Source organism: Gasterosteus aculeatus, chromosome 6 (assembly GCF_964276395.1).
Source record: "Gasterosteus aculeatus chromosome 6, fGasAcu3.hap1.1, whole genome shotgun sequence".
Classification (NCBI taxonomy): domain Eukaryota; kingdom Metazoa; phylum Chordata; class Actinopteri; order Perciformes; family Gasterosteidae; genus Gasterosteus; species Gasterosteus aculeatus.
In genome coordinates this window covers 19,527,620-19,670,740 of record NC_135693.1, presented here as the reverse complement: position 1 = coordinate 19,670,740, position 143,121 = coordinate 19,527,620, and the positions used below count along the sequence as shown (strand labels likewise).

The window sequence follows — 143,121 nt, the reverse complement described above, 5'->3', positions numbered from 1 at the left end:
AGAGGAGTCGCCCCCTGCTGGTCACTACAGAGAAGTAGAGTCATTTCCTCATAGACGTCTATGGGAGCAGAGGAGTCGCCCCCTGCTGGTCACTACACAGAAGTAGAGTCATTTCCTCATAGACGTCTATGGGAGCAGAGGAGTCGCCCCCTGCTGGTCACTACAGAGAAGTAGAGTCATTTCCTCATAGACGTCTATGGGAGCAGAGGAGTCGCCCCCTGCTGGTCACTACAGAGAAGTAGAGTCATTTCCTCATAGACGTCTATGGGAGCAGAGGAGTCGCCCCCTGCTGGTCACTACAGAGAAGTAGAGTCATTTCCTCATAGACGTCTATGGGAGCAGAGGAGTCGCCCCCTGCTGGTCACTGCAAAGAACGCAGCCTTGACTCATGAAACTCTTCCTTCAACTTAATGAACCGGAGGTTTCCTTTGAAGAACTGAACCCTGAGCGACCTCGACGTAAATCACATAATCAATAATCAGGGTTGATTTGACAGCGCGGGACCTTTTTTATTTTCGTCAAACTGACCTTTAATAATAACTCTCCTCAGGTAGGAGATTCATTATTCATTCGCGGGAGCGAGGCCCGTTCCGATGGCTTTTACCTACCTCCCCCCAACCCCCCACCCCACCTAAAAGCTTCCCAAGAAAAATACCTGCATTACGGAGCCCTGCTGCAGAGCAAGCGTATACTCACTGTGGGAGCACTCCCAGCGCCTGAATAAAAGATGAAGTATCGAACACAGACTGTGGGGGTTTTAAGTTTATTATTTAGGCCGAGGTGGTCTAATTGCTTTAATGCGAGTTGATCTTTTCAGTTTCTAGACCTCTGTGGATGAGAGGCTGGACGGTGCTGCACATTCAAGGTAGAGACATGAATTACTTTTTAATTATGCGGGGGGGGGGGGGGGGGGGCGGAGTTTATAATCTCTCAGAGCCGTGGTTCTCCACCCGAGCCGACGAAAGGTCAGGAGGGAAGATCTGAATCTAAACGTGGACGACGATCACACCTCTGTTATCGATGGAGGAAGCTCCGCTGTCATCAAATAAGAGACAACACAACTCGGTTTGACGCTACGATTGTTAACTCGCATTCGTGTTGTTGAATATCGTTGTATCTATGCGAACTCTTTTATTACCTCATGAATAACAAATGCTACCTGGTAATCGCGTCCGTGTGGGCTGTTTGATGAACTGCACCAACGTATTGAGGGAGGAAATATTACTGAAGATACAACAGCTAACTCGGGGGCCTCCTTCCGTGTTCAGGAAAGCATTTAAAATGAACCGTGCACATTTTAAAAGGCTCTGAAGAGTTTAGATTGTTGTTATTGAATGACATCATCATCATAAACAATACGTATCTTTCGCTCCTCATCACTCCTCAAAGATCCTTCCTGGAATCCTTCTTCTCCTTTAAAGGCTCCTTCTACCACGCGCCGCTCTCTGCATCCCTGTGCTGACCTGCTGGACCTCCTCCTCAGCAGGTCACGCTCACACCTCCATGTGTTGTGTTAGCCCTCAGTTTCCCAGTGATAATGGTGACCCCCCCCCCCCCCCTCCACCCCCCACCCCATGCCTGTGAAACCCAATAGAGAAGATTGAGTACAAATCATCGCTGGTTTCATCTCAGCTGGGATGTGGATTTATGTGAACGAGCTTAGTCGCTCTAGCTGCCCGTCAGCCCCCCCCCTCCCCCCCCCCAAATCTGCCCCCCCCACTCCGTCCCCCGCTGTCATTCGGGAGGTTTTAGATCCTTTCCGTGTCTCCATCCTTTGTTCTTTTCAGAGGGGGGGGGGGGCAACCGAGGACGGGGCAAGTAATGGGATTGGTACCCTGAACTGGGCACCAGTTTTGTTTTGAAGCCTGCCTGTGTGTGTGTGTGTGTGTGTGTGTGTGTGTGTGTGTGTGTTATTCAGGGCCCCTTTAGTGTGCAGTGGAATGTACTTAATCTGCCTGCCATCATAATGCAAATGAAGCTCCCAGCGGGGAGCTACTGTGTGTGTGTGTGTGTGTGTGTGTGTGTGTGTGTGTGTGTGTGTGTGTGTGTGCGTGTGTGTGTGTGTGCGTGTGTGTGCGTGTGTGTGCGTGTGTGTGTGTGTGTGTGTGGAGGGGGCATCAGAGAGTGAGGGTCACACTAACACAATGAGTGACACACACTCTCTCTACAGGTGAAGTGGGGTCACGTCACTGACTCACACCTCACACGTTACTCATTAAAGTATTCATGTACATTAAGCCGAATCTGTGTGTACTTTTACATCACAGCAGTACATTTATACTTCCTATACTCTCTGAACTTGTCTGTTGTTTTTATAATGCAGTAAAACATCAAAGAAGACCACAAATGTCTGAGGTCAGGGTCAAAGGTCGCGTAACAACACCCCTCCTGAATATGTCCCCGAGACAAAGACCATCAGTTGACCCCACCTCATCCTCCTCGTCCTCCTCCGCCCCGTCCCCGTCCTCCACCTTGTCCTCAGCCACGTCCCCGTCCTCCACCTTGTCCTCCGCCCCGCCCACGTCCTCCACCTTGTCCTCCACCCCGCCCCCGTCCTCCACCTTGTCCTCCGCCCCGTCCCCGTCCTCCACCTTGTCCTCCGCCCCGCCCCCGTCCTCCACCTTGTCCTCCGCCCCGTCCTCCACCTTGTCCTCCGCACGTCCGACCCCTTGTCCTCCACCCCGACCCCGTCCTCCACCTTGTCCTCCGCACCGTCCTCCACCTTGTCCTCCGCCCCGTCCCCGTCCTCCACCTTGTCCTCCCCCCACACACAGGCATCAAGGTCGAGGAGTATTTTTTATTGTCCCAAAGGGAGAAGACGGCGTGTCTCCTGGAGGCATCGTTTAATTCATCGTGGCATCATCACACGATGAAGAGGAGTTTTCAGGATCGAATATTAAAACATCTGTGATTTCATCTTTCACGTGTTAAAGATGTTTGTCAGTAACACTTTGTGATTGACAGGAACATTATCTTCCGCAGAACTTTTACCCTGAAGTTGCGGGTGTGAATCCTCGTTGAGGAACAATAAGAATCTATTAATAGCAAAACAGTTAATTAGATCCAACGATTAATTAACGGCTTATCGGCTCCATCAAAGGGGCTAAAGATAACCATCTAATTAACGGAGCCAGCCAGCGGAGGAACTCCTGTCAAACAAAGAACTCCTGTCGTTAGATATCAGCGTTATCTCCTGCTCGCCCATTGTCCCCCCCCCCCCCGTCCCCCCGTACCCCCCCCCTCACACACTCCGCCCCTGATGTTTATTGATCGCCACAGTTCGTACGAGAGCAGCTTAATGCGCCTCTTTCATGTCTTGCCTTTGTTCCCGGGCCGCGGACCCGCAGCATATTGCAAATTGATCCGTCGCCCCCCCCCCCGACCCCCCCTCCCCCGTCAAGGTTTGTGAAGTGAACTACTGTTACATTAACCCCCCCCCACACACACACACATCCCTCACGTGAGTGTTGTCGCTTTGGCAGGTCGACTAAACTCTGGAGCTGATTAGCGGCGTTCCCCCATGTGGTTTGATTAGCTGACCTTTGACCTTACCTGTAACAACAACCCCCCCCCCCCCCCCCCCACACACACACACACACCTCCCCCCTCACATTGTCCACGGGTCCTAAAGAGCGGAACGCGAGTGACTGTATCGACGGCGGTGTTATTTTAAAACAAAGTTTGGTGGTGAAAAACTTGGAAACTTGAGGTAGGAGCCGTCGCCTGCGGGCGCTGGGGGGGGGGGGGGGGGGGGGGGACTCCGAGGCGCAGGACGGGCCTCCGAATAACACGGCTCTCGTCTCCATTCCGCCCGGACCACTTGGCAGGAATTTGGAACGAAGACGGAGAAAGGAAAAAAAAAAAGCTGATTGGCAGAGATCTTTGAAGAAGTTCTGCTTCCCCGACGGTGACGTCGCCTCCACCAGGCCTCCACCGGGCCTCCACCGGGCCTCCACCGGGCAGAGCGCTTGTAATTAAGATTGGATGCCCAGGACCACCACTTCACACAAGCAGACACACACGCAGACACACAACCTCCCAGAGCTGTTGTCATGGAGAGAAGACGAGAAGACATCAGGGGAAGAGGCTGCAAATGTTTGGGGGGGGTCAAAGCTATTTGGGGGTTGTTTATAACTGTGTGTGTGTGTGTGTGCGGGTGTGTGTGCGGGTGTGTGTGTGTGCAGCACAATCATCTTGATTTCTTGTGCTGAACGATTACATGCCATGCTAATTGCTAGCAGAGGGATCTTTAATAAATATTTCATTCGGCGCAGCATCATTACCGCCTAATGTCGTTATTAATCTCCGCCGGTAATTTCCACTCAAGAGGAAAGTCTTTGTAGAGGGGGGGCAGTGCCCCCCCCCCCACACACCCACACAAAGCACAGGGAAACACAGCGAGTGGAGGAGGATTGTGGAGACGTGCCGTTACATTAAAGTTATGGAGAAATGAAGGAACCATGTAGAGGAAAGGAAGCAGCGAGGGAAGGAGGAGAGGAAGCACAGACCGAGGGGGAAGGAGGAGAGGCCGGGTGGGTCATGTGATCAAGAGATAGCGAGGGGCTGCAAATAATGTTACAGCAGATGTCATTTCCTGAGAGGCCTTTTCAGGCCATCAGATCACAGCCGCTAATTGGATTTGTGCATGTGACGGCGCAGCAGACCCGGCCGCTGGAGCCCATCACGTATTCTTGTGGTTTTAAACTTTGTTTAGAGAATGAATTATTGCAGCGAGCTGAGAGACTAAATGTAGAAACTTCTTCCCTCAGCGCTACGACAAAAAACACCACCATGTCAGCGCGGCCCTGAGAGGCAACAATGCGCTACTGAGGGCCGACGCGCACACACGCACACACACACGCACACACACACGCACATGCACGGGTTCGCACAGCGCCCCCCCCCCCCTCCCGAACGTCTCTTCCTTCATGCAGTTTAAAGACGTTAAGGAGGCGTGAAAATGGCAGCGAGCTAAGCCTTGGGCCGATAGCAAACAGCATTAGCCACCGAGCACACGTCGCATTCAGCTCATTCCAATATCCATCGGCGCCCGCGGCTATGCTAGCTATCCACACACACACACACACACACACACACACACACACACACTGCTAAATTCAATCTTAATAAGTGAATGTGAGACGGAGCACAAGCACAAACTAAAAAAGGCAAATCCAAATCCGTGTTGGTTTTTATCTAACAACGTATTTCACGGCGGTATTCCAATTTTCCCCCTTTTTTTCTACGAGAATAGGTCATAAATTATTACCAGAAAAACTGATGACGCGCTTTGCACGATGCCTGGGTGACATATCCATCACGAGCGACAGCAGGACGCAGAGAAGGAGGAGTGATTTATTGTCCTACAATGGAAGAGGAAAAAAAACCACACAGCTAAACCATTAGCGCGCACACACACACACACACACACACACACACACACGGCGCTGCATTGCCCCTAACAAAATAGAGTTGTGTGTACCATCCAATTATCTGTCGGGGTGAATAATGGCCCCAATAATATATTCACATTGCCGTTGCGGATCAATTTTTAATCAAGCTGAGAAATATGGAGGAAGTGGAGCTGGAATGACCCACGGGGAACCACAGAGCGTCCAATCAGATTACTCTCTCCACCCGACCCCCCACACCCACCCCATGCTCACGACGGAGGCCACGGTGTCAGACCAAACAACAGGCTTTATAAGGTCAGAGGTCATGGGGCGCCGGCTTTATTAAGGACATTTGCTCTGATGATAAAAGGATTACTAGCTGGTTACTGACCATATCTATAGAAATAAAGCTTATTATTCATGTATTTAATGTCATTTAAATGTTCTAACTGAGATGTAAACAAGATATGTACTAAAATATGTATATATATATATTAAATTATATATAAAAATATAGGATATGTTAATTGTGGCATAAAAGCAACGGCCACTTTCAAACCTGACTTTACAGGCAGACATTGACTTTACTTCCCTTTTTAAAGTTGTTATTTAAAAGGTGGAGGCCAACGGGTCTCTGGTTTAGTTTTCTGGCCACTTTGGGGAAATATTGAGAGTCTGAAGCTGCCAAATGTTGGTTTCATCACCAGCTCGCCGGCTTGGTCTGTGAGCAGCATTCAGGCTTTTTAGAATCACAATAACGCTCAACGTTGGGTGTTTTTTTTACTTTGACGTATGATGTTTAAATCACACCCCCGTTTTTAGGACACGGGACAAGCATGTTCTTGATGTGCATGGACTACTAATGAGAAGTGGGCGTCGTCATAGTGACGTCAGGCTTCTTGACATTAAACCATCTTGGATTAAGGCTGTCGCCATGTTATTATTTATGCAACCGCTGAAGTGTCATAGTGACGTCTCTAGCAGACCTGTCAATCAGCGTGTAGCCCCGCCCTACAGCATCCCTTCCATTTCACTACATGGACCGTAACTTACTAAATGAACATCATGCTGTATTGAAGAAGACTTGAAACTAGAGACTGAGAACATAAACTCATGTTTACAATGTTTACTGAGGGAATAAATCAAGAGAGTCATTTTGAGTCATTTTCTCATAGACGTCTATGGGACCGAAGGAGTCGCCCCCTGCTGGTCACTACACAGAATGCAGCTTTAACACAAGCTTTGACTCTGCTGTCCATGTGGATGTGCGGTTATAAAAAACAGCCCATTGTACACCGGGCACACTGTTAAATCATACGTGTCCGTATGAATGCACATATTCTACTGTGTGCACATCTCACGTTAACTTCCTGCCACTGAACACACGATTTCCCTCCAGCTCGCAGTCAATTTTTTATAGGAACAATAATCACACGTAGAACGCACACAACTGTGCGTATGTGTGTGTGTGTGTGTGTGTGTGTGTGTGTGTGTGTGTCGACCCCAGTGAGCCCGAGACGGGTCACGTACCTGCGAGCCGCGCCGGGCCGATCTGCAATGAAAGCTTTCCCATTTGTAATAAACTGCAGCCTCTCAGAAGAGCAATGCTTGTGAGAGCCTCTTCCCCTCCGCTATAACAACAGCCTCTGTAAAACAAATGAGGGGGGGGGGGGGGGGGGGGTAAGGGGGGGAGGGGGGGTAATTGCAGACAAACAAAAATTACATTTCCAATAAAGGTTCTTGTCTCTTTGGTCTCCCAGAAGCCCCCGGCCCTCCTCGGCTGTTTAACAGCTGTAATGTCCCTCTGAGGGGCCGGCTGAGCTCATCTCACGCCAGCAGGCCGAGGCTGTTTACTGGCTCAAGAGTCCGAGGCAATTAAGAGAGGAGAGAGCGATGGACGGGGGCATTAGGCCCTACACTAAAGGTTTACATGCTCCATACTTCATGCAGGAGACATAGAGCAGCAACCAGCAGAGAGAAAACGCACATTTCCATCTTCAGATCATAAACAAAGACACGTATGCCGCCGCGTGTGATGTCATCGGTTTGAGGATCCGCTCAATCAATGTAATCAATCTCATATGATATTTTCAGCAGTGACGACGGAGAACAATAATAATATAGATTATGAACTCTGATTTGCTGTAAAAGCAGCATATTAAAATGTGTAAAGAAGTGTGTTTATGGTCATAAAGGAACAGGTCGTCTCGCGTGTCACTTTGGGGGGAGAGAAAAAAAATAGTTACACAGAGACGAGAAATGAATGAATTCTGACGCGATGTTCCAGACTGCTCTCAGCTTCTCCTCATCTATTAATGTGTGCAGCCCACATAATCTATTTATTTATTATCCACGTGATGTGGGGAAGTGAGGCAACAAAACCATCAAACTTTATATAAGTACTTTATCACATTCATTTATAGGTTATGTTCTTCATTAACCAAAATTGGATTTATTTAAGTTTAAATACAACATTTTTCCTGAGATTACAAGTGAACGTGTTGTTATCAGTAATGTTTATGCTTAGTTCGGTCAGCATCCTCCTCCTCCTCCTCCCATTTCACTGATTCCTCTTCCTGGTCCAACCCTGCATTACCCACAATGCACCTTGACGAGTTTAGTTAGTGCTATCTTTGAGTAGTGATGAGGAGCGCTTCCTTAAGCAACAGATACGTATTGTTTTACATATGATATCCTTCAAAAACATTAATTCATCTGCGTTCAAATAACTATGAAAACTTCCCCGTCACGTTTCTGTTCCTGTTGGACCATCCACGGGTACTCACTGGTACTCACGGGTACTCACAGGTACTCACTGGTACTTACGGGTACTCACTGGTACTCACGGGTACTCACTGGTACTTACGGGTACTCACTGGTACTCACGGGTACTCACGGGTACTCACGGGTACTCACTGGTACTTACGGGTACTCACAGGTACTCACTGGTACTTACGGGTACTCACTGGTACTCACTGGTACTTACGGGTACTCACAGGTACTCACTGGTACTTACGGGTACTCACTGGTACTCACGGGTACTCCCGGGTACTCACTGGTACTTACGGGTACTCACAGGTACTCACTGGTACTCACTGGTACTTACGGGTACTCACTGGTACTCACTGGTACTTACGGGTACTCACAGGTACTCACTGGTACTTACGGGTACTCACAGGTACTCACTGGTACTTACGGGTACTCACTGGTACTCACTGGTACTCACGGATACTGACATGACATCCTCCTCCTCCACGTGGAGGACGGGGGGGACATGAGGGGCGCGGGGACGTGGATGGGGGACGTGGGGGACATGCGGGACGCGGGGACGTGGATGGGGTACGTGGGGGACTTGAGGGACGTAGGGGACGTGGATGGGGGACGTCTCTTGGCAGGCGCCGTGCTGCATCAGAGCAGCACACGTTTCATTATCGTGTTTGAGTTCACGAGGGAGAGTTTGATGGCGTCAGACTGAAGAGAAGCGAACCGTTCGAGGGCATTCCTGTCAGCGCGGCGAAGTGATGGCGGCGTGACGGCGGGCCCTGCGTGACTTCCTGCAGACGGGGTTTGATGTGAACACTCCGGAGGAGACAGAAGACGGGGGAAGTCCCCGAGATGTTTAACCGACTGATGCTCCTCTGCGCCTCCGCCGGGGCGGAAGAAGCCGAGATGCGCCGGCTAACGGCATCGAGCAGAGAGAAGAAGACAAATGTGCACACGCGCAGCTCACGAGCAAACACAGCTCTCACTCGAGGCGGCTTCGTTCCTCCAATCAGCCCCGTCGAGGTTCCACCAGAGAGGAAATTAAGAATTGTATTCAGTCCGTTTCCAGCTGAACCGAGAAGCAGAACTCAAGCGGTTAAATCGTCTAAACGAGCATCTCCAATACACCGCCGACACCAGTAAAACATTAAAATCTTCTCATTTCACTTTTGGAGGATGTGCTGCGGCCCTCGGGGGCCGAACGAGTGAAGTTAGATAGCGGTTTTATTCTAAGGTTTATTAAAGAAGACTCGACTAGCACACGTTAGATGTCAGTTTCTTTCATCCCTTTCAGAAAAGCTGAAACAATTAGAAGAGGAACGACGACACCTGCTACAAAGTGGCTTTAGGGCATAATGCGTTTATTCGTATTATATATATAAATATATAAAGAACATGCCGCTGACATGCAGAGGTGAGAAGAAGAATAAACATGTAAATTCAGATCTAATTAACGTCTGTGTCCAGATGTGGAGATGTTCGTATCATACACGCACACGTATGTCTGCGTCTGCCCCCCCCCCCTTCTCCCTGATGTGTTTTCCATGTTAACACTTTGCAGTGCCTTAGGTACATCGTGCGGCTCAAAGCCCACCGAGCCCGTTTGGAATGTTTTTATGGGATAACATGGTTTTTATTTTCAATCAAATTTTCATACTTTTGTGTTTTTCTCTCCAGCCCCCCCTTTCTTCTTGCTCTTTTCCCCTCATACAGTTTCTTTTTGTCTCTCGGTTCCCTTTGTCCATATGGAACAAACGCATCTCCATTATTCATAGCAACCACAAACCATAAAGATGATATAAATGCATATTTTCTTGGGTCATTCATTCAAATGTATTAATACATGGTTAGCATCTTTGTTGTGAGCATGTTAGCATTTAGCACAGAGCAGTGAATATTAATCCCATCCTCGACCAGGGCTACGATAAACAGCCTCAGACAGACAGACAAGCTCTGATTTAGAAAACAAAGATGGAGACAGAATGACACAACAATAACCACCGCAGCCACAAACACACGTTACAAATGAACAAATTCTATAAACGACGAGCGATCGATGGAAGACGGCGTCCGATCAATCGAGCTGATTGGTTCTCCTGATGAGAGAACTGAAGCTTTGAAGCATCAGTGGTGACGCCACATCTCATCTGACAGCCAGTACACGCAGACATTGATCCCGTGGGGGGGTCAGACCAGTCAGGACATGGTTATTATTATGTTGGTGTATGAGTCTGCCCCCAATACGTTATTCTTTATATTGATAGAAGTTATCTCAATGTCTTCTTTCAGGGGGGGGGGGGGGGGGGTCATCAATATGTTATCAATAAGAGGAGTGTCATCAATACTATCATTGGTTCTTTGTTATTTTGTGAGAAAGAAACAACACATCTATCTGTCTTTATTAGTAAACCTTTGAGTTCAAAACTCTGATGTTCATCCTGTCCTCATCAATGATGTCAGTGATCAGGTGTCATTGGTCCTCATCAATGATGTCAGTGATCAGGTCTCATTGGTCCTCTCCTCATCAATGATGTCAGTGATCAGGTCTCATTGGTCCTCATCAATGATGTCAGTGATCAGGTCTCATTGGTTCTCTCCTCATCAATGATGTCAGTGATCAGGTCTCATTGGTCCTCATCAATGATGTCAGTGATCAGGTCTCATTGGTCCTGTCCTCATCAATGATGTCAGTGATCAGGTCTCATTGGTCCTCTCCTCATCAATGATGTCAGTGATCAGGTCTCATTGGTTCTCTCCTCATCAATGATGTCAGTGATCAGGTCTCATTGGTCCTCATCAATGATGTCAGTGATCAGGTCTCATTGGTCCTCTCCTCATCAATGATGTCAGTGATCAGGTCTCATTGGTCCTCTCCTCATCAATGATGTCAGTGATCAGGTCTCATTGGTCCTCTCCTCATCAATGATGTCAGTGATCAGGTCTCATTGGTCCTCTCCTCATCAATGATGTCAGTGATCAGGTCTCATTGGTTCTCTCCTCATCAATGATGTCAGTGATCAGGTCTCATTGGTCCTCATCAATGATGTCAGTGATCAGGTCTCATTGGTCCTCTCCTCATCAATGATGTCAGTGATCAGGTCTCATTGGTCCTCTCCTCATCAATGATGTCAGTGATCAGGTCTCATTGGTCCTCTCCTCATCAATGATGTCAGTGATCAGGTCTCATTGGTACTGTCCTCATCAATGATGTCAGTGATCAGGTCTCATTGGTCCTCTCCTCATCAATGATGTCAGTAATCAGGTCTCATTGGTCCTGTCCTCATCAATGATGTCAGTGATCAGGTCTTATTGGTCCTGTCCTCATCAATGATGTCAGTGATCAGGTCTCATTGGTCCTCTCCTCATCAATGATGTCAGTGATCAGGTCTCATTGGTCCTCTCCTCATCAATGATGTCAGTGATCAGGTCTCATTGGTCCTGTCCTCATCAATGATGTCAGTGATCAGGTCTCATTGGTTCTGTCCTCATCAATGATGTCAGTGATCAAGTCTCATTGGTCCTGTCCTCATCAATGACGTCAGTGATCAGGTCTCATTGGTCCTCTACTCATCAATGATGTCAGTGATCAGGTCTCATTGGTCCTCATCAATGATGTCAGTGATCAGGTCTCATTGGTCCTCTCCTCATCAATGATGTCAGTGATCAGGTCTCATTGGTCCTCTCCTCATCAATGATGTCAGTGATCAGGTCTCATTGGTCCTCTCCTCATCAATGATGTCAGTGATCAGGTCTCATTGGTCCTCTCCTCATCAATGATGTCAGTGATCAGGTCTCATTGGTTCTCTCCTCATCAATGATGTCAGTGATCAGGTCTCATTGGTCCTCATCAATGATGTCAGTGATCAGGTCTCATTGGTCCTCTCCTCATCAATGATGTCAGTGATCAGGTCTCATTGGTCCTCTCCTCATCAATGATGTCAGTGATCAGGTCTCATTGGTCCTCTCCTCATCAATGATGTCAGTGATCAGGTCTCATTGGTACTGTCCTCATCAATGATGTCAGTGATCAGGTCTCATTGGTCCTCTCCTCATCAATGATGTCAGTAATCAGGTCTCATTGGTCCTGTCCTCATCAATGATGTCAGTGATCAGGTCTTATTGGTCCTGTCCTCATCAATGATGTCAGTGATCAGGTCTCATTGGTCCTCTCCTCATCAATGATGTCAGTGATCAGGTCTCATTGGTCCTCTCCTCATCAATGATGTCAGTGATCAGGTCTCATTGGTCCTGTCCTCATCAATGATGTCAGTGATCAGGTCTCATTGGTCCTCACCTCATCAATGATGTCAGTGATCAGGTCTCATTGGTTCTGTCCTCATCAATGATGTCAGTGATCAAGTCTCATTGGTCCTGTCCTCATCAATGACGTCAGTGATCAGGTCTCATTGGTCCTCTACTCATCAATGATGTCAGTGATCAGGTCTCATTGGTCCTCATCAATGATGAGCTCATAAATCACTGCGTAAAAGAAGCGTGAATCCTCTTTAAAGACAGTTCGTACAACAAACTAAGAATTGTGACGTCATTTTTATTTTCACGAACTTCTTCTCCTGATGGAGTAAACCGGCGCCTTAAGGGTCGAAGTACGAGAGCTCGTGCTTTTGTTTTGGAGACCTTTCCTTGAAGACGCATTCATCCCTCCGACAGATGTTGATTGGCACACACACAAACACACAAACACACACAAACACACACATTTCCCCTCAGGCCAAATAGAAATGTGCCATTAATCTCAACTACTCACTCGCTGACACTCAACACTACATCCATTGTTTTCAGGGAAACCGAGTCGATTCGCTCCGAATCATTTTCTGCTGTTTTTTTTTCCCTGTTGAGGATGAAATGACATCACAAAAGTCACTTTGTTGACTCACATTCAGTGTTTACCAAACAGGGATTTGTGATGCTTGAGGTAGAGAATTAAACGCGACATTATTCGTCTTTGGGGTCGTTCCTCATCGAGAGAAAACGTTAATATGTTTCTTGTAAGCTTTATGCCACAATGGCACTAAATGGTGAAACACAAGGTTACGTTTAGGAAACACAACTTCTTCATGGTTAGTAAAGTGTTACATGAAAGTAACATGAAAGTAAATGAGAACACAACACAGTGAAAGCAGCAGAACAACACAACAGTAAAAACAACTACAGGACAACAACATTAAGCGCTTTCAGCGCCTTATTCTTCAAGTTTTACATTTCATATTGATCCAGTAGAAAAAATGTAACACACATTAAGCTAAGCTACATTCAGCGGCTGCTTAGCGTAGCTTAGCTTAGCATGAAGACTTGAAACAGGGGGCAAGAACTAGCTTAGCCCTTCAACTAGCAGCGCCTTGGAATGAAATAGTCTCACCGAGCGACACGCCGGGTCTCATGTAATCGATACAAAGCAGGAAGCGGGACAATAAAAGTGATTTCATCTGCCGGATTGTTTGTAACACAGAACGTCAGACAGAAGAGGACGGAGAGTGAAAACCTGCGCAGGATTCAGGGTGGAGTGAAAAAGAGAATAAAAAGCAGAGAGCTCAAGGCTTTGGCAGAGCCGAGCCGAGCCGAGCCGAGCCAGGCCACAGACAGACCAGCGCTAAAAGGCCCAGGACAAGTGTTGCCATGTCCCTTCGAAACCGCCTGAGGCCGCTGGGTAATGAATAAATAAACACCCCCTCCAACCATCCAGCCTCTTCCTCTGCCTGCTCTCCACATCCAACACACACACACACACACACACACGCCGGCACGCGCACACAAACAATGCACACAAATGCATAGATGCACGACAGACTCACAAAGTGCAGGTGTGTGTGTGTGTGTGTGTGTGGCCCGTTACTCCCTGCTTTGCCTTCTTCACGCAGTTCATCGGAATGCGTTGCTTTTGTCTGGAGGAGGCGGAGCCTGGGGGAGGCGGAGCATGGAGGAGGCGGAGCATGGCGGCCTCGCCGTGTCAGAGCTTAAGAAAACAAAGAGGCGAGTAAAGGACGGCTCCTCGCCGCCTCGTCTCCGGGCCCGGCAGTCAGGGAAAATATTTTAAATAATTCAACCAGATAGAGGAGGGAGCAGGAGGCCTTTAACGTGTTGTGACAACGCTAAACGTCCGTCACCGCCGCCCGATGAAATATGGATATTTAGTTTGTGTTTCCGAGATGATTCGCTTCTTCGTTACAGCGTTGTTGCTTCTGGAGACCAACTGAGAGATGTTGAGAAGGGAAATGAGAAGGAGAAGAGATGACGGACGGACACAGACAATCACCAGTTCTCCTTTTCTCATAGACGTGTATCAAACAAGCCTTTAGAGTAACCCCAAATATCACATCAGTATTTTGGGGTTGTGGTGGCGCAGAGGTAGAGAGGGCGCGCCGGGAACCGCAAGGTTGGCAGTTCGAGCCCCATGTCGAAGTGTCACCTGACCCCTAGTTGCTCCACATGACAATGTAAGAAAGCGACGCGTTAAAAATGTAATGTAAGTTGCTTTGGATAAAAGCGTGATGTGATTTATCTCTCACACACACATGATCGAGGAAACTTCAGAGTCCTAAACTGCTTAAAGGTGCCTGCATGCTGCCTGAACATCAGTTTGTGTATTTTAGATCAATCACAATCCGGAGGAGAGGCCTGAATGAGAGGATGAGAGGGAGCCGATCTGAACCAGAGGAGACGAGAACTTCCTCACAATGAATTAATAACCCGAGCAGCTTTAACTGAACTCGACTGACGGACTGACGACTAACGAAACCCCAAAACGCTCTGACCTTAGTTGACCTTCAGCAGGCTTCGACGAAGCACGGGCGCGTAGAGGCCAACGGGCGACTCACCCGGTCGCCGTAACGACGGGTCGAGCAAACAAATACGAGAGCGGGGATCCAACGCTCGGCTCACTTTACCCTTCAGACGAAAAGTGAGCAGTTCTGCTCCACTTTATATGGATGCAAATGAGGATGTGAGTGTTTGTATGGATGCGTGCAGATGTGGGACAGTGTGCGTGTGTGTGTGTGTGTGTGTGTGTGTGGTATCAACGTGAGCTTCTCTCTGCTCTCCATGCTGTTCTGCTCCCACAATGCCCCCGGGGCCCATCTGCCTCCCTGTTATTAATTCATCAGGCTTAACCATGCAGCACTTTATGGCTCTGTTTGGACTGATGAACTATCACACACCCCTATACCCCCGCCCCCCCCCCCCCCCCCCCGACCCCGACCCCCCGCCCCCCCCCCGCCATGAAGAACAGTATCTGTCCCCGGATGCTGAAGCACTTCGAGCAGCTCGATATGTCTGTTGTCTGTTTGTACTTTGTTACACTTTCTCTGTGTGCAGGCTTGTTGTCTGGTTAATAACATTGTGTAACGTTGTGTAACGTTGTGTAGCGTTGAGTACGATTGTTCTTTTTTTACCTCCTCTGCTAATTTTGCGTTCGAAGCAAATACACAGAAGATGCTCGTTGATTCAGAAAGGTTTACTCAAAGATGAGTAACATCTTTCTCCACTCGAGAAGCCTGAAGAGGGACAGACGTTATTTCTCAGAAGGCCACAAACCGTCAAAACTAACCCAACTTTTCTGCGTGGCTTATTCGAGGAAACTATTTGTGCCGAAAACACAGCTGATCTTGTTCATGAATAAACCTTTCAAAGAACGCATGTGCATTGAAGGGCGACGTGAGAATCAGTCAGTGGCGTTCACCCGAATACATCCTGATTGCCGTGTCCAGACCTGTTCCCATCAGAGACCAGAGACGGGAGATGAAAAGAGTTTATCCAGCTCGTATTGTGAGGCTGTAAATCGCTGCGAGGAGAGACGATGGAGAGGAGGCGCAGGCTGCTGCAGGAGCTCAACGAGATGCAGGACATTATGGACACACAAACAATAGAAGAGCAAAAATAATTCATCGTTCAAGACCTTTGCATCTGTGTTGCTAACAAGGTCGGATTTAGATGATTATTTAATTAAGACCAGTGAGACTAAAATATCTATAAATATCTATAAAGCCATAAAAGAATCAAAAAACATCTAGAACTATGAAAGAATTAAATGGGAGACACAACGTTCAGACGGTGTCCGTTCCCCATTATTTGCTGAATTAATGCATCTTATGAGGCGGATACTACGCTCACCTATCGACCACACTAACACTTTATAGCTTTAGCGCTCGTAGAGATTCTCCTGGGGGGCATCCAAGGGGGTCTGGTTGCAGGCGCACCAGTGTCTCACTACTGGGGCTACACTGCCCCCCAGTGGACAGGAAGCACCAGCAGCTTTGGGTTGAGGTGTCACTTCAGGTTCAAAGTGAGAATGCAGGAATTACCGGATCCCAGTTAAGTGAATGCACAACACTTTGTGGATGGAGGATGATATGGTTTGAATCAGAAAGGTCCCCCCCCCCCCCTGAAACCCCCCCGTGAGTCTTTTTGGAGCTGCGAGGTGTCCAGTAACAGAAGGCCAGCTGACGGCCGTGGCGGCGACACAGAGCGGTTATTAGGAGTCAAACGTCACCACGACAACCTGAGACCTTCCTCACCTCTTAAAAAAACACCACGCCTTGGATTCAGTGCACAATTCAGACGGCGTCGTGAACAATATTCGCTCCTTCACCATCGATAAATCAACAAGATTTATTGCAGTTTTAGCGGTTGTTGGACGAGCTTCAAGGCCAAACGAGGCCTCGCATGCACGATGAAATAGTCCCTCAACGTTTGATCCTTCATCAGGTCTTCACGAAGACCAACGTCAACAAAAGGGCCGATTCCAGAAGAGACGAGTGAGGAAACTTTTATTTAAGAAGAAAAAGCTGAATACACACAAACACACGCACATGCACACGCACAAACACTCGCACACGCGTGTTGACATATTACTATTAGAGCTTCTCACATATTTTTCCCGCCTCAACGGAAAAGAAAGGATTGGCGATGTTTGGAAATGTCGCCGACGGCGTGATTACGAGATGTGAGACGCGGTCGGCTGCCGCCTCACGGGGGAAAATGAATAATGAGTCCGAGAGAAGAAAGTCGAGGGAAAGAGAAATAACAACGTTGAGGAGGAGGAGAGCGAGGAGACAAAGGAGAGCAGGTGTCTTTCAGGCAACTAAACAGTCAACAGTCAGGTTTACAAATACTACAAACATTACATAAACACTACACAAATAATACATGAATACTACTGCACATGAGTGTGTCGCATTGAAGACATTTTTATTCAGGTAATTTCAGTACACTCGAATATTACCGACATGTGTATTATTAATCCCTCATCACAGGTGCTGTCTTTCTAATCTATACCCCAAAAAATGTCAATAAATATTTTTGTATTAAATATCCACATGATCAACAGCAGAAAGAAATAAAGGTTTTATCTGCAGCAGAAACAACAGTTTGTAGATTAAAAACAATTGTCTGACCGTACAGTCATTTTCTGTATTGGACACAGTAAGCGGCGTATATCTGCATACATGCATTTAGTATGTGCATGTAGGCTGTCAACATGAATGCATTAATCTATGTGATTAATGTGGCCTCGATTAATGCGTTCTGGCTAAATGTGGCGACATTGTTGTCACTTCAAACACAGCCGATAAATTACGGCGAGTTGAGAGCAAAGTGCAGTCGCTAGTTCAACATGTTCCACCAGGTGGAATTCTGCCGCCCAGACGATCAAATGTGTGTGGTTTTGTGTTTAAAATAACATTAACAATTAAACAACATTGTAAAAACAACAACAACAACATTCATTAATCACCATTAATCGAGATTAATGAATTTCAAAATGTGCGATTAATTAGTTTTTTTGACAGCCCTTATATATATATAGATATATATATATATATCTATATATATATATATATATATATCTATATATATATATAGATATATATATATATATATATAGAGATATATATATATATATCTCTATATATATATATATATATATATATATATACCTATATATATATCTATATATATATATAGATATATATATATATATCTATATATATCTATCTCTATATAGATATATAGATATCTATATATATCGTACATAGTATCTGGACCTGTGAAGTCTGCACAGGTAGGTAAGTGAGGGACTTCAGAGAAACAAACATCTTTTACTTCCTCGGGTAAAACCCGCCGTTGTCTCTCCGTTTCCTGCCCTCGAGCCACCCCGATTAGAACCCCACCCCCCCCGCCTCCCCCCCTCCCGGGAGCTCTTTTCTTGGCAAATGGGGCTGTTTATTTTACTAAAACGGGGCCCTTCACTTCGGTGGCTCCGTCTAATTAAAATGTTGCAGAGAGTTTTATTTAAGCACTAATTGTCCACGCCGGGGAACACGCGGCTTCCTTTATGCATCCAGTCCCCAGGAAACACACACACACACACACACACACACACACAGACACACACACGCGGTGCATTTTAAACAGTCAGGAGTATGGAGTTAATCAGTGAGGATTCAGTGGGGGGATATCGGGTTGCCTTTCAGCGGGGGGGGGGTATGATTAACACGGCGCTCCCTCGGTGGGCCGAGCCCAACAATTGTCTTGTTTACCAACAGGTGTTTTTAATCTAGACACAGAATTAACAGGGGGGGGATGTCATGTTTCAGATGTAATGACGCGTTGTTTTTCCTCGTCCTAATTGAGTGTTTGGGATCCAGAGGGGGGCCAGCGGGGGGGGGGGGGGGCAGCGATAATCACGATTACTTTCTCCATCGATTATTCATTTAAAATATTTATATTCTAAACAAACAGCGCGCTGCTTTCACTTCCAGATGTTTAAGAACAGACTTATTCTCAGGGCCTTGCTCAAGGGCCCCTCGTGGTGATGAAGGACACTTCACTTTGGGGATCGAACCGACGAGTCTGACCAACCGTCGTCCAAAATCACGCGTGATTAATATGCGGATTGTTCGCTCGACTACTCAGTGGAACCATGAGGCAAAGCGGCAGATTGCCCCCCGGAGGAGTGGGACGACTCGATGAATCCATCATCGTTCAGCTGCTTCATGAGGAATCAATAAGTCAACAGAGATCTGCTGCTGAATAACCGCGGGGGATCCCCGTGGATCCCTCTGAGCGGCGTGAGACCGGAGGGAAAGAAATGTTTCCGGTTTCATATTTTTGGATAAATCATCTGACGTGAGGGTTATCAATAGAAACACCAGCGGGGCTTTTCCTCTAATGAGGTGTTGAAACACTGCAGGTTTGGAAAGGTTCCGAGGAGGGTGTGAAGTCGCTGTAGTTATTCAGGCAGTGTGTGTGTGGGGGGGGGGGGGGGGGGGGTTAAAGTCCAGCTTGCATTAGCTTCTCATTTCACACGCCAGCCTGAAGCTGACAGGTTGTCAAAGAAAAAAGTATTTTAACATCCAATTTTCCATTTTGTGGCAAAACAAAAAAAGGTGAAAATGAAAACCGGAGCGTTTGTGGAGAGAAAGAGAGAAAGAGGAGAAACAGAGAAAGGACCTGGATTGAGGAACATGCCTGAGATCCCACTTCTCACCTTCAGTGAGGTGAAGAGGAAGTGGATTCAGAGACGTGTGACTGGATGGATGAAAGACGGCGCGGCGCTGAAAAAGAACGGCTGAGCGTGCAGCACCTCCCGTTTTACAAAGAACCGAGCGACTCACAGCGTTGAGCTTTGAGCCCCCCCCCCCCCCCCCGGGCCCATGAGGACCCCCGGCCCCCCTGACTGGTTATCGGGGATTAGAGGGGCTCCTGGCGCTCTGATCTAGTGTTCGAGCACTTGGTCAGGGAGGCGTGGCCTAATCCCAACATGCACGTCCCATCAACACGCCCCCCTGGAGCCCCTCGCCAACAAGGGGGGGCTGCCGGGACACACACACACACACACAACCCTTTATTAGGAACACTGTTTCCACTGTTGTGTGTGTATTCAGGGGCCGCGCTGTGTGTGTGTGTGTGTGTATGTGTGTATGTGTGTGTATGTGTGTGTATTCAGGGGCCGCACTGTGTGCGTGTGTGTGTGTATTCGGGGGCCGCGCTGTGTGTGTGTGTGTGTGTGTGTATTCGGGGGCCGCGCTGTGTGTGTGTGTGTGTGTGTGTGTATGTGTGTGTATTCGGGGGCCGCGCTGTGTGTGTGTGTGTGTGTGTGTGTGTGTGTGTGTATTCGGGGGCCGCGCTGGAACCCAGTTTGATATGTGACGGTTGAGTTACTGGAGATTATTAAAATGTTCCTTTCACACAATCTGTGTGTTGTTTGGTTTAACGGATTTGTGTTAAAATAGAGTTGTTTGTACGTTCATTTATGTGCGTGTGAGTTGTTTTTGCCACATGAGCGAGACGGCCCCTTGTTGAGGACGTAAAGCCATAAATCTCTGCAGTCGCCCCACGAGTGAAAAAACAGACTAAACATTGATGACCCCCCTCACACACACACACACACACACACGCTCACACACACACACACACACAAAATGACTTCTCTCTTGATTTATTCCCTCAATAAACATTGTAAACATGAGTTTACGGTCTCAGTCTCTCAGTTCAGCATGAGGATCATTTGGTAAATGATGGTCCGTGTGGAGTCCAACAGACCTTTAAACTCCTGGTTTCGTTTTCAACATAAAAGCTCTGTTGCGTCTTTCTGTAGACAGAATCCTCTCGTTTATTAACTCAAGGCCTTTATTCTGAAAAAAGCCGTGCCAGTCACAGCGCCATGAATCAATAATCGGCTTTTATATGTTCATATATTATCTATTACAAAGGAGCACAGGCGTATTACCTTACGCATAATGAATAGAAATGAAATCAGAATCACATCAGACATTGTGGTCGTTGTGAAAAGGCGCACGATATTTGAAAACACATCTTGAGTCTAATTTCTCACGTTAAACACAAAGAGCTGCAGGAGAAATCAGACTCTGTGAAGCAGACTTCAGTCTGACCCCCAACCCAAAAACTGTTAGGTCGACCTCTGACCTGCTACCACATACCGGGGCGACCTCATCTATCACCTGGATGGGGGGGGGGGAGCATGTGCCATGTTGGTTTTTAAAGGAGAGAGTTCATGAACAAGAGTCGCAGACAGAGAGACGCTGTCTGCACAAAGTACTTTGTGTGTTGATTAGTTGTAGCTGTTCATTAAAAATGCAGAAAATAAGGAGGGAAAAAAACACCCAAAGTGTAATTTTGTCTCGTATTTACTTGAAAAGGAAACGTTTGGCAAGTGTTATTTATTAATTAAAACAACAGAATACAATAAATAACACAATTATGATAATTAGTAATGGAATTTGAAAACCCGTTACCTTAAAGCAGATGGCAGCGACATCTAGCTGAAGCTAGCTAGCTTAGCTCGTTAGCAGCCAGTTGGCGAGGCGTTAGCTCGGCAAGCTAACCGGAAGTCGGAGGAGGTTAACGATTACAGCGGAAAGGAAAGGATTGAGAACTTTAGACTGAATCCTATTTAATAGTCTGATATATCGATCATATTTATTATGGAATGCTGATATTAACAAAAAGTAAGTTGATACCTTAACACAAAGATTTAAGTTACACTTAAATCAACATTTAATTACAAATCCTATACGTGACGACGTGACCTACCCTGCGTTTCTGATAATGCTGAACTTTTACTTAAAGCAACAGTGTTACATTCCAGTAAAATGCATGTTTTTGTGTATTTCTATCACACGTGTGTGTGTTTAGTTCTCTTTGTTCTCTTTCTCAGGAGACGTCTCAGAGGTCCTCTGCTACCTCGCCGCTAGAAGTCACCAGATCCCACTCACTCCAACCGGGAGAAGATCTCTTTATTTTGTCACTATTGTATAGTGTCTCCTTAAAGTAAATCTAGCAAAGTGACCTTGGCGGAGAACATGTAGTATATTGGACATGGTGATTTCTTCATTACAGGTTACACAGTATTCATTTTGTGTTGGGTCAAAGTGCATATTTAAAGACAAAGTATAGAGACAAAGGCATGAAGTAAAGGACACGGGGAACACAAAACACTTACATGTAAGTGGAGAATATACAAAAATACATGTGCAAAGGGAAACCCACAAATACATTTACCATCAGTGTAAACAGCATTGTAATGTTGCATCTCTCTTTTATTATTTTTAGTTTCTTCAAAGTCGTTTGTAACTAAATCTGCAGAATAAAGGTGTATTATTTAACACCTTCTGTTTGGTGGTTATTTTCCATGATCTGCTTTAGGAAACAAGAAAGCGTCTTGTTGGCGTTATGAAGGTAATCAAATGTGATGTACATGCATATTGATCTGTTATATTTCTCTTTAAATTGTTCTCCAGTTGTCTGAAGTTCACATTTGAACCACGTGGTGGCGCCCTTCACCCACGTGACTGCTGCCGTTGTGACGATGATTACGTAAACATCCTATTCCGTGAAAATAAGAATGAAATGGATTTTAATTCCCTTCTGAAGAAAAGTGCAGGCCTCATCAATATGATGTAATAAGACAGATAATCAACCTGATCGGAATAAATATATCGAAGTCAAATAGTTGAGAAGTAAAACAAGAGGAAAGTGAAATGTAAGTAAACACTAAAACCAGCTACACGCTGTGAAATCAGACGTCATAACTGTGTTCGTGGTCGCGGTGGTTATTGACGTGTATGACGGCGCGTTGTAGGACGTCTCGTTCACCGCGTGGGGGCGCTACGTCACCAGGGTCTCGGTTTCTGCAGGAACCGACAAAACATACACACAAATGTTTAGGGAACGAACACAAACTGGCAGCAATCGTCCCCAAAACGTGGCCGCGCTTTGTGGGGGGGGGGGGTGGTGGTGTGTGTGTGTCGGTGCGCAACCTGCGGCCCGCTGCGCACCTCGCGGGGATTAACGCGCACCTGAGAGGCTCCTGCAGGTCGAAGGTGGCCAAGAGCCTCCGACCGGGTTCCTTTGACCAGACGTGAACTTCTGCTCATTTAATGAAAAGATCGTTGGACATATATTTTATCAGCAGAAGGCCTCAAATGTCGCACGCGCGCATTTACTGTGCGCGGTCTTTCTTTATTCCCTGGAGCCTATAAATGTTCACAAAGACAGAAGGAGGCTCTGCACTCAGAACAAAGGTGACACGGCCGGATTGGAGACGAAGGATCCGGTGAAGGAGAAAGGAGGGAGGAGGGGGTCGTCGTCTATCAAGGGGGGGCCCCTACGGCGCATGGGCCCTCGACCAAAATGTAGACCGACGTCACCGCTTCCGCCCTGCACACCCCCTCTCCCCTCCCTCCCCTTCCCTCCCCCCGGCGTCGTTGGAGCTGCTCGGCTGCCTGCAATCCAACATGGAGTAGAGAGAGATGGGGCTCTAGCGGGGCCACCCCTCGGTACCGCAGCGACGACGCGCTTCTGCCTTTTTACGCACAGCTGGAACCGGACTCATCGGCGACCCAAACATGCGCTCCAGGACCTAAACACGGGAGAGTGTGTGTGTGTGTGTGTGTGTGTGTGTGTGTGTGAGCGAGACTGGGGGTGGGAGAGAAGCAGAGGGGGGTGTCGCAGCGAGGGGAAGAGCTGGATCCTCGCTACCAAATGATCCTGCGTTGCTTCAACGTTTCCGAACTGGACGCGATGGGGAAGTTTTAGGAAATCTGCGATCCAGAAGAAGAGAACCTCGGGAGGAACCGGGGGGGGGGGGGGGGAGAAGAGAGAGAGACAGAGAGAGAGAGAAAACTGAGGAAAAGGGAAGACGGAGCCACAACCGGAGAGCCAGACGCCCGCACAAAAGGCGCAAAAAAGGGGGGAATTTATGCGCAATTGGAGACCGGATCGGCGGAAGAATGACGAGCGAAAAGTGTGCAACCGCCGCGCTGCTCAACCTGAGGTGATCCGGGACAATGATAGAAGAAACACACCCAAACGAGTGAGTACCCCCCGCGCCCCCGGTCACCCCCCCCCGCGGTTACAAGTTGGAGATGATCGGGGGCAACTTGCTGGAATGTGCAGAGCCTAATGACCCCCCCCCCCCCCTGTTAAAGTGCGGTGTGTATTTGCGTGTATTTCAATGAAGCGTTGCTTTCCCCCCGCGCGGTACCGACTAGCCTCGAGAAAGAGGAGGGGGGGGGAGGGGCGTGGGTGGATCGGAAACATTTTCTGAAAGGGTCTGTACGAGAGAGAGGGGGGAGAGGGGAGAGGGGGGGGGGGGGGGAGGCAAGGCTTTGCAGCGTAAGTTGGGAAGTCGAACCCGCCCCGAAGCGCCTCTTATAAATAACGCTCCAAAGGGAAGAGAAAACAAGCAGCCGGCGGCCCACGAGGCTCCTATCGCCGCGTTATATGGTCACATCTGTGTGCTTCCAACGGGGGGAGGAGGAGAGGGAGGGAGGAGAGGGGGGGGGGGGGGGTCACAGGATGTGAGATATCCGATGCGCTTCATCCGCCGTCGCTTTCTCAATCGCCCTCATTTGCATAACCTCCATTCATGAAAACCAAAAGCGCGACTGCGCCGAAAGAAAAAACCCGAATGGTGCCTCAGTCTCCCCCCCCCCCCTCCTCCTCTCCTCCCCCGGTATGCCCCCCCCCCCCCCTCCTCCTCTCCTCCCCCGGTATGCCCCCCCCCCCGTCCATTGGTCCGTCTGTCCGTCCCTCTGTCCCCACAGGCCCATATGGAGGCGCTGCATGAGAAGCTCACAATCGGTCTCCACGGGGGGGTCTGTTTGATCTCTGGGGGGGGCACGCGCCGCTGCGGCGTGACGCCGGCTCATTCATAAAAAAAAGGTTCTCTAACCGTCGTCCCTTTCACATGGGGGGGGGGGGGGGGGGTTCACACGGTGGTGAAATTGGGTCTCGCCCACCACGTGACGGGCGGCTGACTTCCGCTAACAAAACAAAAGCTTTTTGTCCGCGTGATAATGGAGGAGAAATCCTCCCAGTGACCGTTTTAACCAGTAAAAGTTACTGGACCCTAAAATAAAACCACACTTTTAGTTTCTTTATTCCACCGATTCCATTCAAGCCCAGTTTCACAAATCATGTTTATTAGCCAACAGTTATTTACTTATTTAACTGGAATCTTTATTCTTCTGCAGATTAACATCTTTGAAATATAAAATGAGCACCGTGAAATCCAGTCAGATTCCCCTGATGCTGACACGTGTTTTTCACCCGTTTGTTTCTCAGCAGTTCTCCTCTGAACCTGCATCCAGAGTGAGTTTAATAATCACGCACCAGCTTTGTCCCGTAAGCTCAGAAAACTACTTTCTCAAAGGTTAAAGAGCGCGTGGAGTCATTTAAATGTATGTGGTAAAAAAAAACCATCAGCTTTATTTATTCATTATTACTTTTCTCACTTTGCTGCGTCACACAAAAGACGTTTATTGTCTCATTACCGGAAGAAATTGAATCACCGTGCAGCGTTATCTGCTTTCTTATCAGAAATAAACGGCTGCTATCGGCTCAAGGCCGGCCGGGAAATAAAAGACACACCTTTTATGCCCCCGGTGGGGCGTTAAGAGGTGCAGCAAGGCGCCGCTTTAAATGTGTCACAGGTCAGATATTTCACAACGGGGGGTTTTATCGACCACGTTGTCGTTGTGGTCCCTTTCTTTCCCGGGATGCGCGTTTTGGAGGGCGATCAGATTCGATGTGTCACTCACACACTGGATGTATTGATCGGCTGTGTGCTGCTGCTGCTGCAGGGTCAGCGTGTGTCAGTCCGCTCGCTGACCTTCAGCTGAGGTCAACGTAGATGAAGAATCCATCACCGGGCAGCGCAGCGGGTCTGTTCCTCACACGCGTCTTCCTCCTCTTGACAAACATGGCGCGCGGTGGAGCTCGCAGAAGGACGAGAGATCGGCGTCTTCTCACAGAGCCGGGGGGGAGGGGGGGAGGGGGGGGGGGCCTCGGGTCACACGAGAGACATCGGCTTGGACCGTAGCGCCTTTAACGCCTCGTGACCTCCACGAACGGGTGCCGCGGGTCGACCGATTCCCTGAGACGACCAACGTGAACGCAGTTCAAGCCCGGCGAGTCGGAACCATGATTCCACAGAGCGGGGGAGGGCGCCGCGTCACGCCGGCATCACGCCGGCATCACGCCGGCTTCCAGAACAAAGAAACACACCAAAAGACATTAACGTTATTCCTACATTTCCCACGATGCACCAACAAGCCAGACGGCCTGTTTCATTCATCGGTCAGTCGCTCGTTTTTGTGGAAAAACAGACCCATTTTGAGGCTCCGCCCCCTGATTCGACAGGCGGCGTGCGCCAGCGCTGCAGTGCATTCTGGTCTATTGAGGTTACAAGTACGTTGCTTGTGTTCTTGCTACTCAAGAGCAGGTTGGACTTCATTAGCAGCTTCGATGTTGAACCATAACCGAGTTGAACCTGCGTGTGGACACACACACACACACACACAGACACACACACACACACAGACACACACACAGACGCACACGTCGTGTGGAGCGGACCCTCGCTCACAGTGTTTCCTGTGTTCCACAGAGCAGCTCGTCTTGCTCTCCGGAGCTTTTATGTAACCGTTTATATCTGGACACCAAACAATGGCCGCCGATTGTTGGCCTCTTCTTTTTTTCTAAACGGATCTCTGCTCGTCAGCTGACTGGAGGACCAGGATTCTCTGTTTTTCCCCCTCGACGCAGCAAGCGCACAACGCCGCCGGTTGTTAAGGACTCGGATTCTGAACTCGGTGACCTCTGACCCCTTGCGTTTAAATCCGAGACTAAACGTAGACTTAAAGGCTGCTTTTCTATAAAAGGGGACATTATGTTATTGGATTTAATATGAAGTTTTGTTTCTATTGACCTGATAGTTTGAAGCGTCATTACTTTAAACTAATCAGAGATAAAACTACAATAAGACAACTGCATTCTACTGACGGCTGCGTGTCATCTGAACATTTCCATTAATAAGAATTTCTTCTGAAGAGTTTCCCAAGTTTCTGACATTTGTCTTATTACATCACACGTCATTTATCCGACGCTTTTATCCAAAGCGACTAACAATAAGAACATTTCAACCATAAGGACACAAACTCAAAGAAACAAGAAAGTGTGATTTCCTCAAATAAGCCGATGTACAAGTTGCTGTAGATAAGAACCATTATAAGTCCAATGTAAGTGCTCCAGTTAGTTAGTGTGTTAGTGGAGGTAGAGTCTGAAGAGGTGTGTCTTTAGTCTGAAGATGTGAAGGCTCTCTGTGGTCCTGATGTCTTCAGAGACCTCCTTCCACCATTTAGGAGCAGGACAGCAAAGAGTGGTGATCTAGTCCAGTGTTTTGCTCTCAGTGAGGAGGAACAAGCAGTTTATCACATACAGAGCGGAGAGTGCGGGTCGGGATGTCGGGTTGGACCAGGTCCTGGATGGAAGCTGGACCCCATCCATTCAGGTGGAATGGAGGTAGCAGGAGACCTGCAGGAGAGAGTTACAGTAGTCCAGGAGGGAGATGACAAGAGCCTGAATCAGTACCTTCTGAGTGAGAAGAGGACGTGTTCTCCTCATGTTGTAGAGCGAGTATCTACAGGATGGTGTTGTCGGTGATGTTGGGAGTCGGCTGTCTATATTCTTCATCGGGTCTTTCGGCCGTTGTCATGAAATATGACGTCAGACATTGGAAACCTCGACAGAAGCTTCAAATAAGGAAATGAAGGAGAGACGTGCAGCTGCACGCTGAAGAGTTATCGATGCTGCGTTTCTTTCTACACGTCTTTGGTGATCTCAGGAGGACTTCCGTTGATTCACGATGGCAGCAGTCATTGTGAGTTTGGTTCCTGGGTTCAGGAGGTGCACGTGTTCAAATTAAATTCTATTTAAGAAGCGCTCTGGACGGCCAGCGGAGCCCAATGGGATCAATGCCCCCCCCCCACTCTGCCTCCTACAGTCAGATGCAGCGTGAAGGTTGAAGAACTCCTCTTCAATGTGATTGATTCCCTCAATAATAATAGTTATACTAATTCAAATCTCCACACGATTGAAGTTTGAATGTATTCAGGCTCCATGTTGTGTAGTTCTACACTAGTTGTGCGACGCAGCTGTGTGAAGGCGTTTATTTTCTTTGAGATATAAAGTTTGTAAAAAGAGCTGAACGTTTCTCAGCAGGAGACAGAAACAACAGTCAGGAGTTGTGAATAGTTTCATGTAAAGGATCAGAAACACCCGCTGGAAGCCCAGTTTGCCCCCAGCAACATGGCAGATGAGGGACTGGCTTTGAATACGAGAAACCATTCGACTGAGCTTCCCTCAAATCTGGCAGGAGGCTGAGGTCCATCAGGACTACGACCTCCCGCCACACGAACAGTTTCTTCCCGTCGGCAGTCGGGCTCATCAACAGAGCCGGTCCCCCACTGACTGACTATAACACTCCACCAGTCACTCCCCCTCACACTGCACATGTCACTTTAACTGCAATTCATCACTTTGTCACTTGTCACTTTGTCTCTTGTCTGTTACTTGTTTGTTAGTGCACTTTATGCTTAATACTTTTCTTTTTAACTTTTTAATATTTAAAATTTGTTTAACTTTATTCCCTTGTTTTTTTACTAACCCTTAGCCTTATTCTACTAACCCATTGCATCAGCATTTCATTCCACTTTATTTTATTACCTGTGCACTGTTGTCTTGTCTGTCTACTGTCGCGCATTAACCGCCAAGACAAATTCCTTGTATGTTTGACATATTTTGGCCAATATATGTTTCCTGATTCCTGATTCAATGCTAATTAGCTTAGCATTAGAGACTGGACAGGTTTTAGATCCGGAGATAAACAAACTTTACATTTCTGTGAGTAATCCTGTTTGTGAAGCGCCTCACACACCTGCTGTGTGTGCGTGTCTGTGTGCGTGTCTGTGTGTGTGTGTCTGTGTGTGTGTCTGTGTGCATGGGTGTGTGGGTGTGTGTGTGTGTGTGTGGGTGTGTGCATGTCTGTGTGTGTGTGTGCGTGTGTGTGTGTGTGTCTGTGTGTGTGTGTCTGTGTGTGTGTCTGTGTGCATGGGTGTGTGGGTGTGTGTGTGTGTGTGTGTGTCTGTGTGCATGGGTGTGTGGGTGTCTTTGTGTGTGCGTGGGTGTGTGGGTGTGTGTGTGTGTGTGTGTGTGCATGTCTGTGTGTGTGTGTGTGTGGGTGTGTGTGTGTGTGTGTGGGTGTGTGCATGTCTGTGTGTGTGTGTGTGTGTGTGTGCGCGCTCTTTCCTTATCAGAGGAAGTGAAGCCGCCCTCCTCACACATGACTGCGTCGCCCTCGATGCCCTTTTCATCTGCTCCTCATGAGCTGGAATGCCGACCTGATAGCCCCCCCCCCCCTCTCACTGCTTTATTGCAGCCCGTCAGGTATTTGCAGGGTCCTGCTCACCACGTGGCCCCCCATGGAGGACCACCCTGACGAGGGTGCCTTCAGGAAGCCCCCTCCAGGACTTCTGACCCTCATTACAGACACACAGGTCCAACCGGGTGGGGGGGCGGGGGGGGGGGGGGGGGGGGGGGGGGGGTCATTGACTGGTGTGTGACTCCACGTCACCGAGCGCTGCAGACGGTTCCCTCATCACAGAAAGGAAGCGCGTGTTGTGGACGCCGGTGAAGCACAAAGGACGTGAAGACGCACAAGTGAAACTGGTCCTCCAGCCGGGAGACGGACCAGAGAAACCAGCTGTTACTTGGTGCTGGTTATTAATACATTGGTTTCATTTAAGTGTTTCGTCACCCTTTGTATCCCAGACCAAGGATTTAACATCTTTAATAAGACCTGAGTATTTCAGCAGTGTGCACAGAACGCACCTCTGCTGGTTAAAGCTATGGCGTTATATTTGTGCCACAATCCTGAGCGCGTAATTTTAAGTTTTGAGCACAGAGAACTATATTTTAGCAAAGAAAAACATTCCGTGCGCGCAGTTTACTCAGGTGCCCTCTCCACAAACTGGTTTTCTGCGCGCAGGCAGCGGTTGCTGCGCTCGCTCCACCTCTTCACGCTGCGCTCGCTCGACGGTTCACTCACGCGCTCGCTCGAACTGCAGCAGCGTTACATTTGTGCCACAAAACCAACCAATCAGAGAATTAAAGAAGGTCCATTGTGATTGGCTGTTGGTCTCCAATCACAACGCTTCCTAAAGAAGACAAAAACGAGTGATATTAGAAGTCCGACTAGCCACCATCAGACATGACCGAAGCAAATGATGAGAACAGCACGTGTTTTAATCCAGGCCATTGGCATTTAGCACAAATGCTGCAAACTTCAACAACTCGCTGAGCTTCCGCGATGCTGTAGGTAGTTCTACTAGCGTTGTGATTGGAGACCAACAGCCAATCACAATGGACCTTCTTTAATTCTCTGATTGGTTGGTTTTGTGGCACAAATGTAACGCTGCTGCAGTTCGAGCGAGCGCGTGAGTGAACCGTCGAGCGAGCGCAGCGTGAAGAGGTGGAGCGAGCGCAGCAACGGCTGCCTGCGCGCAGAAAACCAGTTTGTGGCGAGGGCACCTCAGTAAACTGCGCGCACGGAATGTTTTTCTTTGCTAAAATATAGTTCTCTGTGCTCAAAACTTAAAATTACGCGCTCAGGATTGTGGCACAAATATAACGCCATATAAAGCAGCTTCCACTCGTGCACGACGGCTCCCGTGGTTTATTATCGTGAACTGATCTGCGATCGGCGACGTGCTGAACATCACTCGACCTTTAACTTCCAGAGCGGCCGGATCCCACCAGATGGTCGTGTGGGGTCCGCGGAGGGCTGAGGCGCTTCGAGCTCCCGGGAGCCGTCAGACAAAAACAAGCGAAAAATAAGTCACGTCTCAAACCCCCCGAACCACGTCAGAGCAGAGTCACGGTCTGCGTTCAGCCGTCCCGCGAGTGTTTGTGCTGCTGGTCGTCCGTTTGCTCCCAACCACCAATTACAGATTAACGATTACAGATTAACAATTAGAGATTACAGATTATAGATTATAGGGCCAAACGAGGGTCACCAGTCAGCTCCAAATGTTTCCAAGAGTTCTCATCCCAGAGAGATTTGATTTAAGTTTGGTTCACAGACCCCCCCCCCCCCCCCCCCCCCCCCCCCCCCCCCCCGAGGAGGGAGCCTCTGGGAGACTGCGTTCCTCCAAAAGCACTTTGCATGCTTCTGAGTTCCTGAGGATAAAAAAAGCAATAAATGTTGACTGAAGAATGTTGTTATATAATAACAAACTGAATTATCGATGCCGGACTTTTTAGTTTTGAATTGTTTCTGTTTCCATTCAAGAAATAAAATACTTTTAATATCTGAATGGAAAAGTCTAAACTTTGATGAGGGAGATTCAGAGGAAGTGTGTGTGTGTGTGTGTGTGTTTACACAATGTGTGGTTGGTTTCCAGCTCGTTGTGTTTCTCTCTCGTCCGTCATTCAGTCACTTTTATGAATGTGTGTGTGGGCGGAGCTGCTCAACCAGTTTGTGTGTGTGTGTCAAATCCCTGGCAGTCCGAAGGCTAATTATATAACCTCTCTGTGTGTGTGTGTGTGTGTGTGTGTGTGTGTGTGTGTGTGTGTCTCTCTGCAGACAAAGAAAGGAGGAATTTTAAGCTTCCGTCTTGAAACCAACCAATGAGTTTGAAATGATCTCGTTTTAAAAACACTTTTAAACGGAGCGTCGCTTTAGTTATTTATTTATTTGCATCATAACCGAAAATGTTCTTTTTTTTTATTTTTTTATTAAGATAAATGACCTTCTGGTGCGCAACTCTTACATTATTGAGATTAAGCGATTCATTTCTATTATTAATTAGGTCGATAAACAGCTTTGAAGTGGAGGAACATTCATGCTCTGTGGTCCACGATTTAATAAAAGAAATTTATATAAAAAAGTGTGTTTGACGTCCCTGATTATCAGAATCATTTTTGCGTCAAACACAGTGAAATAGTATATTTTACATATCTGGTCCGGCCACACGTGGCGCGTGTTACGCGTACGTCGATGAGCGCCTCGCGTTCGGAGAATAAAGAAAAAACGCTTCGTTTACGTAAAAGCGAGAGAGAGTTTTGGTTTTTTTCCGGGTCGCGATGCGACACCTCCCACCTCGCCGCGGCGAGGACGGCCGAGTCGTGACTCTGAGAGACGCCCTCAAACATTCTGCCGCCAGCGTGAATCCAGCTCCATAATTAACTACAATAAACCCGTTAAGACTTCAGTTCACAGGATGGAGAAGTCGGGAGGGAAGAATGATAAACACAAATACAGCTTTTATCTTTACAGCCACGTATCATCTTAACAGCAGAGAAGTATTTAGTTTTCTATGGAAATGTTTGATTCGTTTTTCTCGTCCGTTAATTTGACAGTTTTATCTGTTTACTAATTAGCTTGTGAACTAAGATTTAAGGCCAGCAGGTGGATCTTCTGCAGTCGAACCCAGTTTTGTAGCTCAGGTGTCCCCCAGGTGTCCCCCAGGTGTCCCCCAGGTGTCCCCCAGCCCGGCGCTTTCATACCGCAGAGCCGAACGTAACGACGCGCGCCTGTCTGTCTCCTCCCCCCTCGCCCCTCCCACAGTGACAGCTACATCGTGCGTGTGAAAGCGGTGGTGATGACGCGGGACGACTCGAGCGGCGGCTGGCTGGCCCAGGACGGGGGGGCTCTGAGCCGGGTCGGCGTGTGCCGCCTGCTGCCCCCCGAGCTGGCGCCCGCGCCGCCCTTCGGCTGCTCCCACTTCCTCATCCGCGGCGAGCGGCTGCGGGACAAACAGGTGAAGGGTCAAAGGTCGATCAGAAATGAAGAGAACTATCTGCATGTTATGATGTGTTAAAATATGCACGGGTGGGAAATATAATGTTTCTTCTTTGTCCCAGGTGATCCTGGACTGTCCGCTGAGGAAGGGCCTCGTGTACACCATCGCCACGCCCACCTTCCACCACTGGAAGGTGGAGGACAGAAAGTGCGGGTTGTCCTTCCAGAGCCCGGCGGACGCCAGAGCGTTCGACAGGGGGGTCCGCAAGGCCACCGAGGACCTGGCTGAAGGTAGCACCCGGTTTAAGTCTCTCCGTCGCCCCGCGAGAATGAAATGTCCCGCGAGGACAGAGGGACGAGCGTGACGTGAAAACGCCCGTGGACCCGTGTCTCGCGCCCACAGGTCGACTCTACTGCTTTTAAACTGCTGAATGCACCCGAACGAAAACAGAGAACAACAAAGGTCCAACATCCTGTTTACAAATGAGATGCGGACGGAAAGTGAAAGAGTCGTTCTGAGACTCGTTCTTCTTACGTAACCGAGCTGCGAACTTCCTCTGGAGTTGACGGCTGGTCTCTTCTCTGCAGGCTCCACGACCTCCTCCACGGCGCTGCAGAACGAGGGCGAGCTGGGAGACGACGACGTCTTCACCGTAAGCTGCTCCTCCTCCTCCTCCTCCTCTGACCCGAGCTCCGGTTCAGACCCCCGGGGGGCCTCGTTGAGGCGCCGCGTTAGACTGACCGGTTTGCGTGAATCAGTCCAGACCCAGAAAGCAAACCTCCTCTGAGGTCGTTGACCTGCCGGAGCGTGAATTCAGCGGAGCTGCATCAGGATGTGGTTATTTCGGCGGTCCTTTATTTTAAGGTGCACGTGAGGCGGAGAGACGTTAAACACAGCCGGGCGAGATCGGGATCTGAGACGGCGCTGCAGTAGTGATGAAGTGTTGTGCGTATCGACGAGGAAGGTTTGTGTGGGGTTTTCTCAGTGCGTCTCCATTAGCTTGGAGGACCCCCTTGTCCCGCCCGGTAACCTGACACCAGGAGCAGTAGGCTGGGTCACGAGGTCACTTCCTGTATCCCACCACCTCGCTCCCTCCTAGCAGCCCCCTCCTCCTCTCCGCCCGGCTAAGTGAAGGAATCAAGGAAAGGAGAGACAGGACGGCCACCAAACCAGCAGCTGTTTCCCAGCTTAGGGGGGGGGGGGGTGATTTACGAGAGGAAGTTCCTCGTGGTTCATCTTTGACTCGAGCTGTCTGTGAGGGCCAAGACCAATACGTCCTCCGCTGGGAGTGTACACACTTGAGACGCACACAAACACACAACACCCCCCCTCCCTCCTCCCCCGAGTTGGAAAGAAGGACCTTTTTATCCAAATCCACTGTTGAGACTAATCTGCTGACTTGTTAAGCTCAATAAGAACTAATAACACAAATAGTGAGTAAGCCTCCTTATTTCTATTTGAAGGGATTCTTTAAACGCTGTTCATCATCCATTTTGAGCGCTGAGGGACCTGAAACACCCAAAACTAGGACTAAACAAAGGTGTTTTCTCATGTTACCTGCTTTTAAAATGTGCACTTGAATGCACCACCAGGGAGACGCTAGCAGCTAGCAGCTAGCTAGCAGGCCTGCACACACGTCTTCTTCCTGCGTGGGAAGAATTACGATCTTCAGGGTTCGGACGGCTGCAGAAAACTGCAATTTCCAGTTTTGGACTCACAGATATCTGCAGTGACGGCCACAAGTCTCTGATGGATGTAGCTTAGCATCATCGTCGCTAGCCGGTGTGCGCCGGGTCGCTGTTTCGGGACTCTCGATGGCGACCTTTCCTCAAGTCACAACCCGTGAGGCGGGCATGCGAGGACAGCGATAGAGCGCGGAAGATTTACGGCCTTTGGTGGGGGGGGCAGGCGGGGGGGACGCTACCCTAAACTTAACCCCCTCCCCCCTCCCCTCCCTCCCTTTGGCACGTCTCTCTCGCTCTCTATTTTGGCTTCATTCATAACAAGGGAGAGCAATTCTGGGCTCGTCCCAGGAGAGCGAGACGGGCCCCGGTCAAGGATGGACACCCCCCCCCCCCCCCCGACCCCCCCCTCAGGGCTTCTGAGTCGGTGACATGTTTCGTGTCAAATAATAACTCGTGCCCTCTGTCCCGCCTTGGGCCGGAATACACAGAGGGAGGACGTCCACAAATACAAACTCTCCCCCTCAACTCGCTGTCTCTGTCTGTCTCTCCCTCTCGTCCAGCCTGGCTCTTGTGTTTTGAAACTGACCCCCTCCCTTACCGGTAACGTCTTCTCCGGGGGGGGGCGGGGCCCCCGGACGGAGGCGGCGGGTGGTGTTATTTTTGGTCGGCTGCTCTGAGGGCTTTGTAAGAAAGCCGGGGGGGGGGGGGGGGGGGGATTCTCAGCATGGCGGCATCCATGTGGGGAGCCGAATAAAACGGGGACAGCTCCAGCAGAGAGACAGACAGACAGACAGAGACAGACAGACAGACAGACAGACGGAGACAGACAGACAGACGGAGACAGACAGACAGACAGACAGACGGAGTCGGTTGGATATTTAGTTCTGGTCGATTAGGTCCTATTGTTGGTTTCGTGGGTCATAATATAGAAACGATCAAATTATTTCAAACGTCAGCCACCTTTTGGTGGATGGAACCATTTTTCGGCGACATTTCCACAGCGACTCATCCAGTAAAACGTCCGCTGGATCGGTCCGAAGCGTTGTGCTGTACGCTCCTCTATGCATGGACACGCCCACAGGTAACCAGGTGATGAGCGTGATCGGCTGCAGAGGCGTTCATACGTTTATATCTTCAGCTTTTATTGTGCTGCCTCATCTGAATTTTAGTTTGACAGCAACGATGTTGTTTTTTATATTTTAACTCGCCCACAAAGACCCAAACATGGATCAGGGGACTTCCTGTTTTCCCAATCCGAGCTGCGCCGAAGGCCTCCTGTTTTTGTCGTCCCATCACGGCGCACCAACCGTTTGTCCGGCTCGTCCAATCACAGCGCAGCTTTTCAGCCGGCATCCTGTGTTTGTTTGTGTCCTCAGAGCACCACAGACAGCTCGTCCAACTCCTCCCAGAAACTGGAGCCGCCGGAGCCCTCGCCCCCTCCACAGAGACACCGGTGCATGCAGGGACATCGCCACGACCTCCACGACCCCTACCAGCTGTCGGACCCCTACGTCCCGGACCAGGTGGGGGAAGGACGTCCGGTTTCCTGGTGTGTCTTAAGAGATCGAGACGTTCATACACATAACTACTGGTCTTTCTCTCCAGCCGCTGTCTCGGCGTCCTCGCCAAGTCACCTTTCACGAAGACGATGAAATCGTCCGCATCAACCCCCGGGAGCGCAGCTGGGAGCGGACCGCCGAGCGCCACTACGGGCACCCGTCGCACCGCCCTTTGCTCAAAGGCTACGAGGACTACCGGCACGCCACCGTGCGCGACAAGTTCATCCAGGCGGACGACTCCGAGTCCTACGTCCACTTCGCCAAGACGGAGGCGCGGAAGCACGACTACACCTACCCGCTGGCGCCGGCCCTCTCGCCCTCGGACTCCGACCCCGCCCTCGGCCCTCTGGACAACAAGGGCCACGGCGGCGCCTACCGGCAGGGCGTCCCCGCGTGCGTGGTGTCCGCCCAGCCCCGCTCCTTCCTGCCAAGCTCCTCCCACTCCGCAAACGGCGGCAAGGGGCGGAAGGACGAGCCGGAGCGCGCCCAGTGCGAGCACTGCGGCGAGGCCTTTTACGTGGCCGCCAACCGGAGGGGGCGGTGCCACGACGCGCCGGACCCCGTGGGGGCCTGCGTCCGCAGGGTCAGCTGCATGTGGCTGGCGGACACCATGCTCTACCACTGCATGTCCGACCCGGAGGGGGACTACTCGGACCCCTGCTCCTGCGACAGGGGCGAGGGCGGTGGCGGAGGGGGAGGTGGGGGAGGCGGCGGCGGCGGCGGCCGGTTGGGCTCGCGCTGGCTGGCTCTGCTCGGCTTGTCTCTGGTGGCGCCCTGCCTCTGCCTCTACCCGCCCCTGCACGCCTGCCACCGGGCGGCGCTCCGCTGCGGCTGCTGCGGGGGGCGGCACAAAGCGCTGAGCTGAGCGGGACAAAGACACACAACCCAACGCAAGCACAGGGAAAGGGAAGGACGGGGGGACGGGGGGGACGGGACGGGGGTTCTCTGGGATTCTCTACCAATTCCAGACACTGAAATAAGCCAAAATGGATTAACAGTTGGTGCATTTGGTGAGCGGCCGGGGAAGATAAGCTCCCCTCGCGGCAGACGCTTCTCTCTTTTTCACTCTATAGCTGACCTATATGTCATGTATCACATATGCAGGTACTTTATACTTTGTACACTGATATCGGCGTCAAAGAACTTGAATTGTTTCTTTGTTCTGTTTTGTTCTTCTTTTGATGTAAGCGAGGCCATTTTGTGTTTGTATTCTACTCCAACATCAGGCCCGCTGAGCTCAACGCCAGCTGCAGAGAACCAGACACTAAACTTCTTTACGTGTGTGTGTGTGTGTGTGTGTGTGTGTGCGTGTGGATGGTATGTGTGTGTGCGCTGAGGCCTCTCATTGTGTGCGCTGCTGCTGATGGTCGACACACAACCGTGGTACTCATCTTAATCTAATATCCCAAAGATTCCTGTTTTTATTACTCGTTTTCTCACTGAATTGATCCACCAGCAGGAGGAGAGGGTCCTGCCCCCCCCCCCCCCCCCGTTCTCTCATCAGTGCCTCGACTCTTTGGGGGCTTGTTCTACTCGACCGTCACCCAAAAGTGTTCTAAAGGTCACTGAAATCCACCGGAGAGCCGCTAAACCTCGGTGCCCCTTTATGCCTTAAAACGTGGAGTCCGGCCGCCATCTTCGCCCCCCGAAGACGTCGCCGCGGCGAGAAGACTTTCGGAGGTTTTCAACTCTTTCCGTGATGAAGAGTGCGTGAAGTCCAGTTTGTTTGCGATGTACAATCAGCGCCTCAGAGCAGCGTCCTCCGGTAGCAACGTCCAGTCCAACAGACGCGTTAAATTATATAAAAAGTCTTCAGAATCTCTTTTCTAGTTAAAATGTGTTTAAAAACATTTCTTTTACCAAATCAATCAGTTTTCAACGTTGTCTTATCTTTTTTTCTTGAGTGGTAACAGGAATAATCTTTTCTTCCCACAGTTCAATGAGAGACACTTAGCTTAGCTAGCTTAGCATAAACACCAGAAATCCGCCATGGCTCCGTCCAACTGTGACAAAATCCACATGCTGGTGCTTCTTGAACGCGTTACATCTGTGTACCAGGTGCTCATGGGTCCTGCTACACGCTGCTCGTTTGCCAAAGGAAAGAAAAGTGAATATTTTAACCAAAAAAAGTCTTTCACAATGCTAATAGCTGGAGCTAAAAGCTCAAGCCGACGCTAATATCTGAAGCTAGCTGCTGGAACAATCATCACCCTGCGAGGATTCAGGTCTAGCTAGCTACAATATACAAAATCTAGATTAGCATTATGCTAAACTGAGTTTAGCGTCATCCCACCTGCACGTCGGCAGCAGTGGGCCAACCACACCTTTGACCTCCGTCTGCGTGGTCGGGCCGCGGCGAACTTTGAAGCATTAATAGAACAAACATCCGGGAAGCGCTGAGGTCCCGCTGGAGACAAACGTCCACCGCTGCCAAGAAATGTCTCCGACTGTAGTGGAAACGCAGAGTGCCTGAGGATGTCTGTCGCACACATCCTGTCCTCTGTACCAGTGTGTGTGTGTGTGTGTGTGTGTGTGTGTGTGTTTATCCCACGTCCCTCTCCTGCTCCTCCATGTGGAGCTACTGGGATCATCTGAATGTACCGACACCTACCCAGTATAATCAGATCTTCAGATGGTGCCACGCATCGGGGACGGGACCAATCCGACTGGGAGGAGTCACACACACCTGCCACAGCTCATTTTGTGTGTGTGTGTCTCGTGTTGCGTCTGAGTGTGTTCTCTCATGTCCGAGCCATTAACAAGTGCCTGAACGCATCCTGTTTATCTCCTATTTGAATTGAAAAATTGAAGACAAATCCCTGTACTGAATTAGACCCATTTTTTTACGCTTAGTATTTTTACCTCTGTAAAAAAAGAGCAGATATTATATATATATATATATATATATCAAGTGTATGTTGTACATTTTTATTTGTATTTTTTTTTAAATGACTGTTTCTAACATGTACGATGGATGTAGCTTCCGAGGAGGAACAGGAAGTACTTTGTACCGAAGGGGGAAGCAGGTGTGTGAGAGAATAAGGTGAAGTGTGCGTCTTCCCTTCGGCCTCCAATAAAACGAGAGAAAACAGTGAAATTGCTGCTTCATTTTCCAACATTCCAACATGTTTTATCGAAAGTATATTTTCAACAAGACTCGTAAGCCTTTATCAAATAGTTTGAATCCATGCAAAATAAACTCGTTTTTAAACTTTAAGGAGAAATAAAGTAGTTAAATATTGTGGAATGAAAAGTATCCGTCAAGGCCTGAAGTCACTGAGTTTGGTGTGAAGCGTCGAATGAAACGAGCCGTCTGTGCAGGAACATGTGAAATCCATCGAGCTGCTCCACTCAGGATGTCTGTGGAAAAGCATGTGGGCAATAATCATGGGGGGGGGGGGGGGGGTCCTGAGGGCTTCTGGGAGCCTGCGAAGCAGCTCAGCATCCAAGTCCACATGTGCAAACACTTAGAGCCCCCGGAGAGGCCACGAGGGCCCCGTTATGTCCTGAGGAGCAGCTCCTCCGTGTTCCTCCTCCTCTCCTCTCGCCCCACACGTGAGCCCCCCAGCGAGCGTTGATCATCATCTTCTCCGCCGGGTCCAGATGTTCTGAACCATGCTGCGGAGAGCAGGATGTTGTCTTAGAAGTTTGCCCCAAAAGCTGAAACATGAAGTCCAACAGTCTGGAAAAACAATGCTTTTTGTTTCACGCACTTGAAAAATGTTTGTTGAGATTCAAAAGCAAAACGTATCTAATTCATCTGAAGTTGTGCGTTTCACGTTCACGTAAGAATAACATCTGTCAGACGTGGTGCCCTTTGTTGGGTCTGTTCGGGGGGCTCAGAGGTCGAGAAGGAAGCTGTCAGGGATTAAAAATGGAACGAGGCCGGAAGAGTCGTGGCTGAGATCTTTATTTCGGGCTCGGAAAGAGAGCGAGAGCCTCTTCCTCAGGTGGCGCCAGTCCTCCCACATTTCCTCCTCCGTCACCTTCGTGCCCTCATGCTCTCCTCTCATGGCGTCCTTCTTTCTCTTATTCTGAGGTCGACGCTTCCCGAATCCTAAACCAGAGAATTTTGTGCTTTTTCTTCGTCTTATGTCGAGTATATTTTGTGATGATTCCACATCGAGCAAAAGGAAAGTGTGATACAATATTTAATGTCTTTTATTGTCGACAAAAGACAAACACGATGAGACATAACAAAAATACTCAATACCGGCCTAAATGTTTAAGGCGCAAAGATTAAAATCCATTCCACAGCAACTAAATGCTTCAAGACGCGGTTTAATTTCAAACAGTTCAAATTAAAAATTTCTACCAAAATTCTGAGCACAACTTTGTGCTCATGAAATGTTTTTTCTTTAAAACGTCTCCTTAAATGTCTTAATATTCACGTTGCGTCTCAAACAGCAGCGGAAGAAAGAAAAACTACGTTGCCGCTGGTTTCAGGATTTACTTTGTGTCTCGGTTCTTTTTTTCCGGACTTTGTTCCTCCGGACGAACACAACGACTTGTTACACAACTATTTATGATCCACTGATTCCGGCTCACTCGTCTTCATTTCGTCATCCGCAAGCATTTTAATGCGCGACCACGTGGTCCTTCGCGCTTTATCTCTGTTGGGTGGGTGGCGGTTGCCGGGCAACGAGACTCATCTGTGCACAGATTGCGCGTGGGATTCATTTTTATTGCAACAATTTAAATTTAGAACTGAATGAAGTGAAACCATAGAGTGGACACGTTATGCTCTTTTGCCACAATCCTTAAGTCGAAATAGAAACGAGGTTCCAAACTAAAATACAGATGGAATGAGAGCGAGAAAATTATTAGTACAAAATGTCATTTGAAAACGTCAACTTGTCAAAATTGAATAAAAAAGTTCTAGAACAAACTATGAAGAACACGAATCAACTATGAAAATGAAAAGCAGCCTTCTGACGAGAGATTTTACTCGTATAACTTAAGGACACAATCTTTATTAAATCAGCGTTAGGCAGTTCTGAACAACACGGGAAAATAAAAGCAAGTGAGATAAAAGAAAAGACGTTAAAACGGATCCAGTTAACGTTAACTGCTCTTGGCACCGGATATCAGTTCATGGAAAGAGGAAAAAATAAAAATATACACGTTTTTAATACTCAAAATAGAAGCACCTCCAGTGACCTTCTGAGGAACCGGAGGACTTAAATACGATCAACGGCATTTCAACCGTTTCTGTTTATCCAGATGGATCGAGGCGACTGATGAAGAACAAATATCATCATCATCATCATCATCATCACCTACCCCCCCCCCCACACACACACAAAGAAGTACCGTCACACTCAACCTCAAGCTTCCTTTTGTCTATTTGTCCCTTTGTAGATGAACCAGTTCTTCATTTTAAAAGACAAACCGACATGGAGGCGCTCGTTCCCACGACTATCGGAGCGTGCTGCACTTCTACCATTTGCAATGGAAAAATCACAAAGTCAAAGCAGAATTTTAAAAAGTAGCCCTCTCCAGAACAGAAATTAAGGAAAAAAATAACGTTATTGTAAATGTTATTAAAAAGAACAAAGAAAGAAGGTGATAGTTATTGTTGTTGTTGTTGTTGTTGCGGCGGCCACTTGATAGATTCTTTGAAAAACGTTCTGCATGAGTTATCCCCAAAAAGATATAGAAAACACGCACCAGCAGGACAACGTGAACCCTTTTGGGCGTTTCAGTGAAGATCCCAAACCGGGAGAAAGGAGGAGGAGACGGCTGGATTCCCACTGAATCCACAGCCGAGGGAAGAGGGATGGATGAATTTATATATATATATATATATATATATATATATATAAAATGTACACACGTGTGTGTGTGCGTGTGTCCGTCCGCTGCTTTATCTGACGGTGACTCCGAGTTTCTCCAGCACGCGGACTCCTTTCTCCTGGTACTCCTCGCGGGTCAGCCAGAAGTTGTCCTTGTCCTTCATGATGTCGGCTAGCACGGCTCCGCCCAGAAACACCATGTGCTTCCGCCTGGGGGGGTCCTCGATCCGGATCTTGAATTTCTACAGGGGGGGGAAACAAAAGGAAATGTCTTTGGGTTTCTGTTCCTCTTTAAGTTTCTCGTCAGTTTGGACTTTAATAATAATAATCCACCAATGATGCTTTTAAACAACAGAGCTGCAAACTGACCTTCTGCATAATTATAACTCAAACTCATATATATATAGTGTGTGTGTGTAACAACGTAGAAAAGCTTCCATTCCAAAGACACAAACTGTGCAAGGGTGCCCCCCCCCCCCCCAAAGGTGCATGTCTGTTGACCTGCGCTGCCCCCTGGTGGCCGTCTGAGAACACAGCTTCAGTCACGCTCAATGCAAAAACATGTTTCTCTTAAATCTACGAAGGAGAGCGTCAGGTTGACCCGCTGTCTGGGAGGTGTTCGCTCCTCCGTCAGGCTCCTCCGTCAGGCTCCTCCCAGCCAACAGTCACACTGTGAAACAGGGCGTCTCACCGAAAGCTTGTCCACGTCTCCCTTCAGCACGCGCTCCAGGTACAACTGCTTCAGCTCCCTCTCCAGCCGAGACGGCAGGCCGGGGTACATGGTGGACCCCCCCGACAGGACGATGTGCTTGTAGAAATCAGACCTGATCACATTAGAGGGGGGGAATTAAAAATGACTACGTTTACATTTATTTATCACACTTTTATCCACAGCAACATACAATAAGAATTATGACTCATTGGATTCCATCCGTACGTTTGTGGGAGATATTCCACACTTTTAAATGCTAATTAATCACTTTTCGTACTTTCAACACAGCGGGAATGATTTACCACATGTGTGTGCGTGTTCCCCCGGAGGAGGAGCCCTCACCTGGTGTCTATGTCGGCCGCCTGGATGGTGTTGAAGAGGAGCTCGGCCACTCCGACGCCCTCCACGTTGATGAGGTGGGGCTGGAACAGAGCCTCGGGGGCCTCGAACCGCTCGCCCCCCACTTTGATCAAACGGCCATCTGGCAGCTGGAGACGCGTGGGAGCGACGAGACAAGAAGAAGCGTGACGATGGCTGAGGAGGCGGGACTCGCTGACTCAAACATGTCGATTCAGTCAGAACTTCGATAAAGCTTTTCCTTTAAAGCTGGACGTGCAGTTTGACTGACGGGTAGTTTAGCCCCGCCTCTTTAGAGCAGGACGTGTGCAGCTATTAAAAGGATCATTCAGAGCGGCTGCACAGGAAATGATGTAACATGCAGTTCAGGGCCCTTTCAGCCGCGGCTACATTGCCCTCCTTGTTTTCCTCACCCGCTCAACGTACACGTGTGTGTGTGTGTGTGTGTGTGCGCCCACGCTAACCCAAACACACACACGGTGGGTGAGCGCTGAGACACAACACGAGGTGTCACGCAGACTTTTGGGACCTGAGTTTATATTCTGTGGCTCCGTCTGTACGAGTGGGGGGGTGGAAAGAAAAGCAAGCCGGAGCTCGAGTGTTGGAGCCCCAGAGGACGTCCACTCAGCGCAGGTTTGGTTCCTTCATTAGTTTTGATTGATAATTTGGCCACTTGGTAGAACAACTGATCCTTTGGGAGGGATGGACGGACTCACAAAGCCCCCCATTTACTGAGCAGGCTGAACGTAAAGTCATGTTAAAAGATAAAGTAAGTGGTTGACCTCATCCTCATATTCTGACTGATTAAGTTCTTTCTCTAAAAGGTCTTTTTCTGTATAAATCCTCTTGGGACAGCGAGAGGACACACGAGGACATTTCTTTGGTCCTCATGTGACTCGTCGTATCTAAAGCGCAGGTCGTCCGTGCTGACGTCACAGAGGCCTCATCCTGCACTGCAGACGTTACAAAGTGCGCCGTATTAAATGTGAATATATATTAAATATTAAGTATGAGGTGAAGCGTCCACATGCAGACAAACCGTGTAGGACTCCACCAGCACGGTGGTCTCCAGCGCCAGCTTCTGCTCCTGCTCGATGTTGTAGCCCACGTAGCACAGCTTCTCCTTCATCATGCGCACAGTCTCAAAGTCCGCCGAGTGGTTGAAGGCGTAGCCCCTCAGCAACAGCAGCTGGGGGGGGGCAATGTATTTTAACAGGAACTAGAGGGTCCAGTTACTTCTGCTATTTTACTAAGAACATGATGTCACCTTCCTTTTAACCAAAGAAACCTTACAATTACACACTAGAACTATTCCGTAGCAGAATGAGGCGAGTTTCCAAAACAAGATACGGTAGAAGTTTATTCTGAAGGAATTTATTGTGCCAAAGTTTATAAAAGCAAGAATCACGATTAGTAATAAAACATAATAGTACCTTGATGAGGTAGCGGGTGATGTCCCTGCCAGCGATGTCCAGCCGCCTCGTCAGATGCGGCAGACTGAAGCCCTCGTAGACCGGACAGATGTGTGTCACACCGTCCCCCGAGTCCACCACCACGCCGGTCAGAAGGCCTAACACACACACACACACACACACACACGATAATCTACCTGTGTGCTTTCCCCACACACAGTCTAGTGATTAAACTCCGGCATCAGCTCGATAGCGGCTGAATCCCAAAGACCTGATCCGAGTCGTGGTCACGTGACTTTCTGCCACAAACAATAACGGATCCGATATCAGCCTCATAAAATCAAATATTTGCACAAACTGTTTGAAGAAGGCTCGACTTCCCAACAACATTTCAACAGAGAAGCATAAAATACGTTCATGTGAGAGCCAGTGACGACGTTGTTTAGCGGCGTTAGACATCTGTCTGGGCTCAGGAGACGTCCTCTGGTGGGTGAGACGTTTGCTGTGATGCTGCCTGGAGATCTGAGCGATGAGGAGGAGCAGAATGCTGCTGTGACCTCTCACCTTGGGCGTAGAGAGTCAGCACAGCTTGGATGGCAATGTAGACTCCTGAAAACTGGTAGGTCTCAAACATCACCTGCAGGAGAAGCCAGAAAATAGCAAAGTGATTAAATGTGATGTTAGCCGTGATGCAAAAGATATTCTCCGTGTTGAACAACAGAAGGCAAAACATCCGCCCGGTTTGTGAAGCAGGTTCTCTTTAATACGCCGTTTCTCTGTGAAAACCATTCAGGCGTTAAATCACTGCAACTCGACCCGGCTGAGACGAACAACATGCTGTTGGAACCAGATCACAGAGGATGTAAACCGGCTCATTATATGACAGCGTGTGGAGACATTTTCCGCCTCACGGAGAGAAATAAACTCGCCAATTAGACCTTTATTTTCGCCCCACAACTAGTAAAATATCTTCTAGCTGCACGCACACACACGCACACACCTCGATGATCTTCTCACGGTTCTTGGTGGGGTTCATGGGCGGCTCAGTCAGGAGGATCTTGCAGTTGCGGGAGTCGATATTGAGCTTCTCCGGGCCGAAGGTGTAGTCCCACAGGTGCTTCATGTCGTCCCAGTTCCTGACGATGCCGTTCTCCATCGGGTAGTTGACCTCCAGCATGGAGCGCAGCTCGCTGGCCTCGTCGCCCACCATCAGGTCCTGCAGGGAGAGGTCAAGAGGTCATCGGGAAGGGCAGAGAGCATAGTTGTTTTCACGCGGCCTGCTGGGCTCATTAAGTCAGAGAAACCGAGTCATCTGCAAAGCTGTGTAACTTTAGAACTCAGTTACCCAGCATTCTCAACAGGCCATTATCTTCCTATTCATCTACTCCTGCACACACTTCATCATCCCTCTGGCAACGGTACACCACTTGTTTTAGCGCCATTCAACTACACGTACAGCGGCAGCCTGGCAGCGTAAACAACAGCGGCGTTAAACACACAGTCAAGCTGCTCCGTTCCACCCGGAGGCATCTAAAGCCTGCTGCTGGCCGCCATTTCACAGGTTGGTCCTGAGTGACGTGGCGTCTACGGAGTACCAGTCTCAGGCGTGGCCTCAATAAAAAAAAACGAGGAAAGAAAAGGAAAACAGATGTGCTTCCATCTCTGGCTCTCAACTGTTTGCCATGAGCCGTCGAGTGTGGACACCTCCTCTGCACCATCCTCTACGGAGGCGCAAGGGGACCTTTCCGTAAATTAGACATGTTTGCGCTGTCATCACAGCGAGGTAAATAGTCCTCTGACCCATTTCAATACACTAGATTAGGGGGGTGGGGGGAGCTAGTTTAGCCGTTAAGACGCGCCAGAAGATCAGAGACTCCGAGAGTGGAATCGGTCCAAAATCTCTCTTAGCTCTCCATTGATAACAGCTGGCCGATGATTGATCACAGACGTGAGAGGGGGGGGGGGCATCAACGCTGCACGACTAACCAAACAGAAACCAGCTGGGAGGAAGAAGAGGGAACTCATTGTGGGAGTAAAAAAATAGTATTTAAAGTAACGTGAAAAGGAAAAAAGACATTTGTTGGTTGAGATCAAAATGATGACAGAAGTCTCCGGCCAAGCACACTCATCTTCATCATCGGCGCTCTACCTCATCGGGGGGAACAAACCATGAAGAGGAAGGTAGATAAATAGAATAAAAGATGAATAAAGAAATGAATTGGAAAGAGCAGGAGCGATAGGCTTCATGAAATGATATTTGGAGGAATGCAGCAGAGATCCTGTGGTTTGGACTCAGACGAAGTGTAAAACATTCTGCTCGAGCTTACTGAGGATTCGTTATGTTATGCAGCAGATTGCACAACTCGACGGGTCTCCAGCAAAGAGTGGAATCAGACATTCAAGTGACTTTGCTCTGTTGTGTTGCATTTCACATCGTGCTTCTGCACAGATAATAGTTCTGTCTCATCAGTGGTCTCCTACCTTGATCTCAATGTTCCCGACTTTGGCTGTCGAGCGAATGATGGGCCTCCCCACGAGCGCAGGGAAGATGTGCTCTGGGAAGTTGGAGCCTCCATAACCGCACTTGACAAACTAGAGAGGAAGTGAAGAATTACATGTAGGTGTAGGACAGAATAAACTCAGCTGTGTGTGTGTGTGAACGGTCAGACGCTGTAATAAACACAAGGGTCGAGCAGGTCGCTCAGCCGGACAGTTATGTGATGAAATAATGAACACCTTCTCCTGTGCGTGCAAAAGCGTCCATTTCTGCACAATCCTGCCTCTGCAAATGTTCACAATTACTGAGTGAAGTACCGCAAAGGAAACTGTGCAAAGCAAAGTTCAACAGTCAGATTTCACACAGGATTGTGGTGTTATCAGGGCTATAAAAAGGTGCTGTTTGACTTCTCGCTTCCTCTTGGTTTATTTACGTCTAGCTGACACAAGGCAGTGACGTGCTGAACCAACATCCTCTTTGACTGCCGAGGGGTTTGGTAGAAGGAAGTAGTCTAAACGGGGCAGCGTTACCTGTGTGCAATGAGTAACATCGTAACACAAACACACTCCAGGATCTTTGCTGAACGGGGCAGAAAAGTTAATTCATTCAATAAAACCAAAGCAGCTGGAAAATAATGCTTCCCAGTTAACCTGACAGCGGCTAGCTAACGCAGCTGACAGAACAACTACCCACAATGCTGCAGAATTAACTAAATATGCAGCACGAACACTGACTATCGTATATAATCCTGAACTAGTGACTGAAACGGAGGCGCGCAGCTGGCAGACACAAGCAGACAGCCAGCTGTTTGGAGATGCTAACTTGCTGCTAATAGCTGCCTTAGCTAAAACGAATGAGCCCGTATCGTCACTCGTCTGCCTTCTGGGTTTACGTCGCTTCGAGAGCGGCAGTCGGGGTTGTTTCTTCCGCTTCTAGCTTCACTGTAGGTGCCATTTCCTCCTCGGGTGTGGATGAATGAAGAATGAGCTAACAGGCTAGCTACCCACCCACTAGCTAGCTAGCTAGCTAGCTTGGCCGCTGACAGCCTCACTTCCTGTTTCGGGCGCATCGTTTAACATCAACGGCGCCGTTCTGCGGGCGCGTTGACCGCAGACACTCACCCCGGTCCCGTTGTCACAGACCACCACTTTCCTTCCCTGGCTGTCCATTGTGTGAGAGCCCGGTTGCCGCTGGACCTCCCTCAACTTTCTTCGGGCAAGCCGGAAGGACGAACGCACACCGACCCGGCTGACAGGAGGAGGAGGAGGAGGAGGAGGAGGGAAGGGTGTGGGTGTTGCACACATCCGGTAAGTGACTGCGATGTTTAGACGTCACTTCCTCCAAAGACGAGCTGTTCCGCGCCGACTGACATAAACAACAATGATAATATAATAACAGAGGCCCTCTGAAGCCGTTAAAATTGTTTTATTCTCCTTTCTTCTGCTCACTCAGGTTGAGGACAACAATTGACTACTGATACCAGGAAACGGTACAATCAGAAGAAATGTAAAGTTTCCATAGGAGTAAAAATAAAAATATTCATGTGTCAAGCATGATCATGAAGGCAACTTTAATTCATTTTTATTTATTTAAATCATTTAAATAATTTAACATGAAAAGGAGGGAAGGTTTTATAATGAGACAAATACACAATCAAACATAATTGAAGTTGGTGAGTTTGCTTCCAGTCTCGAAGAAAAGAAATGTGTCACAACACTCACTTCAACATGAGCAATACTTGGTGTTAAACCTCTTTCTTTGTACTTTGCAGATTATTGATCAGTGGAATTAATGCATGAGGTGACACACGGGGGGGGGTTTCTGCATCTCTTCTGACCCCGAGCGTACATTTTTAAAACCAAATACTGAATATAGCTGGAAGGTGGAGTGTTTCCCCCGAAGCAGCAAGATCAACTGTGCAGATAAATATCTGCCTCCACTGCAGAAACCGGTGCCATCAGGAAATCCAGTCATGTTTAAATTGTAAGAAGTCCTCCAAGGTGACAGAGGGGGATCGTCCTCTTCTGTCCCGCTGCCGTTTCCCCGGCAACTTCATCCGGTCTGAAACCTCGCCTGTTTGCACTTCACGTCAAGTTTGTCCGGTCTCCGATCAGCGGTTTGAAGGCGATGACTGGCGTTTCTCCGGCGCTCGATTAGATCTCTGGAGTCATTTCATTTGACCCGGATTGAGCCTGGCCTGCTAGTTTGGGCGGGCAGCATCCTTGGGAAGGAGGACGCTTGGGAACATGAGCACCTTGGCCTGCATGAAGGACAGGCTCGGCAGCGTGGAGATGAGGATGAGGGCCTCATGACTGAGCTCCTCCTCGTTCTGCTGAGGCCTCCTGACCACCACACACACACACACACACACACAAGCAGACACTCACACTTCTGCTTCAATGCATGAGCGCTGTCAGAAGATTAAAAGGTACAAACTGACCTGACTGACGTGCTGGTGGCGGACATCAGGCGGTCCAAAGGGTCCAAAGTGTCGTGTGTCTGACCGCCGGATTCCAGTTTGCCGACGGTCAACTCGTGCAGCTCGCGGTCGACTCCTTTGGCAGCGAGTGATTGTTTGTGTGTCAGACACGCAACTAGTGACTCACACACCCACGCCGCGAGCTGCATGTAGCAACAGAAGACAGAATGAAATCTGACCTGGAGGAGGACTGTCGCTGCGGCTGCTGTTGGAGGATGTGCTCTCCTCCTCAGGACCAAAACACTCCAGGTTGAGAGCAGAGCGGTCTGCGCTAACAAGGGGAGACAGGCGGTGAGGAAACATGGCAGACAAAGACGTTGGGGGGGGTCGCGTCGAACTTCTTTTAATAATCAGAGGCCGCTGAATGAATCTGCACACAGAAATAAAATGGGCCCAAACATTTAAAGACCGTTACCATAATTAAATGCAAAAATAGGAGAAAATCAACTGTCAAGTTTGATTTTTCTCAAGCAAATAAAAAAAAACAGTTTTAACCAGCTGAGAGTATTTTATATTCTAGTACACTATATTATATTATAGTGTTCAGGCAATCTGTCTCCTGGCTGGACTTTGTGGGCGTAAGCAGACAAATTGATATCTACCCGAGTTTCCAGTTAGAGGCGGGACAAAGTCCCCGATTATCATTAATATGGTTTGATTAAGATTTGAGACCCCCTCTGTTTAAAGAAGGAACAACTCCACAAACTAAATCTGCAAATAAAAATAGGAAATTCAGCATATTAAAACTATTATCTTAATAAATCAACTTGTCAGCTTCTTCAACATAAATAAAGTTTTGGTACTTGACTTAAGCCACTGCTGGAATCTAATATTACAATTTCTTAATAATTCTAATATTAGTGCTGTCCAATTTTTATTTGTAACGATAAATACTGACAGGCTTTTTCAATCAATCAATTATCCAGGAATGATGATATTTGGATTTAATTATACATTTTGTAAATCTGGTTTTAGGGATCTCACCACTGATTCAGCATTTGTTTTATTAGACTTTAAAACGAGAGCCTTCAGAAAAGAACTTCAACCACAGAGAAAAACATCAAACAAGGAAAAGAAGCCGAGGGAAGAGAAACCAAGCAGAGGACGGATTTATTTCAGTATTCACAAGGATTTCCTACATGTTGCTCTCTGCGGTTTTGAGCCGTAAATCAGAAGAAAACAAGAGACTTCTGTTCACAAACTATAAAGGTGTGTTTTAGAAAACAATTGCTGGCATAAAGGCACAACTCCTCATGAAGTCATTGTGAAACACTGAGACTGCAGCGGTGGAAACGCGTTAGATGAAATACTGAGTGACTCCTGGTGTGATTTGAAACATAGAACACGTCGTCTTATTGGTCAGAAAGTGACCCGAGTCGGTGCAAAGGGAGATGAAAACAAACAAATAAATAATAGCAGCATAAAGTGACCGCAGTAGCAATTATTTCTTTCATGACAATAATCTGCCACATATTAAACATAATGATAATAAATCAAAACAGACAGATTTCATAAAACAACCGTATGAAAAAATAAATAAATATAAGACTACAGCTGAAAACACGTGTATGAAGTGCAAATACTTCTGTTTTAGTTGCTGAATACTTCAATCTAAATCATGTTTTTCTTTTGCCCCTCTTATAGTTAATATCTAAAGGAATTTAGATTTAAACTGTTTTACCAGTAGCTTGTTATCTGCAGCAACACAACTAGTTCATGCTGATATTAATTGATTGTTTCATTTTTAATCTTGTTTGTGAGATCGGTTCTTTATCATTTTTCAATAACTGACAAATAATTGTAACAATCATTTTTTGCCGTTTTACAATTAATTAGAAATCCTCTATGAATAAATACTGATTGAACTTAATCTGATTATCAATAATAAAAAAAGAAAATTCCTGAGCAAAGAATACATTTTTTTTGTCAGACATGAAAAGAACAAATAAACAGTCACTTTTGAATAAAGCACAAATCCTTTGATATGTGTCGCATCGTCGTGCACCGGGGAGAGCATTGATACCGGGAGCGTTTGGCCACCAGTCGACTCAATTAAAATGATTCTTTGGATAAAGAACCATCCAAGTATTACCGGACTAATGCGCAGTGGGTTGAACACGTCAGTGTTTCTATCACGGCGCGGCTGATAAATACTGAGATAAAGTCTGTGTGAAGACGGGACACCGGAGAAGATGGAGGAGGAGGAGAAGGGAAGCCGGCACGATGTTTCCCCTGAAAACCCTTAATCAGGATAATTATCACATGACTTTCAACACTGGATCCGTCCCCGCCGGACGGGAGAAGTGACGCAGGGGAAACACGGCGAGGAAAACAAAGAGAAGAAGCAGGAAGTGAGGAGGAGGAGCCCAGAGGGGACTCTCAGAGGTCGTGTGATACCGGCTCTACTTCCAGCCCCAGAAGTGGGGGGCTCGGCGGGGGGACGTACCGTCCAGGGAGCTGCTAAGGCCACGGCTGCTCCAGGCCAGCTGGGTGGGAGGAAGGTCCTCCTACACGGAGAGAAGAGGCAACATCTGCAAACCGTCACTTTAACCAGGAAATGCATCAGGTGGGCGGCTGCCACGAAGCAGCTGCATGTGTCCCCATATAAACTATTATTCACATGAACTTTTTTTTTAATAAAAAGGAAAAGGTAATAAATCACAATGTTTAGAAGAGGTTCAAGTAAATATTTCCCTTCTATCTTTTCCGCTCTAGGAAATCACAAACTTCTGACTCTTATTTTTCTGTATTTAGCTTAAACATCTTTTAGGGCGCCAGCATTTCGTTCTGTAATACAATGAGTGCAAAGATGAATCTACCTGCGTTGGATCTGTTGAGGGCTCTGGAGGCGCCGGGGAGGATCCCCCCGCGGGGCCCGGACAGTCTTTGGTGGGCTCCAGCAGTCCCTGAGTGGGGGGAATACAACATGGTCAGGGTTGGGTTTTTTTAATAGGAATTAACCACATGAATCCCCTGCAGAGTTAAATTAAACTTCCACCCAAAGCAGCAGGAGATGCTGCCGAAGGTTTTGCCAAACTCACGATGTTCCTCGTCTCCACATCGAGGCACCTGAGCAGCGTCCTGTGGGTGTGGGAACCCCCCCACTGAAAGCGGAGGCCGACTGCATCGTGGAGGTCCTGATGAGGACGCCACACCCGCCGCCGAGTCCTAAGACATTCAGACACGATGATGACGGGGAAGAGGAGGGAGGGGAAACTGCCGTTTACTTATCCACCTTCATCATCCTCACCACTGGTATGTGGGGCAGAATTCAGGTATCTTCTTCATCTCCTCCTCCTCAGGGAGGAGTTGGGCGTGAAGCAGAGCGCAGAGGGCGAGCACCTCCTCCTCGCCTTCCACAGCTGGGACCTCTACCTCCGGAAAACTGGCCAGGAGAAGCTGCTGGATCCGGCAGGACAGTGACGCCTGGGCAGAAATCAACATCCACGATGACCTTTGGATTGGCTTTAAGCTTTTATTTCATTGCCTGTGACGCATTTAGACTGTTTGTCGTTGTTACAGGAACAAAAACATACTACATGACGACAGGAACTGGATCCATAATCCAGGACGGCTCTTATAAAACAATTTGTCCCGGCCAATAATAACGAAGTATCCTCATAGGAGCAAGAACGGAAAACAAAAAGCCTCCCACCTGACAGCTGTTCCTCCCGCAGCCCCCCTCCCCGTCCTGCAGGATGCTGCCTGGCTCTCTGGACCGCGTCCCAGGGTTCTCCTCCAGAGGCCTCTGGTCCTTGAACTCCGCCCACGACCCCTCTCCATCCTCCCGCGTGGGCGCCGAGCAGAAATCTGCGAAACTGTCGCTCAGCGGGAGGTTTCCCGGACGGAGACACCCCGCGTCCCCGCGGTGCTCAGAGCCGCGGTCTGAAGGTGGAGACGGCTTGGAGGTAGCGCAGGTTTCCTGAGTTGCGGACGTGTCACAGTGATGAAAGCCGCTCACGGCCTCAGACTGTCGGAGAGGCGCCATGCTGTCGGGGAGGTCACAGCGCCCGTAGTCTTCCAGCTCGTCCCCGTCGTCGTCGGTCTGGTCCCAATCGGTCTGGTCCTCTTGGCAAAAGAGAGACGAGACGTTCGGTTCCAAGTCCGCCGAAGGACACTCAAAGGACAGATCGTCAGAGACGGACGCCACGTCCTCTGAAGCGGACGCGTACACGCCGAGCGTTCGGGGGAAGGCGGAGATGCTCGTTTCTCTCCCGCCGTCCATCTCTGCGGAGTGTGAAGAACTGAAACTGTCCCTCCCGTCCCACAACGCAGGGTGAAGCTCTTCGAGGGGAAAGTCTACTGCTGCAGCTTCCTGAGGCGCTCCATCGAGTGCTGCACCTCTTCTCTCACAGTGCTCGACCTTTGTGCAAACTGGACCTCCGATCGCGTGGGCAGCACCGCTGGTGGAGCGCCGCACGCGGACGTCCCAGCGCTCTTTGCCCCCCGCGGGACTGAAGCCACAGCACCAGGGATGCGCCGCCTGCTCTGCAAACACGGTGAAATCGGCAAACCCGGTTTCTTCTCGGGGAGGGCATCCGCCCACCGCAGGGGCTGGGTGAGTCCCAGAGCCGGGGTCTCCGCCAAAGAACCCGTTTGTGAGGTGCACGCGGGGGGCTGCATTACAATCCCTCCGCTCCACGGAGCACCTGGGTTGGGACTGTTCAACTGGGAGATTAAGGCCCCCGTTGGGCTGGCGGGCGGCTGGCTTTGAGGTGGCACACGGCTGCCTGAGCGTGGACGGTGAATCAGTGGGATCGGCATAGACGGGATGAGAGCAGGACACCACGACGGAGAACCCCCCGAACTCCTCGTCCTGCTCCGGTGATCCCGCCTCCTCCTCGCCGGCATCGTTTGGTGGAGGTGGCGAGGAGGAGTGAAGGGGCGCGGCGTCTGGCTCCATGGGTTCTCCTAGCAGCACCTGAGGGCCTCATGCACCTGGGGGAGGAGAGCACGATGTCATTCCGGTGTTATGCCTGTTTGGAAGGTCACACACTGACCCTAAAAGACAAGGTACATGTACATGTTTCATGTCCGACAAAAGGCTCAACCTCCCAAGAGAAGTCAAATTCATTTCGATCATTTGGAGATGGCTTAGTTCAGAAATTCAGTACCAAGTTCGAAACAGAGGAACGTGCACAGCTTCATTGCGTCATTTCCACATTAGCAGCGGTTTTGCTGCTGATCCTGCGGAGGAATAAAAAGCCACAGGCAGCTTCCAGTAAACTGATCCAGGACACATGATCCGCAGCTCGGATGAACACTGGTTGGTCCCTGGATTAAACGAAGCCTTTCATTAGCATCCTTACCCTCTTTTACACCACATAATTACGCGGCTTGGTCAGAACACTAAAGCAGGAACAAAACCTGCAATTCTTTTCCTTCTTCTCCGTGGAAGGACAGGTGACAGGTGTCAGCTGCCCGTTGAGCTAATTAAATGGCAGAGCCCGGGATGCAGAAGCTAAGCTAAAATAAGCTGGTCGGGGATAATTAACCGTTACGTCGCGGCTAGCTAGTGTAGCCGAAGCTAGCTTAACCGTGGGCACGCCATTCAAACGGGGCTATCGGCTAGCTGTAGCACACAAAGAGCCGTCCTTCCGTTTCATTTACCAGCACTGCGTCCCTTTGACGTCTCGTTGCTTGGCGTCTGTCTCTTGTGCCGCAGCTCCGGCTCTCCATCCTGCGGCCCCGTTCTCCGGCACCAGAGAGGACAACGAGCAGAGGCCTCACTGCGGCCTGTGAAGCCTGGCTCATGCTTCTGAGACTTCAAAATAAGAGCCCAACACCAGGATCAAGACATTATGCACAATGATTACGACCTGCTGATGTTTTCAAAGAAAATGTAATTCCAAGTGTGTGAATACTTACTCAAATATGTTAATAAAGAGTACACGTATGCAGACCAGCATGATTTAAAAATGACAGTAGTAAACTACAGCCACATTTATTGAGAATGACATTGGTTTTCACAAAGTTACTAATTCAGTATATTTGGGTATTTTTATCCAAAGCTGCTGGGGTATACTGAATAATAAGTACACACTTTTATTGATAATTACATCACATTTAGTCAAAGAGTCCATTTGGACCTTCTTTTTTAGGACCTTTGCAATTCGCGATGCAGTTAGTAAATTCTGGGCCACATCCTGAGAAACCTCAAGGTTTCACAAATAGACCAGATGCACTTTGGATCGATGGCAGACCATCTCAGACAATATCAGAACATTCCTATGTAGAGTTTCCGAATAAAATACCTTTAAAATCTCATTCATTGGCCAATTTACTTATATTTTCAGATTAGATGTTAAAGGGGAGGGCAATGGTTACTGAATAATTTCACTACAGGTCAATCACAATAAATATAGTATAATTTATCGTTCATTCATAAGTGCTGTTTATTAAAAATGTATCTATGATATACTCATTGACTGAATTAGTAAATGAATGTACCATTTCTTTACTGACAAATGGCTCTTATTCTGAAGTCACTGCGGAATAACATCTAGGCTCCTAAAATACTACGGGACGTTTTTACTGACCAGAGAGGGACCGCTTGAAAATAGACGATCTTTATTTCGACGGGCAATATCACCTCCTGGTGGAGAGAATTGATCCTGCACCTCTTTTGTTTTAGCCTCCAACAAGTTATGCATCAGTGGAAGGAAAGTGCAATTACTCAACTCGAGTATTTTTAGTTTCTTTTACAAGCATATAGCATATATATATATACAAGCATATTTCCGAGAGACATAATACATTTTTACTGTATAGGATTTATCTGAAAACTGGAGTTGGTTAACTTACATAGGACTTACCCTTTGTAAGCATCAGTAACGATTAAAACGTTCCTCTCTGAAAGGGACCAGTGGGCAGAGAAAGTACTAACTTTTTTTAGTAGTATTGCTGCTATTGAAAGAAGCTTTCATGGTTCTGAAATAGGTTCAGGGTCTCTGTGTTCAATTCTTCGGCTCATTTCAGAAGGGAAGGGAAGCCAAAACAACAGTGATGGGTATTATCTTTATTCACAAAAAGACAACGTATTAGATGACATATTTCACATAACATGATTTTTGTTTTTATAAAAACAAAAATCAACAACAATGGACGTTCACCATGGTTTCACAAATACTGTGTTATTTGAGTTATCAGGCCGTACTAATGCTGTTTATTACCACCCAGCTGATGAAATCATCTAAAGCAGTTTGGCCGTTGATTTTTAAATCCAGGACAAACGTTGGCAGTGCACCGAACAGTGTACTTTTCCTTTGAAATGAAGGAGTGAAGAGTTTTGATCATGTGATTGTTTTTCACCAGGGAGGTGTGAGGAGATCGTAATATTATGTCATGTGTTCCTGCATTGTTAGCGTCATCGTTTTCCTCTAATCATCTTATTCATATTTCACTGAACAGTGTGCTGATGATTGGGGAGGTTTTCTCTGTAGCAAGACACCGTTGAGTGAATATTTCCCCCCCAAAGTTAGTTTTACAGTGAATCATTTCAACGTCCTACACCAGATGACATGTGTTCCAGCTTCATGGCTACTTAAAAAAAAGGCACAAGGAGCAGGGTTTTCTAAAAAATAAAAAGCACATACGTGGTCCTGTGACTATTGTCATGCTCAGTATGCTTCTATACATCAGCTTCTACAAGAACAAAGTGACCTGCTGCTCCTTCGTAAACACACATCCAAAACAAAGGAATATGGCGCAATGTTATTTTACATGCTTGAGAGATTGTAGTTGAAACAAACAAAAAAAGACGACCACAGAATAGTACATTTTAAGAATAACATTTGGTGACCCATAGCAACGTTTCGTCACACAGCTTTAAGGGTTCTCCTCTTCTACATCCTGTTCTTGTAGTTTCTCACTCATGTGCCGTTTCCATGACTCGTGAATCTCCATGTGCACCTTCAGGTTTGAGTCGCTCTGAAAATATCGGCCACATGTTAAGCAGCGAAAGTCGCGGCTGCTTTTCTTTTCTGTACCTTTGCAAAATCTCAAGTGACTGCTGATGGCAAAACTTTTGCCACATTTATTACAAAAATATGGCTTCTCTCCAGTATGCACCCTCATGTGTACAATACGACTGGAGTTCTGAGCGAATGTCTTGTCACAGTAGTCGCATCTAAAGGGCTTCTCGCCGGTGTGAATTCTTATGTGTTGAATGATATGGTACCTTTGTTCAAACTCCTTTTTGCACTCCAGGCATTTAAAGGCTTTGTGCCCTTTGTGACTCTTGGCTACATGTCTGATAAGGAAAGAGTCCTTCCTGAAGTGTTTTCCGCAAAAACGGCAGGACTTGTCCCCTCTCGGAGGCTGTTCCAGGCCGACAAAGACCTCGACGCTTCGACCCTGGCGGGAGGAAGATGAGCCATCTCTTTCGTTCCATTCTTCGTCTACGCTTTCGTTTACGCTACTCGTTTCAGCCGTGGGAGCCATGAAAAGCTCAGAGTTAGGGTCTGAATTAGGATTTCTGACTTCATCCTCGTCAGACGTGTCAGCATCCATGTCTGGACTAATGCACAGCTCCACCTCCTCCTCTTTGATCTGTGCGGGATTCTGGATCTCGGTTTCCTCCAAAAGGAGAATCTCTTCTCTCTTAATGAATCGTTGCTGCAATGAAGGAGGCAGTTCTTCAGAAACCGGACTGGTGTCTACAAAGAGAATGAAGACTTGTTATAACCTATTAAATAATCCAGTGACATCGAACACACACATACCTAAAAACCACAGCCAAAGCTCTCCAGGGCTATGTGCTCCTGCTAATGAATGAGCATGATTATTTCACAGGTGGACTGGCCACAACAATGAACCCATCCAGTGGGATGTTAAAAGACATTCATTAAGTTTCCCATGACTGCAGCTTAAAAAATAAATACACACACACACGTTTCTCTATTCTTCACGTGTTGAAAAATCCAAGACTTTTTGGACTAGAAAGACGAATTTAATATGTCTGCAAAATCTATTCACATTGCACCGCTTTGCAAACCTCCTTTATTATGTGCTTAACAGGAGCAATTCTGTATTTACAAGGAATAACGTACATAACTTATAGCCTATTATTACCACAGCATGGGTTTGTTTTTGTCAATGTTTTGCTATTTTAAAATATACATTTTCTGTGCGGATGTAGATACATTTCGGCTTCATTTTATTGTGGTCAAAACGAGTTTTAAGACACTTCCGCATTGGATTCACTGGACAGAACCGGAAGTTGGCGCCAAAAGGTGGAAAGGAAAACTCCATCCCCGCCGTTACAATTAAATTACTGCTTATGAACGTGTTTATTGTGTCTTAATTTTTTTCCTCTAACAACTTAGCTGAACTATTTGTCACAAACCAGTGAACAATGAGAGCTGCTATTCAACACTCGACAGGTAACAATAACTATCAGCCGCTTATAAGCTAAAGCCGCCTAGCTAAAGGCTAAAGCCACATAGCAGCCGGCAAAAGGCTAAAGCCACCTAGCAGCCGGCTAAAGGCTAAAGCCACCTAGCAGCCGGCTAAAGGCTAAAGCTACCTAGCAGCCGGCTAAAGGCTAAAGCTACCTGGCAGCAGGCTAAGGGCTAAATCCACATAGCAGCCGGCTAAAGGCTAAAGCCACATAGCAGTCGGCTAAAGGCTAAAGCCACATAGCAGTCGGCTAAAGGCTAAAACCACATAGCAATCCACATAGCAACCGGCTAAAGGCTAACGCTACCTGGCAGCTAGCTAAAGGCTAACGCTACGTACTAGCCGGCCTAAGGCCAACCTTAGATGGCAACCGGCCAGGGTCCCATTGACTCGGACACAAACCTGATCTATTTAGAAGAACTTCTGGTTTTAAAACGGTCAGCTGCTCGATCTGCTGCTTCAGCTGGATGATTTCTTTCTTGGAGCGGACAGCTTCCTCCTTATACTCCATTATCGTGTTCTCTACGAGTCCGAAGATTTCCTCGACGGCTGCCGCCAGTCGCTCGTTGACCCGCAGTCTGAGCAGCTGCGTCTCCGACATGATGGAGCTAAACGGGAAACGTAAAGCCGGAGCACAAAATGCACTGCAAGAAGATGAACCAAAGTCCTCGGGACTTGCAAGTTCTCCGAAAAGAAGCCGCTGAATTCACCAACACAAGGTACCCGACCGTTTAGTCATTGCTTCCGGTTGGACGTCATGACGCACGGAGGAAGATTTCCACCCGCATGCTAAGACGTCACTATACAATACAAATAGAAATAGAAATAAAGTACGGTTTTATTTTCCATCTTAAAAACGATTGACACGCACTGTGTAGGTCTATAGCGTTGCTAGGCAACCCGCTGCTATAAATGCCGCTGGCGTTGCCGAGAGGTCTGTCTCTTCCTCTCTGATCTCCAGGAATAACTGCTCCTGGATCTGCTCCACGTTGGGATTTCCCTCCTCCTGAGGGCGGGAACCTCGGGCCGTCTGTCCGACATGGAAATACGCTCCACTGCCTCCAGGCTTATTCTCTCTATTGGGTGTTGAATCGTTGCATCTTTTCCCTGTCGAACGGTTTTATCTCAGATTTTACAGGAAGAAGCAGCTTGTTGTTTTGCAGTCTTTTATATTTAGCTCTGCATAATCCTAGAGACCTCTTTCTCTCTTAATTACTTATTAAATGTCATAGATCTAAGATATACATTCCAGAATATGAATATTTAAATATATGTGGTAGTGCAAACTAAACCTTTTGTATTTACTGACTAAATACGTCGTTGTCAAAAAGAAATACATATTTAAATTAAGCTCAGAAAAAAGTCTGTGTTGCGTTTACTGAAATAAAAACATATTGGTTATTGTTTTAATTCACCTTACAAGTTAACATACAAATTAGTGTGTATCTGTCAATTATAAAAATAAAATAACATTAATTGGATTCTGAATTTTTAAGGTGTTTCACTATATTAGTTTGAAGTAGTACACAATTATACTGAAATCTAGAGGTTTGTCATTTCAACGTTGTCAACCATGTCAACGTTTTCCCGCTAGTATGGTGAACCACAAATAAACACAAAAAGAAATCATTTGTATACAAAGACGCTGAAGTACGAGAACATTCCCAAAATCAGAAGTTTATTGGTTTGCAGACTAGCCGTTTCTTTTTTTATACAAAAGCACAAGGAGGAAATAAACGGAACATTTGGAGAGGTCTTTAATAAACACGTCACCTGAACACACAGATCGGTGACATCCAGAAGACAAAACAAGGTACAAACATGTTTTACCACCAAAAGAAAGGAATCTTTGTTCAATATGTCACATTTGACCTGTAAAGACGTAGATAAAAAAGCCTTTTTCAAGATGGCTTCATGTAAACAGCATAAGATAGTATGTTACCAAATACAGAAGGTGTGAGGTTACCACACACACACACGCTGGTTATTACACCTTAGAAGACAGATGACAACATGTGACAACCACACAATCTGTCATGTGGGTTTTTTGCACTTTTTAGGACCTCATTGAGCGTTAGATACTTTATTGTCGGGGGGTTTCAAAGATTTTCATTTGGAAAACTGGAATCCTATAAATACGAGGTTATAAAAAAAAGGCAAGTGGAAGTAAAAGTCTGCCCTTGAAAACACACGAAGAAGGAAAGCAAAACAACAGATCAATCTCTACTGGAATGAAAACTGGTAACTCAACGTGTAGTAACAACACAACTCCTTCATGAATATGAACGCACAAAGCCGAGGAGCAGGTCACCACACAGACACGCCTAGTCTCTAACGGGGGGGGGGTCATATTTCACACATGAACAGCATTTATAATCAGATTACAATCAGGATGACATTCAGTTGCACTTTTAAAGGGTGAAATGAGAATTAGAAGAACAGTTTAGAGGCGAGAATCATTTTGTGGCTCTGCAGGATCGTTGGATGTCACTGCGAGGCTCGAAGCACACGTACCCAACGTGTGGTTTTTACCTTCTCTGTTTTCTTTAAAGTGCGACAGTACCACATCCAGCAACCCAAAGACCGTCAACTGAAGAAACCAGAGAATATTTACATGAAAGAAGCTGCAGTCAAACAACTTTTGATGGTTTTCTTTGTTTAAAAATTACAAAAAGCATTTATTCTAAAATAAAATAATAATGATCAGAAAAAGTCTAATCTGCAACACATGCATGAAACACACTGCGGATTTATGATTATACATGATGAATATTAACATTATTACAGGTAACTTCACTAACAGTCAGTGTGTGTGTGTGTGTAAGCGCACGGAAAGACTCCCTGGTTTACTCCAAACTCCCAGCAGCAGGGAGGCGGATCAGATCCGAGCGGAAGGGTCAGAACCAGCTTCTTAAAACGTTTGATATGACCTTCGACCTCTCCAACCCTGACCAAGCTGTAGCCTTCCAAGAAGTTGCAAATAATGACTTTATCCGTGCTTAATAAACGCTTCACTCGTGTTCTATCATGATGATCAGAAGGCATTAATAGGAACAACGAACGGGTTGCCAGGTTTAGTTTTGTCTTCATAGCGTTTCTTCATGCAGCAGCCCGTCGACCATTTGCAGAACATGTTTACCGACATCTATAACTGAATTCATGCCAAACATAAAAGAAACACAAAAGGTTTTGTCACAACCCAAAAGCTGTTTTGATCAATAACAGCATCTATGAAAGTGTATCAATCATTAAAATAACATAAACTCATTCTATCAACTTCTAAACCTCGTTCTCTGGGCGTGTGACGGGAGATACTCTTAAGAGGCGTAAACAGACATTATACTTTAAAACTGTGACTTCCTTCAAAAGATCTGCTTGTGAGAAAAGCTGCTGGCGGCATTAAAACGAGGACATAACATCCGTCTGTGGAATGATGGAGGAAACACTAAGACTTCACTGTGAAAGGGACTATAAACTATAAGCACCGGCCATGACACCAAAAACAGACAGGAAGTAATAATTCTTTGCTTCACTATATCTTCTATGCTACTATAGAAACATGAATACTTTACATTCGATAGGCCAGCAGGACCTGATCACCTGCACACGCTGACCTCAGTTCATTCTAAACGGGTTCTGAAGAAAGATTATTTCGAATGAGAGTTAGTTGCATATTGGTCTATTGTTTAATTAGAGCTCGTCTTTGTCCTTCAGAGTAAAACCCACATAATTCTACTTCCTGTTCAGCCGCACAGGACGTAGTATCTTCAGGAGAAGTGATCGCTAATGCTACCGACACGCAGTGCAGTACGACATCTCGTCACGGTATAATCCTCGTTTCGGGGAGGATTTGGGTCGGTGAGACTGCGCCGTGTTACCATGACAACTGGGATAATGCAGCAGGGGGGCAGGGGAACCGCCTACGGAGCTGTGAGACGCATCGGCACAGAGAAAACACGTAATACAGCATTGAATTGAGAGCAGGATATTTGAGTCTTAGAGGAAATTATAAATGTAACTAATCTGAACAACCTGCAACACTTTCATGTTTGTGGCTCCGGATATTTGAAAAAGGTCAAGTCTGATTCTTTAGAATTGTGCAGGATTTGGGTCACAAACTGTGAACAGTGACTTTCTTTCAGCTCGATCAACATGCATTTTCCAGTTAATTCAATACGAGTTTATGAAGAGAAGTAAAATAAGTTCATTAGCTGCTCAGAGTGTGGAATTTGTTCCTGAGTAACTCCTGAGTTATTCCTCCATCCGTCATAGCACCACACCTGCCTCTACCCCGGCATGAAAATGAATGTGCTGTTAATAAGCTGTGACATCCCTGATCGGACCAGAACCGGGGCTACAAAGACAAAAACACATTTGTTCTCTAAAAGCATCAATAGAGAAGTAGGAGGGAATCAAAAGTTAGCAGAACACTACGTTGTCGCCACCGCAGCCCTTTCCCAGTTGTTATTCTGCTGCAGTGTTGCATGATGGGTTATGGATGACATCATAACAGGCGCAAACACGTGTGTGTGTGTGTGTGTGTGTGTGGTCAAGTCCTGGCCTCACACGCGCACACACATGAGAGGGGCGGGGCTAACGCGGGAGGGGCGGGGCTAACCGAGCTTGGTGATGTGTAGATCCCCTTGTATCTGCACCGCGTCGATGGAGGAGAAACATTTCACTTTGTGATAAAAGTCAAAAAGCTGGTGTCCGTCCACGAAGATGCGGAACCTCTGGTGCTCGCAGTGGATCTCGATCTGCAAGTGCAAAATAAAAGACTCATTATTGAATCAGTTCACAGAAGAGCAAAGGGTCTCAATCGAGTCTGACGGGTCGAAGTCTACGTTCATTCCACCTGCAGCGCCTCTCATCATCATGGGGAGAATAACAGCACAATCTGAGACGGAGATAAATCGAAATCACACAAACAGGGTTTCAACTCGTAGCAAACCACCAGAATTCTGTCCAATAAGCTGAAGGTGAAGCCTTGACACGAGCAGACGAAGGAAACTAAACTTGTGAACTCACTGCCACAGCAGAAAGCACACGTCTGACCACACGCCACAGGACTCCTCAGCGTGACCGCCTTAATCTGCTGCTCGCTCACAGGACAATGACGCCTCATCGGGGCCGCGTTGCGTAACAAGGCGCTGGGATCAGCTCTAGAGGGGAGGCTCTCTGCGTTAAAGGCCGGTACGTCCACGCCGGGAAGATATTTTTAGGGCAAACACCATATGCGTCATTTATGAGCATTTTGAGAATTATCAGAGCAGAAACGTCCTCGGGTCTCATGAGAATTACTTATCATGCGTGACACACAGCACATGACCCCGAGGCAGCACAGGGATGAGAAGCCGAGTAGATGGGTGTGATGTAGCAGCTCTATGAAGTTCCACTTTGCCCCTCAAGTTCCTCACTGCCGGAAAACATGCGATTTATTGGAATCAGGATAGAGATGATCACACCATAAAACGCATGTAGCGAACGTCGTCATGGTGACGTCGTGCTTTGATTTGTGCGATGATGTTATGAAGCCTATAGTTCAGCCATTCAATGCTTTTTGAAATATGGCAATTTTCTAGTTGGCTATTTTAAGGACGTAGAGACGCCTACATGTCACTGGTAGAGGCCTGTCAATCAGCGTGTAGCCCCGCCCCAAAGCATCCCCATGGTCTGTTTGACTCTACATGGACCATCGTTTACTAAATGAACATTGAACTTGAAACTTGAGACCATAAACTGAGGTTTACAATATTTACTGAGGGAATAAATCACAAGAGAAGTAGAGTCATTTCCTCATAGACGTCTATGGGAGCAGACGAGTCGCCCCCTGCTGGTCACTACAGAGAAGTAGAGTCATTTCCTCATAGACGTCTATGGGAGCAGAGGAGTCGCCCCCTGCTGGTCACTACAGAGAAGTAGAGTCATTTCCTCATAGACGTCTATGGGAGCAGAGAGAATGCAGCTTTAACTCATTTGTGAAGTTAACAAAATAATGGTCGTTAGGAAATAAGATTCAGGGGTTTAGGGAAAGGTAAACCGTAACCATGACAATGAGGAACAGAGGTGTCGCACAATCTTTGAAAAATACAAAGGAAACTTCACCCTGAAAGGCTGATCGGCGATGAAGGGAAAGTAGTCCGTGGACGCCTCCTCCACCGTCCACTTCCCGGAGATGCGGGCGCTGCGCAGGAACTGGCGGTCGGCAAAGCGGGCGGTGAGTTTCAGGGCCACGTCGTGCGGAGCCCCGTCCTTCTCTGAGTCTCGGCCGCAGGTCAAGCTCACGTCAAAACTGTGTATGTGGAGAGAGAGGTGGAGAGGGGTGGATGGGGGGTGGATGGGGGTGGTGGGGGTTCAGATAGGCAGCATATGAGTGAGTAATCCAGGATAAGTCACATGCAGAGTTCTGCTGCTGCAGACAAATTGTGTGTTAATTATGCATAATCCATGCTAATGGTTTGGGGTTTACCCCCTGCAGCTTTGCCTTCTGTGTGTGTGAGTGTGTGTGTAGACATGCTAACTAGACCATAATAATCATCATAATGATATCACATGTTATTTGTACAGCCGTTTAAAAGAAGGTCACAGGTCAAGGCAAGTTTGAAGTGCAGTTTGTTGAAAGAGGAGAGAGATGGAGAACGTCTGAGATGCTGGGGGAGATGGTTCCAGATTGGGGGGGGGGGACAATGGATAGATCTTGGTGGGAACAAAGGGAAGCCGTTTCTGCTGCAGCTCTCTGTCAGCCACGTGAACTTTGGCATGAAAACTAGTGCCAGCACAGCTTCTCAACGCGATGACGTCATGGAGCGGTTCCATTCCAGTTTGACACAAGTTTCCATGAAGGACACACCCAAACAAGTCTGCCCCCCCTTTCCCTCCCTGCTGTTTCTTTGGGGAACGCCCTGTCTCAGACACTTAAGAAGCCACCAGAGAGTCCAGATCCGACTGCTGACAAAGCTTATCTCTTTGACATGTTGAGAACAGAGAGATGATTGGGCCCTCGAGATAAGGAGCATTTAGTATCGCCTCACCTGTCTGGCTCCAGTTCGACGATGCCCATCACCATGATCTTCTTCCCGGGCCGCATGCCGCCCCGGATGCGCCCGCTGAACGGCACCGTCTGCACAGAGCGAAAGGGAGATAATTGTGTTTTTTTATTCATTAGCGATGCATCAAAAAACCAATACAGGACTTTTACAGAGACGGTTCTCGTACCAGAAGACGAGTTATGTCCCCCTTGTCAGGTGAGATGAGGCCGGGGTTCCCCGGCGAGTCGTTCAGGTGCTCATCCTCCACGTTCTTCAACACCTGTGGCAAAAACACACAACAACAAACACCCACCAGGTAAACGCGGGCTATAGAACGGGCCACAGCGGCCCGTTTATTGACCACGTTCCCCAACGATGACGACCTGGTCTGACATGTGAGCTCAAATTCATACAAACACACCGCAGTGTAACACGCACACACACACACACACACACACACACACACACGCGGCCGATACATTTCACCTCCAACATATCGGATTTCCCTCAACACGAAAGATTCTACCGGGAAAAAGCCGCGCGGTCGCTGCGGATTAAAATAATTCATCGGATCCGCCCCGCGCGCACCGGACGGGACGTGGACACAAGAACCCCCCCCCACCCTCCCCCCGACAACGTCCTCACCACTGCGTCCTTCTCCGCCGCCTGCACCGCCATCTTGAGCAGAAGAGCAGAGGATGCTGGTCGTCGCGCAGAGAGGCGGCCGGGCGGGGAGCGCGTGCCGTGCGCGCGTCGTGGCGCTGACTCAGGAGGACGTTCCCGTGCCTCCCTCCTTCTCCCCCCTTCTCCCCCCTCCCGTCTGATCCGGCCTCTCACAGCCGGCCAGCAGGACGTCTCTCTGGGAATGGATGCTGACGTGTGCTTGTATTATAATGACAGAGTTAAAAAGGCTAATGAGCACAAGGCCCCCCCCCCCCCGGACTCTCCGTATGGAATGCTGCCCTCGCGTGTCCTGAATGGAGGTTAATTGTGACACAACTCAATACTTTTGAATGATTAAACTCCCGGAGGCTATGAGTAGATAGAACGGACCCGTTTCTGCTCGGTCTGATCGCGTCTCACTGAATGGAACGCACAGACTGATTGTGCGCAAATACCCGTTTCTGTCACCTCTCCGTCCATGCGCGCACCGTGCGCCCCCCTCCTCCAGCGCACACGATGCACACACAATGCACACACGATGCGCACACGATGCACACACAATGCACACACACACACACACACACACACACACACACACACACACACACGCACGCGCGCGTAGACGTGTGCACACTGTGCGATGAGCTTCGTGTCTCTGTGGTTTGCTGGTGCATTCTGCTCCCCTGTGGACGTTTGACGACGTTACAAGGAACATTTTTAGAGTCCTGTTGCATTGCTGGTTGATGCATCCGCCGAATAAGACGTATTTATATGAAGGACGTCGCCTTCAGTTGGGTTACAGTCAAATTAAGAGATGTTGTCCCTTTTTATCCCTTTAGACTCATTTGACGTTTGACATCAGGGGGTTTTCAAACCATCGTGTGCGGTACACTTTCTCCTTATTATTCATATTTATTTAGATGTGTGCAGCAGCAGACATTTTTTTTGTCTTTAGGTGGGAAAAGATATAAGCAAAAAGTACTATGGCATAAAATATAAAAAAGTAAAGACTCGGTTATAGATGCTATTAAAACTATTTTGCACAATTTCTTAAAAAAAAAAATCAACCTCAAAATGTTACAGTACACTGGGTCTATAGTACATTAACATGCTTTTCCATAACTTTCACATGTCTTGAATAACACAACACTTATTCAATAATACTTTGAAATAACTAACACATAACATCACGTTTTACACATGTATGTCTATATGTTCATTATCCTGCTACAACATGTTTCTATTCCGTAAACCTACTTGTCTTATGTTTTATTGGTTTCATACTGAGTGTGAGGAGTCAGGACTTCGACTCAGGTGCAGAGCCATAAGGCAACAGAAACTTCTTTCCAGGTTTGGAATCTTTTACTAGAAAAATAAACTAATGCAAGAGAAAGGGTGCACAGGCAACGGCGGAATCCACACGCTCTTGTAGAAACAAAAAGGAAGAGAGCCTGGCAACGAAGTAGAAACAAGATTACCAAATACAGCACTGGGAATTTCAAACATGCACCTCTAGGAAAGACAAACGATAACCTGACACAGACAAGTGGGGAACTGAGGCTTAAATACAGGTGGAGGTGATTGCAAACTAAACTCAGCTGTGGGGAGAAACGAAGGGTGAGAAACTAGATACAGGAAGTGCCGTGGTTACAAAAATAAAAACAGGAAGTTAATCTTCACTGTCTCTTCGAGTCGTCACACTGAGCTGGTTGAATGTGGTCAATTAGTTGAGTCCCTCCTTTAAACATCCGTCCTCAGGGACTAAAGTGACGAGTCTCTGCTTGATTCCCTCCAGGGAAGAATAACTAAAACCGAACCAAACCCCCCCTCAAGATTCAAATTACTGACAGGGACCACGAGATCAATCACGTGACGTTAATTGATTTGAACCGCGTGTTTCTCCCACCAAAAAAAACAATAATAAAATAAAATTTCTAATCAAATAAAAACGCTGAACGTGAAGCATCGTCATGTGATCTGGCCCAGAATCAAATCATACATGTGAGCATCCCCCGCCCCCTCTGTTACTCTGCTCCCCCCCCCGCCTCCCCCCACCTCCTCCCCCCTCCTCCCACCTCCTCCCGCCTCCTCCCTGCCGCCATGGACGCGGAGGCTGCCGGTCGGGATGCTGCGGACTTCACCGAGCTGGAGGAGCGGGTAAGATGCTTCTGGGTTTTTAGGACCACAACAAAAAAACCCTGCTAGGATTAGAACGTCATGCGTGTGCGTGCGTGCGTTATGCACGCACACGCATGCCGCACGCACACGCAGATGCACATGCACATGCACACGCAGCAGCGCAGCGATGCATGCGGTCTTTTTCCTTCGACACTTCGTAAAAACAATCAGGGGACGGAGGGGCGTCATGGTTTAAGAGAAATGCAGAACCGGGAGGGGGCGGGGCGGGAGGAGGGGGGGGGGGGGGGGGGGGGGCAGCGGCGCGCACATCCTCCCGTGTGACGCGCAGAAGTGAAAGTGCAGCAGCTGATCGCCGGGAGGACACCGGCCGAGGCTCTGCTCAGGACCGGCGGCGCGGAGGCCTCTCTGCGCACCGGAACCGGGGAGATCTGCGCGCGTCCCCGTCAGGCCCGTTTTTTCTTGCGCTTTGGCGGTGACGCGACTTTGGCAACGACTTGGCGGGCAAAGGTAGGAATGTTTCCTGATCAGCAGAGCAGAACAGAAAGAGGGCACGATCAGATGGGAGAGGTTTCTGACGAAGTCACCATATATATATATCTATATATTTGTTAAATTATAATATCAGCCTGTTGTCAGAGCGATGGATGCTTGCAGGAGAGCCCTTCTGAATCCGGATGAGATGCTTGAAATGTCAGCTTCCACAGCCCGGTGGGATTCCTCGGCTGAGATGATTTAGAATGTGGAAAATCAAGGGAATCTGACGACTTGCTGTGATCATTTATTATGGGATGGTTTTTGTTTACAAATGAGCACGTTGTGTGTGCGTGCGTGCGTGTGTGTGTGTGTGTGTGTGTGTGGGGGGGGGGGGGGGTATTCTTCACAATAAGGCGCGCGTTCTCCTCATGCCATCCAGTAAACTGAACCTGTTCCTCCACTTCTCGTCTGTGGGCGGAGGTGTTTGTTTCGTTCTCTTCAGTCTGTTGACTCTCTCATCAGCTCTTCATCCCTTTCCACGTTTCCTCTTTTCTACTTTTTGATTTGCCTCCATCGTCTCTGAGGGTGAGTGTCTGCTTAGATGGTACTACTGATTCTGTATCTGTTCTTACGGGTTGTGAACATGATCACAACCCGCAGCCTGTAATTACACGAGATGTGTCTTTGTGTACGTTTGTGTGGCCAACGCAGCCAGATGTGTAATGAAAAACTCAATGGAGAATGACAGCTGCTGGATTATAGTTAGTTGGAGGACTATGGGAGAAGCCGTCATTAGAGATTACCGAGCAAAGGATTGTTTTCACAACCCAAATACGTTGTCTGCTGCAGCGCGACGGGATGCAAAGAAACCAGCAGGAATACCGGAGTAACAGAGAGTTGTTTCAGTGCGTCCAAACGCCAGATTCATCTTGTTTTCTTATAAGAAGACGGCCTGAATATGTTTAGAAACCACCTCCAACCCGACAGATGGAGCTGCAAAGTCTTGCACAGGAGTAAAACGCTTTGCAGGCCCCTCGCTGGGATGTGCTCGCTCCATCCGCGCACACCGGGTTCTTGTGAACCTGAAAGTTTTGGTCTTGAACATTGAAAAATACAACAATGTATTCAAAATATAACGATGTGGACATAAAGTATTTTCAGGTTAATATAGTTTTTACAAAATCTTTTTTCTATCTTCACTTAAATATATTTTTTGATATTCGCTTTTTTATATTTTACGTTTGCAGATTTTCAAATTTTTTAGATTTAAATCTTATATTTTCAATTTTCAGATCTTTTTTTCACATTCAGACATGAGCAGGGGGCGGGGCATCAACGGAGAGGGGCGGGGCTTCACAGGCACAAACCAGAGAGGGACATTTCCTCACATGTCGTCCCCTCTTCCAGCAGACGGAGGGCAGCATGAAGGTCGATCTGGAGGCGTCTCCGCCCGGCGGACCGGAGCCGCTGGCCATCCAGTGCCGAGACGTGTGCCGGTCCTACGGCAAACTGAAGGTCCTCAGCAACTTGAACCTGACGGTGCCACAGGGACACATGTGAGCGCACCGACTCAAACATCTGGACCGCTCTTGATTCGGCCTCGTGATTAAAGCTGGACTGGGATTTTAAACCCATCTGGTCAATTAAAGCCAAATTCTATTGCAGGGGACAAAAAAGGCAGCTATTTGGAATACGGGGAAGTAGAGGTGAGAAAATAAGGTGTGAAAAGCTCCCTCCACCCAGCTTTTATTACAGCGAGTATTGTATACCTCCATCTCCCCCCGGTAGCACTAAACAGGCAGTGGGCTCTGCTCCCAGTTAGCCGGCCTGTTCCCAGCATGCTGATGAGTCATTTACTGCAGCCAGTCTGAGGAAGGAGACGAGCTTTTCTCACTGGTTTCCTGGAACACTTTTATTTGTAGTTAGTGAGCAGAAGAATCTGCTTTTTTAACAGCGTCCATGGCCTGCTCGTCATACTATACAAGAGAGAATATCGATCCGACATCCTACTTTATTTTTATGCTCAACAATCACACCTCAAAGAAGCACACAGTTCACAACACCAAGTACCTCCTGCATTGATCTGACTGATGATAAATGGTGGTTCTGTTCCGTCTGTACTGAGCAGCCTGATGAGAGACAGCAGAGTCTAACATCTGCTTTCTAATAGATAATCGCAGCGTCCCTCCTGTTGTTTAGTCTGACTGTAACCGGCTTTATCTCACACAGTCATCTGGTATCGACTTCCTCTGTGAGAGCTACAGAAGGGGAACTAAAGCTCCTTCTATATCTGACTCCTTGTGACCGGAAGTGGAGCGTTTTCACTTCACGTTTGTAGAGTCTGCTCACAAATCCACACGGCGCTTACTCTTAACGAACAGACCGTAAACATGCGGCTAATGATTATGTTCTTTGTTGATCCATTTCGGCATCAATCGTCTAGTTGCTTGTTCTATAAAATGTCTCCTAGAGCCTCAAAGGTCTTTTTGTGTCCAGAACTCAAAGCTATTCTGTTTGCCGTCGTAAAGGAGTGAAGAAACTACTAATTATCCAATTTAAAGCAGCTGGAATCAGATAAATAGTCATCTGACAACCAATAAATCCAAACACAAACTGTCAAAGCTGTTTGCTCTACTTTTAACTGAAGATGCTGTGGATTCTGCGTTGCAGTTACGGCCTGTTGGGGCCCAGTGGATGTGGGAAGACCACGCTGCTGAAATGCATTGTGGGAACCCTAAAGATCTCGCGGGGTCACATCTGCGTGCTGGGGAAGCCGCCCGCGTATCCGGGTCACGACGTGCCGGGGAAGATGGTCGGGTACATGCCGCAGGTACCCACACATCTGTACACATGTGTGTTTTTCTTTATATGTCGCAATGTTACAAATCTTTTTCTTTGCTTAACTGAACTTCAATTAAAGTTTAATTACAGTTGAATCGATTTTAAACTTCGGCTGCACAGTTAGCTGCATGGCTCCGGGCCTCCGTCGATGAGTGTGTCTCGTTACTGTCGGACACCCGATGAGGCCGATCTCACACACACGCACACACACACACACAGGGTGAAACCCTCGGCATCACATTCGTCCTCGATGGGAAGCAATGTGACACCTCACCTGTAGCAGCGGGACCGTGGCGCTGGAGTCCGGTGTCACAAAGCGGAGGAATTCATTGACCTGCTTGGACGGCAGTAATACACAAAGTGTCACATTCATTCACCGTTACAGAAAAATGCATCATCCCGGTGAGGAGAACGTGCGTAAAACCTGTTGCTGACTTTTAGAGTTCATTCAGTAGGACTTTCCTCCCCTCTGGGTTCGTCTTTGCGTCCAACAGGAGCTGGCGCTCTACAACGAGTTCACCATCAGCGACACGCTGACCTTCTTCGGACGCATCCACGGCCTGACGTGGAAGGAGACCCGGGCGCGCATGGATTTCCTCGTGGACTTCCTGGATCTCCCTCAGAAGCACCGCCTGGTGCGAAACCTCAGGTGAGAACCAGGAGGAGGAAGTCGTGGACGTTGATGGACAGGCAGCAGTACGAGTGGTGCCGAAGCATCTCTACCGTCCTCTGAAGGATGTGCACGCCTCGTCAGTGTGACATTTTCTCTTTAAGGAACCAGGCACAGTCCCATGAAGTCAAAGGTCAGCGTTTGGAAGCTCCACTGAGACAGCTTCTCACGCTTTTTCTCATTCGCTTCACGGAGGAATGTTGAAAAAGCCCAGAAGCCTCATTCTGAAGCCGCACAAGGACACGTTCAAGCAATACAAATACAAAATAGGGCATTTGGCATTTGGCCAAATATTTGTGTCAGCTCAAAAAGTTATTTTTGAAAATGAGGCTGAAGATGTGAGAGAGAATGTTGCTTTATGTCTGTTTTTATCTAAATACTTTATATGTGTTATTCTAAACAACAAAACAACAAATCAGGAAATCAACAGAGAACGATGACCTACAATGAACACAAAAGACAAAAACAATTTAAATCAAAATAATAATAATATTATGAAATTGTGCTTGATTTGCTGAGTAAACATTTGCTAATTGTAAATTATTTAAATGATCCTTTATTTAAAAAAATAACATTTCCTATTTATTTACTTCTATTCTATTTATTTAATTTCTTATTTATTTTTATTTTGTATTTATCATCTTTTAAAAAAAATCTTTTAACTCTCTTCATTCATCTGGGTTTCTATTGTTGTTATTGTCGTGCTGTTATTCATGTCCATACACGTGACTGAGCTGAATCTATTGACCGTGAAAAGGAGTTTTTGTTTTTAAAGACGATCTTGTGACCGACTGCTCTGACTCACTGGTTGTTGACACCGTTCTTTGTCTGACTTTGTATGACAGACGCTCCTGGTATGAACAACACAACACGGCGTGTCGTACCTGTTCTTTCACTAACCTGTAATACAGCGCACCGCCAATATGAAACAAGGTTATGAAAGATAGAATAAAGCACCCGGGTCCTGCTGTTTTGTGTCTGAGATTCAACTGGCTTGACCTTTGACCCTTTTTGCCCCCCCCCCGGGTGTCCCAGTGGCGGTCAGAGGCGGCGGGTGTCCCTCGGAGCGGCTCTGCTGCAGAACCCAGAGCTTCTGATCCTGGACGAACCCACAGTGGGAGTGGACCCCGTGCTCAGGGCCAAGTAAGAAACGCCTCAGCCGATCGTATGATGTCGTCCGTTTGTCATCACTGTCGGTATTCCTGACGAAACAAAACACCCAGATCAAAATGTGACCACGTTACTGTCGACTATTTATTAGTGAAACTTCCTCTCATCTCCATGTGATCCGTGACGTCTGTGGTGCTTCTTCAAGGGCAGCTGCAGTCTGCACTAAAGTGAAGAGAAAAGAGTCATGTGACCGTGGGGGAGTTCCTGTATAGCCTAACATGTCATGTGACCTTGTGTCGTTACGTAACGCGTTGCTGTTTTTCTCTCCTCTGCAGGATCTGGCAGCATCTGGTGGAGATAGTGAAGACGGGGAAAGTGTCCGTCATCATCACCACGCACTACATCGAGGAGGCCCGGCAAGCCAACGTGGTGAGAGGGTCCACACATGCATGAACACACAGGGAGAGACAACGCACACAAACACACGGCAACAAGGGTCGTCTCACTCACTTCATTAAAAAGGTCTTACAGTGTATGCATGCGTGTGTCGTACTCCTATTTGCACAGAAATCTACTGCAATAAATATAATACAGCACAAATAAGCACACAATAAGCCCGTAGCGCCACGTTGATACGCCCCCCCCCTTCACTCACTCCATAAGGCCAGTTATTGTTCACCAGTAATCCTCTTTGAATATTTAGTCCGTCACATGTGTGCGTTTGCACTGTGGAATGGTTTTCTTCTTAAAAAAAAACGATATCTGGGAATTACAGAAGCTATAAAATCACTTTTGTTGTTTGTGATATTTTTCAAAAAGCAACACATGAATGTATGTGAGTTGCTTCAGCTGCAACATGAAGCAGATTGTGGTTTTAAATGACCCGTCCGAGTTTATATGTACTGAAACTCTTCATTACCAGACGAACAGGGGTCAGAGGTCAACCCAGGTCTGACTGCTCAGCTGGAGCGATCGGTTGGATATTTGGGGGGAGGAACGAGTAACACCTGGTCGCTATTTATTATTCCTCCTTTATTGTTAATGAGGGCTTAGATGCAAGGCCGTAACCACGTGTCCCCCCCAATATGCAGCAGAAAATACCAATCTGCCCCCCCAATATGCAGCAGAAAATACCAATCTGTCCCCCCCAATATGCAGCAGAAAATACCAATCTGCCCCCCCAATATGCAGCAGAAAATACCAATCTGCCCCCCCAATATGCAGCAGAAAATACCAATCTGCCCCCCCAATATGCAGCAGAAAATACCAATCTGTCCCCCCCAATATGCAGCAGAAAATACCAATCTGTCCCCCCCAGTATGCAGCAGAAAATACCAATCTGTCCCCCTACATGAATTCTGATGGCACTTTTTCTAACACAGGCCTTCCTCACCTTTTAAGGCACTTTGTGCTAAATATCCCAATATTATCATGAGCAGTAGTTATAATTAAAGAGGACCAGACGAGACGTATCTTCTACCTGAGCGCTAAGGCTTCCCTCACGCCTCTGATGTTCATGTGTGTTCAGGGGCCTCTTTACTTTTACTTCAGGGTGAACTGAGTGTTCCTTAGATAAACCTCCTCCTGTGGTTCCTCCAGGTGGGTCTCATGAGGAACGGACGCCTGCTGGCTGAAGGACCTCCAGACGCCGTCATGAAGCAGCACAGCGCCACGGTGAGTTCTCGGGGTGGGGGGGTAAACAAGGTGCTTGGCGTGCACATCTCACACACACAGCTCTCTGCCTCAGACCCTTGAGCACGCCTTCCTGCGGCTGTGTGAGACGTCCGACCAGAGCGGCGCGGAGCGGGGTCCCTGTCCGCCGGGGGGGTCGCTGGAGGGCAGCCAGTCTTTCGAGTCCGCCCGGGACGAGAGCAGGCCGATCCTGGGGGTCGGACTGGGGGGGGCCGCGCAGGAAGTGCCCTCGTATTCAGGTACGAAACACCCCAAAAAGAGATGTTTGTGGAGAGGTGAAATGTGTGTTTACTCCGTGTGTGTGTGTGTGTGTGTGTGTGTGTGTGTGTGTGCGTGTGCGTGTGCTCAGTGGACTGGAAGGTGCGAGTGCGACACGTTCTTCCCAAGTGGAGGAACATCGCCGCCCTGATGATCAAAACGCTGGTGCGGATGAAGCGGATGCCGGGGTGCGTCCAAACCCAAACATCGGGGTCTTAAAACAGCACTTTAGTTCACTTTATGCAGCACATTTATTTGCCATTTTACTCATAACACCAGGTTATCACCGCAGATGACCTTTTACCTTTTGATCCTCAGCGAGTGACCTCGTAACCGGCGTCCTGTCGATCCCCCCACAGCTCGCTGTGTTTCCAGTTCCTGCTGCCCGTCATCCAGGTGTCCCTCATCTGTTTGTGTATCGGCGGGGACCCGGAGGGGGTCCAGGTCGCCGTGGTGAACAACGAGACCTCGCCCTCGGCCTTCAGCCACTCGCTGCTCTCCTTCCTGGACAACGCCAGCGTGCACCAGGTGCGGGCGGGGAGAGCGCGTTGGTCGGGGCTGGAGTCTGAGGGGGGGTGAAGCGTATGAACGGCTCTGTGTTCACATCCACAGGTGCCCTTGTCCCACGCGGAGGCGTTCGATGGGATCTATAACGGAGAGTACTGGGGGGTCATCGGCTTCGGCGAGAACTTCACCAGCTACCTGACGAAAAGGTGAGAGGGGGCGGGACTTGGGCTTGCTCTGCTGCACATCGGTTGGTTAAAAAGTCCAAACAATGCGTGTGGTGGTTTCTCTTCTTGCTTTGACTTTTGCTTAGTTCCTCTTTTGCGCACATTTAGAATTTACCGAAATAGGGACGCAGAACTTGCTTTCATCCTCACCTTGATGTCACCTGACGTGTTTGTGGATCAGCTGTGTGTGTCTTTGTGTGCGTGTGTGTCCTGTTCTTGGTTGCAGCTCAGCAGCGATCGATCACACGCTCATCGTCATTAAAACAAGGGAGAATCACTTAAAGCCATAAAATGAGTCTATATGAATAAAGGTGAATCAAATGAAGTCATTTCTAGACTTTATAGAGTGATTCATTAATAAACAGGATCAGTTGATGATAAAACTCTACGAAGGCATCATCTGTTTACAGCACATTAATGATATTATAATTGTGTCGTCGTGGCGCAGGGGTTAGAGAAGGTGTGCTGGGAAGCACAAGGTTGGTGGTTCGATTCCAGGCTGCCCTATGTTCCATGTCGAAGTGTCCCTGAGCAAGACACCTAACCCCTAATTGCTCCCCGGGCAAAAATGTGAAAAAGCCGTGTGTTTAAAGTGTTATGTAAGTCGCTTTGGATAAAAGCGTCTGCTAAATGACCTGTAATGTAATAATTATAATGATAATTGTTGCGAATACGTTGAAAGTTTCTATACAAATTACTGAATCAAAGGAACATAATTTGTCACAAAGAAATCCAAAATGAAGAAGCTTCCAAATGTGCAAACTTAAATATATTCATGTTTTAAAATCACATGTCTGTCCAGTAAGGCCGAGATCCTCCTTGTGGCAGTGGCAAGTGGGTGGCATCAAACTTGAGAGCCCCACCCCCTACACGGAACCCGCCGGTCCAAACCTAAAATTAGCCTCTGTAATAAGAAGACGGGGGCTCACGTGTCTCAAATAAAATTAAATATTTACAGCAGCTGACCTGTCGTACAAATAACAGTTGTTTCTGGGAAAAATTGGCTCCTCCCACCCAGCGTGCCGTCGTGACGCCGACTGATTTACTGGCGATTGCCGCTGCCTGCCACAAAGTTGCCACCCACTTGCCACTGCCACAAGGAGGATCTCGCTGTCACTCTGTCTGTCTCCTAGCGTCTCACGCGATGTACCCGTGAGACAATATGCAGCACCTTGACTCTGGTTAATCTCTGTGCTGAATCCTGGATGTGCTTCGGGTGTTGACTCTGCTTCCTGCAGGATGATGCAGCGGCAGGTGTCCAGAGAGGTGGTCGACGGAGGGTCGCTGCACGTCTGGCTGGACCTCACTAGTGAGACGACTCAGTTTGTGCTGTTTCTGCACTAAACTAGTCACTTCTATTACTTTTGCATTGGGAATGGACTTAAAGGAGCGATTTAGAGAAGCTTAGGAATGGAGTGGTATTATTGGAAATGTGTTTCGTGAGATGAAATTGCGTATTTCATACATTAAAAGGATTAATGTGGAGTGACAGGAGGAATAAACACATTATACTTGAAGGTTATGTTCATGTTTTTGTCTAGATGGACAAATCGCCTTAATGCTGCAGAAGAAGCTACATGAGGCCTTTCAGGTAAATAAATAAAGTTATGCCGTGTTTCATTCATAAAGAAAACGCTTGGCACTAAAGCTTATTTTTTATTATGTGATCTTATTCATTTCATTAAAGTCCTGAAGTGTTTTTAATCCAGGTTTCACCCGGTAAATGTATTTATCTTGGCTATATTTATTAAGCATTATTTTACCTAATTATCTTTTACCCGTTTGTTTGTTCTCTTGCAGACTTTTGTGGATAATAAATTGGGAAGTTTGTCGTACCTGGTCGCTCTACCAATAAAGGTGAAGAACTGAACTATGAAATAATAACAACACATAATTCATAATAAATACATTTATAATTATCTGTAACTGTCTGTGTGTTTCTGCTACGTTCTCTGCAGTTTGAAGAGCCGATCTACGGAAGCCTGAACACAGACTTCACCACCTTTGTGACGCCCGGAGCTGTTCTCAGGTCAGTGCTGCGTCTTTTTATGAATGAACCAGCAACCTCTCAGCGAGACATCCTGCCCCGTGACCTCCTCTTCCTTCCTCCTCTACCTCCTCCTCCAGCATCACCTTCTACCTGGCCGTGGGTCTGACGGCGCTCTCCTTTGTCCTGGAGAGGAAGGAGGGGCTTCTGGACAGGTGCTGGGTCGCAGGTGAGGGGTCAAAGTTCAAAAAGACGAGGCCCGTCTGCATCCACCAAACCCCTTAGATTACATTCCACTTTGTTGTCATTGCACAGGGTCTTAAGTAAGTGTAGAGTAACAGAAACATAATTGATTTACAATGAGTGAAAGAGTCACGGGTGTGAATGCACTGTATACAAGTATATGCAGGATTAACATACTCTGAGAAATATAAAGTGAGAACAAGCAGTGCAGGTATAAGTAGAGAATATACACCAAGCTTTTAAAACCGTCACATGTGTGGGTGCGTGCTCCAACATGCCTGTTGGAGAGGTTTTATTTCTAAATGCACTGTTCAGCTTCATAGAAGGGACGGACTTGACTCCTCTTAAGGGTTAAAGTTATTTCCGTTTGCATGGATCCTTTGGGGGAGAAAATCCCCTCAATAACTCAATAGCTCAATTACTGCTTATTTCAACCAGTGTGACTCTACGTGTGGCCACCAGGGGGCGTAGAACGACCGGAGCAGTCACGGGGTTGTTTTGGTCATAACTCGTCCCTCACGTGGAATAATAAATTGTGGTGTCATCTCACGGCAGAACAGTGAGGCGTGTTCTTTGTGCCGCGTTGCAGGCGTGAGCTCCCTGGAGACGATGCTGGCTCACCTCTTCTCTCAGCTCTTTGTCATCAGCGTCCAGATCGTCCTGCTGCTGCTCTTCATCCTGCTCGTCTTCAGGGTTCGACACAAGCACACACTGACGCACACTCCTCCGGCAACGCGACACGTTCCCGCTGTGTGTGTTCCTCTGATCCCCTCTCGTTGTAAATGAACGGCTCCTGATGACGTTCCTGTTTAACAACGACGCCTGTGAGGAATCATCTAAAGCCTCTGCTGCTTGTTTAGATCTTTAAGAATAAAACAAATCAGCTCTTCCGTCCAAAAACACTTTAGTAACCACAACGCAAAGGAAGTGTGCGCTTTCCCGCGCACTCACAACTCTTTTCATCCCGCGGGACATATTTATGTTAACGGTGAAACTCATGGTTACAGATGTTCTGCAGAGGTGCTGCAAACACTCATGACTGGTTCAGACTGGAAACACGAGAGAATCCGTTCAGTGATTCAGCGTGTGTGTGTGTGTGTGTGTGTGTGTGCGTGTGTGAGTCCAGAGACTCCACCGTGACGTTAGCCTCTTCCTGTGCGGGAGCGCTTCCAGGGGTCGCCACGACAACAGTCTATTTTAGCCCGTTGTCACGGGAGACGGATGGTGTCTCAACGCACCGAGGACAAGCGTGCACACACACACACACACACACGCACACGCACACACACTTTGTGCACTTTGACTCTTGTGAGGTTCCTCTCTTTGTGGAGGAACAGTGCAGAGCGCCAGTTGTTATTCACCGAGTCAGCGTTTCACTCACGATGGACGGTCTAAATAAAGAAAAGGATTCTTCCTTTAAACCCTTAAACCTCTCATCTTCCCTCTCTAGCTGCCTAATGAAGGCTCCTTGGCGCTGGTCGTGGTCCTCATCGTGCTGCAGGGCATCACTGGCATTTCCTTCGGCCTCGTCATCTCAGCCGCCATCGACGACGAGCAGAGCGCCAACCAGGCCGCCCTCGGAATCTTCTACCCCAACCTCATCCTCAGCGGTGTGTGTGTGTGTGTGTGTGTGTGTGTGTGTGTGTGCGTGTGTGTGTGTGTGTGTGTGCGTGTTACACCGTCCAGCAGCTCTGGACAGAGCAGTGGGGGACATGTGACCAGGGGGCCGTGCTGTAACAGCAGCACCTGCGTGTCCTGTGCTTCCAGGTATCATCTGGCCGGTGGAGTGTGTCCCGTATCCTCTCCGCTACGTCAGCATGGCTCTTCCTCAGACCTACGCCTCCGAAGCCCTTCGCTGCATCATGTACAGAGGTATTTTTAATGATATGTTTATGTAATGCACCAAGAGTTCCTTGTCTGTAAAAACATTTTATACTTTAGCATAAGGACCAGAAACCGGGGAACCGATTATTGTATCAACAAAGATTGGCTTTACTGATGCTCCCGGTCGGCCGGTTGTTAGCTGTTTCCGGGCCTCCATGCTAAGCTAAGCTAACATGTCCTGCAGCGCGGGGCGCCTAACGAGTCTAAAAAAAGGTGAGCGTAAAGCCCCGCCTCCCCCACAGGTTGGGGTCTGTCCCAGATGATGGTGTGGCGAGGCTTCGCCGTTACCTTGGGCTGGAACACCTTCTTCCTCGTGCTGGCCACGGTCATCCTGAAGCTCAGGACGTGACGGCGCTCTCTCCGCCTCCCTCGGGCCTCCCGCCTGCCGACGAGTTGCCAAGCAGCGGCTGCACGTCAAAGCACAGGAGGCCGAATACGTACATGCACAAGGTGAAAGTATGTGTTGGACACCTCGTGTTCAATGAGGAACCTGTTTTGTTTCTATGTGCAGCTTGTCGGAACTTTTCGCTCTCAGAAATGCACCAGCTCAGGGTCACGTGCTTCCATGCGCCGGCCCCTCCCTTCATACGCTTTGAGCGTAAACTACAACTCTACAGTACATCTGCATTATAGAGACGTTGTATGTACGTATCAATATGAGTCTGAGCACAAAACATGTTGTTGTCTCCAAGAAAATGTGAAATAATATGTCATCGGTTTGCTTCAAGTTGTTGTTGCTTTGCGTCCTGTGAACCAGTAAAGCGTTTAAAAGTACGGACCTCTGCAAATGGTCAAAGACGTTCTCCTCGTCATCGTTTTTCAGTTCAGGCTGATGGCGTCCTGCCTAACTCGTGTTTGTTGCCTGCTGGACTGCTGGGTGGTTGGATTTGCTGGCGTGAGTGCAGGCTGCTCTTCTCACAGCTGAAGCTCTTCAAGCCCTCTGATAAATACGTTCTTTATTTTCAAAACTTTGTTGGCATAAAGCACACAGGAGGAGTTCTGTTCAGGATGCACAGTCCAGTAAGGAGGAGTAACACGCACTCCTAACAATAAAGCTGCTCAACAAGAACCGTTTAGGTTCTTTGGCTCTCAGTTGGTTCCACCTTTATAGCTAGAGCCACCTGTGAGAGGCTCCAACCAGAACCCTGTTTCAGATTGTAAGTAATCTACTCCTGTTGCATTGGAGGTACAATCTGCATATCTCTAAATCAAGGGGCTCCCTGTCCTGTTCGTCTGCGCCCAGCAGCCAGTAGGCCTGCTGCTTCTACAGCCAAAGAAGCAGCAGATTTAGCATCACACGTTGTGCCATAAAAAAAGGGGTTTGTATGCCTTTACATTAATCTGCACGCACGCCAAGCACACTGGAACATTTCGTTAATGCGTTTAAGTCGGAGGAATCAAACGCTTACACCAGCATATGTTCCAAAGTGTTTGTATTACATATTGTTTATATCAAGGCGCTGATTTGCTCTGTGTTTCCCTCAACGGGAGAAACGGAGGCTCTGCGCTGGATGACGTCGTGGTCTCGCGCTGCCGTTAGAGGGTGAATGTGTGCGTTTTAAGGGACGTTGTGTTCTCGTTTGGGATAAATATGTGAGGATGTTATGAGGTTTTTTTTATCTGAGCGAGTTCTTTGTGCCCAACTCGACTCCCCATGAAGTGCAATCTCAGCGCTTACGCCAACGTATGCACAAGATTTGGTAATATTGTGAGTAACCTTTTTAGTTTTCTCTGGGTATGTAATCTCTGTATGTTTTTGCGAATTTGCTTCAAAACCTACAAAACTGACTCACTTTGATGTAAAAACATCCTGTGGAAATGATTTTAAAGATGTACATGAACTGCAATTATACTACTGACACAGTATTTCAAAATAAATCTAATTACATTCTTTTTAAACAAAACAAAAGAGAACAGAACAGAAATGTATCATACCAACAGCTGAATGAGGATTTCGGTGTTTAATTGGAATTGTGAAACTTGAATAAACGACATGAGAACTGCGTGGTCTCGTTATGTGGGTCTCGTTGGGCAGCTCACACCTCCACCCCCCCAAAGCTGCAGACAACACCCTACTATTTGGTCTTGTTCTGCATTCAAAGTGCTGCCAGAATGCCCCCCCCGCCCCCCCACCTCCTCTCCCCCCCCACCCTCATCCACCTGTGGTTGTTTCACAAACACCTTCAGGCCACTGACGACCGGTTCAGTCAATGGCATCACTTGCATCACTGTGTCGCTGGTTACCACGGTGATGACTCTGAGGCCTCCGGTAGAATTTAGAGTTGACTGTTTGACCTTTGTGTACGTGTGTGTGCGTGTGTGTGCGTGTATGTGTGTGTGTGCGTGTGTGCGTGTGTGTGTGTTTGTGCGTGTGTGGGGTGTGCCGTGTTATTGTGCGATAGTTTCATGCTCTTGGGTAATGAGTCTGTGTTACCAAACTGAACACACAGCGTTTATTGCGTAACTCATTTATTTATATGAATTGTTTCCATTTGAACGGCCCGAGTCTTGAGAGCCAAATGAACAGCGGAATATCTTGTAACCTGTTGAATCCCAGAGGAGGGTAATCAATCAAACATCACAGAGGAAGAAACGGACCAGGATGCTCCACTGTTTCTCTAACCGAGATTTATCGTAAAGTTGTCCACATCTGGTTACCATTTACCCATAATCATTTTCAACACGCCATGTGAGTTTTATTATTTTATTATTTTCCTTAATTCAAACGGCTGCTTCAAGGAAACGGCTGCTTGGGCCACAAAGAGGAGAGATATGTGGAATAAAGGCTCAGATGACCACGTGATCCACAGGCCCAAACCAAGTGAACTTTTACTGCTATAAATTACATTAAACCTTTAGGATGTCTGGTATTTTTTCAACATCCTAACAATGCATTTTTCTGCAGAAACATTTAATTTTCGATTGTCCAATTTGGCGAAAACACCATTTATCTCAGCTGCTGCAACCAACAGCCGGGAAGGGAAAGCCCTTCCTGCCAGTTGGCCTCCTCTCGTCTTGGCACGTTTTCCTTCTTCTTTTTCTCACAACCAGTTAACACCCGCTTGTATTCGCCGTTGCCAAATCAGCTGTTGCCTGCATCTGTGTGTCCGGTCGAGCTTACTGCAGAAGCCCATCTGGAGCGCGTTACAGCCCGGGACTACGTGCAGATCCCGTGTAGCACTGTCTCACGCACACAGACAGGTACAGTTGTGACTCTTGGTGTTTCGGGGGGGGGTGGAGGGAGCAGCACCACAGTGCATCCATTCACAACCCGAGCAGAGAGGGGAGAGTGGAGGCCTCGCTCCCCCGGTCCGGTCGCCTCTCTGCGCCTGCACTGAGATATGCTAAACACTCTGTAAACACTGTCCTGTCCATGGTTACAGTCGCCATGGCAGCGCGACAACAGCGCCGCGGCCCGGCCCCTCGAACGGGAGCGGGAGGGTGCTGTTATTTCACATTTGGCCGCGTTTCTATCACACAACCAGTCACACGGCAGGAAGACTGTTGCCATGTTTTGGTCTTATCGCATAACAACAAGGAGGGAGGACGAGGCGCTCCTTGAGGACGGCCTGTTCTGCACGCACCCCGACGCACCCCGGACCCAGTCTCATAAACCCAGAGGTCAGAGGTCACCCTCAGGAGCAGACCCGAATCCTGGCAACAGAACCTCCAATAAGCTGCACTAGATTGTTTTCCAAAACTACTAATGTTCAAACTGAGCCGTGGAGCAGCGACACCGAGAGACCTCATGAACAAACACATTAGTTATCGCTTTCCACGATGCGTATGATGCCTCATGAAAGAGGTCATGAGACATATATGAAACTAAGACGGTTTATAAAGTAGCACAAGTGGCATTCATAATGCTTTATACTGACAAAGACCAATAAAGACTGCAATAACTAGTCAACAATCTACCTTTCTGAAATTAAATAAAGCATCATTGACATCATCACTAAAAGGTCTTTGTGAGCTCTAAGTGGAGAAACACTGAGTAATCTGCTTTAGAGCACTTCTCCTTGCGTCTTCATAACCAGCTGAAGTTATGGAATGCTGAATCTGTAATTCACCGCGTCCACCACTACCTCATAAAAATGTAGAATGCCTTCTGAATGCCACTGTAGACAAAACTGTTTTCTCTCCAGTTCAATCAGAAAGCAGCAGAAGAAGAACTTATAGAAGAACTTTTATTTGTATTTCTACAAACTTTGACATCAAAAAGATCAAAAAGATAAAATGGTCCTTTTTTTTCCAATTGTGTTGTATGTTTCTAATGAAATCAACACTGTAAAAACTGCCTCAGAAATACAGTCAGTTGATTTAAGGCTCTGCTTTCTGATTGAACCGGACTTTACTTTCTCTGCAGAGGACAAAACAATTATTTCAAATTATTTTGAAACACAAATTAAACTAATATTAGTTTAATTTATTTAATTTAATTTATTTTAGTTTCATATTCTTACTGGCCAAACTCAAACCTTCTAATTTCCTGCCATTTTTACTCATTTCATGGCACCTGAAGGTTCTGTACATGTGAAATTATGCCCATTGCCAGTTTAAAAAAACGACCTGCATGGAGCACGGATTCGTACAGTGAATAGTGTTGTTTTAAGTGTGTGTGTGTGTGTGTGTGTGTGTGCACATTCCTCATGACTTCCTGATGTGCGGCCCAAGGGCTGCTGCAGGGAGGAGCACTCATCAGAACACCCATCAAGGGAAGGTGTGTCCGCCGCCTCCAGCTGTTGGTGTAGTAACCGTGGCAACGTAAACAAACAGGTTACATAAAGTGCATGTGTGCGGAGTCCTGTGTCTCCTGAGCCTCCTGTGGTTGGGCAATGCTTGGTCTTGGTTGCTCCTTTCTCTCTCTGAAAGATACTTGTACTGCATGACAGGATGGTTAAGAGTTGCTTCTGCAGTATTTGCATTTGTTTTCCATGCAAATCCATATTGTACTAAAATAACACATAGAGGACTATGTTAGTCAGTGTAGGGTTAGTTTTAATTTTGCTTAAGTAGACCAGAAAACACATTTTAGCTCATTTTCCTGATTAGTTAAACTTGTTTAATCCAGTATCGAGTAGAAAGTATCCACTCCTTTGGATGCGTTAACACTTTATACCTTTTAGGCAATAAGAAGCGCACAGTGGTTCACCGTCACAAACATAAATGTGGCTCATTTCTATGCATACATGTGTATATACGTGTATATTGTCCGTTTATTTATCCGCTTATAGCGTCACTCGAATCAAGCGGCCAGACACTACATTTCCCAGGGTCCTTTGCGGGCCGGGCCGTCTCCACCTACAGCGTACGCTCGCGGGCAGAGGACGCCTGTGTGTTTACGTTCAGATGCTCACAACAAAGGAGGGCGCACCGCGGACGCGCTGTCACTCAACACGAGCACCGTGCGCGTCTCCCCCGCGGTCACCGGTCACTGCTCGCAACTCCGGGAGCGGGACGACGAACAACGACGAGTCCCCGTCGGCCTGCGCTGCTTTTTGATCGGGTCCACGGCGGGAGGGGAACCGACCTCCTCGGCATCGCGCGGCTCTTTGTGTTGTTTTTAAAGCGGTAGCTAGCTCGCTAGCTCGCTAGCGGCAGCAGCAGCCGGCGGAGGAGCTAGCAGCGCCGGGGGACGGTCACTCCTCATCACCACCACGCCGCGGTGAGTAACGCGCTTACACCTGACTCCTTCCCCACGGTCACACCGACGGGTACGGGGGGGTCGGGGGGTCGGCATGCCCCCCATCGTCACCTGCTTTGTCCGTGAGAACGGCCCACTCGCTTCTGTTTACGACCCCCCCCTCCAAATTTAAATGTCCAGTTCCCCCAGCGAGGTGAGTCCACCGCAGGGCGGGACTTACCGGGAGTGTCCTGCTACGTACTCGTGCACCTGTGTCAAGAGTAAAGACGCACGCGTGCGTGCGTGCGCGTGTGGATGCAGGTATTAGTTTACTCCCTGTCTGCACAGCTGACATGTCACAGGGAGGAGGGGACGTCACCCGATAAGGAATTAAGCTCTAACTGCCGTCACTGAAAGCTCGATGGCTGCTTAACGACTTCTGTCTGTCTGCATGTCACCCGAGGACTGATGACTTACCTGGAATGGATGCTATGGCTACATGTACAAGCTTTGCATCTGTGAGGGGGGGGCTTTTGGACCTGATTTGCCGTGTTGCACACACTCGTTTAGGTCTGCACATTTGCATTGGATGCTGGTGTATGCATGTGTGTGTGTGTGTGTGTGTGTGTGTGTTCAGAGTCTCCGTTTCAGGGTGGGAACCAGAGCCGACCGGAGGGCTCTGATGTACTTGCAGAGGCTCGGTGCCGCTCGTATCCGCAGTAACCCGGTCTGCGGGGACCCGGAGAGGCCCCCCAGTCTCGGGCCGGATGCTCTTATTTCGGCGTCCCGGAAGGGAAAAAAAACAAACCCTCAATATCATCAATTACTTTTAATTTTAATCAAAAGGTTGTTTGTTTGGTGTTCTACATGTTCCAGTAAGCGCACAAGACTTATTCAAAATCCTGTTTACAGAATGAGAAAAGTGCTTTCTAAATCTCAATGAATATATCTTTTTGAAATATTTCATTTATAGCATTTTTTTGACCTGACCTGGCTGGGTCATTTGATTGCAAGATTTTCCTTTCAAATCTTTTTTGGTTTGCGAGCGTTTGGATTTGAGGAAATGCTTCTAGCTGCTGTGCAGACTGAACTGGGTGAGCTGTGTGGAAACCCACATTTAATGCATATTGACTTGGAAATATATGCGAGCTATAACCATCATGTGGTTAATGCCTTAATTTGTCCCGAGAGGAGGCTTTTATGTTATTTTGGTCAGAATTCCTGGTTATTTATTTTTTTGCAAGCACGTGTCTGCGTTGTGCTGTTTCCTGAGCAAGGGCCCCTCAGCGGGGGGGGGTCTGTGTGTGAAGGCGGTCCGGCTCACTTTGCCGGGCCGGTAAACATCCTGAAGTTTGGGGAGGGAGATTACGTCTGTCGTGGAAAGTGTGTCAGACATTGAGCACGTTTTTATGGCCTTGTTTCTGGAAGGTGGGGTAGGAAAGAGGAGGAGGAATGGGGGCATTAAACCACCGGCGTCTTTCCGTAGTGTGGCGTGTGCTCGGTACAATTCTCTCATACTGTGCTGAGAATCAAGCTGCTTCTCACAGCTTTGTTACCAAGGCCTTTATACTGCATTCAACTCAGGTGATCCACTACGTGCATTGTGTGTATATATTTATATGTGTATATACATTAGAGCTGCAACAACAAATTGATGAAATCGATAAAATTACTAGATTTTACGTAACTAAAAACCGAATTGAGTGACACGCGAGAGCCCTGAAAGTGTGTCAATGGCAAAATATGCAAAGTCGACGTAACCTGGCACGGGAGCTCCACGTTGTCCCGTTTTGACGTGAGTAACAACCTGAGCGCTGCTGCTGTTTACTCGTCATCCAGCTGGTCAAGCTAGCGTTAGCTCGCTAATAACAGCAGTAAAGCAGTTGGCAAGACTAAGACACGTTTTTATTTATCTTTCGGACCATTCGTTTTTCAATCTGTTGTCTTTTATTTCGTGCTTTGTCCCATATCAGTTTTGTTGACATATATATTTGTGTGTGTTGTACTTTTTAATGCTGTCATATACGGTAATCCAGTGCACTTGCGCAGATACTGTGGGTTATATGGTAGTTGATGTTACCCCTTTAAAGGGAGACGCGGCTAACTAAGAAACCTCTAATGCATTTATTTACAAATGACATTTTAAATGCACCTCATAGCACTTGGTACATTTACTTAACTTGCACTACACTGATGGTAATAATTTAATGAATAAGCTTCAAGTGAACACGGGGGTGTGTTTGACATTACAAGTTCTGACGTTAAAACAAATCCTGTTCAATTTCCTGATTTGTATTTTTCTTTTTATAAATGACAACCAGTACTTTCCGAGGTATTTTTGCAGTTCTGTTTTAGAATAAAGGGTTGGAATTTAAAGCTTTTATATGCTTTTTAAAAAAAAATCTGATTCATCGATTAAGCAAAGAAATAATCGACCGATTAATCGATTATCAAAATAATTGTTAGTTGCAGCCCTAATATATATATATATATATATATATATATATATATATATAATTAGTTGAAATTATGATTCACCCTACTTTGTGTTTTACTAACCAGCAAGAAAGTGTGTGTGTGTGTGTGTGTGTGTGTGAGACACACCGTCTCTGTGGTTTCCTTTGCTGTGTAGTTCATAAAGGCGGCTGCATCCGAAACTACCGATGTAGCTCTGCTCCTTCTCTTCCCACATTCACACGACTCATCCACCTGTAGCTGTCAACGCCCCTCCGATCAGGCATGGTTGCCGTTGCCTGTCTCGCTCTCCAACCTTCCGTTCTCAATTTAGTGTGTGTTTACACACACAGTGTAACTTGTTGAGACTTCCCCAGGGAGCCCTGCTGTCCCTGCGAATGCAGAAAAACCAAAAGCCTGGTCAGTAGTCGCTGAAAGTCCTTGTGCTCGACACAGCGACAACAAGACGGGCGCACTTTTCCGGCCCGCGAGCTACTTTTCAACTAACCGGGTCATGTTCGTGGAATTAAATGCGTCTGTTAGTAAGCAAGAATCTCTAATTAGCATCAGCATTAGTTTCGGTCATCTCCCGCGGTAGACCACGCATGCGTGACGTGACGTCGTTTTTTTATCGATGGCACGCGATCGACTGCCACCCCTGGTCTAAATGAACCATGATTTACTAAATGAACATCATTCTGTACTTAAGAAGACTTGAAACAAAATATTGAGACCATAAACTTGTTAAACAATGTTTACTGAGGGAATGAATGAAGTTAAGTCTTTTTCTCATAGACGTCTATGGGAGCAGAGGAGTGGCTGTGTGTTGTTGCGTATGTTGACCCAGTAACAAGTTGAGCTCTTTTGTCACTTATTTATATTATAAAGCGTTTCAAACATGTTTACAGAATCTCTAAACAACAGCATGTGTCATTTTCCTCAGCGCACTGAATGCATTTGAATCCTACTTTTCACACACGCACACACACACACACACACACACACACACACACACACACACACACACACACACACACACACTCTGCGTTGCCATGCTTCTAGGAAGGTCACAGTAAGCTTTGTACAATCAGGAGACGTGCTCGGCTGTAGAAGCACGTCTGATTGCCGGTCCGCGGGGCCGAGCGCCCACGCGTGGCTCAGATTTGCGTTTAGATTTGCAGACATTTGACTTTTTGTTCGGGAGTTCCACACATTCTTTTCTACATGCCCACAGTCTGCATCTCTGTGGGCTTCTGCGTATGTGAGACATGAGTCAGTGTCTCGTTGTTTGTGTGTGTCTGTGTTTATATGTTTGTGTGTGCGTGTGTGTTTCCCACTGAATCATTAATGAGGCTGTAATTTGAACAGCGGCCCTCCTATTTCTTCTCCTGTCTTCTGTCATCGCTCGGCCTCCTCCCAACGCCTCTTACCAGAACAACCAGTCCGCTGCTCTGTGCTGGAACCGTTTGTTATAAAATGAACAACGCGGTTACATCTGGAGAATGATCGCGCTGTGAGCACATCTGTGCTCGTATGTTCTGTGACTCGTAAACTATACTCAACCCACTCGTTTGCGTCTTACTGTTACTGTCAAATAAAACTTTCCAGAGAGACTACTTTTGTATTCTATTAATAATTGAAGTAATTTATTAATTCTCTGGTTGTGACTTTCAAACAGCTTGAGGTCCAATTTATCAATCAACTACTTAAAAAAACTGGATATGACTCCTGTATTAATGTCCCACTGGTTCATACTATCAAAAAAGTGATGGTGATCGGGATAAAACGCAGGCTCAGTGTTGAGTATTTTAACATGCCAGAACTGTGATTCTAGCATTTGCTCTGATAGTAGAATGTGATATTAATGAATGCAACATTATATGTAATATGTAATTTGGTTCTTTCACAGGCCAAAGTCCATTTGGCACTCTGAGGTAAACATTCTAAAGTTATTCCCAAAAGAAGAGAAATGATAAAAACAGGAACTACCACCGTATTTAACGCTCTTCTCTGTTGTTGGACAGTCAAGAGAGAAGGAAACTTTTAGATGACACATTTGTCTCCTGCCGTCCTCCAGACCGCGGACACGAGTGCAAACTGTTGTGGTTGGACCGGGTCCTTTGTAAATGCCAGTGGGAGACTCCAGAGCAACCAGCAGCTTGTTTTGATGAGTTCATTTAGTTCTCAGCAGGGACTTGGCGCCGAAAGGTTCGACTGTGTCTGTGTTTTTAGGAGTCAGTGACGAAGGTGCGAATGGCTCTGTGGTGCACTAAGAAATACGTGATGTTAAGGGGGGTCGCCGTGTTTAGGTGTGATGTTTAGCCTCGGAGCTCCGGAACCTGCCAGCAGGACGGTAAAGCATGTTTTGGTTTAAACGCTATACCAATTATCAGAACCCGAAGCTCTAGAAACCAGCGTTGTGAAAAAATGTTTCTCCTTCTCCCATCGTGAAGGTCGTACAGGGTGGGGGGGTCGTACAGTGTGAGGGTTGTATGGCGTGAGGGTCGTACAGGGTGAGGGTTGTACAGTGTTCAGGTCGTACAGTGTTCAGGTCATACAGTGTGAGGGTCGTACAGCGTGAGGGTCGTACAGTGTTCAGGTCGTACAGCGTGAGGGTCGTACAGCGTGAGGGTCGTACAGCGTGAGGGTCGTACAGGGTGAGGGTCGTACAGGGTGAGGGTCGTACAGGGTGAGGGTCGTACAGTGTTCAGGTCGTACAGCGTGTGGGTCGTACAGGGTGAGGGTCCTACAGTGTTCAGGTCGTACAGTGTTCAGGTCGTACAGCGTGTGGGTCGTACAGGGTGAGGGTTGTACAGCGTGTGGGTCGTACAGTGTTCAGGTCGTACAGCGTGTGGGTCGTACAGGGTGAGGGTCCTACAGTGTTCAGGTCGTACAGTGTTCAGGTCGTACAGCGTGTGGGTCGTACAGGGTGAGGGTTGTACAGCGTGTGGGTCGTACAGTGTTCAGGTCGTACAGCGTGTGGGTCGTACAGGGTGAGGGTCGTACAGTGTTCAGGTCGTACAGCGTGAGGGTCGTACAGGGTGAGGGTCGTACAGGGTGAGGGTCGTACAGGGTGAGGGTCGTACAGTGTGAGGGTTGTACAGTGTGAGGGTCGTACAGGGTGAGGGTTGTACAGCGTGTGGGTCGTACAGTGTTCAGGTCGTACAGTGTGAGGGTCGTACAGGGTGAGGGTCGTACAGTGTGAGGGTCGTACAGTGTGAGGGTCCTACAGTGTTCAGGTCGTACAGGGTGAGGGTCGTACAGCGTGTGGGTCGTACAGTGTTCAGGTCGTACAGGGTGAGGGTTGTACAGTGTTCAGGTCGTACAGGGTGGGGAGGTCGTACAGCGTGATGGTCGTACAGGGTGAGGGTAGTACAGGGGGAAGGCCGTATAGGGTGAGAGTCCTACAGTGTTATGGTTGTACAGGGTGGGGGGGGTCATACAGGATTGAGGTCGTATAGGGAGAGGTTCATACTGGGTATGTCCTCATGTGTCGGTCAAGTCTAGCGAGAGGCCCTGGCGGCATTTGATGCCTCCTACACTACGTTCACATCTGCTTTCAGCAGCGCGTCTCTGGCATTACATTCCTCATCTTGTGCCTAATGTTGGAGTCTCTGACAGGCTGCACGTATTTCACACCCCGCTGTTTGTAGTTGATGGGCGTGAGTATTGCTGTGGCAACGCTTCCTCTGGTTCAAGTGTTGGGCACCAGACCCAAGTGGATTATTCTAATCCTGCATGTTGTCCACGGCTCCCTTTTTCCGTCCTGGTGACACAGCTGTGGAGGACCCTCTCAGAAGTAGCTTAGCGTGGTCTAATATCGGCCTCTATGTGTCCGTGTGAACTCGGCAGCTCATCTGGTGTAAACCAACAGTAGACTCCAGAGTGAACATATATCCAGAGATTCTGTAAAAAGATATATATAAAAAGATTCTACAGGTTTCTGTAAAAAGGGGGAATTGAATAATTAGGCGGACGCGCTGAAACTAATTGATATTTTATGCGCATTCGATGGGGAACCTTGCAGGTTATTTATCACACAGTTCTGCTGTTTATTCACATCTGGTAGACCTTTCTCATCCAGAACAATTAAACTAATGCTCAACTTTCACCTTCACTTTTAGTGTAGTCTATTTCATACTGTTTACTGCAAACTGCTTTTGCTATTGCTGAGTATATTTATTGTTTATTCAATTGAATAGTTTGGGGGGAAGAAATGATGGTAGTTTGCGTTTTCTTTTAAAGAGCGTAAGTTAGATCTTTAGTTCACACTGGATCGCCACCTCCGTTCTCCCTCTCCAGCAGCGTGTTTCCTCCCTCCCAGGTGTGAACACGCAGCAGAGGAAACCTGAGGAGTGAGCGTTGACATGCCGACACTAAATCACTTCAGAGCAGACGGGCTGGAGGCTGGACGGAGATGTTCCTGCATGTTTTTAAGCTGATTACATTGATGAAAACCCTCACACGCTAAACGCTAAATATTTAATCAGTGCTGGAAATTAAGCTTTGTCGGCCAAATGCATCCGAAGGGGAGTTGATAAATAGATGAATAAAACCAATAGAGATTTGAACAAATTAGAAATTATATTCTTTAACTTTGTTATCTAAAGTCGATATTTGCATTATAACGTAAAAATTCAAAGGATTAAAGGAAATAAAAGATTCCTTTCAATATTTGTTTTGTTTTGGGTCTGGGTTTAGTTTTAACGGTGTAATATAATCTGCTTAGCGCTGGTGTTAAACGAGTCATAATTCTCCCTCTAATTCCATTTTTATATCGGTGTAAAAACGTTTAGTCTTAACGCTGCATTTTAAAGATTACATTTGAATACATCACGATACCTTTACTGATGCAAGATACCCATCTTTACTGTTTCGAGCTTAAATGGAACCTCCCCGTTTCTGATTAAATATTGACGCTGACTGAGTAAATATAATTTTTCATTCGCCAGGTCCTACAGACATCCGATGGGTTGCATTTGTCCGGGTTAAGCCTCACTGTGGAGCCCTGATTATATTTGTTCTGTGTCAGGAGTATTGATAATGAAGTCCTATCCCTCCGTGTTCATCCAGGGGAGCTTCAATACACGCTGAATTAATCTCCCGTAACGTTGCATCAGCTGTGATTTATTTTTTCTTTCCCCAGTTTTAAGAGATAGTTGTTGTTTTTTAGTTTGAACGGAAATTCAAATCTGGTTGTAGTTTGGAAGCTGCATGGAGACGAGCTAGTGACGTTAGCATTGTACATGAAAGTCTATGCATTCAGTGAAAAATGGAAATTAAAAAAGGGATTGACTTGTGTGAGATCCACTCAGATAAAGCAGTGCGAGCAGGCTGCAAAATGAACACAGGCTGTTTGGCAAAGTGTGTGTGTGTGTGTCCAGTCAGACAGGACGGTCTGGTTATTTACATCAAGTGCAGCTTTCTCGAGATGGAATGAATTGATTTTAGCTAGAAGCCCCAACAATTTAAAATCCTGTCTTTATTCTAACCGATTACACTCTGGGTATTCCAGGTGTCACAATCATGAAAATTATTATTATTATTATTATTATTATTGTCGAAGTGTCCCTGAGCAAGACACCAAACCCCCAATATCTCCCCAGGGAAAAATGTAAAAAAGCCATGGGTTAAAAATGCAATGTAAGTTGCTTTGTATAAAAGCGTCAGCTAAATGACCTGTAATGTAATGTAACGTAATATATATCAACGAGTCCTGGACTCGGTGAGGGGAGTTTTGTAGAAATGACTAAAAGGAGCAGAGCAGTTGTAACGTTGAACAACTTCATTCAACAGTAGACAGTTGGCTAGTTAGCAGGTTTTTTTTTAAAGAATCAAAAATGGGTGAGGTGACAGTTGTCAAGGCAACATGTGTAATCTAACAATACATTTTGCTCAGGTACTTCCTATCTCCTTCCTGTTGTGGAATGCCATCTGCTCGTGGTCATCGAGCAGACGAGTTCGCCCAGCAGATAAGAGAGCAAGATAGTCTGGCGTCAGGTTTGGCCCCCTCTCTCCTTGGATCAGTTTCTGAGTCACAGAGAGTCTAATCTCCGTGGTGTGCATAACCAGATCCCTCTCTGCTGACCCCACCGAGCTACTCCATGCACCGGACACCTGGCCTGGGCGTGTGGAAGCGAGCCACACACACGGTCACACGCGTGTGCAGCACAAAGTGCCTTTTTACTTGAGCTACGATTGAGATCCCTGCTGTGCGCAGAAGCACACGTAATTTTGGGGACTTGTTATCCATGCCAACCATCCATGACTTTTTTTTCCAAAAATCTTTCCGACCTGATATTTGTAATTTTGTCTAACCATTTTTAACATATTTAGGTTTTGTACTTTAGTTCCATGACATATATAAACTTTGACGTCATATCTTTTTATATTTTGAGACTGAGACGGTCTTCTCAAAACATTCTTTTCATATTTATCCCATGACATATTTCCACCTTACATATTTCAATATTTTCCAATATATCAAAGCCTTTTTAGACCTAAAATCTTTTGCCTTTTTTTTTTTTTAAATATTTTTTTCAACATATTTTCTGACTTTTTTTCCATTACATGTTTCGTCCTACTATTGAAAAGATTTTTGAGAAAAAAAGTCTTAGTAATCTAATATTTTTCAACTTTTCTTCCATGTCATATTTAAACTGAACATTGTGTCATCAACATCGTGTGAGGACTATAACAAGTTGTCATACTTAAAATGTACAACATTTGTATTTCATGGTGGTGGTGGTGGTATACCATCATAACAGAAATCTGCCGTTATTACACCCATGCAATAATAAAACCATCTTGATGAAATTAGGTTTGAGTTAGGACCTGGAATGGAAACCTCACACCATAAAACCACCGCCTTCACCATCAAAGCCTCTCCGTGAATTAGAACGGAAAGTAGGCGGACACCCACAGTCCTCCTGAGGTCGCAGTCATATCCAACCGCTTTGTAGTCGTAGATCAAACGTTTTATTTCATCTACAACTTTGACACAAAATAATGGAAAATTTCCCTCACATTTTCCCACATCTCCGTCGCTGCAAAAACTAAAAGCTACATTTCACAAGATAAGAGCTACAGTGATCTTGGTGTCTTTAGACTGGTAAATCATGAAATTTATATTTTAGTTCATAAAGAAAGCGAAAATAATCCATAGATTTAACCATCTGGACCTTAAAGCAGTCTCAGGGCAGGTTGTTGATTTTAGCTGTAATTATGAATAAAATTAAAGCTGCAAGCAGATGTCGGGGCACTTGCCCCACATATCTTGCGTTCTACAATATTTTCAGAAAAACAAAAGGAGTGATCTTCATAGGGAACCAGTGTGATGATGGTTGGTGAAAAAAAAATATTCAAAAAATATTCACAGAAATATTCATGAAAATATTCACGGAAATATTCATGAAAATATTCAAGAAATATTCAAAGGAATGATTGATTACAAATATTATCAAATGTGATAAGGGGGGAAGGAAACCTGTGTTTGCCACATATCTTGCGTTCTACAATATTGCCAGGAAAACAAAAGGAGTGATCTTCATAGGGAACCACTGTGATAATGGTTGGTGAAATAAAAAATATTCAAAAAATATTCACGGAAATATTCATAAAAATATTCAAGAAATATTCACGGAAATATTCACGGAAATATTCATGAAAATATTCAAGAAATATTCAAAGGAATGATTGATTACAAAGATTATTAAATGTGATATCTTGCGTTCTACAATATTGCCAGGAAAACCAAAGGAGTGATCTTCATAGGGAACCAGTGTGATGATGGTTGGTGAAATAAAAAATATTCAAAAAATAATAAAAAAATAATCAAAAAATATTCACGGAAATATTCATGAAAATATTCAAGAAATATTCAAAGGAATGATTGATTACAAAGATTATCAAATGTGATAAGGGGGGAAGGAAACCTGTGTTTGCCACATATCTTGCGTTCTACAATATTGCCAGGAAAACAAAAGAAGTGATCTTCATAGGGAACCAGTGTGATGATGGTTGGTGAAATAAAAAAGAATAAAAAAATAATCAAAAAAATAATCAAAAAATATTCACGGAAATATTCACGAAAATATTCACGGAAATATTCACGGAAATATTCACGAAAATATTCATGAAAATACTCAAGAAATAATCAAAGGAATGATTGATTACAAAGATTATTATATGTGATAAGGGGGGAAGGAAACCTGTGTTTGCTACATATCGTGCGTTCTACAATATTGCCAGGAAAACCAAAGGAGTGATTTTCATAGGGAACCAGTGTGATGATGGTTGGTGAAATAAAAAATATTCAAAAAATAATCAAAAAAATATTCACGGAAATATTCACGGAATTATTCACGAAAATATTCAAGAAATATTCAAAGGAATGATTGATTACAAAGATTATCAAATGTGATAAGGGGGGAAGGAAACCTGTGTTTGCCACATATCTTGCGTTCTACAAAATTGCCGGGAAAACAAAAGGAGTGATCTTCATAGGGAACCAGTGTGATGATGGTTGGCAAAATAAAAAATATTCCAAAAATAATCAAAAAAATAATCAAAAAGTATTCACGGAAATATTCACGAAAATATTCAAGAAATATTCAAAGGAATGATTGATTACAAAGATTATCAAATGTGATAAGGGGGGAAGGAAACCTGTGTTTTCCGCATATCTTGCGTTCTACAAAATTGCCAGGAAAACAAAAGGAGTGATCTTCATAAGGAACCAGTGTGATGATGGTCGGTGAAATTAAAAAATGTTTAAAAAATAATCAAAAAAATATTCACGGAAATATTCACGGAAATATTCACGGAAATATTCATGAAAATATTCAAGAAATATTCAAAGGAATGATTGATTACAAAGATTATCAAATGTGATAAGGGGGGAAGGAAACCTGTGTTTTCCGCATATCTTGCGTTCTACAAAATTGCCAGGAAAACAAAAGGAGTGATCTTCATAGGGAACCAGTGTGATGATGGTTGGTGAAATAAAAAATATTCAAAAAATAATCAAAAAAATAATCAAAAAATATTCACGGAAAAATTCACGAAAATATTCAAGAAATATTCAAAGGAATGATTGATTACAAAGATTATCAAATGTGATAAGGGGGAAGGAAACCTGTGTTTTCCGCATATCTTGCGTTCTACAAAATTGCCAGGAAAACAAAAGGAGTGATCTTCATAAGGAACCAGTGTGATGATGGTTGGTGAAATAAAAAATATTCAAAAAATATTCCAAAAATAATCAAAAAAATATTCACGGAAATATTCACGGAAATATTCACGGAAATATTCATGAAAATATTCAAGAAATATTCAAAGGAATGATTGATTACAAAGATTATCAAATGTGATAAGGGGGGAAGGAAACCTGTGTTTGCCACATATCTTGCGTTCTACAATATTGCCAGGAAAACAAAAGGAGTGATCTTCATAGGGAACCAGTGTGATGATGGTTGGTGAAATAAAAAATATTCAAAAAATAATCAAAAAAATAATCAAAAAATATTCACGGAAATATTCACGAAAATATTCATGAAAATATTCAAGAAATTTTCAAAGGAATGATTGATTACAAAGATTATTATATGTGATAAGGGGGGAAGGAAACCTGTGTTTGCCACATATCTTGCGTTCTACAAAATTGCCGGGAAAACAAAAGGAGTGATCTTCATAGGGAACCAGTGTGATGATGGTTGGTGAAATAAAAAATATTCAAAAAATAATAAAAAAAATAATAAAAAAATATTCACGGAAATATTCATGAAAATATTCAAGAAATATTTAAAGGAATGATTGAATACAAAGTTTATCAAATGTGATAAGGGTGGAAAGAAACATGTGTTTGCCACATATCTTGCGTTCTACAAAATTGCCGGGAAAACAAAAGGAGTGATCTTCATAGGGAACCAGTGTGATGATGGTTGGTGAAATAAAAAATAATAAAAAAATATTCAAAAAATAATCAAAAAAATAATCAAAAAATATTCACGGAAACATTAACGGAAATATTCATGAAAATATTCAAGAAATATTCAAAGGAATGATTGATTACAAAGGTTATTAAAATGAGATAAGGAGGGAAGGAAACCTGTGTTTGCCACATATCTTGCGTTCTACAAAATTGCCGGGAAAACAAAAGAAGTGATCTTCATAGGGAACCAGTGTGATGATGGTTGGTGAAATAAAAAATATTCACGGAAATATTCACGGAAATATTCATGAAAATACTCAAGAAATAATCAAAGGAATGATTGATTACAAAGATTATTATATGTGATAAGGGGGGAAGGAAACCTGTGTTTGCTACATATCTTGCGTTCTACAATATTGCAAGGAAAACCAAAGGAGTGATCTTCATAGGGAACCAGTGCGATCATGGTTGGTGAAATAAAAAATAATCAAAAAATATTCAAAAAATAATCAAAAAAATAATCAAGAAATATTCACGGAAATATTCACGGAAATATTCATGAAAATATTCAAGAAATATTCAAAGGAATGATTGATTACAAAGATTATCAAATGTGATAAGGAAACCTGTGTTTGCCACATATCTTGCGTTCTACAAAATTGCCGGGAAAACAAAAGGAGTGATCTTCATAGGGAACCAGTGCGATGATGGTTGGTGAAATAAAAAATAATCAAAAAATATTCAAAAAATAATCAAAAAAATAATCAAAAAATATTCACGAAAATATTCACGGAAATATTCACGAAAATATTCATGAAAATACTCAAGAAATAATCAAAGGAATGATTGATTACAAAGATTATCAAATGTGATAAGGGGGGAAGGAAACCTGCGTTTGCCACATATCTTGCGTTCTACAATATTGCCAGGAAAACAAAAGGAGTGATCTTCATAGGGAACCACTGTGATGATGGTTGGTAAAATAAAAAATATTCAAAAAATATTCACGGAAATATTCATGAAAATATTCACGGAAATATTCACGGAAATATTCATGAAAATATTCAAGAAATATTCAAAGGAATGATTGATTACAAAGATTATCAAATGTGATAAGGGGGGAAGGAAACCTGTGTTTGCCACATATCTTGCGTTCTACAATATTGCTAGGAAAACAAAAGGAGTGATCTTCATAGGGAACCAGTGTGATGATGGTTGGTGAAATAAAAAATATTCAAAAAATAATCAAAAAAATAATCAAAAAATATTCACGGAAATATTCACGGAAATATTCACGGAAATATTCATGAAAATATTCAAGAATTATTCAAAGGAATGATTGATTACAAAGATTATCAAATGTGATAAGGGGGGAAGGAAACCTGTGTTTGCCACATATCTTGCGTTCTATAAAATTGCCAGGAAAACAAAAGGAGTGATCTTCATAGGGAACCAGTGTGATGATGGTTGGTGAAATAAAAAATATTCAAAAAATAATCAAAAAATATTCACGGAAATATTCACGAAAATATTCATGAAAATATTCAAGAAATATACAAAGGAATGATTGATTACAAAGATTATCAAATGTGATGAGGGGGGAAAGAAACATGTGTTTGCTACATATCTTGCGTTCTACAATATTGCCAGGAAAACAAAAGAAGTGATCTTTATAGGGAACCAGTGTGATGATGGTTGGTGAAATAAAAAATAATAAAAAAATATTCACGGAAATATTCACGAAAATATTCATGAAAATATTCAAGAAATATTCAAAGGAATAATTGATTACAAAGATTATCAAATGTGATGAGGGGGGAAGGAAACCTGTGTTTGCCACATATCTTGCGTTCTACAAAATTGCCAGGAAAACAAAAGGAGTGATCTTCATAGGGAACCAGTGTGATGATGGTTGGTGAAATAAAAAATATTCAAAAAATAATCAAAAAATAATCAAAAAATATTCACGAAAATATTCACGAAAATATTCATGAAAATATTCAAGAAAAATTCAAAGGAATGATTGATTACAAAGATTATCAAATGTGATAAGGGGGGAAGGAAACCTGTGTTTGCCACATATCTTGCGTTCTACAATATTGCCAGGAAAAAAAAGGAGTGATCTTCATAGGGAACCAGTGTGATGATGGTTGGTGAAATAAAAAAGAATAAAAAAATATTCAAAAAATAATTTAAAAATTGTTCACGGAAATATTCACGGAAATATTCATGAAAATATTCAAGAAATATTCAAAGGAATAATTGATTACAAAGATTATCAAATGTGATAAGGGGGGAAGGAAACCTGTGTTTTCCGCATATCTTGCGTTCTACAAAATTGCCAGGAAAACAAAAGGAGTGATCCTCATAGGGAAACAGTGTGATGATGGTTGGTGAAATAAAAAATATTCAAAAAATATTCAAAAAAATAATCAAAAAATATTCACGGAAATATTCACGAAAATATTCAAGAAATATTCAAAGGAATGATTGATTACAAAGATTATCAAATGTGATAAGGGGGGAAGGAAACCTGTGTTTGCCACATATCTTGCGTTCTACAAAATTGCCGGGAAAACACAAGGAGTGATCTTCATAGGGAACCAGTGTGATGATGGTTGGCGAAATAAAAAATATTCAAAAAATAATCAAAAAAATAATCAAAAAATATTCACGGAAATATTCACGAAAATATTCAAAGGAATGATTGATTACAAAGATTATTATATGTGATAAGGGGGGAAGGAAACCTGTGTTTGCTACATATCTTGCGTTCTACAATATTGCCAGGAAAACCAAAGGAGTGATCTTCATAGGGAACCAGTGTGATGATGGTTGGTGAAATAAAAAATAATCAAGAAATATTCACGGAAATATTCACGGAAATATTCATGAAAATATTCAAGAAATATTCAAAGGAATGATTGATTACAAAGATTATCAAACGTGATAAGGGGGGAAGGAAACCTGTGTTTGCCACATATCTTGCGTTCTACAAAATTGCCGGGAAAACAAAAGGAGTGATCTTCATAGGGAACCAGTGCGATGATGGTTGGTGAAATAAAAAATTATCAAAAAATATTCAAAAAATAATCAAAAAAATAATCAAAAAATATTCACGGAAATATTCACGAAAATATTCACGGAAATATTTACGAAAATATTCATGAAAATATTCATGAAAATATTCAAGAAATATTCAAAGGAATGATTGATTACAAAGATTATCAAATGTGATTAGGGGGGAAGCAAACCTGCGTTTGCCACATATCTTGCGTTCTACAATATTGCCAGGAAAACAAAAGGAGTGATCTTCATAGGGAACCACTGTGATGATGGTTTGTGAAATAAAAAATATTCAAAAAATATTCACGGAAATATTCATGAAAATATTCAAGAAATATTCACGGAAATATTCATGGAAATATTCAAGAAATATTCACGGAAATATTCATGGAAATATTCATGAAAATATTCAAGAAATATTCAAAGGAATGATTGATTACAAAGATTATCAAATGTGATAAGGGGGGAAGGAAACCTGTGTTTGCCACATATCTTGCGTTCTACAATATTGCTAGGAAAACAAAAGGAGTGATCTTCATAGGGAACCAGTGTGATGATCGTTGGTGAAATAAAAAATAATCAAAAAAATAATCAAAAAATATTCACAGAAATATTCACGAAGATATTCATGAAAATATTCAAAGGAATGATTGATTACAAAGATTATCAAATGTGATAAGAGGGGAAGGAAACCTGTGTTTGCCACATATCTTGCGTTCTACAATATTGCCAGGAAAACAAAAGGAGTGATCTTCATAGGGAACCAGTGTGATGATGGTTGGTGAAATAAAAAATATTCAAAAAAATAATCAAAAAAAATTCACGGAAATATTCACGAAAATATTCATAAAAATATTCAAGAAATATTCAAAGGAATGATTGATTACAAAGATTATCAAATGTGATAAGGGGGAAGGAAACCTGTGTTAGCCACATATCTTGCTTTCTACTATCTTGCCAGGAAAACAAATGGAGTGATCTTCATAGGGAACCAGTGGGATGATGGTTGGTGAAAAAAAAAAATTCAAAATATCATCCAAAAAATAATCAGAAAAGAATCAGATAATATTCATGAAAATATTAAAGAAATATTCAAAGGAATGATTTATTACAAAGATCATTATATGTGATAAGGGAAGAAAGAAGACCTGTGTTTGCTACATATCTTGCGTTCTACAATATTGCCAGGAAAACCAAAGGAGTGATCTTCATAGGGAACCAGTGTGATGATGGTTGGTGAAATAAAAAATAATCAAGAAATATTCACGGAAATATTCACGGAAATATTCATGAAAATATTCAAGAAATATTCAAAGGAATGATTGATTACAAAGATTATCAAATGTGATAAGGGGGGAAGGAAACCTGTGTTTGCCACATATCTTGCGTTCTACAAAATTGCCGGGAAAACAAAAGGAGTGATCTTCATAGGGAACCAGTGCGATGATGGTTGGTGAAATAAAAAATAATCAAAAAATATTCAAAAAATAATCAAAAAAATAATCAAAAAATATTCACGGAAATATTCACGAAAATATTCACGGAAATATTCACGAAAATATTCATGAAAATATTCATGAAAATATTCAAGAAATATTCAAAGGAATGATTGATTACAAAGATTATCAAATGTGATAAGGGGGGAAGGAAACCTGCGTTTGCCACATATCTTGCGTTCTACAATATTGCCAGGAAAACAAAAGGAGTGATCTTCATAGGGAACCACTGTGATGATGGTTTGTGAAATAAAAAATATTCAAAAAATATTCACGGAAATATTCATGAAAATATTCAAGAAATATTCACGGAAATATTCATGGAAATATTCATGAAAATATTCAAGAAATATTCAAAGGAATGATTGATTACAAAGATTATCAAATGTGATAAGGGGGGAAGGAAACCTGTGTTTGCCACATATCTTGCGTTCTACAATATTGCTAGGAAAACAAAAGGAGTGATCTTCATAGGGAACCAGTGTGATGATCGTTGGTGAAATAAAAAATAATCAAAAAAATAATCAAAAAATATTCACAGAAATATTCACGAAGATATTCATGAAAATATTCAAAGGAATGATTGATTACAAAGATTATCAAATGTGATAAGAGGGGAAGGAAACCTGTGTTTGCCACATATCTTGCGTTCTACAATATTGCCAGGAAAACAAAAGGAGTGATCTTCATAGGGAACCAGTGTGATGATGGTTGGTGAAATAAAAAATATTCAAAAAAATAATCAAAAAAAATTCACGGAAATATTCACGGAAATATTCACAAAAATATTCATGAAAATATTCAAGAAATATTCAAAGGAATGATTGATTACAAAGATTATCAAATGTGATAAGGGGGGAAGGAAACCTGTGTTAGCCACATATCTTGCTTTCTATTATCTTGCCAGGAAAACAAATGGAGTGATCTTCATAGGGAACCAGTGGGATGATGGTTGGTGAAAAAAAAAATTCAAAATATCATCCAAAAAATAATCAGAAAAGAATCAGATAATATTCCTGAAAATATTAAAGAAATATTCAAAGGAATGATTTATTACAAAGATCATTATATGTGATAAGGGAAGAAAGAAGACCTGTGTTTGCTACATATCTTGCGTTCTACAATATTGCCAGGAAAACCAAAGGAGTGATCTTCATAGGGAACCAGTGTGATGATGGTTGGTGAAATAAAAAAGAATAAAAAAATATATCAAGAAATATTCACGGAAATATTCACTGAAATATTCATGAAAATATTCAAGAAAAATTCAAAGGAATGATTGATTACAAAGATTATCAAATGTGATAAGGGGGGAAGGAAACCTGTGTTTGCCACATATCTTGCGTTCTACAATATTGCCAGGAAAAAAAAGGAGTGATCTTCATAGGGAACCAGTGTGATGATGGTTGGTGAAATAAAAAAGAATAAAAAAATATTCAAAAAATAATTTAAAAATTGTTCACGGAAATATTCACGGAAATATTCATGAAAATATTCAAGAAATATTCAAAGGAATAATTGATTACAAAGATTATCAAATGTGATAAGGGGGGAAGGAAACCTGTGTTTTCCGCATATCTTGCGTTCTACAAAATTGCCAGGAAAACAAAAGGAGTGATCCTCATAGGGAAACAGTGTGATGATGGTTGGTGAAATAAAAAATATTCAAAAAATATTCAAAAAAATAATCAAAAAATATTCACGGAAATATTCACGAAAATATTCAAGAAATATTCAAAGGAATGATTGATTACAAAGATTATCAAATGTGATAAGGGGGGAAGGAAACCTGTGTTTGCCACATATCTTGCGTTCTACAAAATTGCCGGGAAAACACAAGGAGTGATCTTCATAGGGAACCAGTGTGATGATGGTTGGCGAAATAAAAAATATTCAAAAAATAATCAAAAAAATAATCAAAAAATATTCACGGAAATATTCACGAAAATATTCAAAGGAATGATTGATTACAAAGATTATTATATGTGATAAGGGGGGAAGGAAACCTGTGTTTGCTACATATCTTGCGTTCTACAATATTGCCAGGAAAACCAAAGGAGTGATCTTCATAGGGAACCAGTGTGATGATGGTTGGTGAAATAAAAAATAATCAAGAAATATTCACGGAAATATTCACGGAAATATTCATGAAAATATTCAAGAAATATTCAAAGGAATGATTGATTACAAAGATTATCAAACGTGATAAGGGGGGAAGGAAACCTGTGTTTGCCACATATCTTGCGTTCTACAAAATTGCCGGGAAAACAAAAGGAGTGATCTTCATAGGGAACCAGTGCGATGATGGTTGGTGAAATAAAAAATTATCAAAAAATATTCAAAAAATAATCAAAAAAATAATCAAAAAATATTCACGGAAATATTCACGAAAATATTCACGGAAATATTTACGAAAATATTCATGAAAATATTCATGAAAATATTCAAGAAATATTCAAAGGAATGATTGATTACAAAGATTATCAAATGTGATTAGGGGGGAAGCAAACCTGCGTTTGCCACATATCTTGCGTTCTACAATATTGCCAGGAAAACAAAAGGAGTGATCTTCATAGGGAACCACTGTGATGATGGTTTGTGAAATAAAAAATATTCAAAAAATATTCACGGAAATATTCATGAAAATATTCAAGAAATATTCACGGAAATATTCATGGAAATATTCAAGAAATATTCACGGAAATATTCACGGAAATATTCATGGAAATATTCATGAAAATATTCAAGAAATATTCAAAGGAATGATTGATTACAAAGATTATCAAATGTGATAAGGGGGGAAGGAAACCTGTGTTTGCCACATATCTTGCGTTCTACAATATTGCTAGGAAAACAAAAGGAGTGATCTTCATAGGGAACCAGTGTGATGATCGTTGGTGAAATAAAAAATAATCAAAAAAATAATCAAAAAATATTCACAGAAATATTCACGAAGATATTCATGAAAATATTCAAAGGAATGATTGATTACAAAGATTATCAAATGTGATAAGAGGGGAAGGAAACCTGTGTTTGCCACATATCTTGCGTTCTACAATATTGCCAGGAAAACAAAAGGAGTGATCTTCATAGGGAACCAGTGTGATGATGGTTGGTGAAATAAAAAATATTCAAAAAAATAATCAAAAAAAATTCACGGAAATATTCACGAAAATATTCATAAAAATATTCAAGAAATATTCAAAGGAATGATTGATTACAAAGATTATCAAATGTGATAAGGGGGAAGGAAACCTGTGTTAGCCACATATCTTGCTTTCTACTATCTTGCCAGGAAAACAAATGGAGTGATCTTCATAGGGAACCAGTGGGATGATGGTTGGTGAAAAAAAAAAATTCAAAATATCATCCAAAAAATAATCAGAAAAGAATCAGATAATATTCATGAAAATATTAAAGAAATATTCAAAGGAATGATTTATTACAAAGATCATTATATGTGATAAGGGAAGAAAGAAGACCTGTGTTTGCTACATATCTTGCGTTCTACAATATTGCCAGGAAAACCAAAGGAGTGATCTTCATAGGGAACCAGTGTGATGATGGTTGGTGAAATAAAAAATAATCAAGAAATATTCACGGAAATATTCACGGAAATATTCATGAAAATATTCAAGAAATATTCAAAGGAATGATTGATTACAAAGATTATCAAATGTGATAAGGGGGGAAGGAAACCTGTGTTTGCCACATATCTTGCGTTCTACAAAATTGCCGGGAAAACAAAAGGAGTGATCTTCATAGGGAACCAGTGCGATGATGGTTGGTGAAATAAAAAATAATCAAAAAATATTCAAAAAATAATCAAAAAAATAATCAAAAAATATTCACGGAAATATTCACGAAAATATTCACGGAAATATTCACGAAAATATTCATGAAAATATTCATGAAAATATTCAAGAAATATTCAAAGGAATGATTGATTACAAAGATTATCAAATGTGATAAGGGGGGAAGGAAACCTGCGTTTGCCACATATCTTGCGTTCTACAATATTGCCAGGAAAACAAAAGGAGTGATCTTCATAGGGAACCACTGTGATGATGGTTTGTGAAATAAAAAATATTCAAAAAATATTCACGGAAATATTCATGAAAATATTCAAGAAATATTCACGGAAATATTCATGGAAATATTCATGAAAATATTCAAGAAATATTCAAAGGAATGATTGATTACAAAGATTATCAAATGTGATAAGGGGGGAAGGAAACCTGTGTTTGCCACATATCTTGCGTTCTACAATATTGCTAGGAAAACAAAAGGAGTGATCTTCATAGGGAACCAGTGTGATGATCGTTGGTGAAATAAAAAATAATCAAAAAAATAATCAAAAAATATTCACAGAAATATTCACGAAGATATTCATGAAAATATTCAAAGGAATGATTGATTACAAAGATTATCAAATGTGATAAGAGGGGAAGGAAACCTGTGTTTGCCACATATCTTGCGTTCTACAATATTGCCAGGAAAACAAAAGGAGTGATCTTCATAGGGAACCAGTGTGATGATGGTTGGTGAAATAAAAAATATTCAAAAAATATTCACGGAAATATTCATGAAAATATTCAAGAAATATTCACGGAAATATTCATGGAAATATTCAAGAAATATTCACGGAAATATTCATGGAAATATTCATGAAAATATTCAAGAAATATTCAAAGGAATGATTGATTACAAAGATTATCAAATGTGATAAGGGGGGAAGGAAACCTGTGTTTGCCACATATCTTGCGTTCTACAATATTGCTAGGAAAACAAAAGGAGTGATCTTCATAGGGAACCAGTGTGATGATCGTTGGTGAAATAAAAAATAATCAAAAAAATAATCAAAAAATATTCACAGAAATATTCACGAAGATATTCATGAAAATATTCAAAGGAATGATTGATTACAAAGATTATCAAATGTGATAAGAGGGGAAGGAAACCTGTGTTTGCCACATATCTTGCGTTCTATAATATTGCCAGGAAAACAAAAGGAGTGATCTTCATAGGGAACCAGTGTGATGATGGTTGGTGAAATAAAAAATATTCAAAAAAATAATCAAAAAAAATTCACGGAAATATTCACGAAAATATTCATAAAAATATTCAAGAAATATTCAAAGGAATGATTGATTACAAAGATTATCAAATGTGATAAGGGGGAAGGAAACCTGTGTTAGCCACATATCTTGCTTTCTACTATCTTGCCAGGAAAACAAATGGAGTGATCTTCATAGGGAACCAGTGGGATGATGGTTGGTGAAAAAAAAAAATTCAAAATATCATCCAAAAAATAATCAGAAAAGAATCAGATAATATTCATGAAAATATTAAAGAAATATTCAAAGGAATGATTTATTACAAAGATCATTATATGTGATAAGGGAAGAAAGAAGACCTGTGTTTGCTACATATCTTGCGTTCTACAATATTGCCAGGAAAACCAAAGGAGTGATCTTCATAGGGAACCAGTGTGATGATGGTTGGTGAAATAAAAAATAATCAAGAAATATTCACGGAAATATTCACGGAAATATTCATGAAAATATTCAAGAAATATTCAAAGGAATGATTGATTACAAAGATTATCAAATGTGATAAGGGGGGAAGGAAACCTGTGTTTGCCACATATCTTGCGTTCTACAAAATTGCCGGGAAAACAAAAGGAGTGATCTTCATAGGGAACCAGTGCGATGATGGTTGGTGAAATAAAAAATAATCAAAAAATATTCAAAAAATAATCAAAAAAATAATCAAAAAATATTCACGGAAATATTCACGAAAATATTCACGGAAATATTCACGAAAATATTCATGAAAATATTCATGAAAATATTCAAGAAATATTCAAAGGAATGATTGATTACAAAGATTATCAAATGTGATAAGGGGGGAAGGAAACCTGCGTTTGCCACATATCTTGCGTTCTACAATATTGCCAGGAAAACAAAAGGAGTGATCTTCATAGGGAACCACTGTGATGATGGTTTGTGAAATAAAAAATATTCAAAAAATATTCACGGAAATATTCATGAAAATATTCAAGAAATATTCACGGAAATATTCATGGAAATATTCATGAAAATATTCAAGAAATATTCAAAGGAATGATTGATTACAAAGATTATCAAATGTGATAAGGGGGGAAGGAAACCTGTGTTTGCCACATATCTTGCGTTCTACAATATTGCTAGGAAAACAAAAGGAGTGATCTTCATAGGGAACCAGTGTGATGATCGTTGGTGAAATAAAAAATAATCAAAAAAATAATCAAAAAATATTCACAGAAATATTCACGAAGATATTCATGAAAATATTCAAAGGAATGATTGATTACAAAGATTATCAAATGTGATAAGAGGGGAAGGAAACCTGTGTTTGCCACATATCTTGCGTTCTACAATATTGCCAGGAAAACAAAAGGAGTGATCTTCATAGGGAACCAGTGTGATGATGGTTGGTGAAATAAAAAATATTCAAAAAAATAATCAAAAAAAATTCACGGAAATATTCACGGAAATATTCACAAAAATATTCATGAAAATATTCAAGAAATATTCAAAGGAATGATTGATTACAAAGATTATCAAATGTGATAAGGGGGGAAGGAAACCTGTGTTAGCCACATATCTTGCTTTCTACTATCTTGCCAGGAAAACAAATGGAGTGATCTTCATAGGGAACCAGTGGGATGATGGTTGGTGAAAAAAAAAATTCAAAATATCATCCAAAAAATAATCAGAAAAGAATCAGATAATATTCCTGAAAATATTAAAGAAATATTCAAAGGAATGATTTATTACAAAGATCATTATATGTGATAAGGGAAGAAAGAAGACCTGTGTTTGCTACATATCTTGCGTTCTACAATATTGCCAGGAAAACCAAAGGAGTGATCTTCATAGGGAACCAGTGTGATGATGGTTGGTGAAATAAAAAAGAATAAAAAAATATATCAAGAAATATTCACGGAAATATTCACTGAAATATTCATGAAAATATTCAAGAAATATTCAAAGGAATGATTGATTACAAAGATTATCAAATGTGATAAGGGGGGAAGGAAACCTGTGTTTGCCACATATCTTGCGTTCTACAAAATTGCCGGGAAAACAAAAGGAGTGATCTTCATAGGGAACCAGTGCGATGATGGTTGGTGAAATAAAAAATAATCAAAAAATATTCAAAAAATAATCAAAAAAATAATCAAAAAATATTCACGGAAATATTCACGAAAATATTCACGGAAATATTCACGAAAATATTCATGAAAATATTCATGAAAATATTCAAGAAATATTCAAAGGAATGATTGATTACAAAGATTATCAAATGTGATAAGGGGGGAAGGAAACCTGCGTTTGCCACATATCTTGCGTTCTACAATATTGCTAGGAAAACAAAAGGAGTGATCTTCATAGGGAACCAGTGTGATGATCGTTGGTGAAATAAAAAATAATCAAAAAAATAATCAAAAAATATTCACAGAAATATTCACGAAGATATTCATGAAAATATTCAAAGGAATGATTGATTACAAAGATTATCAAATGTGATAAGAGGGGAAGGAAACCTGTGTTTGCCACATATCTTGCGTTCTACAATATTGCCAGGAAAACAAAAGGAGTGATCTTCATAGGGAACCAGTGTGATGATGGTTGGTGAAATAAAAAATATTCAAAAAAATAATCAAAAAAAATTCACGGAAATATTCACGAAAATATTCATGAAAATATTCAAGAAATATTCAAAGGAATGATTGATTACAAAGATTATCAAATGTGATAAGGGGGGAAGGAAACCTGTGTTAGCCACATATCTTGCTTTCTACTATCTTGCCAGGAAAACAAATGGAGTGATCTTCATAGGGAACCAGTGGGATGATGGTTGGTGAAAAAAAAAATTCAAAATATCATCCAAAAAATAATCAGAAAAGAATCAGATAATATTCATGAAAATATTAAATAAATATTCAAAGGAATGATTTATTACAAAGATCATTATATGTGATAAGGGAAGAAAGAAGACCTGTGTTTGCCGATCTTGCTTTCTACAAAATTGACAGCACAACAAAAGGAGTGATCCTCATAGGGAACCGTTGGGTTAATGATTTGTGGAAAAAAAAAATTCACAACAATCAATATAATCAGAACAATTATTGATTACAACGATAATGATATATAATAAGGGGAGGAAGACCTGTCTTTGCCACATAGGGAACCAGCGGGTTAATGGTTGGTGAAATGTAATAGTTTTGGTGAGGGCAGGCCAATTCATTTGTAAATTATGTGTCTTGCCAGATTAACCACACCCCTTGGATTTCCATACCATGGTTGACTTTTTTGTAGAGCATGTCCAAGAGCACTTGTGTGCCAAATTCCAAGTCCAATCGGACATCTGGGAAAAAACTGGACTAAAAAAAAACTGCCAAGACAAATTCCTTGTATGTCTGACATATTTTGGCAATAAATGTTTCCTGTTTCCTGATAGGGGACGCTATAGAGACCCCCATGAATATGTGCATGTGTGTGCTGACTCAGCGCACACACACACTTTAAACCAGCTGTGTAAGTGAACCGCTGGCCGGTGGGTCTTGGTTTGGGGTTTGATGCTGGGTTTGACCTTTACTCAGATGAATATACGTTTGAGCTTCTGTCAGCTTCTCTCATCTTATACATTTTTCATATGTAATTTATTTTTAAATACAATAAGTTCCTCTAAGACTAGTCGTAGCGAGGACCCTAATAACAATATATAACAATCCTATGATAGTTATAACATGTCCTCTATGTAGTGAAACACAGATTTATTGTAATAAATCACAAATTAGAAGAGAGTGCTGTGTCTGATCGGAGCGTAGCCTCAAATGGACATAACACTCGACTGATAGTTATTCTCATGTTGTGAACCATTGAAACTCTGGAAATGGATGATTTTAACTGCAGTTCCTGTGAAGTGTGTTTGTCACAGAGCCAATGAGCTTCGGCCTTGAGGCTCCTCATCAGCGCGTCCCGTAGGATCTAGACAAAGGTCAACACCTCGCCGTAGTTCTCCTTCACTCTGGTGACGGTATCTCCTGACCGGCCTGCCGAGAGGCTCCGCCTCTGGTTGTTTGTCTTCACAGAGCGCCGTCACCCTAAAAGTGTGTGCATGTGTGCGTGTGCACGTGTCCACCACCTCCTTCGGGGGAGTTTAACCAGGTTGGTTTGCTGTTCCCGCCGCCAGCAGCGTGCTGTTACGGGCCCCCGACCTGAGGTCTGCGCCGCCGGCCCGCTGGGCTCTTGCTCTGTTGTTGTAGCGCCGTGTGCCTCGGTAGCCAAGCAGCAGCTGGCACGCCGCCACGCCGAGCTGAGTCCTGCAGAGCTGCAGCGGCTCAGACACACACACACACACACACACACACATTGGATCCATACGGGCTTCAGCAGAGATCTTATATTTCACTTCAGAGCTGAGTCAGAAACTTCCTGCACAAAGTCGCTCTCCACGGTGCCTTTTTACAGACGTCTCAAGACAACGGTCCATTTTACTGTAAGTTACTGTGAGGATCTTTCACCTGGTTGTGAATCCTTTTTACTGTAGTCCTATGATACAGGATTGGGAATCAGGACCAACTGCTGCCATTGGTGGTCGGTCCAAAGTGCAACACGTGTCTGACCAGAAACAAAAAGATTGTTGGTGACTGTTCGCCCCTGAGAGGTTTGTTTGCTTCCTGATAACAGACAACCTGAGACGGGACGCTGACTCAGCACCAGGTTCAATAACGGGACCCTTCAGGTCTTCAGCGTCTGCATCCATAGACACAAGGAATCAATGCACACAGCGTGTGTGTGCACGCACACAGTGCAGAGCCTGGTGCGTTAGTATGCACTGCATGTCATTAGGTGGGATTAACCCTTGTGTCAAAGAGGGGGTGGGCGGGGGGGCGTTTGCCTCTATTTTGCCTTCCTGGCCTCCATCAAGAACAAAACGTCCCCAACCTCGAAGTAAAAAAACAAACAGAAAACTGCTGTAAAGATTCACACCTTCACAAGACAGCGTGAGACGAGGCCTCTGACACCGGAGGAACCAATTGGTGTGATGGGGAGGATGGTTTCCAGCCAGCGGGTGCAACAGTAACACTGGAATACGTGAATAACTCCTCCCAGGCGCTCTGATGGCATTAGTGTGTGCAGGATTAAAGCCCCCACCTCCTCGAAACACTCCCGATCCTTTATTCACGTGTGGCTTCTATGAGGAGGCCCCATCTGATACCTGATGTTCTGTTTCTGTGCTGCTCTTGTCTTTAAACATTGATGAGTCAGCACACACACACACACACACACTTTAAACCAGCTGTTTGAGTGAACCGCCGGCCGGGGGGTTTTGTTTTTGGGGTTGGGGGGGTGTTGCTGGGTCTGACCTTCATTCAGATGAATACATTTGAGTGTCTGTCAGATCAAGTGACAACGTGGACCTCCAGCGGTCAGTGGAAGCTTCACAGGAGAGCGAGCCGTGTGATATTAAGACATGTCTCTAATCGGTGTCTCCGTCCTGTGTCTCTCTTCAGGGCAGAACGTGGGAGGCGGACACATGAAGCATGAGAGGGTGAAGCTGAGGCTCAGCTGACCCTTCCCCTTCCTCCACCTCCTCCTCTTCTCCCCCTGTGTACCATTTGGTCTTCGCCTCCCCCTCCCTCCCCCCCTCCCCTTCTTGTGTCCCTCCCTCCGTTGGATCTTGCCCGTCTCGCCGCCCCTCCTCTTCCGCCCCTCAATCCGCCGTACCCGATGTACTCCCCGGAGCAGGAGAACATCTCCACCACCTCCTCCACCAAAGTGCCAGTGAAGTATGGAGAGCTCATTGTGCTGGGGTGAGAAACCGCTACTCGTCCCCTCCCCCCCCCCCCCCCCCCCCACACACACACACACACACACACACACACACACACACACACACACATTTGATACTCAGCTGACTCACAGTTTGTTGCTGGAGTGGTTATTGTCAGGGAGATCTGCAAGAGCTTTGTTCCTTTCTGCTAATAACTAAACGGCTCAGCCATGGTTTCATTCCACCCTGAAACAAGAGTTAGACTCACTGAGACGCCTTTGTGACCAAGAACATGCAAATCCTAATTGAGAATCCCATCAACGCGCAGACCAGCGTTGTGTTCGGGCCTCCTCGCTCACGCCTCGGCCCACCGACGCCATGTTTGAAGCCCAGTGGGGCCGGTGGTCTGATCCGGAGGGACGCTACAGTGTCTCAGGGGACGATGCGCCCGGACGTCCATGGAGACGTTTCACCCTGCAGAGCCTTGCATGTGTGATTCTGTATTATTACATGCATGTTTATGCACATTCTTTTTGCAAATGTTTGCAAAGTCTCCTGCTTTGCGTCAGTGCAGCCGTGTTTATATACTTCCACTGTGTATATATGCAGTTTTGCACAAAGACATCTATTATGTCATTAAATATCTGCTATATTTTCAGTGTTCACATATTTGGCCTTCTGGAGGCTAATGGCCACGAGTAAACACAGACCCACCCGTTGGCAGGACGGACACGCAGCCTGTCTCTGTTTTTATAGGTTTGGTGTATAAGCGGCAGCTTGTTGCTGTGTGAGCTTACTGGTGTTTGGAGGGAGCACACACACACACACACACACACACGCTTGTTGTGTGAATGAAAGGCTGCAGTGTGCGTCTGCACACACATACTAACATTTTCCTAACTCCGGTTCGTCCTTCCTCGCCGTAGGAACAAGCTGATTGTGCGCACACACACACACAGTTTAACTCTCACATCACCGCTTTCCTCCTTGCAGCAGCACCTCCTCCTCCTCCTCTCTGGAGACCCGGGCGTAGTCCTGTAGCGAGCGCTGTTCATCCATGTGGGAGTGTTTGTAAGGTCGTGGTTCCGTCAGCAGGAACATCACTTATCTAAAACACATGTTCCACACGTGTGTGCGTTCATACCTGGGGACGGCTGCTGCAGCGTGTAAATCTTTGGCTGATGGAGAGCGCACTTTATTCCTCTTCCACCAGAATGCATCCGGGTCAGTTAAGAGTCCCAAAACACACAAACGCAGCGCCGAGAGGTCGAATAATCAGCCACACACACACACACACACACACTCACTCTGGGACACAGCGGCTCAGTGCCGTCAGACTCGCAGAGACTCCGTTCTGTCGGAGGCTACGCCTCTGTTTATTCTCCCTTCCTCAGCCATGCATCAGCCTAAATGAGCTGCGTGCGTGCGTGTGCGCGTTCTCAGCCTTTCTGCGTTTGGAGGGCTTTGTTGTTAAAGGAGTTAATGCGCTTTTGTCAAGAAAGCATGTATGATAAGAATAAAGGCTGCGATTTGTGTGTGCGTGCATGTGGGGAGTGGACCACAATGCCTCAGACTTATTCCACTGGTTGTTTTAATGCTGCTCAGACAATAATGCCCTTTTGTTTTGTGTGTGCGTGTGTGTGTGTGTGTGTGTGTGTGCAGGTACAATGGCTCTCTGCCCAACGGGGACCGAGGCCGACGTAAGAGCCGCTTTGCACTTTGCAAGAGACCGAAGTCAAACGGGGTGAAACCCAGCACAGTTCACATCGCCTGCTCTCCACAGGCAGCCAAGGTGGGCGCACACACACACACACGCACACACACACACACACACACACACACACACGCAATGCAGGGTCACGCCGACACATCAGCAGATTGAGTCCTTCATGTTCTTGAGCTCAGGTCCGCGTGTCTTTTGTTCTTGTCCTCAAGGCGTCTCAGCAGGCGTTTTTTCCGCCGTCGTCGTCACATGAAACTCTCTCAGCTCGGCGGGTTCGTTCAGCAGAAGCAGTTTGCTCTGGTGCTGAGGCAGTAAATCACCACACGCCAGCAGGCGGGAAGGACTCGAGTTGGCAGAAGGGTTTTAACGCGCGTTGAGGATCCTTGTGTGTCTCCTCACCGTCTGTCCTTTCTCCCTTCAGGCCATAAGCAACAAAGACCAGCACAGCGTCTCCTACACTCTGTCTCGAGTGCAGACGGTGGTGGTGGAGTACACCCAGGACGGCAACGCCGACATGTTCCAGGTAACGGCGTTCGTTTCCTCCGCTGGTCCCGGATTGAGTTATTGGCACATTTCAAAAGGTTCCTTCCAGTCGAAGTTCTCCGTATCTCCTCGGATGAATCGCAAACAGGAACCTCTAACCTCTCTCCACAGATCGGTCGCTCCACGGAGAGCCCCATCGACTTCGTGGTGACGGACACGGTGGCGGGCAGCCAGAGCAACGCCGACACCCAGTCGGTCCAGAGCACCATCTCCCGCTTCGCCTGCCGCATCATGTGCCAGCGCACGCCGCCTTACACCGCCCGCATCTACGCCGCCGGCTTCGACTCCTCCAAGAACATCTTCCTCGGGGTGAGCGGGGGGGCGAATAAGCGAAGGGTCACACGGCTTCGAGATGTGGTCAAATGTTCCATTTGCTTTGGACAGTCAACGCTTCATTTGTCCTCATCAACTTCATCGTTATTGTTATTATTTATGGTTTTATCGGTATGAACTTCATGGTTCAAGTTGTAGAAAACTAAGTGACGTAAATAAGAACTTTAGAACGAATTCTAGGCTTCATCGTGGTCATTTAACCCCTCCCACCAGGAGAAGGCCGCTAAGTGGAAGACGCCGGACGCTCAGATGGACGGGCTGACCACCAACGGCGTGCTGGTGATGCACCCGCGCACCGGCTTCACCCAGGACTCCAAGCCCGGCGTCTGGAGGGAGATCTCCGTCTGCGGCCACGTCTTCACGCTGAGGGAGACGCGGTCGGCGCAGCAGCGCGGGAAGATGGTGAGCGCCGCGGCGACGACGTCACTGATCGCACTAGGACGGGGTGGGGGTGGGGGTGGGGGGTGGGGGGGGTTTGGGTCGAGGCTCAAGATGGATCTCGTGCAGCAGGTTTGTTTCACTCCGACTGGCCGAACCTCAGCGGCCGGACGCCAGACCCAATGCCCTCGATTAGCAATGTTTTGCTAACTTGGTAATGCTAACAGCTGGCGCACGCAGGGCATCAGTTACATTATGATGTTAAGTTATTAGTTCTAATGATTACGTTACAGGATAAAAATAATACATGTTTTGTTTTTCCACGTGACGCCACTGTGAGTCTCGAGAGTCTGAATGTTTCAGCGTGTGATCGACTAAACATCTGGAAGAACGTGACCTCTGACCCGGTCCAGAACGTGTGCTACGCACATCAGGGATACTCGCTAGTGTGTTCCAGCATTTTCCTGTCCTTTCTCCCTTCTCCTGCGTTACGCTGCCCCCTACGGTTCCCAGACCGACACTACAACTTATCCACAATAAGCGGGGCGCTGGAGCCTCTCCCAGCATGCATTGGGAATAAGGTGTGGCGTGACAGGCCGTCATAGCGGAACAAGATATGGGATAGTTGAGAATTGCCTGAAAGAAATAAAATAATCTGTAGCTTTTGAATCTAAAAATAATATGAAAAGAGAGATATTATTTATTAGACACTTGAGGACATATATACAATCGATATTTAATAAGTTTAAACACGTTAACCCTCCTTCCAGGTGGAGGCCGAGAGTCATGAGCTGGTGGACGGCTCCCTGGTGGACCTCTGCGGCGCCACCTTGCTGTGGCGCACCGCCGAGGGCCTCTCGCGCACCCCCACCCTCAAGCACCTGGAGGCGCTGCGGCAGGAGATCAACGCGGCGCGGCCGCAGTGCCCCGTGGGCTTCAACACGCTGGCCTTCCCCTCCATGCGGCGCAAGGACACGCCGGACGAGAAGCAGCCGTGGGTGTACCTGCAGTGCGGCCACGTGCACGGCTACCACGACTGGGGCAACCACCGCGAGGAGCGCGAGGGCCGCCAGCGCGAGTGCCCCATGTGCCGCGCCAAGGGCCCCTACGTGCCGCTCTGGCTGGGCTGCGAGGCGGGCTTCTACCTGGACGCCGCCCCCCCCACGCACGCCTTCAACCCCTGCGGCCACGTCTGCTCGGAGAAGACGGCGGCCTTCTGGAGTCAGATCCCGCTGCCGCACGGCACGCACACCTTCCACGCCGCCTGCCCCTTCTGCGCCCAGCAGCTGAGCGGCGAGCAGGGCTTCGTCAGACTCATCTTCCAGGGGCCGCTGGACTAGGCGGGGGCGGCTTCCCAGCATGCTTTGCGTGAGGCAGACCCTGCAGTACGGAACGGGGGATACACACGTTTGGTTTTCTTTCCTGTGCCGCTGAAATATGAACTTTGATCCCGACTTTTTTGTCTCTCTCTCATTTTTAAGTGACCTTTGTATTGATTTTTTTTCATGAATGACGACAAAGATTTCTATATTTTCACGTGAAACCAGAACCAGACCGAGGACACTGCTGGCTTAAACATTTTGTTTGTTCCTCAAAAATAACTTTCAGCAACAGTATTTTTCTAAATTACTAACACGTATTCATGTTTATTGTTGCAATATCCATGTGTGTGCATCTCAGAGCTAATTTAAACAGAGACGTTTATTTATGGCTTCACCCGTTATCCGTGCGTAGTGTTTTCATTTTAAAATACAGTATATTGTTGATCAGATACAAAGTTTTAAATGTCTTCTGAGGGTTTTGTCTTTCCCGCTCGGGTCTGTCCTATTTATACCCCCCTCGTCCTCTGACCTCGTGTGTCCACCCCTCCTTTCACGTTCAAAGCAATAGATTTGGAACTCAAACCTCACAAAGCATTGTGGGAAAATGAGCCCTCCAGACGTGTGTGTGACACTCGGATGGACTCCTCCCTCCCTTTAAAGTCCCACTGACGCCTTTCTGTTGGTGAGTGAATCTCCTCTGGTCACATGTTGGCAGCGATGTAGCACACACACACACACACACACACACACGCACACACACAATCAAACCGGCTCACCTGCACAGGTAAAACGCTGATAACGGGTATTGATCCCGGCATTGATCTGAAATAACGAACCTCAGCTTGTGTCACGTCCGACACGCTTTCAGAGGCCCACGCAGATTCTAAACAGATGACTTGTGAGGAGGGGAACTTAAAACGTGCTTCTCTCTCTCACCTGAGTGGTCGCAGTGCAGGAAGTCCCGCCCATCCAAACACGCTTCACTGTAGCCGTTTGACTCAGGTTTAAAACACACAAACGCACACGTGGATTCATGCTGCACGGTTCTCTGTCGAGCTTCAACAATCACTTTGTTGTTGTTGTTGTTGTTGTTGTACGAGCGTTTGTTTAAAACTACGTAGGCCTGAAAAATAAAAGCCTGCAGGTGAATGAAAACGTTAAATGATGAATCGTTGCAGTTAATCCCATAAGAGCTTTGATTTTATAAGAGAAGAGACCCTGATTTGAGATTTGACTTAAATATTTATGTACGATTTAACAAACTAAAATGACGAAAGTTCTCATCTGTGTTTCTTCAGTAAAGCAACGATTCAAGATGAATGTGACGTTCGGTGCTCCTCGCTTAAACTTTTAATCCCAATTTTGGTCCAGAAATGTTTAATTTGATACTTTATTAAATCCTTTAGCTCTTCAAACCAAACGCACACGACCATCAATCTAGAATTGAACGAACCCGCCGAATCAGATCAAACGCTGAGTGTTAGAAGTGAGGTCAGAGGTCACAAATCCTACAATCGATGACACGTGGAAGACGCAACAACACACACTCTGTTGAGAGAGACACACAGTCGTACTGTAGAAACCCATTAGAGAGTGTGTGTGTGTGTGTGTGTGTGTGTGTGTGTGTGTTCATTCTACCACGCACTCGTTCTCCATAAACACGGATTCATTCGGACTCGGACTGCAACACACTGAGTCACCTCAGGGAGAACACAATGACCTGTGACACACACACACACACACACACACACACACACACACACACAGCTCTCTTGAGGTTTCCTTGTGATACAAACGTCAGTTTTCTTCCTCCCGATTTTTTTTGTTTGTCTCTGAGTAAAATGTGAGTAAAGGGCTTCACTCTGTGTCTCTGTACTGTTATCTTCTACTTCCTCCTCCTCTGCTTCCTCTTCCTCTTCCTCGGCCTCTCCTCGTGCTTGAAAAGGCAAAAAGCAAAGAATGTTTCCAGCAAACACTTTTTTTGTAACAACTTTAAACAATAAAGTGTAAAAGTGACACATTTCACATTTCGTGCTGGTTTATGATGAAGGAAATACAAAGTAAATCTGTTTGTGTTGCAGCTTGAGACCTGAACCCTATAATAACATTATATAACATTATGTCACATGAGCGCCGCAATCCAAACAGAATATAAATAACAAATGTAAAAAATTACCTAAATGTAACTGACTGCTGCTTCACGTATTATCGTATTATTGGAAGTAAGCAGGATTTTAATGTAGTTTGTCAGAGTAGCTAATTCTAACTACTTTATATATTTTAGTACCTTAAATAAATGCAGTTAATTCAATATTCAAAAAATAATCAAAAAATATTCACGGAAATATTCATGAAAATATTCAAGAAATATTCAAAGGAATGATTGATTACAAAGATTATCAAATGTGATAAGGGGGGAAGCAAACCTGTGTTTGCCACATATCTTGCGTTCTACAATATTGCCAGGAAAACAAAATGAGTGATCTTCATAGGGAACCAGTGTGATGATGGTTGGTGAAATAAAAAATATTCAAAAAATATTCAAAAAATATTCACGGAAATATTCACGGAAATATTCATGAAAATATTCAAGAAATATTCAAAGGTATGATTGATTACAAAGATTAGCAAATGTGATAAGGGGGGAAGGAAACCTGTGTTTTCCGCATATCTTGCGTTCTACAAAATTGCCAGGAAAACCAAAGGAGTGATCTTCATAGGGAACCAGTATGATGATGGTTGGTGAAATAAAAAATATTCAAAAAATAATCAAAAAAATATTCAAAAAATATTCACGGAAATATTCACGGAAATATTCATGAAAATATTCAAGAAATATTCAAAGGAATGATTGATTACAAAGATTATCAAATGTGATAAGGGGGGAAAGTAACATGTGTTTGCCACATATCTTGCGTTCTACAATATTGCCAGGAAAACAAAAGGACTGATCTTCATAGGGAACCAGTGTGATGATGGTTGGTGAAATAAAAAATAATCAAAAAATATTTAAAAAATAATCAAAAAAATAATCAAAAAATATTCACGGAAATATTCACGGAAATATTCACGGAAATATTCATGAAAATATTCAAGAAATATTCAAAGGAATGATTGATTACAAAGATTATCAAATGTGATAAGGGGGGAAAGTAACATGTGTTTGCCACATATCTTGCGTTCTACAATATTGCCAGGAAAACAAAAGGACTGATCTTCATAGGGAACCAGTGTGATGATGGTTGGTGAAATAAAAAATATTCAAAAAATAATCAAAAAATATTCACGGAAATATTCACGGAAATATTCATGAAAATATTCAAGAAATATTCAAAGGAATGATTGATTACAAAGATTATCAAATGTGATAAGGGGGGAAGGAAACATGTGTTTGCCACATATCTTGCGTTCTACAATATTGCCAGGAAAACAAAAGGAGTGATCTTCATAGAGAACCAGTGTGATGATGGTTGGTGAAATAAAAAATATTTAAAAAATAATCAAAAAATATTCACGGAAATATTCACGGAAATATTCACGAAAATATTCAAGAAAATATTCAAGAAATAATCAAAGGAATGATTGATTACAAAGATTATTATATGTGAATAGGGGGGAAGGAAACCTGTGTTTTCCGCATATCTTGCGTTCTACAAAATTGCCGGAAAAACAAAAGGAGTGATCTTCATAGGGAACCAGTGTGATGATGGTTGGTGAAATAAAAAATAATCAAAAAATATTCAAAAAATAATCAAAAAAATATTCAAAAAATATTCACGGAAATATTCATGAAAATATTCAAGAAATATTCAAAGGAATGATTGATTACAAAGGTTATCAAATGTGATAAGGAGGGAAGGAAACCTGTGTTTGCCACATATCTTGTGTTCTACAATATTGCCAGGAAAACAAAAGGAGTGATCTTCATAGGGAACCAGTGTGATGATGGTTGGTGAAATAAAAAATATTCAAAAAATATTCAAAAAATAATCAAAAAATATTCACGGAAATATTCACGAAAATATTCATGAAAATATTCAAGAAATATTCAAAGGAATGATTGATTACAAAGATTATCAAATGTGATAAGGGGGGAAGGAAACCTGTATTTTCCGCATATCTTGCGTTCTACAAAATTGCCAGGAAAACCAAAGGAGTGATCTTCATAGGGAACCAGTGTGATGATGGTTGGTGAAATAAAAAATATTCAAAAAATAATCAAAAAATATTCACGGAAATATTCACGAAAATATTCATGAAAATATTCAAGAAATATTCAAAGGAATGATTGATTACAAAGATTATCAAATGTGATAAGGGGGGAAGGAAACCTGTGTTTGGCGCATATCTTGCGTTCTACAAAATTGCCAGTAAAACAAAAGGAGTGATCTTCATAGGGAACCAGTGTGATGATGGTTGGTGAAATAAAAAATATTCAAAAAATAATCAAAAAATATTCACGGAAATATTCACGGAAAGATTCACGAAACTTCTCTGGGAACCGTCACCTTATCGTGGTGGAGAGGTTTGTGTGTCCCTATGAACCTGAGGGCTGTGTTGTCGGGAGCCTTGTGCTCCTGGTAGGGTTACCCTTGGCAAAGTGGTCTCAGGCGAGGGGCCAGACTAAGAATGGTTCAAGATCCCCATGAAAAAACGGAAGAGGGAAGGAGTTACCCGGCCCGGAGGAAGCCCGGGGCCCCCATTTGGAGCCAGGCCCAGATGGAGGGCCCGACAGCGAGCGTCTGGTGGCCGGGTTTACCGCGGAGCCCGGCCGGGCACAGCCCGAAGGAGTGACGCGGCAGCCCAACACTCTACTCCCCATGGGCTCACCACCTGTGGGGGAAACCGATGGGGTCGGGTGCGCTGCTACAAGGGTGGCAGTGACAGTGGGGGGTCTAGACGGAACAGACCTGGGCGGCAGATGCTGGCTCTGGGGACGTGGAACGTAACCTCTCTGGGGGGGAAGGAGCCGGAGCTTGTGCGGGAGGTGGAGCGTTATCAGTTGGATCTGGTGGGGCTTACCTCTACGCACAGCCTCGGCTCTGGAACCAAACTCCTGGATAGGGGGTGGACTCTATTCTACTCCGGAGTGGCCCATGGTGTGAGGCGCCAGGCGGGTGTGGGGATACTCATAAGTCCCCGGCTGAGTGCTGCTACATTGGAGTTTACCCCAGTGGACAAAAGGGTCGCCTCCCTACGCCTTCGGGTGGTGGGGGGGAAAACTCTGACTGTTGTCTGTGCATATGCACCAAACAGCAGCTCAGAGTATTCTGCCTTTTTGGAGACCCTGAATGGAGTCCTGCATGGGGCTCCTGTAGGGGACTCCATAGTCCTACTGGGAGACTTCAATGCGCACGTGGGCGACGATGGAGATAACTGGAGAGGCGTGATTGGGAGGAATGGCCTCCCTGATCTGAACCCGAGCGGGTGTTTGTTACTGGACTTCTGTGCTAGCCACGGATTGTCCATAACAAACACCATGTTCGAACATAAGGATGTTCATAAGTGTACGTGGTACCAGAGCACCCTAGGCCAAAGATCAATGATCGATTTTGTAATCGTATCGTCTGATCTGAGGCCGCATGTTCTGGACACTCGGGTAAAGAGAGGGGCAGAGCTGTCAACTGATCACCATCTGGTTGTGAGCTGGGTCAGAGGATGGGGGAAGACTCGGGACAGACCCGGTAAACCCAAGCGTGTAGTGAGGGTGAACTGGGAACGTCTGGAGGAGGCCCCGGTCCAAAAGATTTTCAACTCACACCTCCGGCTGAGCTTCTCTCACATTCCTGTGGAGGTAGGGGACATTGAACCAGAGTGGTCTATGTTCAAAACCTCCATTGCTGAAGCCGCGGCGGTGAGTTGTGGCCTCAAGGTCTTAGGTGCATCAAGGGGCGGTAACCCTCGAACTCCGTGGTGGACACCGGTGGTCAGGGAAGCCGTCCGACTGAAGAAGGAGGCCTTCCGGGTTATGATATCCGGTGGGACTCCAGAGGCAGTTGCAGTGTACCGACAGGCTCGAAGGGCAGCAGCCTCTGCCGTGATGGAGGCAAAGCAGCGAGTATGGGAGGAGTTCGGGGTAACTATGGAGAAGGACTTTCGGTCGGCACCAAAGTGTTTTTGGAAGACCATCCGGCACCTCAGGAGGGGGAAACGGGGAACCATCCAAGCTGTGTACAGTAAGGATGGCACCCTGTTGACCGCGACTGAGGAGGTTATCGGGCGGTGGAAGGAACACTTTGAGGAACTCCTGAATCCAACTACTACGCCCTCTGTGGTGGAGGCGGAGCTGGAGGCGGAGGAGGGATCATCGTCAATTAGCCTGGTGGAAGTCACTGAGGTAGTCAAACAACTCCGCAGTGGCAAAGCCCCGGGGATTGATGAGATCCGTCCAGAGATGCTAAAGGCAATGGGTGTTGGGGGGTTGTCTTGGATGACACGCCTCTTCAACATTGCGTGGAAGTCTGGGACAGTGCCAAAAGAGTGGCAGATCGGGGTGGTGGTACCCCTCTTTAAAAAGGGGGACCAGAGAGTGTGTGCCAATTACAGGGGTATCACACTACTCAGCCTCCCGGGTAAAGTCTACTCTAAGGTGCTGGAAAGGAGGGTTCGGCCGATAGTCGAACCAAGGATTGAAGAGGAACAATGCGGTTTTCGTCCTGGTCGTGGAACAACGGACCAGCTCTTCACTCTTTCCAGGATCATAGAGGGGGCTTGGGAGTATGCTCAACCAGTCTACATGTGTTTTGTGGACTTGGAGAAGGCGTATGACCGGGTCCCCCGAGAGATACTGTGGGAGGTGCTGCGGGAGTACGGGGTGAGGGGGTCCTTGCTTGGGGCCATCCAATCCTTGTACGCCCAAAGCGAGAGCTGTGTTCGGGTGCTCGGCAGTAAGTCGAAGGCGTTTCCGGTTGGGGTTGGCCTTCGCCAGGGCTGCGCCTTGTCACCAATCTTGTTTGTGGTCTTCATGGACAGGATATCGAGGCGTAGTCGGGGGGAGGAGGGTCTACAGTTCGGGGGGCTGCGGATCTCATCGCTGCTTTTTGCAGATGATGTGGTCCTGATGGCATCTTCCGTCTGTGACCTCCAACTCTCACTGGAGCGTTTCGCAGTCGAGTGTGAAGCGGTCGGGATGAGGATTAGCACCTCTAAATCTGAGGCCATGGTTCTCAGCAGGAAACCGATGGATTGCCTACTCCAGGTAGGGAATGTGTCCTTACCCCAAGTGAAGGAGTTCAAGTACCTTGGGGTCTTGTTCACGAGTGAGGGGAAGATGGAGTGTGAGTTTGGCCGGAGAATCGGAGCAGCGGGGGCGGTATTGCACTCGCTTTACCGCACCGTTGTGACGAAAAGAGAGCTGAGCCGGAAGGCAAAGCTCTCGATCTACCGGTCAATCTTCGTTCCTACCCTCACCTATGGTCATGAAGGATGGGTCATGACCGAAAGAACTAGGTCACGGGTACAAGCGGCCGAAATGGGTTTCCTCAGGAGAGTGGCTGGCGTCTCCCTTAGGGATAGGGTGAGAAGCTCAGCCATTCGCGAGGAGCTCGGAGTAGAGCCGCTGCTCCTTTGCGTCGAAAGGAGCCAGTTGAGGTGGTTTGGGCATCTGGTGAGGATGCCCCCTGGGCGCCTCCCTAGGGAGGTGTTTCAGGCACGGCCAGCTGGGAAGAGGCCCCGGGGAAGACCCAGGACTAGGTGGAGAGATTATATCTCTGCACTGGCCTGGGAACGCCTTGGGATCCCCCAGTCAGAGCTGGTAGATGTGGCCCGGGAAAGGGAAGTTTGGGGTCCTCTGCTGGAGCTGTTGCCCCCGCGACCCGACCCCGGATAAGCGGTTGAAGATGGATGGATGGATGGAAGATTCACGAAAATATTCAAGAAAATATTCAAGAAATAATCAAAGGAATGATTGATTACAAAGATTATTATATGTGAATAGGGGGGAAGGAAACTTGTGTTTTCCGCATATCTTGCGTTCTACAAAATTGCCGGGAAAACAAAAGGAGTGATCTTCATAGGGAACCAGTGTGATGATGGTTGGTGAAATAAAAAATATTCAAAAAATATTCAAAAAAGAATCAAAAAAAGAATCAAAAAATATTCACGGAAATATTCACGAAAATATTCATGAAAATATTCAAGAAATATTCAAAGGAATGATTGATTACAAAGATTATCAAATGTGATAAGGGGGGAAGGAAACCTGTGTTTGGCACATATCTTGCGTTCTACAAAATTGCCAGTAAAACAAAAGGAGTGATCTTCATAGGGAACCAGTGTGATGATGGTTGGTGGAATAAAAAATATTCAAAAAATAATCAAAAAATATTCACGGAAATATTCACGGAAATATTTACGAAAATATTCACGAAAATATTCAAGAAAATATTCAAGAAATATTCAAAGGAATGATTGATTACAAAGATTATCAAATGTGATAAGGGGGGAAGGAAACCTGTGTTTTCCGCATATCTTGCGTTCTACAAAATTGCCAGGAAAACCAAAGGAGTGATCTTCATAGGGAACCAGTGTGATGATGGTTGGTGAAATAAAAAATATTCAAAAAATATTCAAAAAATAATCAAAAAAATAATAAAAAAATATTCACGGAAATATTCACGAAAATATTCATGAAAATATTCAAGAAATATTCAAAGGAATGATTGATTACAAAGATTATCAAATGTGATAAGGGGGGAAGGAAACCTGTGTTTGGCACATATCTTGCGTTCTACAAAATTGCCAGTAAAACAAAAGGAGTGATCTTCATAGGGAACCAGTGTGATGATGGTTGGTGAAATAAAAAATATTCAAAAAATAATCAAAAAATATTCACGGAAATATTCACGGAAATATTCACGAAAATATTCAAGAAAATATTCAAGAAATATTCAAAGGAATGATTGATTACAAAGATTATCAAATGTGATAAGGGGGGAAGGAAACCTGTGTTTTCCGTATATCTTGTGTTCTACAAAATTGCCAGGAAAACCAAAGGAGTGATCTTCATAGGGAACCAGTGTGATGATGGTTGGTGAAATAAAAAATATTCAAAAAATAATCAAAAAATATTCACGGAAATATTCACGGAAATATTCACGAAAATATTCAAGAAATATTCAAAGGAATGATTGATCACAAAGATTATCAAATGTGATAAGGGGGAAGGAAACCTGTGTTTTCCGCATATCTTGCGTTCTACAAAATTGCCAGGAAAACAAAAGGAGTGATCTTCATAGGGAACCAGTGTGATGATGGTTGGTGAAATAAAAAATATTCAAAAAATAATCAAAAAATATTCACGGAAATATTCACGGAAATATTCATGAAAATATTCAAGAAATATTCAAAGGAATGATTGAATACAAAAATTATTATATGTGATAAGGGGGGAAGGAAACCTGTGTTTGCCACATATCTTGTGTTCTACAATATTGCCAGGAAAACAAAAGGAGTGATCTTCATAGGGAACCAGTGTGATGATGGTTGGTGAAATAAAAAATATTCAAAAAATAATCAAAAAAATAATCAAAAAATATTCACGGAAATATTCACGAAAATATTCATGAAAATATACAAGAAATATTCAAAGGAATGATTGATTACAAAGATTATCAAATGTGATAAGGGGGGAAGGAAACCTGTGTTTGGCACATATCTTGCGTTCTACAAAATTGCCAGTAAAACAAAAGGAGTGATCTTCATAGGGAACCAGTGTGATGATGGTTGGTGAAATAAAAAATATTCAAAAAATAATCAAAAAATATTCACGAAAATATTCACGGAAATATTCACGAAAATATTCAAGAAAATATTCAAGAAATATTCAAAGGAATGATTGATTACAAAGATTATCAAATGTGATAAGGGGGGAAGGAAACCTGTATTTTCCGCATATCTTGCGTTCTACAAAATTGCCAGGAAAACCAAAGGAGTGATCTTCATAGGGAACCAGTGTGATGATGGTTGGTGAAATAAAAAATATTCAAAAAATAATCAAAAAATATTCACGGAAATATTCACGGAAATATTCACGAAAATATTCAAGAAATATTCAAAGGAATGATTGATTACAAAGATTATCAAATGTGATAAGGGGGAAGGAAACCTGTGTTTGCCACATATCTTGTGTTCTACAATATTGCCAGGAAAACAAAAGGAGTGATCTTCATAGGGAACCAGTGTGATGATGGTTGGTGAAATAAAAAATATTCAAAAAATAATCAAAAAAATATTCACGGAAACATTCACGAAAATATTCATGAAAATATTCAAGAAATATTCAAAGGAATGATTTGATAATCTTTGTAATCAATGTGATAAGGGGGGAAGGAAACCTGTGTTTGGCACATATCTTGCGTTCTACAAAATTGCCAGTAAAACAAAAGGAGTGATCTTCATAGGGAACCAGTGTGATGATGGTTGGTGAAATAAAAAATATTCAAAAAATAATCAAAAAATAATCAAAAAAATAATCAAAAAATATTCACGAAAATATTCACGGAAATATTCACGAAAATATTCAAGAAAATATTCAAGAAATATTCAAAGGAATGATTGATTACAAAGATTATCAAATGTGATAAGGGGGGAAGGAAACCTGTATTTTCCGCATATCTTGCGTTCTTCAAAATTGCCAGGAAAACCAAAGGAGTGATCTTCATAGGGAACCAGTGTGATGATGGTTGGTGAAATAAAAAATATTCAAAAAATAATCAAAAAATATTCACGGAAATATTCACGGAAATATTCACGAAAATATTCAAGAAATATTCAAAGGAATGATTGATTACAAAGATTATCAAATGTGATAAGGGGGAAGGAAACCTGTGTTTTCCGCATATCTTGCGTTCTACAAAATTGCCAGGAAAACAAAAGGAGTGATCTTCATAGGGAACCAGTGTGATGATGGTTGGTGAAATAAAAAATATTCAAAAAATAATCAAAAAATATTCACGGAAATATTCACGGAAACATTCATGAAAATATTCAAGAAATATTCAAAGGAATGATTGAATACAAAAATGATTATATGTGATAAGGGGGGAAGGAAACCTGTGTTTGCCACATATCTTGTGTTCTACAATATTGCCAGGAAAACAAAAGGAGTGATCTTCATAGGGAACCAGTGTGATGATGGTTGGTGAAATAAAAAATATTCAAAAAATAATCAAAAAAATAATCAAAAAATATTCACGGAAACATTCACGAAAATATTCATGAAAATATTCAAGAAATATTCAAAGGAATGATTTGATAATCTTTGTAATCAATGTGATAAGGGGGGAAGGAAACCTGTGTTTGGCACATATCTTGCGTTCTACAAAATTGCCAGTAAAACAAAAGGAGTGATCTTCATAGGGAACCAGTGTGATGATGGTTGGTGAAATAAAAAATATTCAAAAAATATTCAAAAAATAATCAAAAAATAATCAAAAAAATAATCAAAAAATATTCACGGAAATATTCACGAAAATATTCATGAAAATATTCAAGAAATATTCAAAGGAATGATTGATTACAAAGATTATCAAATGTGATAAGGGGGGAAGGAAACCTGTGTTTGGCACATATCTTGCGTTCTACAAAATTGCCAGTAAAACCAAAGGAGTGATCTTCATAGGGAACCAGTGTGATGATGGTTGGTGAAATAAAAAATATTCAAAAAATAATCAAAAAATATTCACGGAAATATTCACGGAAATATTCACGAAAATATTCAAGAAATATTCAAAGGAATGATTGATTACAAAGATTATCAAATGTGATAAGGGGGAAGGAAACCTGTGTTTGGCACATATCTTGCGTTCTACAAAATTGCCGGGAAAACAAAAGGAGTGATCTTCATAGGGAACCAGTGTGATGATGGTTGGTGAAATAAAAAATAATCAAAAAATATTCAAAAAATAATCAAAAAAATATTCAAAAAATATTCACGGAAATATTCACGGAAATATTCATGAAAATATTCAAGAAATATTCAAAGGAATGATTGATTACAAAGGTTATCTAATGTGATAAGGAGGGAAGGAAACCTGTGTTTGGCACATATCTTGCGTTCTACAAAATTGCCAGTAAAACAAAAGGAGTGATCTTCATAGGGAACCAGTGTGATGATGGTTGGTGAAATAAAAAATATTCAAAAAATAATCAAAAAATTTTCACGGAAATATTCACGGAAATATTCATGAAAATATTCAAGAAATATTCAAAGGAATGATTGAATACAAAAATTATTATATGTGATAAGGGGGGAAGGAAACCTGTGTTTGCCACATATCTTGTGTTCTACAATATTGCCAGGAAAACAAAAGGAGTGATCTTCATAGGGAACCAGTGTGATGATGGTTGGTGAAATAAAAAAGTATTCAAAAAATAATCAAAAAAATAATCAAAAAATATTCACGGAAATATTCACGAAAATGTTCATGAAAATATACAAGAAATATTCAAAGGAATGATTGATTACAAAGATTATCAAATGTGATAAGGGGGGAAGGAAACCTGTGTTTGGCACATATCTTGCGTTCTACAAAATTGCCAGTAAAACAAAAGGAGTGATCTTCATAGGGAACCAGTGTGATGATGGTTGGTGAATTAAAAAATATTCAAAAAATAATCAAAAAATATTCACGAAAATATTCACGGAAATATTCACGAAAATATTCAAGAAAATATTCAAGAAATATTCAAAGGAATGATTGATTACAAAGATTATCAAATGTGATAAGGGGGGAAGGAAACCTGTATTTTCCGCATATCTTGCGTTCTACAAAATTGCCAGGAAAACCAAAGGAGTGATCTTCATAGGGAACCAGTGTGATGATGGTTGGTGAAATAAAAAATATTCAAAAAATAATAAAAAAATATTCACGGAAATATTCACGAAAATATTCAAGAAATATTCAAAGGAATGATTGATTACAAAGATTATCAAATGTGATAAGGGCGAAGGAAACCTGTGTTTTCCGCATATCTTGCGTTCTACAAAATTGCCAGGAAAACAAAAGGAGTGATCTTCATAGGGAACCAGTGTGATGATGGTTGGTGAAATAAAAAATATTCAAAAAATAATCAAAAAATATTCACGGAAATATTCATGAAAATATTCAAGAAATATTCAAAGGAATGATTGAATACAAAAATTATTATATGTGATAAGGGGGAAGGAAACCTGTGTTTGGCACATATCTTGCGTTCTACAAAATTGCCGGGAAAACAAAAGGAGTGATCTTCATAGGGAACCAGTGTGATGATGGTTGGTGAAATAAAAAATAATCAAAAAATATTCAAAAAATAATCAAAAAAATATTAAAAAAATATTCACGGAAATATTCACGGAAATATTCATGAAAATATTCAAGAAATATTCAAAGGAATGATTGATTACAAAGGTTATCAAATGTGATAAGGAGGGAAGGAAACCTGTGTTTGCCACATATCTTGTGTTCTACAATATTGCCAGGAAAACAAAAGGAGTGATCTTCATAGGGAACCAGTGTGATGATGGTTGGTGAAATAAAAAATATTCAAAAAATAAACAAAAAAATAATCAAAAAATATTCACGGAAATATTCACGAAAATATTCATGAAAATATTCAAGAAATATTCAAAGGAATGATTGATTACAAAGATTATCAAATGTGATAAGGGGGGAAGGAAACCTGTGTTTGGCACATATCTTGCGTTCTACAAAATTGCCAGTAAAACAAAAGGAGTGATCTTCATAGGGAACCAGTGTGATGATGGTTGGTGAAATAAAAAATATTCAAAAAATAATCAAAAAATATTCACGAAAATATTCACGGAAATATTCACGAAAATATTCAAGAAATATTCAAAGGAATGATTGATTACAAAGATTATCAAATGTGATAAGGGGGAAGGAAACCTGTGTTTGGCACATATCTTGCGTTCTACAAAATTGCCAGTAAAACAAAAGGAGTGATCTTCATAGGGAACCAGTGTGATGATGGTTGGTGAAATAAAAAATATTCAAAAAATAATCAAAAAATATTCACGGAAATATTCACGGAAATATTCATGAAAATATTCAAGAAATATTCAAAGGAATGATTGAATACAAAAATTATTATATGTGATAAGGGGGGAAGGAAACCTGTGTTTGCCACATATCTTGTGTTCTACAATATTGCCAGGAAAACAAAAGGAGTGATCTTCATAGGGAACCAGTGTGATGATGGTTGGTGAAATAAAAAAGTATTCAAAAAATAATCAAAAAAATAATCAAAAAATATTCACGGAAATATTCACGAAAATGTTCATGAAAATATACAAGAAATATTCAAAGGAATGATTGATTACAAAGATTATCAAATGTGATAAGGGGGGAAGGAAACCTGTGTTTGGCACATATCTTGCGTTCTACAAAATTGCCAGTAAAACAAAAGGAGTGATCTTCATAGGGAACCAGTGTGATGATGGTTGGTGAATTAAAAAATATTCAAAAAATAATCAAAAAATATTCACGAAAATATTCACGGAAATATTCACGAAAATATTCAAGAAAATATTCAAGAAATATTCAAAGGAATGATTGATTACAAAGATTATCAAATGTGATAAGGGGGGAAGGAAACCTGTATTTTCCGCATATCTTGCGTTCTACAAAATTGCCAGGAAAACCAAAGGAGTGATCTTCATAGGGAACCAGTGTGATGATGGTTGGTGAAATAAAAAATATTCAAAAAATAATAAAAAAATATTCACGGAAATATTCACGGAAATATTCACGAAAATATTCAAGAAATATTCAAAGGAATGATTGATTACAAAGATTATCAAATGTGATAAGGGCGAAGGAAACCTGTGTTTTCCGCATATCTTGCGTTCTACAAAATTGCCAGGAAAACAAAAGGAGTGATCTTCATAGGGAACCAGTGTGATGATGGTTGGTGAAATAAAAAATATTCAAAAAATAATCAAAAAATATTCACGGAAATATTCATGAAAATATTCAAGAAATATTCAAAGGAATGATTGAATACAAAAATTATTATATGTGATAAGGGGGGAAGGAAACCTGTGTTTGCCACATATCTTGCGTTCTACAATATTGCCAGGAAAACAAAAGGAGTGATCTTCATAGGGAACCAGTGTGATGATGGTTGGTGAAATAAAAAATATTCAAAAAATAATCAAAAAATATTCACGAAAATATTCACGGAAATATTCACGAAAATATTCACGAAAATATTCAAGAAAATATTCAAGAAATATTCAAAGGAATGATTGATTACAAAGATTATCAAATGTGATAAGGGGGGAAGGAAACCTGTATTTTCCGCATATCTTGCGTTCTACAAAATTGCCAGGAAAACCAAAGGAGTGATCTTCATAGGGAACCAGTGTGATGATGGTTGGTGAAATAAAAAATATTCAAAAAATAATCAAAAAATATTCACGGAAATATTCACGGAAATATTCATGAAAATATTCAGGAAATATTCAAAGGAATGATTGAATACAAAAATGATTATATGTGATAAGGGGGGAAGAAAACCTGTGTTTGCCACATATCTTGTGTTCTACAATATTGCCAGGAAAACAAAAGGAGTGATCTTCATAGGGAACCAGTGTGATGATGGTTGGTGAAATAAAAAATATTCAAAAAATAATCAAAAAAATAATCAAAAAATATTCACGGAAATATTCACGAAAATATTCATGAAAATATTCAAGAAATATTCAAAGGAATGATTGATTACAAAGATTATCAAATGTGATAAGGGGGGAAGGAAACCTGTGTTTGGCACATATCTTGCGTTCTACAAAATTAACAGTAAAACAAAAGGAGTGATCTTCATAGGGAACCAGTGTGATGATGGTTGGTGAAATAAAAAATATTCAAAAAATAATCAAAAAATATTCACGGAAATATTCACGGAAATATTCACGGAAATATTCATGACAATATTCAAGAAATATTCAAAGGAATGATTGATTACAAAGATTATCAAATGTGATAAGGGGGAAGGAAACCTGTGTTTGGCACATATCTTGCGTTCTACAAAATTGCCAGTAAAACAAAAGGAGTGATCTTCATAGGGAACCAGTGTGATGATGGTTGGTGAAATAAAAAATATTCAAAAAATAATCAAAAAATATTCACGGAAATATTCACGGAAATATTCATGAAAATATTCAAGAAATATTCAAAGGAATGATTGAATACAAAAATTATTATATGTGATAAGGGGGGAAGGAAACCTGTGTTTGCCACATATCTTGTGTTCTACAATATTGCCAGGAAAACAAAAGGAGTGATCTTCATAGGGAACCAGTGTGATGATGGTTGGTGAAATAAAAAATATTCAAAAAATAATCAAAAAATATTCACGAAAATATTCACGGAAATATTCACGAAAATATTCAAGAAAATATTCAAGAAATATTCAAAGGAATGATTGATTACAAAGATTATCAAATGTGATAAGGGGGGAAGGAAACCTGTATTTTCCGCATATCTTGCGTTCTACAAAATTGCCAGGAAAACCAAAGGAGTGATCTTCATAGGGAACCAGTGTGATGATGGTTGGTGAAATAAAAAATATTCAAAAAATAATCAAAAAATATTCACGGAAATATTCACGGAAATATTCACGAAAATATTCAAGAAATATTCAAAGGAATGATTGATTACAAAGATTATCAAATGTGATAAGGGGGAAGGAAACCTGTGTTTTCCGCATATCTTGCGTTCTACAAAATTGCCAGGAAAACAAAAGGAGTGATCTTCATAGGGAACCAGTGTGATGATGGTTGGTGAAATAAAAAATATTCAAAAAATAATCAAAAAATATTCACGGAAATATTCACGGAAATATTCATGAAAATATTCAGGAAATATTCAAAGGAATGATTGAATACAAAAATGATTATATGTGATAAGGGGGGAAGAAAACCTGTGTTTGCCACATATCTTGTGTTCTACAATATTGCCAGGAAAACAAAAGGAGTGATCTTCATAGGGAACCAGTGTGATGATGGTTGGTGAAATAAAAAATATTCAAAAAATAATCAAAAAAATAATCAAAAAATATTCACGGAAATATTCACGAAAATATTCATGAAAATATTCAAGAAATATTCAAAGGAATGATTGATTACAAAGATTATCAAATGTGATAAGGGGGGAAGGAAACCTGTGTTTGGCACATATCTTGCGTTCTACAAAATTAACAGTAAAACAAAAGGAGTGATCTTCATAGGGAACCAGTGTGATGATGGTTGGTGAAATAAAAAATATTCAAAAAATAATCAAAAAATATTCACGGAAATATTCACGGAAATATTCACGGAAATATTCATGACAATATTCAAGAAATATTCAAAGGAATGATTGATTACAAAGATTATCAAATGTGATAAGGGGGGAAGGAAACATGTGTTTGCCACATATCTTGCGTTCTACAATATTGCCAGGAAAACAAAAGGAGTGATCTTCATAGGGAACCACTGTGATGATGGTTTGTGAAATAAAAAATATTTAAAAAATAATCAAAAAATATTCACGGAAATATTCAAGGAAATATTCATGAAAATATTTAAGAAATATTCAAAGGAATGATTGATTACAAAGATTATCAAATGTGATAAGGGGGGAAGGAAACCTGTGTTTGCCACATATCTTGCGTTCTACAAAATTGCCAGGAAAACCAAAGGAGTGATCTTCATAGGGAACCAGTGTGATGGTGGTTGGTAAAATAAAAAATATTCAAAAAATAATCAAAAAAATAATCAAAAGATATTCACGGAAATATTCAAGGAAATATTCATGAAAATATTCAAGAAATATTCAAAGGAATGATTGATTACAAAGATTATCAAATGTGATAAGGGGGGAAGGAAACATGTGTTTTCCGCATATCTTGCGTTCTACAAAATTGCCGGGAAAACAAAAGGAGTGATCTTCATAGGGAACCAGTGTGATGATGGTTGGTGAAATAAAAAATATTCAAAAAATAATCAAAAAAATAATCAAAAAATATTCACGGAAATATTCACGAAAATATTCATGAAAATATTCAAGAAATATTCAAAGGAATGATTGATTACAAAGATTATCAAATGTGATAAGGGGGGAAGGAAACCTGTGTTTGGCACATATCTTGCGTTCTACAAAATTGCCAGTAAAACAAAAGGAGTGATCTTCATAGGGAACCAGTGTGATGATGGTTGGTGAAATAAAAAATATTCAAAAAATAATCAAAAAATATTCACGGAAATATTCACGGAAATATTCACGAAAATATTCAAGAAAATATTCAAGAAATATTCAAAGGAATGATTGATTACAAAGATTATCAAATGTGATAAGGGGGGAAGGAAACCTGTGTTTTCCGCATATCTTGCGTTCTACAAAATTGCCAGGAAAACCAAAGGAGTGATCTTCATAGGGAACCAGTGTGATGATGGTTGGTGAAATAAAAAATATTCAAAAAATAATCAAAAAATATTCACGGAAATATTCACGGAAATATCGACGGAAATATTCACGAAAATATTCAAGAAATATTCAAAGGAATGATTGATCACAAAGATTATCAAATGTGATAAGGGGGAAGGAAACCTGTGTTTTCCGCATATCTTGCGTTCTACAAAATTGCCAGGAAAACAAAAGGAGTGATCTTCATAGGGAACCAGTGTGATGATGGTTGGTGAAATAAAAAATATTCAAAAAATAATCAAAAAATATTCACTGAAATATTCACGAAAATATTCAAGAAATTTTCAAAGGAATGATTGATTACAAAGATTATCAAATGTGATAAGGGGGAAGGAAACCTGTGTTTTCCGCATATCTTGCGTTCTACAAAATTGCCAGGAAAACAAAAGGAGTGATCTTCATAGGGAACCAGTGTGATGATGGTTGGTGAAATAAAAAATATTCAAAAAATAATCAAAAAATATTCACGGAAATATTCATGAAAATATTCAAGAAATATTCAAAGGAATGATTGAATACAAAAATGATTATATGTGATAAGGGGGGAAGGAAACCTGTGTTTGCCACATATCTTGTGTTCTACAATATTGCCAGGAAAACAAAAGGAGTGATCTTCATAGGGAACCAGTGTGATGATGGTTGGTGAAATAAAAAATATTCAAAAAAATAATCAAAAAATATTCACGAAAATATTCACGAAAATATTCATGAAAATATACAAGAAATATTCAAAGGAATGATTGATTACAAAGATTATCAAATGTGATAAGGGGGGAAGGAAACCTGTGTTTGGCACATATCTTGCGTTCAACAAAATTGCCAGTAAAACAAAAGAAGTGATCTTCATAGGGAACCAGTGTGATGATGGTTTGCGAAATAAAAAATATTCAAAAAATAATCCAAAAAATATTCAAAAAATATTCACGGAAATATTCACGGAAATATTCATGAAAATATTCAAGAAATATTCAAAGGAATGATTGATTACAAAGATTATCAAATGTGATAAGGGGGAAGGAAACCTGTGTTTTCCGCATATCTTGCGTTCTACAAAATTGCCAGGAAAACAAAAGGAGTGATCTTCATAGGGAACCAGTGTGATGATGGTTGGTGAAATAAAAAATATTCAAAGAATATTCAAAAAATAATCAAAAAAATATTCAAAAAATATTCACGGAAATATTCATGAAAATATTTAAGAAATATTCAAAGGAATGATTGATTACAAAGATGATCAAATGTGATAAGGGGGGAAAGTAATATGTGTTTGCCACATATCTTGCGTTCTACAATATTGCCAGGAAAACAAAAGGAGTGATCTTCATAGGGAACCAGTGTGATGATGGCTGGTGAAATAAAAAATATTCAAAAAATAATCAAAAAAATAATCAAGAAATATTCACGGAAATATTCACGAAAATATTCATGAAAATATTCAAGAAATATTCAAAGGAATGATTGATTACAAAGATTATCAAATGTGATAAGGGGGAAGGAAACCTGTGTTTTCCGCATATCTTGCGTTCTACAAAATTGCCAGGAAAACAAAAGGAGTGATCTTCATAGGGAACCAGTGTGATGATGGTTGGTGAAATAAAAAATATTCAAAAAATAATCAAAAAATATTCACGGAAATATTCACGGAAATATTCACGAAAATATTCAAGAAATATTCAAAGGAATGATTGATTACAAAGATTATCAAATGTGATAAGGGGGAAGGAAACCTGTGTTTGGCACATATCTTGCGTTCTACAAAATTGCCGGGAAAACAAAAGGAGTGATCTTCATAGGGAACCAGTGTGATGATGGTTGGTGAAATAAAAAATAATCAAAAAATATTCAAAAAATAATCAAAAAAATATTCAAAAAATATTCACGGAAATATTCACGGAAATATTCATGAAAATATTCACGGAAATATTCATGAAAATATTCAAGAAATATTCAAAGGAATGATTGATTACAAAGGTTATCAAATGTGATAAGGAGGGAAGGAAACCTGTGTTTGCCACATATCTTGTGTTCTACAATATTGCCAGGAAAACAAAAGGAGTGATCTTCATAGGGAACCAGTGTGATGATGGTTGGTGAAATAAAAAATATTCAAAAAATAAACAAAAAAATAATCAAAAAATATTCACGGAAATATTCACGAAAATATTCATGAAAATATTCAAGAAATATTCAAAGGAATGATTGATTACAAAGATTATCAAATGTGATAAGGGGGGAAGGAAACCTGTGTTTGGCACATATCTTGCGTTCTACAAAATTGCCAGTAAAACAAAAGGAGTGATCTTCATAGGGAACTAGTGTGATGATGGTTGGTGAAATAAAAAATATTCAAAAAATAATCAAAAAATTTTCACGGAAATATTCACGGAAATATTCATGAAAATATTCAAGAAATATTCAAAGGAATGATTGAATACAAAAATTATTATATGTGATAAGGGGGGAAGGAAACCTGTGTTTGCCACATATCTTGTGTTCTACAATATTGCCAGGAAAACAAAAGGAGTGATCTTCATAGGGAACCAGTGTGATGATGGTTGGTGAAATAAAAAAGTATTCAAAAAATAATCAAAAAAATAATCAAAAAATATTCACGGAAATATTCACGAAAATGTTCATGAAAATATACAAGAAATATTCAAAGGAATGATTGATTACAAAGATTATCAAATGTGATAAGGGGGGAAGGAAACCTGTGTTTGGCACATATCTTGCGTTCTACAAAATTGCCAGTAAAACAAAAGGAGTGATCTTCATAGGGAACCAGTGTGATGATGGTTGGTGAATTAAAAAATATTCAAAAAATAATCAAAAAATATTCACGAAAATATTCACGGAAATATTCACGAAAATATTCAAGAAAATATTCAAGAAATATTCAAAGGAATGATTGATTACAAAGATTATCAAATGTGATAAGGGGGGAAGGAAACCTGTATTTTCCGCATATCTTGCGTTCTACAAAATTGCCAGGAAAACCAAAGGAGTGATCTTCATAGGGAACCAGTGTGATGATGGTTGGTGAAATAAAAAATATTCAAAAAATAATAAAAAAATATTCACGGAAATATTCACGGAAATATTCACGAAAATATTCAAGAAATATTCAAAGGAATGATTGATTACAAAGATTATCAAATGTGATAAGGGCGAAGGAAACCTGTGTTTTCCGCATATCTTGCGTTCTACAAAATTGCCAGGAAAACAAAAGGAGTGATCTTCATAGGGAACCAGTGTGATGATGGTTGGTGAAATAAAAAATAATCAAAAAATATTCAAAAAATAATCAAAAAAATATTCAAAAAATATTCACGGAAATATTCATGAAAATATTCAAGAAATATTCAAAGGAATGATTGATTACAAAGGTTATCAAATGTGATAAGGAGGGAAGGAAACCTGTGTTTGCCACATATCTTGTGTTCTACAATATTGCCAGGAAAACAAAAGGAGTGATCTTCATAGGGAACCAGTGTGATGATGGTTGGTGAAATAAAAAATATTCAAAAAATAAACAAAAAAAGAATCAAAAAATATTCACGGAAATATTCACGAAAATATTCATGAAAATATTCAAGAAATATTCAAAGGAATGATTGATTACAAAGATTATCAAATGTGATAAGGGGGGAAGGAAACCTGTGTTTGGCACATATCTTGCGTTCTACAAAATTGCCAGTAAAACAAAAGGAGTGATCTTCATAGGGAACCAGTGTGATGATGGTTGGTGAAATAAAAAATATTCAAAAAATAATCAAAAAATATTCACGAAAATATTCACGGAAATATTCACGAAAATATTCAAGAAAATATTCAAGAAATATTCAAAGGAATGATTGATTACAAAGATTATCAAATGTGATAAGGGGGAAGGAAACCTGTGTTTGGCACATATCTTGCGTTCTACAAAATTGCCAGTAAAACAAAAGGAGTGATCTTCATAGGGAACCAGTGTGATGATGGTTGGTGAAATAAAAAATATTCAAAAAATAATCAAAAAATATTCACGGAAATATTCACGGAAATATTCATGAAAATATTCAAGAAATATTCAAAGGAATGATTGAATACAAAAATTATTATATGTGATAAGGGGGGAAGGAAACCTGTGTTTGCCACATATCTTGTGTTCTACAATATTGCCAGGAAAACAAAAGGAGTGATCTTCATAGGGAACCAGTGTGATGATGGTTGGTGAAATAAAAAAGTATTCAAAAAATAATCAAAAAAATAATAAAAAAAATATTCACGGAAATATTCACGAAAATGTTCATGAAAATATACAAGAAATATTCAAAGGAATGATTGATTACAAAGATTATCAAATGTGATAAGGGGGGAAGGAAACCTGTGTTTGGCACATATCTTGCGTTCTACAAAATTGCCAGTAAAACAAAAGGAGTGATCTTCATAGGGAACCAGTGTGATGATGGTTGGTGAATTAAAAAATATTCAAAAAATAATCAAAAAATATTCACGAAAATATTCACGGAAATATTCACGAAAATATTCAAGAAAATATTCAAGAAATATTCAAAGGAATGATTGATTACAAAGATTATCAAATATGATAAGGGGGGAAGGAAACCTGTATTTTCCGCATATCTTGCGTTCTACAAAATTGCCAGGAAAACCAAAGGAGTGATCTTCATAGGGAACCAGTGTGATGATGGTTGGTGAAATAAAAAATATTCAAAAAATAATAAAAAAATATTCACGGAAATATTCACGGAAATATTCACGAAAATATTCAAGAAATATTCAAAGGAATGATTGATTACAAAGATTATCAAATGTGATAAGGGCGAAGGAAACCTGTGTTTTCCGCATATCTTGCGTTCTACAAAATTGCCAGGAAAACAAAAGGAGTGATCTTCATAGGGAACCAGTGTGATGATGGTTGGTGAAATAAAAAATATTCAAAAAATAATCAAAAAATATTCACGGAAATATTCATGAAAATATTCAAGAAATATTCAAAGGAATGATTGAATACAAAAATTATTATATGTGATAAGGGGGGAAGGAAACCTGTGTTTGCCACATATCTTGCGTTCTACAATATTGCCAGGAAAACAAAAGGAGTGATCTTCATAGGGAACCAGTGTGATGATGGTTGGTGAAATAAAAAATATTCAAAAAATAATCAAAAAATATTCACGAAAATATTCACGGAAATATTCACGAAAATATTCAAGAAAATATTCAAGAAATATTCAAAGGAATGATTGATTACAAAGATTATCAAATGTGATAAGGGGGGAAGGAAACCTGTATTTTCCGCATATCTTGCGTTCTACAAAATTGCCAGGAAAACCAAAGGAGTGATCTTCATAGGGAACCAGTGTGATGATGGTTGGTGAAATAAAAAATATTCAAAAAATAATCAAAAAATATTCACGGAAATATTCACGGAAATATTCACGAAAATATTCAAGAAATATTCAAAGGAATGATTGATTACAAAGATTATCAAATGTGATAAGGGGGAAGGAAACCTGTGTTTTCCGCATATCTTGCGTTCTACAAAATTGCCAGGAAAACAAAAGGAGTGATCTTCATAGGGAACCAGTGTGATGATGGTTGGTGAAATAAAAAATATTCAAAAAATAATCAAAAAATATTCACGGAAATATTCACGGAAATATTCATGAAAATATTCAAGAAATATTCAAAGGAATGATTGAATACAAAAATGATTATATGTGATAAGGGGGGAAGGAAACCTGTGTTTGCCACATATCTTGTGTTCTACAATATTGCCAGGAAAACAAAAGGAGTGATCTTCATAGGGAACCAGTGTGATGATGGTTGGTGAAATAAAAAATATTCAAAAAATAATCAAAAAAATAATCAAAAAATATTCACGGAAATTTTCACGAAAATATTCATGAAAATATTCAAGAAATATTCAAAGGAATGATTGATTACAAAGATTATCAAATGTGATAAGGGGGGAAGGAAACCTGTGTTTGGCACATATCTTGCGTTCTACAAAATTGCCAGTAAAACAAAAGGAGTGATCTTCATAGGGAACCAGTGTGATGATGGTTGGTGAAATAAAAAATATTCAAAAAATAATCAAAAAATATTCACGGAAATATTCAAGGAAATATTCATGAAAATATTTAAGAAATATTCAAAGGAATGATTGATTACAAAGATTATCAAATGTGATAAGGGGGGAAGGAAACCTGTGTTTGCCACATATCTTGCGTTCTACAAAATTGCCAGGAAAACCAAAGGAGTGATCTTCATAGGGAACCAGTGTGATGGTGGTTGGTAAAATAAAAAATATTCAAAAAATAATCAAAAAAATAATCAAAAGATATTCACGGAAATATTCAAGGAAATATTCATGAAAATATTCAAGAAATATTCAAAGGAATGATTGATTACAAAGATTATCAAATGTGATAAGGGGGAAGGAAACATGTGTTTTCCGCATATCTTGCGTTCTACAAAATTGCCGGGAAAACAAAAGGAGTGATCTTCATAGGGAACCAGTGTGATGATGGTTGGTGAAATAAAAAATATTCAAAAAATAATCAA

The 143,121-nt window shown here is 43.7% G+C and overlaps 7 protein-coding genes and 1 long non-coding RNA gene across 23 annotated transcripts; 4 read left to right on the top strand and 4 right to left on the bottom strand.

The window, feature by feature from the left end:
- The first annotated feature begins 21,498 nt into the window (after positions 1-21,498).
- Positions 21,499-22,294, top strand: LOC144409448 (uncharacterized). Its single transcript, XR_013467892.1, has 2 exons — positions 21,499-21,637; positions 21,847-22,294. It is a non-coding gene; the product is annotated as an uncharacterized LOC144409448 (long non-coding RNA).
- A 690-nt stretch (positions 22,295-22,984) lies between these two features.
- On the top strand, positions 22,985-39,114 carry LOC120814784 (sprouty-related, EVH1 domain-containing protein 2). Its single transcript, XM_078104271.1, has 6 exons — positions 22,985-24,003; positions 32,599-32,791; positions 32,895-33,063; positions 33,361-33,425; positions 35,835-35,981; positions 36,064-39,114. The coding sequence occupies exons 1-6, from the start codon at positions 23,978-23,980 to the stop codon at positions 36,880-36,882; spliced, it is 1,419 nt and encodes a 472-aa protein (XP_077960397.1). The 5' UTR covers positions 22,985-23,977; the 3' UTR covers positions 36,883-39,114.
- A 1,566-nt stretch (positions 39,115-40,680) lies between these two features.
- On the bottom strand, positions 40,681-48,232 carry LOC120814779 (actin-related protein 2-A). The gene is made up of 9 exons (XM_040169848.2): positions 47,912-48,232; positions 46,775-46,885; positions 45,294-45,509; positions 44,858-44,930; positions 44,315-44,451; positions 43,921-44,070; positions 42,867-43,012; positions 42,504-42,636; positions 40,681-42,054 (listed from the first exon to the last, which is right to left on the bottom strand). The coding sequence occupies exons 1-9, from the start codon at positions 48,092-48,094 to the stop codon at positions 41,884-41,886; spliced, it is 1,320 nt and encodes a 439-aa protein (XP_040025782.2). The 5' UTR covers positions 48,095-48,232; the 3' UTR covers positions 40,681-41,883.
- A 123-nt stretch (positions 48,233-48,355) lies between these two features.
- Positions 48,356-55,127, bottom strand: aftphb (aftiphilin b). 9 transcript variants are annotated; one of them, XR_013467891.1, is made up of 9 exons: positions 54,880-55,127; positions 52,925-54,207; positions 52,520-52,695; positions 52,311-52,437; positions 52,089-52,175; positions 51,716-51,800; positions 49,449-49,540; positions 49,231-49,345; positions 48,356-49,132 (listed from the first exon to the last, which is right to left on the bottom strand). XR_013467891.1 is itself a non-coding variant. In XM_040169842.2 (9 exons), exons 2-9 carry the CDS (start codon positions 54,170-54,172, stop codon positions 48,991-48,993), a joined length of 2,043 nt encoding a protein of 680 aa, XP_040025776.2. In that variant the 5' UTR covers positions 54,173-54,207; positions 54,880-55,127; the 3' UTR covers positions 48,356-48,990. The 9 variants fall into 9 exon arrangements, 3 of the variants coding, with proteins under 3 accessions (XP_040025776.2, XP_077960396.1, XP_040025781.2); XR_013467890.1 differs by having other exon boundaries at positions 49,449-49,535; XR_013467888.1 differs by having other exon boundaries at positions 49,449-49,639; positions 51,716-51,776.
- Positions 55,128-56,272: 1,145 nt separating this feature from the next.
- LOC120814783 (uncharacterized) lies at positions 56,273-59,647 on the bottom strand. The gene is made up of 2 exons (XM_040169853.2): positions 59,071-59,647; positions 56,273-57,926 (listed from the first exon to the last, which is right to left on the bottom strand). Exons 1-2 carry the CDS (start codon positions 59,267-59,269, stop codon positions 57,097-57,099), a joined length of 1,029 nt encoding a protein of 342 aa, XP_040025787.1. The 5' UTR covers positions 59,270-59,647; the 3' UTR covers positions 56,273-57,096.
- Positions 59,648-60,319: 672 nt separating this feature from the next.
- On the bottom strand, positions 60,320-66,875 carry lgalslb (lectin, galactoside-binding-like b). The gene is made up of 5 exons (XM_040169851.2): positions 66,342-66,875; positions 65,884-65,976; positions 65,700-65,788; positions 64,774-64,960; positions 60,320-63,425 (listed from the first exon to the last, which is right to left on the bottom strand). The coding sequence occupies exons 1-5, from the start codon at positions 66,372-66,374 to the stop codon at positions 63,282-63,284; spliced, it is 546 nt and encodes a 181-aa protein (XP_040025785.2). The 5' UTR covers positions 66,375-66,875; the 3' UTR covers positions 60,320-63,281.
- Positions 66,876-68,419: 1,544 nt separating this feature from the next.
- abch1 (ATP-binding cassette, sub-family H, member 1) lies at positions 68,420-82,391 on the top strand. 8 transcript variants are annotated; one of them, XR_013467886.1, is made up of 20 exons: positions 68,420-68,516; positions 70,380-70,528; positions 71,643-71,802; positions 72,308-72,462; positions 73,519-73,626; positions 73,929-74,022; positions 75,193-75,267; positions 75,341-75,524; positions 75,635-75,731; positions 75,903-76,071; positions 76,156-76,256; positions 77,513-77,583; positions 77,816-77,865; positions 78,075-78,131; positions 78,233-78,303; positions 78,402-78,490; positions 79,094-79,328; positions 79,955-80,114; positions 80,272-80,376; positions 80,631-82,391. XR_013467886.1 is itself a non-coding variant. In XM_078104263.1 (20 exons), exons 1-20 carry the CDS (start codon positions 68,460-68,462, stop codon positions 80,735-80,737), a joined length of 2,163 nt encoding a protein of 720 aa, XP_077960389.1. In that variant the 5' UTR covers positions 68,420-68,459; the 3' UTR covers positions 80,738-82,391. The 8 variants fall into 8 exon arrangements, 6 of the variants coding, with proteins under 6 accessions (XP_077960389.1, XP_077960390.1, XP_077960391.1 ...); XM_078104263.1 differs by having other exon boundaries at positions 79,094-79,197; XM_078104264.1 differs by having other exon boundaries at positions 68,436-68,516; positions 70,383-70,528; positions 79,094-79,197.
- A 3,267-nt stretch (positions 82,392-85,658) lies between these two features.
- Positions 85,659-120,109, top strand: LOC144409447 (E3 ubiquitin-protein ligase pellino homolog 1). Its single transcript, XM_078104262.1, has 7 exons — positions 85,659-86,053; positions 113,526-113,825; positions 115,448-115,577; positions 115,930-116,031; positions 116,163-116,360; positions 116,598-116,786; positions 117,533-120,109. Exons 2-7 carry the CDS (start codon positions 113,743-113,745, stop codon positions 118,100-118,102), a joined length of 1,272 nt encoding a protein of 423 aa, XP_077960388.1. The 5' UTR covers positions 85,659-86,053; positions 113,526-113,742; the 3' UTR covers positions 118,103-120,109.
- The last annotated feature ends 23,012 nt before the right edge of the window (positions 120,110-143,121 follow it).

Coding starts and splice junctions, on each gene's coding strand:
- LOC120814784 (XM_078104271.1), top strand. CDS start 23,978: ATGATAGAAGAAACACACCCAAACGA. Junction 24,004..32,598: donor GAAGAAACACACCCAAACGA/GTGAGTACCCCC, acceptor CCCCTCCCACAG/TGACAGCTACATCGTGCGTG. Junction 33,064..33,360: donor CACCGAGGACCTGGCTGAAG/GTAGCACCCGGT, acceptor TCTTCTCTGCAG/GCTCCACGACCTCCTCCACG.
- LOC120814779 (XM_040169848.2), bottom strand. CDS start 48,094: ATGTGTGCAACACCCACACCCTTCCCTCCTCCTCCTCCTCCTCCTCCT. Junction 45,510..46,774: donor TCGGGAACATTGAGATCAAG/GTAGGAGACCAC, acceptor CTCTCCCTGCAG/GACCTGATGGTGGGCGACGA. Junction 44,071..44,314: donor TCACCCGCTACCTCATCAAG/GTACTATTATGT, acceptor GCCCCCCCCCAG/CTGCTGTTGCTGAGGGGCTA.
- aftphb (XM_078104270.1), bottom strand. CDS start 54,172: ATGGAGCCAGACGCCGCGCCCCTTCACTCCTCCTCGCCACCTCCACCA. Junction 49,541..51,715: donor CCTTAGCAGCTCCCTGGACG/GTACGTCCCCCC, acceptor TCCCCTTGTTAG/CGCAGACCGCTCTGCTCTCA. Junction 49,133..49,230: donor GCCACCAGCACGTCAGTCAG/GTCAGTTTGTAC, acceptor TGTGGTGGTCAG/GAGGCCTCAGCAGAACGAGG.
- LOC120814783 (XM_040169853.2), bottom strand. CDS start 59,269: ATGTCGGAGACGCAGCTGCTCAGACTGCGGGTCAACGAGCGACTGGCG. Junction 57,927..59,070: donor AGTTCTTCTAAATAGATCAG/GTTTGTGTCCGA, acceptor TTCTCTTTGTAG/ACACCAGTCCGGTTTCTGAA.
- lgalslb (XM_040169851.2), bottom strand. CDS start 66,374: ATGGCGGTGCAGGCGGCGGAGAAGGACGCAGTG. Junction 64,961..65,699: donor GTCGAACTGGAGCCAGACAG/GTGAGGCGATAC, acceptor CCACATACACAG/TTTTGACGTGAGCTTGACCT. Junction 63,426..64,773: donor TCGCCGATCAGCCTTTCAGG/GTGAAGTTTCCT, acceptor TTGCACTTGCAG/ATCGAGATCCACTGCGAGCA.
- abch1 (XM_078104263.1), top strand. CDS start 68,460: ATGGACGCGGAGGCTGCCGGTCGGGATGCTGCGGACTTCACCGAGCTG. Junction 76,072..76,155: donor ACAACGCCAGCGTGCACCAG/GTGCGGGCGGGG, acceptor TCACATCCACAG/GTGCCCTTGTCCCACGCGGA. Junction 77,584..77,815: donor CGTCTGGCTGGACCTCACTA/GTGAGACGACTC, acceptor GTTTTTGTCTAG/ATGGACAAATCGCCTTAATG.
- LOC144409447 (XM_078104262.1), top strand. CDS start 113,743: ATGTACTCCCCGGAGCAGGAGAACATCTCCACCACCTCCTCCACCAAA. Junction 113,826..115,447: donor GGAGAGCTCATTGTGCTGGG/GTGAGAAACCGC, acceptor GTGTGTGTGCAG/GTACAATGGCTCTCTGCCCA. Junction 116,361..116,597: donor CCAAGAACATCTTCCTCGGG/GTGAGCGGGGGG, acceptor CCCTCCCACCAG/GAGAAGGCCGCTAAGTGGAA.